This window comes from Eptesicus fuscus, chromosome 10, assembly GCF_027574615.1.
Source record: "Eptesicus fuscus isolate TK198812 chromosome 10, DD_ASM_mEF_20220401, whole genome shotgun sequence".
In the NCBI taxonomy this organism is placed as follows: domain Eukaryota; kingdom Metazoa; phylum Chordata; class Mammalia; order Chiroptera; family Vespertilionidae; genus Eptesicus; species Eptesicus fuscus.
The window spans coordinates 76,561,820-76,686,353 of NC_072482.1; the positions used below are offsets into that span (position 1 = coordinate 76,561,820).

General features: G+C 40.7%; 5 protein-coding genes, 3 non-coding genes and 2 pseudogenes across 14 annotated transcripts; 4 read left to right on the forward strand and 6 right to left on the reverse strand.

The window, feature by feature from the left end:
- Nucleotides 1–15,525: 15,525 nt before the first annotated feature.
- RPS12 (ribosomal protein S12) lies at nt 15,526–18,740 on the reverse strand. The gene is made up of 6 exons (XM_008162356.3): nt 18,641–18,740; nt 18,435–18,485; nt 18,162–18,278; nt 16,500–16,602; nt 15,962–16,063; nt 15,526–15,617 (listed from the first exon to the last, which is right to left on the reverse strand). The coding sequence occupies exons 2-6, from the start codon at nt 18,446–18,448 to the stop codon at nt 15,555–15,557; spliced, it is 399 nt and encodes a 132-aa protein (XP_008160578.1). The 5' UTR covers nt 18,449–18,485; nt 18,641–18,740; the 3' UTR covers nt 15,526–15,554.
- On the reverse strand, nt 15,740–15,868 carry LOC114231172 (small nucleolar RNA SNORA33). The gene has a single exon (XR_003617148.1). It is a non-coding gene; the product is annotated as a small nucleolar RNA SNORA33 (small nucleolar RNA).
- On the reverse strand, nt 16,144–16,219 carry LOC114231197 (small nucleolar RNA SNORD100). Its single transcript, XR_003617166.1, has one exon. It is a non-coding gene; the product is annotated as a small nucleolar RNA SNORD100 (small nucleolar RNA).
- LOC114231146 (small nucleolar RNA SNORD101) lies at nt 17,867–17,940 on the reverse strand. The gene has a single exon (XR_003617121.1). It is a non-coding gene; the product is annotated as a small nucleolar RNA SNORD101 (small nucleolar RNA).
- Nucleotides 18,741–28,354: 9,614 nt separating the features above from the next.
- Nucleotides 28,355–54,238, forward strand: SLC18B1 (solute carrier family 18 member B1). 7 transcript variants are annotated; one of them, XM_054722087.1, is made up of 14 exons: nt 28,355–28,537; nt 29,691–29,830; nt 34,826–34,925; nt 35,256–35,329; nt 36,890–36,919; nt 40,329–40,485; nt 44,518–44,657; nt 46,579–46,680; nt 48,066–48,157; nt 49,369–49,464; nt 51,244–51,318; nt 52,041–52,134; nt 52,227–52,279; nt 52,920–54,238. In XM_054722087.1, the coding sequence occupies exons 1-14, from the start codon at nt 28,495–28,497 to the stop codon at nt 52,990–52,992; spliced, it is 1,269 nt and encodes a 422-aa protein (XP_054578062.1). In that variant the 5' UTR covers nt 28,355–28,494; the 3' UTR covers nt 52,993–54,238. The 7 variants fall into 7 exon arrangements, with proteins under 7 accessions (XP_054578062.1, XP_008138614.2, XP_054578063.1 ...); XM_008140392.3 differs by having other exon boundaries at nt 28,356–28,537; nt 34,826–34,921; nt 36,772–36,919; XM_054722088.1 differs by lacking the exon at nt 40,329–40,485 and having other exon boundaries at nt 28,356–28,537; nt 36,772–36,919.
- Nucleotides 54,239–58,132: 3,894 nt separating this feature from the next.
- Nucleotides 58,133–59,510, reverse strand: LOC129150644 (splicing regulator RBM11-like; annotated as a pseudogene).
- Nucleotides 59,511–62,812: 3,302 nt separating this feature from the next.
- Nucleotides 62,813–78,164, forward strand: VNN2 (vanin 2). Its single transcript, XM_008162369.3, has 9 exons — nt 62,813–63,033; nt 63,206–63,260; nt 63,548–63,779; nt 63,904–64,034; nt 66,003–66,195; nt 67,810–68,098; nt 69,807–70,180; nt 71,090–71,260; nt 75,622–78,164. Exons 3-9 carry the CDS (start codon nt 63,567–63,569, stop codon nt 75,802–75,804), a joined length of 1,554 nt encoding a protein of 517 aa, XP_008160591.2. The 5' UTR covers nt 62,813–63,033; nt 63,206–63,260; nt 63,548–63,566; the 3' UTR covers nt 75,805–78,164.
- Nucleotides 78,165–84,390: 6,226 nt separating this feature from the next.
- Nucleotides 84,391–94,668, forward strand: LOC103305561 (vascular non-inflammatory molecule 3). Its single transcript, XM_008162381.3, has 7 exons — nt 84,391–84,662; nt 84,774–84,904; nt 88,064–88,256; nt 89,559–89,850; nt 91,875–92,248; nt 92,832–93,005; nt 94,193–94,668. The coding sequence occupies exons 1-7, from the start codon at nt 84,450–84,452 to the stop codon at nt 94,340–94,342; spliced, it is 1,527 nt and encodes a 508-aa protein (XP_008160603.2). The 5' UTR covers nt 84,391–84,449; the 3' UTR covers nt 94,343–94,668.
- LOC114231168 (small nucleolar RNA SNORA38) lies at nt 93,718–93,837 on the reverse strand (annotated as a pseudogene).
- A 6,040-nt stretch (nt 94,669–100,708) lies between the features above and the next one.
- On the forward strand, nt 100,709–118,527 carry LOC103285078 (pantetheinase). The gene is made up of 8 exons (XM_054722531.1): nt 100,709–100,751; nt 102,542–102,769; nt 105,024–105,154; nt 110,326–110,518; nt 111,632–111,923; nt 112,359–112,720; nt 115,847–116,017; nt 118,178–118,527. Exons 2-8 carry the CDS (start codon nt 102,557–102,559, stop codon nt 118,361–118,363), a joined length of 1,548 nt encoding a protein of 515 aa, XP_054578506.1. The 5' UTR covers nt 100,709–100,751; nt 102,542–102,556; the 3' UTR covers nt 118,364–118,527.
- The last annotated feature ends 6,007 nt before the right edge of the window (nt 118,528–124,534 follow it).

Here is a 124,534-nt window from a genome sequence, read left to right on the forward strand (position 1 = left end):
GAACGCAGAATAAGGGACAAAATTTTCTGACCTCATTTCTCAAAGACCTAAATTGTAATTGAAAGAAAACACAAAGGACCCAATATCAAAGAGCTTTCAAGGCAAAAGGCCTAGATTTTGGAAATATTTTGTTTCTTAGGCAACAAAAACTATTCCACAGAAATAAATAGTAAAATGGTGTGTTAAACATCTAGTATGTGAGTAGTAAGCAAAAATGAATGTCCTGTTTGGAAATGTTCAGAGAAACAGCTCTAAATGGCCACAACCAATGCTCATAATAAGCAGCTACCTATGGAGGCACAAAGCCGCAGTTGAGAGCTGAAGCCAAGAGCGGGAGTCTCGACAGACATATACTCTCATCGGGCAGAACAGTTTTCTATAATCTTTCTAAATAATCTTTAGACCAGCTTCTATGAAACTCTTAGGACTGAGACACTAATAAAGTTCATGGCTGTGAAAGCTATTTATAAAACTTTTCTGAAAAGTCTACATAAATATATTGTCTCAAGCACAATGTAACTAAAAGTTATAACCTATTCCTTAGAGGATATCCTAGGTTATTTTATAGATTTTAAAAAACTATCTTTGTGTAGGTTAGGGCCTTGCAAATATGAACATAGATTATATATATACATACATATATATATATATAAATATATAAATATAAAATAAAAGTATAATATGCTAATTAGACCAGACAGCCAAACGACCTTCTGGACGTCCTTCCAGATGACCTTCTGGATGAAGCCGGGGCTGCGAGGACCGAGCCCCTTGCATGAATTTCATGCACCAGGCCTCTAGTATATATATAAAATTCTGTTGTGATCATTTTGCGTTGTCATAATAATAACCACCACCATTTATGTTCTGGACACTGGGCTAAGCACTTTACACATACTGTATCAGTTAATATTCACAAAAAGATGATAAAACAGTATTAATATTCCTATTTTGGAGAAAACGAATTGGGGTTTATAGAAGCTAAATTACTTCTCTAGCATCTCACCATCACTAACTATAACTGGCAAAGCCAGGATTCATGCCCAAGTCCCTCTGACAATAAAGCCTGTGCAGGTTGAACAATCTCTCTCTCTCTCTCTCTCTCTCTCTCTCTCTCTCTCTCTCTCTCTCTCTCTCTCTCTCTCTCTCTCTCTCTCTCTCACACACACACACACACACACACACACACACACATATTTAAGTCATTGCACATACACATATACATACATATTTATTAGTATGAATATTATAACAACCTCTACTAACCAATCTGATACCCAGTGTTTGGTCCTACAAACACACCAAAGATCTCTGTCACATCCCATTACAACATCCTTAGTATGTCAAAAAGGATGAAAATGAGTTCTGGTGTCTGTGTTCACAATTATTTAATGAGGAGACCCAGCATATTAAAAACAAAAGGTGAAATGGTTTTTAAGATCAGATATTCCCTTCCTACTGTTTATGGAGGCCAGGACAAGCCTTTGACTGCATTATGATTATACGACTATGGTTTTCATTGATTTAAACTCACACTCAAGTCATTATTTCTGATATAGTAATCCTGCCAGTGATATAAGCTGCCAACTGGTAGACTAAATTTCAGGTTCACCTTTGGGTGGCTGGTGAACCCTTAAAAGCTATATTTATGTATTTGTTAACCCAGGATTTCAATGAGAAAAAAAAAAGAATAAGTTCTTTACACAAATAACATACATAAATTTATTTGCAGATATATATTTTTAAAGCATTTCAGCAAGATATAGCTAGGTTATGCATTACGGATGGTTGGTATTTTTTGGAAGTGCCTCCTCAAGGAGAGGTGCCAAATTGGAGACTAAAAAGAAGCGGAGTCCTTGAGGCCTTGAGGCCCAGGTGTTTACCAATCTAACCTTTTTTCTTCTGCACTAACCTTACAACAAAACAAACAGTAGTAGTTCAGGTGCATATTATATGTTTTTATATTGACCTGAGATCCAGCTTTCTTATTCATCATTATTAAAATCTGCTTAGAAATTAGAGAAGAGCCCTAGCTGGTTTGGCTCAGTGGATAGAGCTTCAGCCTGCGGACTGAAGGATCCCAGGTTCAATTCCTGTCGAGGGCACATGCCTGGGTTGCAGGCTTGTTCCCCAGTAGGGGGCTTGCAGGAGGCAGCTGATCAATGATTCTCTTCATTAGTGTTTCTATATCTCTCTCCCTCTCCTTTTCTCTCTGAAGTCAATAAAAACATATTTTTAAAAAATAAATTAGAGAAGAAATAAGGAAGATGAGTGCCTAGTGTTCTTAGAAAAGCACTACTCCATCGAGGGGCGGGAGAGAGAGAGAGAGAGAGAGAGAGAGAGAGAGAGAGAGAGAGAGAGAGAGAGATTAAAAATCCTACAGCTGTAGAGTCAAGTTTTTTGTTAGGCATGTACAGCTTTCTAAATCCCATAAAAAATCTCAACATCTGACCCATTTCATTTTTACAAGGGAAGGGGCTATTACACTGGAAAATATGCGTAGAAATCTGCAGCATTCAGAGGCATTAAACAGTTTTATTTCACATTTGTTTCCTATGTATCCTGCTTGATAGACACACACTGTAGCACCTGCTGCTATAACTCTACTCTCCATCAGCTCCCAACCTTCTCTTTTTAGAAGGGATTAGTGGAAGCTTCTTTGGAACAGCTGAAGTAATGCTGCCATCTCCTGCCCACTGCATAGATGGTAATAAAATCACCCTCTGAAGGAATGCAAAGAAGTGGAATTGGATAAAACTACAAACTACTGACTGTTGTCGTTATAAATTGTTTTAGCCAGTAGATTAAAACCAATTTTATCCAAAATGGCAATGCCATAATAATTTTGTTTTAAATTTGAGGTGTTTTAGAAAGCAGTTATTTTAGAGAAGTTTTGGAGTCTTTAACTAAACATTAAATTGATGGTTATGATATTTAGGATGATTGTTTTCATATGACTTAAATTTCAACATCTATTTTGTACAGTGTAAATATAAATAAAATATTTTAAAATATTAAGCATAACAAAAATTTAAAAATTGAATCTTAATATTAGCTAAAGTGTTCTCTGGAAATTGATCTCCCTCCAACAATTCCAATTTAGAAACGCAGAGAAGAGCATACATGAGAAACAAGAGCTAACCAAAAACAGAAATTAGTCTTCCTTTGGAATTTTACCGAAGTACAGATACAAAAAAAATAAAGAAGAAACATTTTTAAAGTATCTTTTTATCTCTAAATTTCAGAATACAAAAACCAGAAAGTTCTGTATCTTCAAAAAATAGCTTTTCCTTTGCTCTTGTTATTGCTATAAATCAATAACACTGGTGTGCTACTGCAATTATCCCCCAGATTTTTGTGGATAGGAATTGCATTCTCATCTAGGATGAGAATCCAAGCCTTATGCTCATTAGCCTTAAAGAGATTTTAGGAGGCAGGCTTTTCTCTGCAAACTTTAGCAACATTCTGTCAACTGTATCCCGGAAGAATGAGTAGCTAATCCAGGATTATTTTTAAGAAGACAAGCCCAATTATCCTACCAATCAATTATAGATGGCAACACTCCTCCCTCAAAGTTATTTATAACTGCTTCTGAAAATTATGACTAATTTATTTACTTTATTTTTTAATTTTTTAAATATATTTTTATTGACACAGACAATAGGTGCTGAAGGCCTGGGGCAGGGGACATGGGAGGGCGGGAAGGGGCCAATGGGGGGAAAAGGGACAATAAAGAATTATATATATATAAAAAGAAAACATGCAGAACTATTGCGCCATTTTTTTTTAAATTGATTTCAGAGAGGAGAGAGAGGGAGAGAGAGAGAGAGAAACATCAATGATGAGAATCATAGATTAGCTACCTCCTGCACACCCCCTACTGGGGATTGAGCCCACAACCCAGGCATGTGCCCTTGACCAGAATCAAACCTGGGACCCTTCAGTCCTCAGGCCAATGCTCTACTGAGCCAAACCAGCTAGGGTTATTTACTTTATTTAATGGCAAGGCAAAGCAGCTAGTTGCAATCTTTAGTAAAATACACCCTCATTATATACTTCAAGACAGGTTTTCTTCAAATTACTCCTTTCTGGACTAGTAGCCCCCTTTGTCTTTCCTTTTCTTTAATGACAGACATCCTTGCACCTGATTTTTCACCTGTGTACAAGGGCCCAACAAGGGTCTCTGTTATAAGTCCCTAGTTCTGAAAACTTCACCACACTGCATCATTGTGGTTGGCCTGGATAATCCTATATAATAAAAGCATAGTATGCTAATTAGACCGGACGACCGTCCCAACAAAACTGGAGCTGCAAAGGAAACCTGGGTCCTGGGTGCCAGAGGGAAGCCGGTGCCAGCAGCCAGGGGAAGGAAGGCCTACTCTTGCACGATTTTTGTGCATCGGGCCTCTAGTATGAAGTAAGTGCAGATCAGGAAAACATTGCACAAACTCAAAGTGCATAGCATTGCAAAGGATGGCCTGTGGAAAATTATGCTCGTACAATTTTAATTTTGTGTAAACATTTTTCCATATCTGTACACGCCTCTTGGGGAAACCAACTAAACTGCCATTGTTAGCTTGTTTTTCAGGCACGAAGAAGTGTTTAGAGATTCATAATATCTATATGGTCCTCATCACTAATAGAGCATCTTCACCAATATGCTTGCATCAATTTATAAAATATACTCCTTCTACATGTGTGAAATACGGAACATTTTAATCTTCATCAAAATCCTATAATCACTCAGTTTACCCACATGTGCAAAGGCTTCTTGGGCATGTCCTGGGATTTGGGGCCGTCTTTTCAGTTGGAAAATGTGGGAATCAAATGAGATAATTCCTCAGATCCTTCCATCTGAAAAATTCAGATTCTAACTGCAAGCAGAGTCTGCAATGGGAAAATCTTAGCATAAACTCCCAGCCAAATTCTTTCTAGACAACAAAAAGAGCATCTTCTCCAGAAATATAAGAAGAGAGCAGGAAGATCACATTTTGGCCAGCCCACATAGTTACTTCTAGAAAATGATACAACCAGTAATGATAATAGAGGTCAGGCACTGAGTCTCTGAAAATAATTTACTACAATTGCCATTAATGATTACTTTGGGTGACAGTATTAAAGAATATACCTGTGTCATTATGTAGAATACTATAATAGTTTTAGTTCCCTAAATTTTGTATCATTTAGCAATAAGCTAATTTTGGGAGTTGCTCATGATAACTATTATAGAAAGACTAGAGGCCCAGTGAACGAAATTCGTGCATGGGTGGGGTCCCTAGGCCTGGCTGGCTATAGAAGCATGAGTGTCTGTCATGGAAGGGGAGGTCCTAGCTGATCTCTGGGCCCTAGGCAACATTTGGGCCCCCGAGGCACCCGTGTGCCCCCTCCCCTTCCGCCTGAGTCATTGGGTCCCGCCCAGCTCCCTCAGCACCGGGAGCCAGGCGGCGGCCCCGCCCCCTGCCACTACCACTGGTCACCATCTGCAAAATGGTAAGCGGGGCGATAGGGCCCCGTTTGCACCTGCCTTGGCCTGGCACCACCCACTCACCAGCTCCACCATCCCTCTGCGGTCCCGCTCTCGTTGGGGCCCATCAGGGCCAGCAGCGCCATGTCACCGTCGCCTGCCGTGATCCGCACCATCCCCTGGTGGTCAGCACACATCATAGCAAGCAGTCAAAATCCCTATCGAACTCCCAGTTGAGGGGACAATTTGCATATTAGGCTTTTATTATATAGGATACTCCTTTTTATACACTAAATAGTCTTTAAAAAAAAAAAAGATTTTTGGAGACAGAAGAAGGGAAAGAGAGAAAAACATCAATCGGCTGCCTCCTGCCCACACCTTAGGCATGTGCCCTAACCGGGAATTGAACTGGCAACCTTTCAGTGCACAGGACAACACCTAACCAACTGAACCACACTGGCGAGGGCAATAGTCACAAATAGAGCCTAGATTTACATGAGAGCCCCTTCTTGGTGGACCTTCTTCAAAGAAAGGACTAAAATCAAACATGAAGTAATATGGAAATTGCTTAAGATGGTAAAATGTTAGGATACAAGAAACATCTATTATTTCTTTGCACAATGGTTTAACTCTCATTATCAAGGTATAGGGCAAAAATCAAGAAGTCATAGAATTGAACAGTGCTAAAAGCAAGATTTCACATGCTCTTCCACTCAACACTACCTGGGGGATTTGTTTTTGTTTATATGTTACTATATTTTGGAGAATTTTTGCTTGGTTGGTTGTTTTCCAATCTAGATAAAGTACTATAAGTGTTATTAAATGTTTTTGTTTTTGTTTTTTCTTAAATAAGAGTTTGCATCTATCATTCAAACTGGCTGTTCATTTCCAAATTTGACTGCCTTACCAGGAAGACACTGTTAAACAGTACAGGTAGACTGAAATTTATCTTGCTGCTGAGAAAATTTTTCATCACATAAGTACAAGTATGGGAACTGGCAATGATTATGAACACTTTCACTTCAATAAATACCATCTCAGTTGAGACTGCTGTCTATGATCACCTGGGAAAACAACTCCTGGAGTTCTATCCAATGCAATAAAAGTAGAACCAGTCAGCCAATATTCAGCTCATTTATACTTTTCAACTAAGGATTTATAATGTTACATGATTGCTGACCTTCCAAAATTAAAGGTGAATGCTGATATTTTCTTTTTGCTTTGACTGAAGAAAATAATATGGAATAAACAAATAAAATATCCTTTATGCTCATTTACAATAACGGGAACACACATTTCTCTCCCTTTCTTCTTCTTTCTCGTTCCCTTTTTCCCCGTTTCTCTCCCTCTCTCTCCCTTTTTCTGTCTCCTTTCCCTCTCTTCTTCTTTCTCCCCTTCTCCCCAGAAATACAGCTTGCTTTTAAAATGTTACCTCCATTTGCCACAAATAACTTACTTTCAAATTGTCATTATGCTAGAGGCACTGGGACCACTGGCCAGGCAGGTTTCTGCTTCATCAAAGGTCCTGTTGTTGGCCACTGCTCTGACTGCAACATGGAAGTTTCTTTGAAGACCAGCTCATTCCCTTTTTTTTATTTTTACTGCCACCCAACAGGATAGTTTCAAAGTGTAACTGAATGTTAGCTAAACTTACATCTGTCCTGCATTCTATTACCTAGCACTCCAGATGGCAGCAATGCAACCTGGAATGCTTTGAATAAGACTCACTTCACGTGACAACACTAGGCAAAAATAAAGGTAATAAGGATTATGCTTTTCATGCCTTGATCACAGTTAGTTAAAAATCTACGATTTAATATCATTTTCTTTCCACATAGGGCTCTGAATTCCACTTCTGCACTTTAGCATCGTTATCATTCTCATGTTTATTTTAGAATAAAATTTCTAAACTTTTTATGTGACTGAAATTTGGAACATAAATTTCTGAACTGGATCATTTTATTTCGAAATGCAGGTTATGGGTGTGGATAGAAAAGGGTTTAATTTCTTCCTTAAAGTTATACATCGACTCCGTTCTGAAATAATGGCATAACTGAATCACTTTATGATCCATATGTGGGTAAATATCTCCCAGTAAGACACAACATGCATCCATTTAGCAAAACATCTGCTGACCCCTGAAAGCCAACAAGTATATCCAGCATCAAATCTAAAAGACAGGGTTTTAAATTTGTAGCATTTTTATGTTAATATTTTATTTTCCCCTGATGGATCTCGTATTTATTTTTTTATGTGCATTTTGCTCCTTTTAACCTGGTGGCAGCACTGTGAAATATCACAGGCCTTTTACTCAGTATTTTTCTCTAACAAGCCAACCAGGTACAAACAGGATTTTTATATTCGTTTGTAAATTTTTGTTGAGGGCAGTTGAAAGAAGGAAAAATAAAAAGACAAAAACTACATTTGTGTAAGCTTTAATTCACATCACTCGTACAATGCTGTGCTGTTGGCATGTGTCTCGATAAATAGGCTTCAAAAAGAAATTATTGCAGTGTAAAAATAGTTTCCCTGAACTCACGTGCTTTTTACTATTCCCAGGTCTCAAAGTGGCTTTTAACGTTATTTTTTCAGACTCTTAGAGCTATGTACCCCATATTGTGATAGGATATGTTTCTCTGCCCTGCTCCCCAGAGTGGTGATGGAGTGCAGGGAAGTTAAGACAGCTTGGCACCATTCTAGTCTGAAAGAGGCCCAATTTGAGAAGTTCACTTTTGTTGCCAGAAAAAAGGAATATGAGAAATTAAAGTGTCAAAAGAGACTGGGGAGTTTATGCCAGAGAAGAAAGCCTGCAAATTAAGCAGATAGAGATAGAGATAGAGATAGAGAGATAGAGAGATAGAGAGATAGATAGATAGATAGATAGATAGATAGATAGATAGATAGATAGATATAGATGGATGATAGATTAGATAGGTAGACAGATAGATGATAGATAGATGGTAGATAGATAGATGATAGATAGGAAGGTCAAATTTATTCATCCAACCAAATATTCGAGTGCCTGCCACACCAAGCTAGGCACCAGAGATACATCATGGAGCTACCCCATGGACATGATAATCTCCAAAGCACATCTGTTGCCCTGATATTCTCCCAATTATGCCCCTTTTCTAGAATAGGCCTGCTCTGACATCTTTTGGTCTTCAGGTAGCTCCAGACAAATTTTCAACACAGTGGAAGAGAAAGAGGCCCAACAAAAACATACAATTCACTGTTACATATCAAAACCTTATCTTCTAGGAATATGTCAGTTTCCGTTTCCTAGTTGTATATACAGTAACTGCATTACCTCAGCTGACAACCTCCCAAAGCACAAGATACAAGGACCTCACCAGTGAGGGATGGTGGATTCTGCAGTATCAAGGCATAAAGCAAACGCAACCTGAAATAGTAAACTAAAGCCCAACTATCTTTAAAGAGTGGGAGGAGAATCTTCTCCTAAGGGCAGCCTGCTGTAGCCTCTTCCTCTTCCCTTTTCAACCCTTTTTAATGACAGGCTGACTCTATCTTGCTTTTTTATGAGAAACAGTCACAATCAAGGACAGTGACCTTAGGACATCTCAATAAGGGAGTTTTTTTTATTTTTTTATGATTATTGATATGGTCAGATTTATTTTATTTTTTGTTGTTAACCCTCACCCGAGGATATTTTTTCATTGATTTTTAGGGAGAGTGGAAGAGAGAGGAAAAGACAGAGAGAAACATTGATGTGAGAGAAATACATCAATTGGTTGCCTCCTGCATGAACCTGACCAGGGCCGGGGCTGGGGAGGAGCCTGCAATCAAGGTACCTGCCCTTGACTAGAATCGAACCCAGAACCCTTTGGTCCTCAGGCCGACGTTCTATCCACTGAGCCAATCCAGCTAGGGCAATAAGGGAGCTTTTAAACTGGGGATAGTTTGAAGGGAAAACAATGTTCTAAAAATAGATCCATAGACACAGAAGCATTGAACATGGGGCGTGAGTGCATGTGCTGGAGGGTGAGGGGGGGGGGGAGAGGAGTGGCTGGGGAGAGGTCAATGAGGAATAAAGGAGACATGCGTAATATTTTAAACGATAAATAATTTAAATTAAAAATAAATAAATAAAAAAGAAAAACAATGTTCTGCTTGGAAGACATGCTAGAGAATTAGAATGGGTTTTCTCCTTTTATCCATTAAGAGTAGAAGCGCAGTGTTCTGAATTATTTTTCAGGAAGAGAAAATGTAAGACTGTGAGACAGAGAGAGAAGCAGAATTCAGAATATTGTGTTTCATTATTAAAAGCAATACATGCATAACATAGAAAATTAGAAAATACTGATAATCAAAGAAAAAATTAAAATATGTAACTGTCACTGAGTAATACATACCATTATTACCTTGGTGTACACCACTCTACACGTGTTCTTTCAAAATCAAATCATATTGTACAATCTGTTTTGTTATCTGATTATATATTTTTTAAAGGTTAAAAGCATTTATTTTTGTTCTTTAGGGCATAAATGGAGCTAAGAAATGTCAGAAAAATCGTGTAGATCTGTGAGACTTTTTTACTACCTCCACTGCTTCTTATCTCAGCTCGTTTTCCACTGATAGGTCCCTCACAGGGACCAGCTTCTTACTGCCCTCTGCTGGTTAGGTCTGAATTCAGCTGTTTTTTGCAATTTAATTTTACTAGACAAGTAAATTCACTTGTTCACACAACATAAAATTTAAAAAAACTTTTACATTAATGGTACTAAAAAATTAACTTCAATGATATCCTGTAGCATAATTTCATTTCTTTAATTTAAAATGTTTTCTTATGACAAAAGCAATACATGTTGATTAAAGGAGAAAAACAAGAAAAAGGTAAACCAAAATACCCACCTTTCCAGAAACAACCTTAAAACCTGATGTGGCCCTGGCCAGTGTGGCTCAATTAGTTGGGTATTTTCCTGTGCACCAAAAGGTTACTGGTTTGATTCCTAGTCAGGGCACATGCCCAGATTGCGGCTTGATCTCTGGTAGGAGGCAGGCAGGAGGCAGCGATTGATGTAAGCTCTCACATCCATGTTTCTCTCCCTCTCCCTTCCTCTAAAAACCAATAAAAGTATTAAAAAAAACAAAAACAAAACCCGATGCATATCCTTCCAACTATGCTCTTCTCTGACAGCATGCATCTTTATTCCTTTATTTTTTAAATAAAATATGGTCTTATTGTACATGTTAAGAATATTGCTTTAAAAAGATTTATATTAACAAATGTCCTTGTACACTGTCCATTTTTATGGTGCCATAATATTCCATTATGTACCTGCACCACATTTTACATATTATCCTTTAACCAACAAAAGTTTAACTAACAGCTCTGTGATAATACACTTACAGCTATAAACAGTCTTTCACCTGTAATTAGTAATAAATGTGTTCTCTTAAGTAAAGGCATTCTGAATCGAAGCTTTACAATTTTCCTCTCCTTTTACCAAAAAATGCAAGCTAACAGAACCTCTTGGGTTGGCAGGACAGAATGGTCACCAGGGCCTCCATCTTTATGTTTCACAACTCAGTTTAGTCCATACAGAAAGATGAAACTTGAAAGAGACTGAGTTTCTACCCATAAAAGCACTTCTCTGGCACATTCTCTTCCCAAAGCCAATTTGCTGCAGAAACCAAAATAGAAGTGCAAATGGGGTGATGAAGATGGTCAGCAAATGTGGAGCAAAGGAAAAAGGTAGAGGAATACTCTTAAGGATGCTTCAGGCTAACTAGGTCAGGCTAACTAATTTGGAAAATTGCCCCTTTAGCGTAGGTAAAGAATCCTTAGGGCCACTCTCCTCCCTGGTTTCCAAGCCTTACAAAACAAAAGCCAAATTGTAATGCAATTTGAACCAGTCAGATTGTGATTAGGCTCTAAGGTTTTAGATAAAAAGCTGATCAAAACATCTGGCTTGTGCACAGCTGGTGTGACTGAGTGTTGGCCCATGCACCAAGTCAGGGCACATGCCTGCGTTGCCAGCTCAATCCCCAGTAGATGCGTGCAGGAGGCAACTGACCAATGTTTCTCTGTCATCGATGTTTCTCTTTCCCTTCTTCCTCTCTCTCTAAAAATCAATAAAAACATTTTTTAAAAAACTATCTAGCTCGCAATAAAGAAGTTTCATTTTAGGTGTGCTTATGCTATTTGAAGTGTAACCCATTTTTTTATTAAGTATTAATGATTAATTTTGCCTGCAGAGCTCAGGTTCTGGTCCTTCTGATGTGTCAATACAGGCAAGTCTAAAGGAGCCATTTTTGCAACAGGCTCAGATGACATTTTTTAGCAGTATTTTTTTCAATTAGTTTACATTCAATATTATTTTGTATTACTTTCAGGTTTACAAAGTGGTACCCTGATATTTCAAGTACTCACCTGGTACCATAGTTACTACAGTATTATTGACTATGTTCCCTATGCTCTACTTTACTTCTCCATGACTATTTTGTGACTATCAATTTGTACTTAATCCCTCATCTTTCTCACCCAGCCCCCCAAAGCTATAAATTATTTTTAATTAAGGTATGTATAATGGCTTTTTTTAAAAAGACAATGGTACTTACTGCACACTTAATAGACTATAGTATTGTGTAAACATAACTACTGCACTAGGAAACCAAATATTCATGTGATTTACTTTTCTGCGGTGGTCTTGAACCAAACTGCTGTATGTCTGAGATACAACTGTATTTATGTGGTGCAAGTCCTATATAGCGATCACCCTCTGTAAGATTAATCTTCAACTTTGACTTCAATGACTCTTCTGCCCCAGCACTTGGCCACCAAGTCAGACTTCACCCAACAGGTTCTCCATGGAAGAACGGGAAAGCCTAGCAGCCTTTCTCTTGGGTACCTCCTTAAGACCAGCCATGATGTCTCCATTGTTCTTGCAGGAAGTTATTACTGCAAAGTTCTGGTCTTCTGGCTTGTGATTGAGCAGAGGATCCTGGCTGGGAAGACAATGCCTACCCCTCTCAGCCATCAATCAGCCTGCCCCATCCTCAGCCCAGAAGCAGTGAAAGTTGTGATCTTATTTCTCCTCTTCGGCTCAATATCCTTCCCTCCTGAGGATCAAGAGGCATTACAAGCTTGCTAGTGCTCAACATATTCCTTGAGCCCAACTCTATGTATTCATCCAAAAGGGAGTAAGGGGAGAAATCAAGCTCCATTTTAAAGGTTAGTCAGACTAATACATATTTCTACACTCTTCTCGATTATAACCTCTTAATGGTTCAGCTGCCTCAACAATCTAGTTGAAGACGGACAACTCGTCTTAAGACACCACTATTAATAGCCATTTTGTAATTTTTCTATGGGTGCCCTCGCTCGTTTTAAAGCATTAAAGTGGTTTACCAAGATTACATATAATAGAAATCTCAAGACAAGGCAAAAAAAAAAAAAATAAGTTAACCAATAGAAAATGGAGTATTTGGCTTGGAGCACAAGTCTCATTATCCATGGGAGTAAGAAAAGCATTATCAAGTTTTTGGCTGTTTTATCTAATTTGGGGCACATGGGGATGCCCTCAACAAGATTCTAAGTGCACACAGCAACTGGTTTCATAAAATTATTTTCCCCAATAAAAAATGAAAACATTTGCTTCTGCCCTGGCGCTTCAGCTTGTATGGACTTCCTTGTGAATCCTACCTAAACGATAGAAATCCTGACTATATATTTTAGCTGGACTTTGAAGGACAGGAACTGCCAGATAAAGAAAAAGGTACTTTAAGGGGAAGCAGGAGCTAACAGGTTAAGTCAGACAGGTGTGACTTGACTACAATGGAACAGTGTGGATGAATGGAGTAGCAGCTTAGCATGAAAATCACTTGGGAAGCTGTTGCGCAGTTATCTGGATTACACGTCAGCTAAGATTAAGGAAGAGTTGAGGGTGGCCAAGGCCTCTGGGCTTGGGAAGTTAGAAGTAACACATATTGGATGTAAGGTACTTGGTGCAACGACTATGTATACACTATGTTCAACAGCTTTCCTCGAACTAAAAAAAACGTTTTTAAGAGGAAGATAATCTCCCCTTTAAGACATACAAAATTTGAGGTGCAAGTGGATGTTTACAGAGCTGTCTAGTGCACACCATTAGTGCTGATCAAAGCCAAAACAAAGGACCACAGATGTGGACATCACAGCAATCTAGAGTGGAAGCTACAGGACAATGTCCCAGGAAGGCTGTAGATAAACAGAACAGCCTGAACTCTTAACTATTACAATGGAAAAGGACAGGGGAATGAAGATGAACTTAGCAGAGACCAGTGTGAAGAAAAAAAATTTAAATGCTGACAAAGAGATCAAAAGGAAAAGGCTGTTTACTATCTATTGCATTTGACCAGTAAGATCTTGGTGACCATATTTTGGCAGAGGATAAAAGCCAAATTAAAGTGAGAGGAAGACTATATGGCAGACTGATTTTTAAATATATTTTACTGACTTCAGATAGAGGAATAGAAACATCCAAGATGAAAATCATTGATTGGCTGCCTCCTGCACGTCCCACTGGTAATTGAGCCCCAAATCGGGGCATGTGCCCTGACCAGAAACACAACCCTGACCTCCTGGTTCCTAGGTAGACGCTCCATCACTGAGCAAAGCTAACTGGGCTCATGCAGACTAATTGAGGCTGAACATAGCAAGTAGCCCTTAGGGCAGGGGTCCTCAAACTTTTTAAACAGGGGGCCAGTTCACTGTCCCTCAGACCATTGGAGGGCCGGACTATAGTTTAAAAAAAAACTATTAACGAATTCCTATGCACACTGCACATATCTTATTTTGAAGTAAAAAAAAAAAACGGCAAAAACACCCGCATGCGGCCCGCGGTTTGAGGACACCTGCCTTAGGGAGTCAAAGGTGGAAAATTCCTTTGACATACCAAAAATGTGTAACTGGAAATCATTTGAAAGATTACTGCTCAGCCTCTCGTCCCAATCTCAAAAAGGACCCAGTAAGTGAAAAAAAAAAAAGGAAATAAAAAGAGCTTTTTCCCTACCCAGCCTAAATTATGTCCTATAAAAGATGAACTGTTTTACAACATATATGGTTCTTTTGCTATTAAATGAACAACTCAATCCCAGATAGACTCAATGTTTGAACAGGTGATAAACTAGAATTTATCCTTTTCTTCAGACATTTAATGGTGGCACCTAAACCCAAACTATGCCATCTAAAGGACCTATCCATGTTTTATAAACATTAGCTCTAGAGCTTACATCTGAGGCCTCTCCACCAGTGGTATCAAGCCAGGACAACCAGCCATTAGTGATATTACAGGTCACTATGTATTTAAAAGGCAGATTTTGGGTAAAGGTTAAACCTGCAAATTCCCAAGATGCACGTTCAAAACCAAGGCCTAGCTCAAGTTCAGCTTCACAATGTGCAGTTCAGCAAGATTAGCCAAACCAGGGGAAATTCCAAATACTAGTGCCTTACCAGAAAGTCCAATTAACTCTGTCCACTAGTCTTACTTGGTTCAACAGTTTACACTCATATCAACCCACCCAACTTGATTTTGAAATATACAGACCACTTATACCATTCTTAGGGACTGGAGTCCATTGAAGCATTATCATTTAATGAGAACAATGGACAACCTGACCTTTCCTAATGGGAATGTCCATAAGCACCTCCGGACATGATAGACTTTCTGGTGTCTCCTGGCCTAAATACAACCCTGCCCACCTCTAGTTTTAATACACTCACTGTCCAGCTGCAAGATTCTAATTTATTAACAATCACATTTGACTGGCTGTTCAACTCAGTCATAATAAATGACCCTCCCCTGCACCCCCCCCCCCAAAAAGTACCCTGGTGATAACCAATACACCAGTACAACCGTCTTTGCTTAGACTGTTCCCCTTCAACTGCCAACCTTGAAGTTACTTACTTAGGAAAGTAGGCTTTCATTTAGAAACCAGAGGAAACAAATAGTAAGCTTCCAGTTATTTTGCAACTATTACCTTTATCTTTTGTCCTTCACTAAGAGGGACCTTATTTTATTGCCTCCCCCCGCTCCACACACACACACACAAAAACCAGACATGATAAACAAAAGCCAAGTTTATTTGTTCATTTCTTGCATTTGAAGTACTCCTCGATGACATCCTTTGCCTGAGACTCTTTGCCATAGTCCTAAAAAAGTCATATGGGATTTTCATTTTAATAACACTTAGAAATTCCAGCAAGCCATCAATACTAGTTATAGTAAAGCTTTAAAATTAGCTTGTGTCTTATGAAAATTGTTTATTAAAACTTCTTATAGCCATTTTCAGGGACCTTAATGACTTCAATGTCTTTAAGGCTCGTAACATGGCTTTACTATTGCCAGCTTTCTCTAAATTTCTGCAGAACACATTCAGGTAAGCAGACTTATTGGCTGGCTTGCATTATGGTTTATTTTCATTTTTATTTTTTGTAAAAGGCAGAAAACATACTATTAACCCAACACAACCTTCATCCCACAGATACTGACTTACCTTAACCACCACGCAACTGCAGCCAACCACTTTACGGGGTTTTCCCTCTCTGTCGATTTTACAGAGGCCTACCCATTCCCCTAGTTTCTTGTTGTCGTCAACCTATTTGGGGGAATTTTAAATATCACCATATTAGTAGGCATTAATGCTGCTGTACTGACAATAAATCTAACCCAAAAGGTACTGTAGTCAGATAGGGTGACAGGCAGTTTCCTCACACCAGTTCAGTAGAGGGAGCCAGTTGTCATCATGTACAGCACCAAGATCACCTACAGGCATTGGTTTGTTCCATACCAACATCAAAATTAGCATTTAGTACTGCAGGAATAATAGTTTTATAACCACCTTTGACATAGCCAACATCAAGTATGTATTGATTTTCATACCTGCAGGAAGCATTAAGCTGGACACCACAAAATTTGCTGTGGTATGACAAAAACCACTACAGATAGATTATTCCTAACATGTTGGTCCAATTTTCTTTGAGCAAAAGTATCTCTGAACAGTTGAGATAAATCAAATTAGATAGGCAACGTACCTTAATTAGGTTGATTTGGTGTTCAGCACAAAGAGCCTCCACCAACTTGACGTACATAGGCTCATCACAGTTGGATGCAAGTACACAAAGGTGGGCTTGGCGCCTGAAATGCAAAATCCAACAATTAAAGCTAAAATTCAGATCTACATCCACTACAATTGCACTTTACAAGGGAGTTGTCTTTGCACTGACTACAATGGCAAAACAAAAGCAGCACATGCATTGGTGTAACTGCTTTAATTTGATGAGTCTGTTATAGGTTACACATATTCATCTACAGAAAACTAAAGTGTTCAGTAACTCCGAGGAACTGTTTACTAATCTGTGGTGAAAACAGAAACATACAGATGGCCAATAAACATGAAAAGGTGCTCAAAGTCAGTAATCATCAGAGATGAAAATTAAAACCACAATGAGGTTATCACCTTACACCTGTCAGAACGGCTATCAGCAATAAATCAACAAGGAAGTGCTGGCAAGGATGTGGAGAAATGGGAATTCTTCTGCATTTAAAAAGGGAAATCTTACCCATCATGACTGCATAAGCCAGTCAAAGACATACCATACACATGTGACATCTAATGAATGAAATAAAGAAGAAACCAGCATGGATACATGGAACAGACTGACAACTGTCAGGAGAGAGGGGGCTGGGGGAGCAAGGATGAAGGAATTAAGCAAAGACAAACAAAGTAACACAAAAAATCCAGAAAACAGTATGGTGATTACCAGAGGGAAGGAGGGAGGTAGAAAAGGGTAAAGGGGGGATAAATGGCGATGGAAGGAGACTTGGGGGGGGGAGTAACAACGGGACACAAGACAGTACATACAATATACAGATACTGTATAGAATTGTACACCTGAAATTTATAATTTTATTAACCAATGTCATCCCAATAAATTCAATAAAATTAAAACAAAAAACAAATACACAAAGACTGTTACACATAACAAACTACTAGATCAGAGTTGTGGCCTGTTGTTACTGGCCCAGACATTGATATCCTGCAGCACCGCCAAGATACAAACAGTGCAGGGGATTCACACCAAGACCAGAGAAGTACTTCCAACAAGTGTTTCCACTTGTTATTTGACGGATTTAAATATCCCTGTCTTAGAGACCCTAATATTCCCCAATAGTTAACACGTACAGTTTTGCCAGTGTAACCATCCCTGAAACTAAACTGAATATATGTACAATTCTATATTCACGTTTCTGAAACAGCTACTTCATTTACTACTTTCATGTACAAGTCCAGATGCTTCTGCAACAAATCCGCAATCTCATTAAGGTGGGTCAACTTTGCAAGCCACCAAGTGCAAGTTTCTATCTGCCCTATAACGTGAAATGAGCCCCACAACTACAGATTTGTCAGACTGTTACGTTTCACTCATAAAAGGAGTGAAGGGGTATCCGACAATTTAAAGTCATCATTCAAAACTGTAGTTTTCCTTTACGAACCACGTGCTCATCCCCATTCCAAACAGAAACCCACCAACTAAGTGGGCCATGTAAATCTGAGCTGATACCTTTTCCTAGGTTTCCTGTAGAACGGATGCCATTCAGAACTTTTGTGCTAACACCGTGAACTCCACGCTTTCTTCCCTCGGCTGCAGTTTTGCTCCAGTTCCAACCCACAGTATTGAGACTGACACACGTACTTGTCTAAGGCTTTGGCAGCTTCGCGAATTCCGCGCGCGAGGCCGTCGTGGATGAGGGCGGTCTTCAGCACCTCTTGCAAAGCAGTATTAACGTCCATTACACCTCCAGCAGCAATGCTGAAAGGCAACAAATCAAAGCGACTAGTAAATCCCCCGCACACCGCCTCACGCCTTGGACTCAGCAGGCATCGGCCAGGCACGCTTAAGGCGCCAGGACGGACCCAGAGCCCGCGCCCTGCGCCTGCCCGCACCACGTTCCCGGCCCGGGCTCACCCTTCCTCGGCCATGGCGGTGGGTTATGGGTAGAGCCGAATCTTGAACGCACTGTAACACAAGATAGAAAAAGAAAAGGGGGGGGCAGGGATTAACTAAAAGGATTAAGTTTGGGGCCCTGGTACTTCTCGCCAAACCCAGAAAAAAAAAAAAAAAAGATGCCTAATTGTGCACCACAATCACCACCCTCGCCTCGCTCAACTCACCCCAAGCCTCCGCCTCCGCGCAACTCCGCGGCGGCAGGGAAAGAGACTGGACGCGCCCGCCTGACGGTATTTAAGGGCTGCCCAGGACCCCTGTGCGCATGCGCAATGCCTTCCTTGGAAGAGGTGTCTCTGGTGGTGCCGGGCCTCGAGAAAGGATGCTGCTACTCTGCCCATCACTGGGACGGGAGACAGGCAGCAACGCGGGCAGCCTCACATCGATCTTCCCCCGCCGGGGCGTGGCCTGCGGAGGCCCAGAGAGCACATTCTACGGAGCGCGAGGAGGGCCAAGCGTGCACGTGGGCTCGGCCTTGTGAGACCAAGACCCCTGGTTCCCTGGCTCGCTCGGAACACCAGTTTTAACCCTTACCACGTCATATTGCAACTCCTGCCCGCCCGCGTGGCTGTGCCTTCCTTAGTGGGAACACTCCCTGTTCGCCTCGGAGTCGCTCTGAACGTCCGTGAATGTGTCGTTCTGTGAGTGATCGTCATCCGTGTGTGTGCGTGTTCCTGGCACGAGCCAACACGCTTTCGCGACTTGTAAGCACATTGCAAACCCCACGGTCCCCGCGATCGTTAGTCAAGTGGAAGCAACCTCCTGGCTGAAGGTTACTCGGGAGGATGAGAGAAAAGGGAAGGTTTCTCAGTGTAGTTGTCCTACATGAATTTCTCTTTCTCTCTCCCTCCCTCCCTCCCTCCCTCCCTCCTTTCCTTTTCTTTCCGCTAAACGGACCTGCGCGGCTAGGAGTGGAGTCCGAGATCCCTAAACTCTGCCTTTCCCCGGGAGCAACAGTTGGAGTTTTGCAGAGACATAAAATATAGGCTAATATAATCAGTACAGTCTTTTTTATTTTTATTGTTTTTTAATATATTTTATTGATTTTTTTTACAGAGAGGAAGGGAGAGGGAAAGAGAGTCAGAAACATCGATCAGCTGCCTCCTGCACACCTCCTACCGGGGATGTGCCCGCAACCAAGGCACCTGCCCTTGACGGGAATGGAACCTGGGACCCTTCAGTCCGCAGGCCAACGCTCTATCCACTGAGCCCAACCGGTTTCGGCAGTCTCTTTTATTTTTATTTATTTTATTTTCCTTTTGTTTTAACTTCCTCTCCTGACACGTCGCCAAGCAAGTCAGCAATTGTTGGGCGTCTGATAGGTGCCAGCACCGCTTCCAGGGAACAGCGGACAGTTCCTGGCAGACTGAGTGCCCTGCGGGAAAAATGGGGAACAGGCTAAGAGTGCCAGGTCGAGTTCACCAGAATAGAGAGATGCTGGAATTTTAATAAGCTGTTATAACTCATTTTTAGCTTTTTAAAAGCTTTCAAATGTTCATTTCGAAAAGTGTTGCCCAGCCGGCGTGGCCTGGGTGGTGGGCTCGATCCCCAGTAGGGGGCGTGCTGGAGGCAGCCGATAGATCGATGGTTCTCATATCTCCCTGTTTTAAGTGTTGAATCTGCTCTAGCCAGTTGGCTCCGTGGTCAGAGCCTCTGCCTGCGGGCTGAAGGGTGGCGGTTTGATTCCAGCCAAGGGCACTGACCTTGGTTTCAGGCTCAGCCTTGGTCCTGCCGGGTCCAGGGCGCATGCTGGAGGCAACCAGTCCCTGTGTCTCTTTCCCATCCGTGTTGCTCTCTCTTTCTCTCTCTGACACTCCCCCTCCCTTCCATTCTCTCTAAAAAAAATCAATGGAAAAAATATCCTCGGGTGAGGATTAACCACAACAAAAAAAGTATTGACTCTGCTTCCCATTCATAACTCATCCCAAAAAGGTGTCCGCTTAATTAGTTGTTCAATTGTTTATTTGTTTTAAAGCTGCAGAGTTTATAAAAATGATAAGATTTATTTCTGCCACTGTCATGCTTGTGGTAGGATTAAGATTTGAGCCAAATATTAGTATATCGAAAGGCCACAGGAGAGGCACAAAGTAGCATGGGGGTTGGGGAGCGGGGATGATGTGGAAAGGTAAGAGAAAGGAAGACTTTTGACTTGTGGCAACATTTGAAATAGGCTCAAAAAACAGAAACCTGAAAGGATTCTGATGGGAGGATGAGAGAAAAGGACAGGGTATTCCAAGTGGAGGAAAGATGGCAAAAGCACCGATGCCTCCTTGGTTCTTTGTACGTTATCCTAACACATTTGTGTTTTTGAAAGGGAATGTGGTAAATAGCATGTCAACAAGTTTTCCATTATCTAAAGTTCATGCAAGTTAATATGCTACACATATTAGTAGACTTCTCCCCCGCACCACCACCCTGCCCCTAAAAAGTATTATGGAGGAGGAAGGGAATTTGGTAAAGACTCGGGAAACATAAATGAGGAAAGCAATCATTGCCAAAGAACATAATTTATATAGGGGGGAAATGAATAAGTACCTTTCAGCTTATTCTGTGGTCGGTTTCTATCTTCTGGCAGCTCGTAATCTATTGAGACTCAAGTATCATAGGCCTATGCCTTGACATTTCACCTTATAAATATCTTTTCTATCAGTTGAAAACTCCCTTCTTAGAACTGGAGCTACACTTTCTCTCTCTCTCTCTCTCTCTCTCTTTCTTTTTTTTAAATCCTAGTTATGAATGGGTTCTATTCCCAGAAATGAAGTTAAAGGGCACTCTGGTGGTTTAAGGCATCTTCAATATAGATTCTCCTAGTTCATTTTTAAGGTTACCTCTTCTCAATTTTAGATATATTCAAAGGTGGAACACTACTAAATAGAAGCTAATTGCTAGAGTCAGTCTTATACCAGCAGATTATAATACTTACATAATGTGCACAAATGTGCATCTGAAATACATATGAAAAATAAATTCCAAAGTTTGTTTTAGAAAGAATAAATCATAGTAAATAATTTTGTTTAGCACTTTCTATGCACCAGTTAATGTGCTAAATTATTGTCATAGCTTTTCTTCCTTGATCATCTTTGAAACCTTATGTGGTAGTGTTGGTATTAGTCCCCTTTAACAAGTAAAGAAACCAAGGCCTAGAGAATTGCCCAAAGTCTCATAGCCAGTAAATGTGAAAGCTGGTATTTGAGCCCAATGGCCATCAAAGATCATGCTTCTAACCCTTCATATATTTGGACTAGAGGCCTGCTGCAAGAAATTCGTGCACAGGTAGGGTCCCTAGGCCTGGCCAGCGATCAGGGCTGATCGGGGCCTTCCAGCTGCCGGCTGGGGCCTTCCTTCCCCAGCTGCCAGCTGCCGGCTGCCGGCTGCCAGCTGCCGGCTGCCGGCTGCCAGCTGCCGGTCGGGGCTTTCCTTCATTCCACACCACCTCCTGGTGGTCAGCACACATCATAGTGAGTGATTGAACTCCCGGTCGAACTCCCGAGGGAACACTTTGCATATTAGCCTTTTGTATATAGAGATGATTACCCAAATGTTGAAAAGAGAGCACTGAGAATTCAAGGAAAACTCAACATCTCATGCTGGTCAATACATCTGGTTCTACCTTATTGCGCTACAAAAAAAAAAGTTGCATAGGTGGAGAAAGGGAATATTGCAGTGTTAAGCAGAAAAAGAGGGAACAGTTGAAATTTGGGTTTCTCATCTAAGTATACCTTGTATTAGTTTGCTGGGCTTGCCATAAGGATCAAAAATTGGGTGGATTAAACAATAGAGATGTATTGTCTCTCGATTCTGAAGGCAAGAAACCTATCATTAAGGTGTCAGCAGGATTACTCAAGAATATTTTTTAAAATTCTCAGTGAATGAGTAGGAAAAATAGAAACTATAAAAGAGGAAGAAATAGAAATTTGAGAAATAAAATGTAAAATATGAGAATTAAAAGTGCACTGAAAGGGCTAGCAGCAGATTGGAGATAACAAAAGAAAGAGTTACTTTAAGCTAGATAAATCTGAAATTATCCAACTTAAAGCAGAAAAAAACAACAACAATTGAAAATAATGAATAGAGCTTCAATGATCTGTGGGACAAAATTAAAAGGTCTAACATATATGTAATTAAATATATAGTTATAACATAATTTCAATTGGAATGCCAGAAAAAGACAGAAAATCATATAGAAAAAATATTTGAAGAAATAATATCCAAAAGCTTACAAAATTTAAGGATATAATAAACAAAACCCCAAATCATTGTTGAATATTTGAACATCCTTCTCTCAGAAATTAACAGAACAGTGAGACAAAATAAGGTAGGTCACATAAGATAAAAACAAAACTGTCACTTTGACCTAATTGATTTTTAGAGAATATTACTTCAAACAACTATAGAATATTATTATTTTCAAGTGCACATAGTACTGTTCACAAAGATGTATACTGGACAATAAAACAAATTTCAATAAATCTTAAAAGATTGAAATCTTTCAGAATAGAAATCTTCCACAATAGAAATAAATTAGAAATCAGTAATATAAATACATCTGGAGAATCTCCAGATAATTGGAAATTAGAAATGCTTCTTATAGGTAAAAGAATTTAAAAAGGGGAGGGGGACTAGTTAGAAAGTATTTCAAACTGAATGATAATTTATGGGATATAGTGAGAACAGTGTTTACAGGGAAATTTAAAGCCTTAAATGCTAACATTAGAAAAGAGGAAAGGGCTAAAATCAATTATATTAGCTTCCAAAGCATGAAAACTAAGAGCAAAGTAAATGAAAAGAAAGTGGAAGGAATATAGTTTTACTGGTGAATTCTCCCAGACATTTAAGGGAAAAAATAATACTAAATTTATGTAAACTATCCCAGAAAATACAAGAAGAGGGAAAACTTCTGACTTATTTTGTGAGTCCAAGATTTATCCTGCACCAAAAACCTGACAAAAGAAAAGAGAAGTACAGTTCAACATTACTCAGAATCATAGAAAAACCCTTAACAAAATATTAGCAAATTGAATTCATATTATATAAAAAAGATAATATGTCCTGACCAAGTTGGGTTTATCCCAAGAATGCAAGGTTGTGTTAACATTAGAGAATTGATCAGTATAATCCATCATATTAACAGAACAAAGAAGAAAACCCATTTCCAATAAATACAGAAGAAATATTTGATAAAATTCATTATTAAATTGTATTACAATCTCTCAACACATTAGGAATAGAAGGGAACCTAGTGAATTTGATTAAAATGCACATATGAAAAACCTGTAGCTAACCTCATACATAATGGTGGAGGACCAAATGTTTTCTCCCTAAAACTGAGGACAAAGTAGGGATCTCTATTTTCATCAATTCTATTCAATATTTTATTGCTCATCCTAGTCAGTACCACAAAGTGAAAGAAATGAAAGCATATACTGCAGAAAGGAAGAAGTAAAATTCATAGATGGCATGATTGTTCATGTAGAAAATATAAAAGGATCTATAAAACAAATATAACTAATGGGGGAATTTAAATGTTTTCAGGATACAAGATAAATATAAAATTAGTTTACTTTTATATACAACTAGAGTCCCAGTGCACGAAATCCGTGCACTTGCAGGGGGGGCCCTCAGGCCACCCTTTCACACTCTGGGGGCCCTCGGGGGAAATTGGACATCCTTAGCGCTGCTGCAGAGACAGGAGAAGCTCCTGCCACCGCTGCTGCGCTCACCAGCCGTGAGCCTGGCTCAGGACTTCTGGCTGAGCGGCGCTCCCGCTGTGGGAGCACACTGACCACCAGGGGGCAGCTCCCACGTTGAGCATCTGGCCCCCGGTGGTCAGTGCGCATCATAGTGACCTGTCCTTCTGCCGTTCAGTCGATTTGCATATTAGCCTTTTATTACATAGAATCAGCAAGTGATTTAAAATTTTAAATGTCAAAATTCCATTTTAATGGATTCTAAAACAAAGATATTTAGGAATAAATTTGACATGAAGCATACCTCTACAACGAAAACTGTAAAACATTTCTGAAAGAAATTAAAGAATATCTACATAAATGGAGAGATAGTTCATGTTCATTGATTTAAAAACTCAATATTGACTGGATGTCAGTTCTCCCTCAATTCATTTACAGAGTCAACAAAATCGCAAAAAGAATCCCTCCAGGTATCTTGGAGAAATTGAGAGATGATTCCAGCATTCCTACAGAAATTCAAAGGGCCCAGAATATTCAGACTGCTTTTGAAAAAAATAACAAAGTTGAAGAATGTTCGCTACCTGGCTTATGTGATGAGTGCAAGTGAATGGAAGAAGCTGGTACTAACTAAAACCCCTCTGGTGAGGGGGGCAGCATTCCAGTGAAGAGGGGACAAGGTTCTAACTACAGTGTCCTGTGCTCAACTCCACTGGCCTCTCAGGCTGCGGATGGGTGTCCAGTGGTGGGCCCTCGGTATGTGCCCTGGACCACCTCTGTGGTGGGATTTTAGGCATGTAGCCTCTTCGTGGCGTGTATAGTCCTCCTGATGATTCTATGTGCTACCTGATAATCTAGGATAAATTTATTTTCTGCTGAAATTGGCAAAAGTTGTTTCTTTTATTAGCAACAGGAATTTTATTAGCAACAGGCTGATACAAATACTAGGAAGAAAAAGAAGGATGAAGGGACAAAGGGTGATTGAGGCTATATTTTGGATAAAGGGAAAAGAATGAACTTCTCTGAGGAAGTGGCATTTAAACAGAGACCATATTATTCCATTTTAGTTTGGGGGAAAAAACTGTTCCATATGTATATATAGGTCTAGATCAGGCGTCCTCAAACTACGGCCCGCGGGCCACGTGCGGGTGTTTTTGCCATTTTGGTTTTTTACTTCAAAATAAGATATGTGCAGTGTGCATAGGAATTTGTTCATGGTTTTTTTTTTAAACTATAGTCCAGCCCTCCAATGGTCTGAGGGACAGTGAACTGGCCCCCTGTTTAAAAAGTTTGAGGACCCCTGGTCTAGATGATCATAGAACAGTGGTCGGCATACTGCGGCTCTGTTGACTAATGAGTTTTCGGACCACTGGGATAGGGGCTTAATCACAAGGAACAACAACAGCCTGTAATTATTGGAATTGAGAGTCTAGGTCAGTGGTCGGCAAACTCATTAGTCAACAGAGCAGCAAATTGCGGCTCGCAAGCCGCATGTGGCTTGCGAGCCGCAGTTTGCAGACCACTGTCATAGAACAATGTGAATAGATCATCATGGCAGGATGATCATAGCTCCCTAAGATACCTCCACATCCCAATCTCTGGAACATGCAAATGTTAGCTTTTTTAGAAAAAGGATCCATGCAAATGTGATTGAGTTAGAGACATTGAGATGAGAACTTCATTTTGGATTTTGGCTCAGTGAAATTAATATTGAACTTCTAGTCTTCAGTTCTGTATTGTTTTAATCTACCAAGTTTGTGGTAAATTATTATAGCAGCCACAGAAAACGAATGCAATAATATATTCAACTATAACCCTCATCATCTGGAGGGAGGGGCAGAAGTAGAGATTAGAAATGGGGAGAAAGATAAGGATATGAATATGTCAATATCCTTTATGTAAATTAAAAATAAATGGACACAAAACAAGAATGTAAATTTTATGAAAATATATACAAACAAAAAGATTTGTATTAAACATGCAAGAATGATTGCTGATGGGAATGGAGATAGAGGGGAAGAGATGACAACAGAAATTAAAAATTCAGTTGAAAATTTGGACGATAAAGTTGGGGAAACTTCCTATAAGATAGAACTAAATGAGAAAGAGATGAAAAGTAGACTAGAAAAAGAGTAATAAATTAGAGGGCCAGTCTAGGTGACCCAACATCTGCATATAAAACTGTCCAGAACAAGAGAACAAAAAAGGGAATCTAAACATCAAAGAAATTATTCACGGAAATTCTCCTGTACAGTTTGATGTTACATTGGAGAGAGAAGGTAGAGTAAAATGAAAGTGGAGAACTTTACAGGGTTAGGTCATAAAGATTCTGGAAGGTCATATTTGCTAGAGCTAACCCTTCTGTTTAGAATGGCTGTAAAGGCTCTTTTGACCTGCCCAGGAATTCCTATATAATAAAAGCCTAATATGCTAAGTGTCCAGTCATCCCGTCATCCATTCAACCAATCAAAGTGTAATATGCTAATGATATGCTAAGGCTGCTCAACCACCTACTATGACATGCACTGACCACCAGAGGGCAGATACTATGACTGGTAGGTTAGCTTGCTGCTGGGGTCTGGCCAATTGGGACAGAGCAAGACGGGCCGGACACGCTCTGGAGCCCTCCTATGGTCCCTCCCCGGCTGGCCAACATCCTGCATCCCTCCCCGGCCCCGATTGTGCACTGATGGGGTCCCTTGACCTGGCCTATACCCTCTCACAATCTAGGCTGAGTGACCTCACCCCCCCCCCCAAATACATGAATTTTGTGTACCGGGCCTCTAGTTTTTACATAATCTTCAAGACCCAAGGTATCATCACAGCCTCAGAGAGCCATCCTGGACTCATTTAGCCAAAGTAAACAGTTCTTACAATATACATCATAGAACTCATTGCATTACAATAAGTTATTAATCAGTGTCTGTTTTATCTCCTAGAAGGAGATATGCTATTTGAGGGCAGAAGCCAGTTGGGGCTCATTCATCTTTAAAGTCACAATGGTGGTGATGCCCTGACCGGTTTGGCTCAGTGGATAGAAGGGTCCCGGGTTCGATTCCAGTCAAGGGCATGTACCTTGGTTGCGGTACATCCCCAGTAGGAGGCAGCTGATCAATGTTTCTCTCTCATCGATGTTTCTAACTCTCCCTCTCCCTTCCTCTCTGTAAAAAATCAATAATGTCACAATGGTGGTAACTCAATAGTCTTTTGTTTTATCTTGGAACAGTGGGTAAGGTGAAAATATTTGACACCTCTATTTTTGTGCCAGAAAGTTGAAGGTGAGCATAAGGTAACAACCATCACATCCATGCAGCAAACACTCCACACCTTATCACCAGTGCTCACAGCCGCCCTACAAGATAAGCATTGTAATCCCTACTGTACAGGTGGAGAAACTGACCTTGCCACCCAAAGTCACAAACAGCTAGTAAGTGCCCTGGATTGAAACGGCATTTGGCTCCAAGTTCTTATTCCCAGCCCCTCCACCCTGATTCCTCAACATTCATTATAGCTTTTGCAAACATTTTTTCCACTCCTTGTACTTCACATCAGTTCATTCATATCCAGTTTACTAATCTCTGGCTTCCATGATTATATCACTACATCATTTACCTATTGTGAAAAATAACCCACTTTTAATAAAAAAGAGTCTGGCATGGCCGGCATGGCTCAGTGGTTGAGCGTGTACCTATGAACCAGGAGGTCACGGTTGGATTCCTGGTCAGGGCACATGCCTGGGTTGCGGGCTCTGATCCCCAGTAGGGGGACTGCAGGAGGCAGCCAGCCCATCAATGATTCTCTCTCATCATTGATGCTTCTCTCTCTCTCTCTCCATTCCTCTCTGAAATCAGTACAAATATATTTTTTTAAAGTGATAAATAAATAAAAGGAGTCCGCATGAGCCCAATTTTCTAATTCACGTTTGTGTCTTTCAGTTGAGGTACTATATCTCTTTGTCCACACAAGCGTCCTTGCTTACTTTTAGTAGGAATACATTTTACCGATTGTAAAGTAGGGGGTTCAACTATATGGACTATAGACTCGTCCTTCTTGTCTTATTTTTATTTGTATTTTTTCTTACACAGAACGAAAGAGTGCAGCCAGATGGTGGAGTATGATAATAGCCTGTGTCTTTAAATAAAAAGAAAGGCCCTGCCCCGCCTCCAGGAGAGGCTGCTAGGAGCTGCGGACGGGCCAGGCTGCCAGCGGGCGATTGGGATACCGGGCACCGGGCACCGCTGAGCAGTCGCCGCCCGCCTCGGCCTACTCCTCTCCCGGGAGTAGGAGTCGCAGCGCTCGGACCCGGGAGCGGCGGCGCCGGAGTCCGCGCACCGGGCATGGACGCGCCGGGGGACCCGGAGGGCGCACCACCCCCAGGAGGTGACGGGGAGCTGCGCGACGGGGACGCGCCTCGGAGGCTCGGGTCTTGTCTCTTTCACTTGAAGTAGCTTGGTTTGTTGCTGAGACAACGGGAAAAGCTGGGACCTGGCTGTAGGGTTCGGACAGCGAACTTGAACCCTCTTGGAAGGGGTTCAGGTTCGGGGACTGGAGTTGGTGTGGTCTCTACTGTCTTCTCTCCGGCTCTGCTTTCACCGGCCGTGTTTACGAATGCATTCTGCTAAGAAAGCATTACAAGTGGAGGCCCCACTGTTGTTCCCAACTTTTTAAACTTCCTCTCAGTTCCCTTTCTCATCCACTGCAAACATTTTACAAAAATTCTTAAGACTTCCTCATGTGGCACAGATTCTTTCCACCTGCACCGCAAAGACAAACTGAAAAACTGAGCAAACCAAACATGTTTTCCTTACTTAAACTTCTTTTTCCTTTTTTCCTCCAAACCATTTAATTTAAAAAAATGCCTGATAGACTGGCTGGGTGGGTGTTTGAAACTGAGTTATAGACCAGGTGTCTTTAAGTTAAATGAAAATTTAGTCCTTGGAGTAAGTATTGAATTAATCACGGTGAAAGGTCAGTAATTGGTGTGAAAAACCAGTAGTGATTTACAGATCTGTGGGATTGGCCTTCCTGGAGTGTCCCATTGTAATTTGCCATTTGAATTTTTTAGTTTCCCCTTATTCTTCACTTAACGTCAGTACTGCCCTACAGTGCTTAGTAAACAGCTAACCTGACAGGCCTGAAACATGAAGTTCATGTAACAAGTGAAGCGAGGAGCTGGAGAAATCACATTCTACTTGAGAGCAGTACCCTTTGGAGGGTACCTTGTTCCCTGATCCTTCTTGAATGTATTTGAGGTGAAAGAAATAGGCCTTACGGTGAAGGCAAAACAGCAGATGGTTTGATAAGTTCTGTACTGAAATTCTAACAGGGAACACTGTGTCAATGAAAGTGATATGTTTTCACAATGGCAGTAATGTACAAGGATTGTGTTGCATGTGGTCACATGTGCTATATTGAAAATAGCCCTTAGTTCAGTAAATGTTATCTTCAGAGTACATAGTCTGTGCACGGAAGTGACATTTGTGTACTCTAATCAGTAGTACATGCCTGTAATTGCAGTGTGTTTGCATTGAAGGTGATGACCCTGCACCAAGTGCAAGAGGGACACCCAGCCGTCTTTCGAGAGAACAGCTTTTTATCCTGATATCGGCAGCTTCCATGAACTTGGGCTGTATGATGTCCTATTCCATCCTTGGACCCTTTTTCCCCAAGGAGGTGAGACATTTTCATATCCTTATGAATTCTTCATTTTAAAACGCCTTTTGAATTATTTAATTTTACAATATGTAAAATGTAAAGATTTGCATATAGCAAAGATGATGTAGAGAACTTTAGCCAACAGAAGACTTTTTATAGAATATTTGATGCCAGAAAAAAGAAGATCCAGTCAAAAAGAACATCATTTTGGGAGGTAACTCATCTAAATATAATTGACCTTCTTTGCTTACTATGTAGTTTGATTAACCTTTATTTGGTTTCTGCAGTTGAAAAAAAAAAGGGCTGTGCTGTATAACTGAGAATTTAATGTTACTGCAAAAGGTCCTGGTTAAGACAGTAAAGGAAATCGTGGTTCACTTAAATTCTCTTTTCTGACTTGAATTTCTTGTGAAATCTAGAGGCAGTGTTTGTGCCATGGAAAAGTTCTGATTAATCTTGACTAGGTCCTTCTAATCATAGCCTTTTACATGGTGTTACAGTCAATAGAGCAGTGGTCGCCAACCTTTCGGACCTCACAGACCACCGGTTGGTTACTGCTGCATAGATAATGGCACAGACTCAAAGGTCCTAGAGCCGTGGTCGGCAAACTGCGGCTCGTGAGCCACATGTGGCTCTTTGGCCCCTTGAGTGTGGCTCTTCCACAAAATACCACGGCCTGGGCGAGTCTATTTTGAAGAAGTGGCGTTAGAAGAAGTTTAAGTTTAAAAAATGTGGCTCTCAAAAGAAATTTCAGTCGTTGTACTGTTTATATTTGGCTCTGTTGACTAATGAGTTTGCCGACCACTGTCCTAGAGGATCCACCAGGAATCCGGAGGCTGATTGGACAGAGTGTGAAAGGCGTGGTCCTGGCTTGGCGGAGGGGAGGTAACATGCCCACGTGTTTTATTTGGTGTTCTTTGCCCAAGCCTCAGTGCACTGGCCTCTCTCAGCCCTCCAACTGCCTTGATAACATGTAGAATGATAACTTCCTTCTGTGTACCACAAGAGAGGATAAAGATAGCTTCTCTGCTAAAGAACAATAACACTTTGTACCCAGCCAGTGCTGTTTCATTTCCTGCGTTCTTTCCCACACATTTAGCCCAGCAGCTCTCCACAGTTACTCCGTACAGAAGATAGGCAGAGGAGTGAGACTCTCATCATGTTGTAAATGAAGAAACAGACTCAGAAGTTCAGTGTCTGACCCAGTCTGGTTCTGTTCACTGAATGGGAGTGGACGGCTTCACGACTTCCCATTCTCGAGTGTGCGAGGCTTTCGATGCGAGGGCAGGAAAAAGATCAGGAAAAGGTCTCTCTCTTGTCTGTCCATTGGGAGTGAAAACATGTTTGTTTGTTTTTGTTTGTTTTTTTTAAATTGCAGGGTATTTGGACATCCTTTAAGAAAAGGGTGTACAAAATGTTACGAGACTTTAGAGCAGCGGTCATGACCCACAGGTTGAGAACCGCTAGCAGGGTCGCCTAAGACCATCGAAAACACAGATATTTACATTACGATTCATAACAGTAGCAAAATTACAGTTATGAAGTAGCAACAACAATAATTTTATGGTTGGGGGTCACCACAACATGAGGAACTGTATTAAAGGGTCGCGGCATTAGAAAGGTTGAGAACCACTGCTTTAGAGGAAGAGTTGGTTCATTTTACCATGGGTGAGGGTGGGGGCTGGAGAGGGAAGGGCAAGAAGGGTGGTACTGGAAGTGACTTCACAGGATAAATCTAAGGCGGGTCTTGAGAAATGTTAGTTCCCCAGAAGAAAAACAGGCGTGGTGTCCTAGGAAGCAGCTGAGAGAGTCACAGGATTCTCAAAGTAAATCCCATGTTCTTGGGGAACAGCAGACAACCTGGTGTAGCTGGGGCCCGGAGCAGAGCGAGGTCTGATTGGAGGCAGAGGACCTGAGGAGGCAGGTTGGAAGTAGAATACAAGGGCCCTCACATGCATGCCAAAGATTTAGTCAGTGAGATGTTATCAGAGGTGTCTGAGCAACACAGAGTGGCCTGGCCAAACTTGGGTTTTGGGAAAAAATAATGATGACTGGAGCCTGTGGAATTAAGATGCAGAAGAACTGGAATAAGCGGACCAACAAGTTAAAAGGCCATTTCCTGAATCAGGTGGAACTCAGTGAAATTAATGTTAATATTTTCTTAATGGAACACAGACAAAGGAAAACCAGGAACTAACTCTTTCTCTCTCTCTCTCTCTCTCTCTCTCTCTCTCTCTCTCTCTCTCTGGGTTACTTTTAAAAATATATATATTTTATTGATTTTTTTTTTTTACAGAGAGGAAGGGAGAGGGATAGAGAGTTAGAAACATTGATCAGCTGCCTCCTGCACACCCCCTACTGGGGATGTGCCCACAACCAAGGTATGTGCCCTTGACGGGGATCAAACCTGGGACCCTTCAGTCCACAGGCTGACGCTCTATCCACTGAGCCAAAACCGGTTAGGGCGTGTGTTATGTTTTTTATTTAGTTTCTTGCTTGCAGAAGGGAAGGCTGAAGAAAAGACAGAGGTAGGAGAGAGAGCATTATAACTTAAAAAGGCGTAGATATGAAGAGTGAGCTCTTCCTTTTCATTTCATATTGAAGCCTTATGCCCTGCCCAAACTTACCCTTCCTCCTGTAGGGTTTGTCATCTTTCCTATTAGCCAGAGTTGATTAGGCAAAGGGAAGACAGGGACCCTCTTAAATTCTGGGACAGGATTCCTGTTTCTACTCCTTCTTCTGGCACCCTCCTCCTTTGTCTGAGGATTACATGTAAACCAAAAATTGCTTTGCATAGCTGTTCTCGCTTTGCTAATGTGAAGCAGGATCCATGCTCTAAAAGTACTCAGCTGCTGCTGTGGTGGTTCTAGGACATCCTGTCACCACCATCCTGTTTCCACAGAGAATGTGGGAACATGCACACAGTGGAAACTGTCATGGCTACAGTGACCAGAAACTTTGAAAGTCTGTGTCCTCATCTAGTAAATGGGACTAAAAATCCATCCCTTATTTAATTGTTCTTAGATACCATGTAAAACAGCCCTAATAGGATTCTGGCTCATAGTAAGGGTCCAATAAATTTTAGTTGTTATAACCATTACATATTTTCTTCCAGACTCCAGAACTAAATACTTAGAACTTTAAGCAAAAAACATGATAATGTCACTTGGCCCATGAATGTTCTTTCTACATCTTCATTGACCCCTTTGGTGATACCTTCTTTTTGAGATACCTGTTTTAGTTCGCTAGGGTTGTCATAATAAAGTATCACAAAGTGGGTGACTTAAACATCAGACATTTATTGTCTCACAGTTCTAGAGACTAGGAGTCCAGGATCAAGGGGTTGGCAGGGTTGGTTCCTTCTGATGGCTGAGAGGGAAGGGCCTATTCCAGGTCTGTCTCCTTGGCTGTGTCTCTTCACATGGTCTTCCCTCTATGGCTATTTCTGTGCCCAAATGTCCCCTTTTTATAAGGATGCAAGTTATTTTGTATTAGAGCCAACCCACTGACCTAGTTTTAACTTGATTACCTCTGTAAAGGCTCTATCTCCAAATAAGGTCATATTCTGAGATACTGGGAATTCGGACTTCAAAGTACATGAAGTTTGAGGAACACAATTCAACTCATATACTACCTGACCTTTGTGTAATAGACATGTCGACTTCATGTTCCAGTCTACGTAGAGCACAACCTTTGCTAGGATGTCATCAATGGTGTCTTTTACAATGATATCTCGCTTGTCTCCACACCATTATCTCATGTGGTTATTAGTAATGGCAGAGGAATGGCTGATTCTGAGTGCTTTAGATCCAACCTCTCCACTCTCTCCTGCCACCAGGTACTAGGGACCAGGGTGAAAAAAACAAATATTAGAACAGAAGATACTTCTAGTGCTTTTATCACTTAGAAAATTACAAGGGTTTTAGAAGTTCTGTACCAGGAACAGGGGCAAAGGCCAATATACATATTTTCACAGATATCATAAAGGAAGTATGTCAAGATTAGCTGTTCACTCAGTTCATGGATGAAGTAGAGCCCACATTTCTTCAGCTACAATGTTTTGCTTTTGTTTATACTTTTTTATACTTTCTAATTCTTTTTTTTTTTTTGTCAGCTAAAGCAAACAAACTTTTTTTAAGGGGGGAAGAGGCTTTATTGAGTTATAATCAATATACAAAAAAATTGCACACATTTAATATATCTATCTTGATGAGTTTGGACATATGCATATATCTGTGATATCATCACCACGATCAAGATACTAAATATATTTATCACCTACAAATATTCCCTCGTGTTCTTTTGTGAGTTTTTTAATGTTTATTTTCCCTTCTTGTTTTTTTTTTTTTTTTATGTGATAACAACATAACATGAGCTTATCTTGGTTAACAGAAACTTTATACCCAATGAATAATAATTTCTCACTTCCCCCTTCCTGAAGCCCCTGACAACCATTTTATTTCTGCTTCTGACTATTTTAGATTCCTCAGATAAGTGGAATCATGCAGTATTTGTTCTCCTGTTTCTGGCTTTTTTCACTTAGCGTAATTTCCTCAGCGTTTATCCATGTTGTTGCAAATGCCAGGATTTGCTTATTTTTTAAGGCTGAATAATATTCCACTGAATGTATATACTACATTTGTTTTATCCATTCATTTGTTGATAGACTTTTGGATTGTTTCTATATCTTAGCTATTGTGAAAAATGCTGTAAATATCTCTTTCAGACACCACTTTCAATTCTTTTGCTATATACTCAGAAGACAGATTGCTGAATTATATGATAGTTCTTTTTTTAATGTTTGAGCATGATGAGTGAATTATTTTCATGTCAGACTAGGTTTTAGTATAGTTTTCCTTACTTCTCCATCCTATTTATTTTATAATAATAATTTTTTAAATTGCTGCACAGATAAAGGTTACAAGATGATGCTTATATCTAATAGCTCCATTTTTTTACACTGATGCAAATTTATCTTTCAAACTCGATTCCTTTTCAATTTTTTTTTTTAAGGCTGAAAAGAAAGGAGCCAGCAATACAGTTATCGGGATGATCTTTGGATGCTATGCTTTGTTTGAACTGCTGGCCTCTTTGTTCTTTGGAAAATATGCAAGTATTAAAGTTCATATGAACATTTCAATTTTAAAAATTATACTATGAGTTATTCTAATTTATCTGTCTAGAATTTCCATTGTTGCAGAAATAACCACCATTATACTTTATGAATTGTGCCACTGTTGACAGTTGCATTCTTAGAGTTGACTGATTTTTAACTTCTTTCATGGTTTAAGAAATTTATGTTTTTATTCTATTAAAGAATTACTATAGTAACTGCTTATATCTTTCCCAAATTGTATATTTCCTGATAAAGCATATTTGTTTATGTCAATATATAGACTTGTAATAGTCATCAATTTACCACTTTCTTTGACATTTATTGTAGCTTGTACAGATTGGAGCAAAATTTATGTTTGTATCAGGAATGTTTGTCTCAGGAGGGGTCACAATTCTCTTTGGGTAAGTCATGTTTTGATATGTTTGGGAGCTTCAACATGTGGCATAATCTATCTTCAGTTTAAAATGTTAATGGATCCTTTACATCAGTCAGTACCACAGGTTGTTGAGTGCCCTGCATGTGACTAATGATGAAGGGAGTTGGGTGATGTAGAAAACAGCATGAGTGACATTGGTTTTAAGAAAAGAATCCTCTAGGGGATGGATCACCCATAAAATGACTATGTTCAGAAGTGAGACACAGAAATTTTTTGGCTCCAGCAAGAGAATAAGTTTCTTACCTAGAAAATCAGCTAAAGAAAATCAGAATACATATACTAAAATAATTTTATCAAGCATCTTTCTTAAATTCCTGGTTTTGCTTTCCTCTTCTTGTGCTTTGTTCTTGGATAGAGTCTACCCTTGTGATGGCAAAATGGCGCCCAGCAGCCACTTTCCTAATAGCTTCTAGCAGAGTTACAGAATGGAGTTCCACTGGCCAGATCTTTGTTGATGACCCATCACTGCATCGAGGTCACTGTAGCCAGGGAAGAGAATGCACTGATTAGCCAGGCCTAGTCCTGTGCTCACTTCTGAACATGGGAGCAGAATGGTTTCCCCTATTGCTATTTGGAGAAAAGGGAAAATAAATCCAGAGGCAAGACTTTGAAAGTTCTTAAGCTTATACAACCATAGTGGCAAATCATATGGAGAAGTTTAAACAAGTTCTTGGGGAACATAGATGAGTGATAAGAGTTTGGTGAGATTGTGATGAAATAGCTAAGGAAAACCATATTAAATTAAGTGTTTTTTAAATTGTTCTTTTTGTGTGGGGTGTCTTCTATTTTCTGTATTCACTATATTTGAAGGTTTGAGCCCCACTATGGCTCACACCTGAAACTAAGAATCTTCTATATTGGTTCTTGTCAGAGTGATGCTTTATTTTTCAAAAGGCCTACCGTATTTAGTATTATTTAGGGTGCCAGTTATGTCAGCAGAAAAAGGCAATTAAATTCTGATTATGCTTCATATTGGTACCCCCCCCCCAAAGAAGGTAATTCTTCTACTCAAAGTATAACATAGCAACTTTAAAAAAATTTACATTCTAAAGAGAATATTATTTATATTCTAATAACTCTAGGTGAGATACTGCTCTTTTCAGTGAGTACAGTTAAGAAGGAAACAAATAGAAACTAACTTGGCCCTAGCTGGTTTGGCTCATTAGATAGAGCATCAGTCTGCAGACTGAAGGGTCCCAGGTTCTATTCCGGTCAAGGACACATTCCCGGGTTGCAGGCTTGACCCCCATTAGGGAGTGTGCAGGAGGCAGCTGATCAATGATTCTTTCACATCATTGATGTTTCTATGTCTTTCCCCTCTCCCTTCCTCTCTGAAATCAATAAAAATATATATATTTTTAAAAAGAAACCAGCTTGGCATTTGAGACTTGTTTTATTCTCTTTTAGTTTATTGGACCAAGTTCCAGACGGACCGATATTTATTGCTATGTGTTTTCTAGTGAGAATAACAGATGCAATAAGCTTTTCTGCAGCAATAACTGCATCTTTTTCTATCCTCGCAAAGGCTTTCCCAAATCATGTGGCTACAGTACTGGTACGTATTTTATATATTTTTTCCTGTTTTACCTTTAGTGTAGGCTAAAATGTTTGTTTCACCTTCCAACTTAAAGCTGGGGTCCATTCTACTAGACATGCTTTTTTTTTTTTTTTTTACGAACTGTGTTTGTTACCTTTTACCTTAGTTTGTACTTCCAGGAGCAGTCTGTCAATAAATGTATCAGTCTTACTTAGGTCTCTTCCTGGGCTTAGAATCCTCTGAATGGGCAGTTTGACAGGTAAATGTGGTCCAAGCCAAATATTCTTTTTGCCACTTTTATTTTTAAATACCTTCCTAGTAGTATTTTGCTCTCTCTCCGTAGCTGAGATTGGGGCTCAGCTGCCTGAAGCGTTCCTCTGGGTTAGAGAAGACTCAATTTGTAGAGTCCTTTCTCCACTTTTCCAAGATTCATGGGAGAGATGTTAGCAATTATCTTGAAGTTTGTAAATGCTTCTGTGCTGTCTGTGGAGTACCCTCCTATTTTGCTGTAAAAACCCAGACCCTGGTCGCATCGTGTTGATGTATGTCTCATACACTACCTAGGTACCTAGACATCTGGTATTAGTGACACGCCAGATTCCTGTCCCAGCTCTTGGCGGCTGCCTGCCTGACCCCAGGCAGGCTTTCCCATAGCTCTCTCCTTGGACCCATGCATCTCTGAAGACCTGGTGTGTACAGAGACCAAATGTCACCACAGAGCCTATAATTGTCCTCTAGAGCGCGGGTCTGATCAGTTTAGTACCAAGGACTCCTTCATTTACCCATATAAAATAATATATCTGGATAGGCTTATTTTAGGATAGGCTCATTCTATAGTCATTGCCACACAGTGCTGGCCATTGTGGCAGGTATACTGTTTACATTTCCCAGGAATATATTTCTCAAAAAGGATTCAGAAGACTAGTCTGTTGACATGCTCTGCAAAACAGGATTTTGTGGCTAAACATGTTTAGAGTGTGCATATGCTGTCCATTTCACATCAGTGTGTTAAGACTGAGAAATTCTATAGTAGAGATAGTTTATTTAATGTTCCACAACTCGATTTGACTATGGAACCACTTTTGACTCTTAAAGAACTGGTGCTTTATGGAACACTCTGGAAAGTGTTGCCCAAGAAATTCCTATGATGCAACAGTCCTTTGGATTTTTTGATCAGCAGGGCAGGCCAAGTTTCTATGTAAAACTGCAGCCAAAAGGTAACGGCCTAACATGGTAGTTGACCTGGATAACATTATTGCGAGAAAATGTAGGATTTCTGTATTCGTTATGAAATGTTGAAAGTTATTAGTGGACTACTTTTGTTTCTTCTCTGAGGTCTGAGAATTTTAGGTTGCAAGCCATGGGTCTCTGTATAAAACCCCTAAACTAGATTGATTTTAAATGGTGCAATTTCTGTAAGAGTTCTGCAATAGCAAACTATTTTTCCCATTGCACTGTTTTGTTTAACAAAACATTTTTACATGGTACAAAATTCACAAGTTACAAAGGGAAATATAGGATACTAGAGGCCCGGTGCACGAGATTCGTGCACTCGGGGGGTTCCTTAGCCTGGCCTGCACCCTCTCATAGTCCAGGAGCCCTCAGGGGATGCACATCCTTAGTGCTGCTGCAGAGGCGGGAGAGGCTCCTGCCACCACTGCTGCGCTCGCCAGCCATGAACCCGGCTTCTGGCTGAGCGGCACTCCCCCTGTGGGAGCACACTGACACCTAGGGGCAGCTCCTGCATTGACCATCTGGCCCCTGGTGGTCAGTGTGCATCATAGCAACTGGTCATTCCGTCGTTCGGTCAATTTGCATATTAGCCTTTTATTATATAGGATAGTAAATATATTCTATATATTACTATTCCTCAGTCCCCATAGACACTCCTGTTGTCCAGGCACCCAGACCAACATCGTTCCCCCAGAAGGCAACAGATATTACAGATTTCTTCCCAAGCAATTCCATGTATTCATGTACACACACACACACACACACACACACTGAGAGAGCATGTTTTCCTCCATTTTCTTTACACTATGGTACCATACTCTGTCTTACTTATTACATGAACATTGAAATTAGCTTGGAGCCTGGCTGGCATGGCTCAGTGATTGAGCGTCCACCTAGGCCAGTGGTTGGCAAACTCATTAGTCAACAGAGCCAAATATCAACAGTACAATGATTGAAATTTCTTTTGAGAGCCAAATTTTTTCAACTTAAACTATATAGGTAGGTACATTGTTATTAACTTAATTAGGGTACTCCTAAGCTGGCCATTGCTAAAAACTCAAGGGGCCAAAGAGCCGCATGTGGCTCGTGAGCTGCAGTTTGCTGACCATGGACCTAGGAGGTCACAGGTTCGATTCCCGGTCTGGGCACAAGTCCAGGTTGCGGGCTTGATCCCCAGTGTGGGGGTATGCAGGAGGCAGCCGATCAATGATTCTCTCTCATCATTGATGTTTCTGTCTCTTCCTCTCCGTTCCTCTCTGAAATCAATAAATTAAAAAAAATAGAAATTAGCTTGGAGATCTTTCTATATCTATATATGAAAAGTTCCTCATTCTTTGCTTCTCTTTAATGACTGTGTAGTACTTCCCTGTATGTATAACCTAGTTTATTTAAATTGATGAATATTTACATTGTTTACATCTTTTGCTGTTGCAAACAGTGCTACAAATATAAGCTTGTACATATGCCATATCACATCTTTATGGCTATATCTGTAAGTTTGATTCCCAGAAGTGGCATTCTTGCTCAGAGAATGTGTGTATTTGTAATGGTTGATTTGCCAAGTTGCCCCTGTGGTGTACACTCACCAGCAATGTCCAAAGGTGCTCTTTCCTCAAATTCTTGGAAGTGTGGAGAGCTAGACAGGCGATAGGGAAACATTGGTATCTTTAAATGTTCAAATCTTTGAAAAGCGAAGGTGAGCTTCTTTTTACATGCCTAAGAGCTTTGCATATCATTTATGTGTCAACAGTCTCTTTATAGCCTTTTCCCATTTTCCTATTAGGTTTTTTTCTTTCTTTTCCCTCTTTGAATTGAAGTAACTCTCTTGATATATTTGGGAAATTAGTCCTTTGTCAGTATTTTTTCTCTATTCTTTGTCTTTTGTTGTGTTTTTCCTGTTTTCATATAATCAGATTTATCAATCTTTTCTTTTGCGTTTTCTGAGTTTTTGTGCCCTAATTAGAAAACCTTCCTTACCATAAGGACTAAAGAACAAAAAACTCCCATATTTTATTTTTTAGTGCTTTTATGATTTCAAAATATATGTTTAAATTTGGGGTCCATCTTGAGTTTGTGTGTATGTGTGTGTAAATTGTGAAGTGGATAGAATTTTTTCAGATAGTTCCCACTAAACCTTTATTTGTTACATTTTCAATCAAAATATATTAACTCATTTTTTTTTCCTCAATTTTAGGGAAGTCTTGAGATTTTTTCTGGACTGGGACTAGTGCTAGGGCCTCCTTTAGGTGGCTTCTTGTATCAATCCTTTGGCTATGAGGTGCCTTTTATTTTGCTTGGATGCATAATTTTGCTGATGGTACCATTCACCATGTACATTTTACCTAGTTATGGTAAGACTATATTTGTTACTCACTTTAAGAATCTTTTGGTATTTGCATGCCTTTGTAGATCAATTTAATGTATACTCACTTTTATTTTATATAATCAATGGTAGATTTTTAGAGCACCCTGAAATAACTGATTCTGTTTTTCAGAAAAATCCTATAGGCAATCAGTTGATATAAATGTCTATACATCAGAAATTTTTCTGACCTTTAGAACTAGCAAATATTTAATTTCTGATCATAAAACATAGCCATATGCAGTGCCAACCAAAGGTCATCTTGGACTTAATTAAAGATTCAGAATGACAAGTTACATGTACCACACATGGCACTATCTTCTTAGAAGGCCACATAAGATAGGAGGGCAAGGTCACACCTTCCTTCCCAGTGGTCCTTGCAGCTACCTGTGCAACACAGCCAGGTGCAAGGACACCAGGCCACAGCAGGCAGTGATGGGAGTCATCCTGGCTTCAGAGCTTCATGCCCAAAGGAGTTAGCATATCCTGTAACAACTCCATGGCACCACTTCCAGGGCCTCCACAATCACACTCAGGGAGGCACAAATACCTCACCAGGTACTTACAGTTTGTTTATAGTTCCTTCAGTTCAAATGAAATTCGCCAGGCCAGGGTACTTTGTATTGTGAGCAAGATTGCCTCGTAACACAGTTGGCCTTTTATCCTTGTCAGCTTACTAGGGGAACAGAGCAAGAGTTCACATGGGAGCTGGAGAGACAGAGCGAGAGAGGCACCATCATTCACCCTGAAACATACGGCGGGGCCTGTCCTCTTCCTAAGACCAGTAACACGGCAGCCAGGGTGGTTTCTATAGACCAGCGCCTAGGCCGTGCTCCCACTCGGGTGTCAGATGAACACTCAACTGATAACTAAGCAACTGACACCACGTCAGATTCTCATGCAGCAGGGAAAGAGTTTTATTGACCCTTTATCGCACTGTATAAAGAAAAAAGACCTTGCTTATAGTTAAAGGTAGGACATGGCATTGAGAACTTCTGTGATTGGGTGCTGGACTGGCCCCAACATCTGTTACTCCGTGAGTCCCAGCCTGCTCTCCTCCTTTCCTCCCCTCATGCCCGATCTTGGTATCCTTTGCAGCCCCCTCTAACCGCCACCAGCCTAGTTGCGTGGTACTTGTTTCTCTCATATTTGTCATTCCTCAATTAAAATTTCCCTGCATCTTCATTGAACTTAAGAAAGCCCAGCTAGCTGTATTTTTATGAACAAAATTGGTTTGACAAACTTACTCTTCATCTACAGAAGGACCTTTTAGTTAGATTGAGTGGGAGAAAATGGTATAAAAATTTCTAAGACTGATAGTGTTAAGGCTGTAAGTATGGCCATTGAGTGATTTTTAAAATTATTGCTTTAGGAGAGCTTAAAGATAGAAGCTAGAAAATTAACTCTTTTTTTTTTTATTTTGTTGACATTAGCAGACTTTTGTGTTCTACTCCACTCATTTATCTCCTACTAGACGCCCAGACAATGTGACTTTAGCTTTGGGTGGCTAAGAGTCAGCTATGATCCCAACCTCTCCCTCATCCTTTATATCTGTTCATCAAGTCCTCTCTTCTGTACTGCTCTAAAGAAATATTTCTGACACAGTCATGGACATGTCAATCTTCCTATTAAAAATTCATAAATCTATAACATGTGAGCTTTATCCTGAAAGCCATTAAAAGCTGTTGTTAGATTTCAGCAGGGGAGTCACGTGCGCTGGAGTATGTCTCCCTGCCATGCTGACTGCCCTTATTTATCCTTCAAAACCCAATTTGTTACCTCTTTCGGCAAGTTTTTCTGAACCTTCTCAATTATTAGATCAAATGCCGAGTAAGTACTGCCACAGTGCTCAGTATTTTTTCTGCTCCCTCACACCTGAGGGTTACCCCACTTCCCCATCTCTACAGGGAGCTTGCTGTGGCAGGTGTTGCCAAGCAGGGAATCGCACCCCTCTAAGAAGAATATATCAGAATTGGGGAGAGCAGAGAGAGTACCCGAGCAGCTTGACAGAGCGCCCCAGGTAATTCTGCTGTGTGCCTCTTGAAGCAATTATCACTCTAAGTTTTCATTATTTGAGCTTCTTCAACAGCTTCATTAAATTCATTATATGTTTGTTTTCACAGACATTCTTAGTATTTTGGTAACCCCGTTTCACACTTTGGATTTAGAGAAGGGACCATTTATGCCACAACAGTTTGTCTTATACCATAACTTCATAATACCTTTTATATGCACCATAAATTTAACTGATTTAAGTCGGTATTTTATCATTTATATCTTAAAGGTGACTAGTAAATACCTTTAATATATAATTCAAAGTTCACACCAAGTAGTCTGCCTGCCGGCACTACCGCACGGAGCCACATGGTGGTGCTCGACCTCTTTCTAGTCTGACTGCAGGCTCCCTTAGTTGAGTGGCCTGGGCTGTACTCAGGTTTATGGTGAATATTTGGCTAATAATTAAGATACTAACACCACGGTTTAACTTTATCTCTCATATTTTGACAAAGTCTAAATGTAGCACTTATAAAAAAGCTGAACCACTCTCTGCTTTTTTCGTACTTTGCTCCATACTGGATCATTATTCAACAAGAATGTATTGAGTAATGAACCATGGTGGGTGCTATTGGAGAAATGAGGATATACAAGTGCTGATCCTGGCTCTCAAAGACCATGCTCATCCAAACTCGGCCAGGGTCACCTGTGGCCCGGATCACTGCAAAAGGCTCTAACTGGTGCCCCTGTCTTCCTTCTCCACGAGGCCATAGAGAGGCCTCTTTCAACCACAGATCTGAGTCTCGTCCTTGTTTGAAATCCATAGAGATTTCTTAGGTTTCTTAGCATATTTTACAAAGTTCTGCATAATCTTATCTCCACATTCTTCTGCAGTATGATCTCTCCCCATTGCATAGGTATCCCTGACTCCAGTATGCCCGGATTAGTCTTTGGTCCTCTTTGCTTGCTCATATCAAACTTATCCTTTAGGCACCAACTTAGATATTACTTTTGGAAATCCTTTTCTATATATTGTTTCCTGGTGCTGTGTGTGTGTGTGTGTGTGTGTGTGTGTGTGTGTGTTTTAAGGAAATGCTCGCATGTGTGCCAATAGATACCCTCTTAACTCCATCCTACCTTTCTTCACTTTTCTCTCAGGATAGAGTTTGTCCTCTTTGCCTTTGCCAAGCATTTTGCATGGAACCTGGCTCAGCAAAGATTTTCTTTAGTAAATTAATTAGAAGATAGGAAAGCCATCACACAATACCAAACAATGATGAAAATGAATTATAGCTTAAGTGTTAAAAGATATGGCATAGGCTTGAAGTGCAGCAGGAAACTAGAGAAAGGTAAAATTTGTGGAATAATCAGGGCCATAACCAGACCTTACAAAGTGAATAGATTTGAAAAATTATTAGGGGAAAAAGAAAGGAGTCATAGAATATGAATGGAGGCTTGGAAACAACCGTGCCTGGTACTGGGAACCGGGAAGTAGTGTAGGGAATGGTGGGAAAAGGAAGGTTGGCAGCCAACTGACCTTGAAAGTCAAATGTACTTTACACATGATTCAGTAGCACTGCATTCAATCCAGGGTTTTCTTTGCCAGCAGAAAATAAATTGTTGCGTTCTTTGATGAACTCCAATTCCTCCTCAGCACACACACATTGTTCCTTGATGAAGGATCTGCATTTCCCCATGCACAAAGTTAAACCTTACAGATTCTTTATTCCATCTGGGAAAGGACACGCTTGCCTCTAGGTAATAACCTATAACCTATGACCCCTTCTTCTCCTCACACTCTGATTCCTTTTGAACCTGAGACATTATTTTTTAGGAAAACTGAATGTGGCCTCTAGGTTTGAATAACTTCTGCAAACATAGGTAATAAGCAACTTTAGGCAAACTCAGAGGTGCAGTTATTTTGATGACCAGATGATGATGGCCTTACCAATGTTAGTTTTCATAAGAGGTTAAATGATAGTTAAGTAATTTTAATTACTCCAATTTCTGTTTTCATTTTACTCAGAGGAGTCTAATCCAGGTCAACACTCATTCTGGAAACTCATCAGTTTACCCAAGGTCGCGCTCATAACCTTCATCATCACCTCGCTCAGCGCCTGCTTTGGCTTCCTTGACCCTATTCTGTCTCTCTTTGTTCTGAAGAAGGTAAGCAGCCTGATTGCTGAAGAGCTCCACGTTGTAGGAAGTAGACATAATTGCTTGCCTTGGGGCCCTGCTGGGTGAGAAGTTCTCTGAGTGGCTGCAATAAATAGGCAGAATAAGAACTGCACAGTGAGGTAGCCTGTACCTTTGTTTGATGTCCCTGTAACTAGGGGTCTGATTCTGTGTAAATGAAGGAAGCCTTTCACTAAGTGGCTCAAACATTTTTCTCGTTCTTTCCAAGGCCAAGCTCGAGTCATCAAAGGTCTGGCTTGTGTATCATCCTGGCTGCTTAATAAGGACACCTTTTCTCTGCCTGTTTGAATTTCAGTGGGGAGCTTGGGGTACCCATTGGCTCATTTAATGTGAGGTGTCCTCCCTGAATCCACTGACTTTTTAGGCTATCGCATAGAATTGAATGTCTAGAGGCTATATTATATGTAGGATTGGAGGGAGGACCCCAGAGCCTCTCCATCTTTTTAGTGCTGAGAAATAAATACTGAATTCTAAAAGTTTCTTACCATAGAAATTTGTTTTTTAGATATTTTTGAAAAAGATTATTAATAATGCAATAAAGTATATTACCAAGCCTGGTAGTTAATGATACTAGAGAATTAATGTGTCAACAATGACTTTATGTGAAGCCCTAGAATTAAAAAAGCACAGTTATCAGAAATACCACCCCGTGAAGTCACTAAAGCCAGTTTTGGGTGTGTAAACTACCCCAAAAGATAAACTTGGGGCTGTAATTGTAATGCATGGCCCAAGGTTTAGAGAATAGAATACCACACTTAAGCAGTGAGCATCCAGGAGTAACACATAAGAAAACTGTTCTATGTTTGTGATGACACATCCCATTCACATCAATAATGTGTTCTTTAAGAGTCCTTTTCCTGCCCCAGGACGTTGTGTCTAAAAGTTGGTAACCATTTTTTGGTAAACCTAAGTCACTATTGTCTATCTTATAAGAAATCTTTAGAAATGTATTTTCCTATGATTTTTTTTTACCTTTCTTCTGACTTCTTATCAGTTGTTTGAACTGGTGGTTTGCTGCCAGTCCTGGTTTCCCAGCCTTTAGGGGAGGAGGGCTCCACCTTGTCCCCTCCCAGTTGTAATATCAGAAGAGGGCATATCTGGCTTTTGTATCTTGCTTTTATCTTTAAAACACTAATTTTTAGCATGAGTTAATATTTGTCATAAACATTGTTAAAATGTAGCCTGGCTCGTAATTAAATCTCCTGGGCTTAATTTAGAAAATTAGTTAAAGATATTGAGGAGAATTGCGGGGGGGGGGGGGGAGGGAGAAAGGCATTTGTATCATATTGGTAATAGTAACAGTATCAGAGTTATGTGGTAGCTTACTGTTTCAAAGCCTTTTAAAATGTGTCATACCATTGAAGTATTTATTTAAATATTGCTATCCCTTTGAGATGGGTAGAATAGATAATATCATCAATGATTTTTATATCTGTGCACTCAGTCTGTGGACAGTCAGCATCACCTGATTGCTTGTTAGAAATGCAAATTCCTAGACTTTTTGAATAAAACATTCTAGGCTTAGGGCCCAAGAACCTCTCTTAATAAATTCTCCAGGTAAATTTTATGCACTTAAAGTTTGCAAAATATTCATTTACATGTAAAAACCTATGATTCATAGAAACAAAATTATATGTTTATTGTCAAGTGTTACAAAGCAAAAATCTAGGACATCTGACCTCTGGTTAGGTGTTTGTTTTTTTCCCCTCATGAAGAAAAAGTAATCCATTGACCAATTGACAAAGTGAAGACAAAAATTAGGAAGGATACTGAGTGTTATTAATAGACTGATGGTAGATAACAAGAGCTGAAGAAATGGTAAACAGAAAAATAAATGTTTATTTTAAAAATGACTTAATCATGTACTTTTAATACAAGATTTCTTTTACAGTTTAACCTACCAGCTGGACACGTAGGACTGGTATTCCTGGGTTTGGCACTATCCTACACCATTTCTTCACCACTCTGTGGTCTACTAAGTGATAAAATGCCAGTATGTACACTTAATTTATGTTTAAGAATTGCTTTTGTATGTTTAGACCAGTAGTTTTCCAACTGTACCTCTAGAGCTCTAGAGGTCCATTGATTAGAATTGATATATTCTTTTATTTTTAAACTAGAGGCCCTGTGTACAGGAGAGCCTTTTGCCATCACCACTGCCCTGCAAGCCGTGAGCCTGGTTTCTGGCTGAGCGGCGCCCCCGCTGTGGGAGCACACTGACCACCAGGGGGCAGCTCCTGCATTGAGCGTCTACCTCCTGGTGGTCAGTACACATCATAGCAACCAGTCGTTCTACTGTTCAGTCAATTTGCATATTAGCCTTTTATTACATAGGATTTCCACTTCATTAAGGTGTAATTGACAAAATGATAGGATATTTAAAGTGTAAATCATGGTGAATTGTTATATGTATATTGTGAAAGGAGTTTCTCCATCTAATTAATTAGCACATCCATCACCTCACCTATTTATCTTTTTGGGGGAGGTGAGAACATTTAAATTCTAATATATTCAATTTTTCGAACTGATGGAGAGGTTCCAGTGTGAGGTTCCACTGACTTACAACCTGAGCAGGTTCACTTTGCGTTAGACTTTCTAAAGATAAAAAGCTACTTTAATACAAAAAAAAATGGATTGACTTTAATAATTAGGTCAGAATTCCAGAGGTTTTGGGTCTTGATCCAACAGAAAGGAGATAATTTAGTTTTCCTGTGGGAGTGAAGACCTTGGCCACATCAGTATGCATTGGTTATCCCCCTGACGGAAAGTCCCTTCTATTCTCCTTTAACTAGGTCTAAACCATTCATTCCAGATAACTAATTTACCAAACTAGTGCTGTTAGCCAACTTTTAAGCTTCTATGGCATTAGTGCTTATTTGTCAAGATCTAAAATACATGGAGATTACTAAGAAAAGCAAGTGTCTTAAACAGTGTTTTAAGCTTGGTTTTAAGACATAGTCTTACATATAACTGAGCAGCTATTATATCCCTATAATTTTTAGCCTGCATTCAAGTAGTGTATAAGGAATAATTTTAGTGGGTACTTTTTTAATAATGTAAAATTTCCAGATGTTTTACCTGCTTGTTCCTTGTAGTGACGCTTTTTAAATTGTTAGATTTGAACTATTTCATCATGTACAAATCTTCCATCCATTCCCTTTGCCAGGAATCCTTGTTTTTGCATACTCGCTGTGTTTGGGTCTATTGTCCTTGCTTTTGTATTTACTGCCTACCTATTTTCTCTTAAATGTAGAATTTTATTTTCTTCAATATATTTGGATTTTTTAATATCATGACTTACGCTCATCAGTGATTTTTAAAAAATATTCCTTGATCATGGAGGGTTTTAAGAGTTTCTTTGGTCCCTTTCTTTATCAGCATCTAAGGAAATGGTTTCTGGTTTTTGGAAACATAATCACAGCAGGATGCTACATGCTGTTAGGACCAGTCCCAGTCTTGCACATTCAAAGGTAATCTTTTCTTCTCTGTAATTTTGGTCAAATAGCATTAAGATTTTTTTTTTAATTTGGTGTGATATTGGTATCTCTTAGTATTTCAAACCTTATTATCAAAATAATTACCTTGGTTTATGATAGTATTGAATTACTCGTTAGACTGACAGTATTTATCTTACTAGAAGCTAGCAGTGGTACAAGCAAACAGGAATGCATAAGATCTGTATCAAATGAGAAATATGCTTATTCTTCCTTTGTGTTTCAACATCACACTTTTTTGTTAACACTTGTCTTTAGTTGATACTTAAAATGTTTTTTTGTTTTAAGGAAGGGAGGGACCAAATGTGGTTGTTTTTTTTTTTTGTTTGTTTGTATCATCCTTAGTATGTAGTAGCTGCTCAGTAAAGCTTGTTTTTTGTTGTTTTTTAATATTCTTATTGATTTTAGAGAAGAAGAGGGAGGGGGAGATTTCAGAGAGAGATTGAAACATCAATGATGAGAGAGAATCTTTGATTGGCTGCCTCCTGCATGCCCCCTACTGGGGACCGAGCCAGAAATACAGGCTAGCCAGTGAGCCAATCCCCAAACACCAGATAAGGTTGACTATGCAGCCCCAGCCAATCAGATATTTTTTAGTTTTCTCTTCCCTTTTCTTTATTCTTTATGCTATCAAAGCTTCCTGCCTTCTGTCCCCTTTTGCAGTCCTCAGAAAGGAGACTGTTTTTATCACCTAAATTGTCTTCATTTGGAAACAGTACTGATATCACAGGGATGCTGCAGTGTTCAGTGAGGTAATGGGTGCTAAGTAACTGGCATAGTGCTCCGCGTGGTACAAATACTAGTTTCCTGTCACTTGACCACCTCCTTCTCTGACATTTTTTAGTCAAATGAATTTCAAAGCCAAGCAATTGAAGGAAAAGCATTAGCATTGGTGTTTTCACCAGTTTTGAAAGGATTTTGCAGGTGATATAAGGCAAGTTGACTCCAGACATGTGATATATGTGACAAAAGACATTGAGATAGCAGAATGAATTGACCCCCACCCCCAAGTATAAGGAGCTAAAGGATGCGGTCACTGAATGAAATGTGACCAGATGGGAATGAGGACAGACCAGGCCTGGAATCTGTGAAAGGAACTTCTCGGGGATCCCGCCTGCCCTCCTTATCATGAAGCTTTGTGTCTCTTCAAAGGCTAATTTTTGTTTTTCTCCCAAACTCTTTTGCAGTCAACTGTGGCTGCTGGTGCTGATGTTAGTCGTCATTGGCATTTCCTCTGGAATGAGTATAATCCCAACTTTCCCGGAGATTATCAGTTGCGCCCAGTAAGTTACTTTCATTCTGTGAAGAGCTGTATTTTTAAAAAATATATTTTTATTGATTTCTGGGAGGAAGGGAGAGGGAGAGAGAGATAGAAACATCAATGATGAGAGAGAGAGTCATTGATCGGCTGCCTCCTGCACACCCCACACCGGGGATCAAGCCCACGAACCATGACCTCCTGGTTCACGCTGGCCAGGCAAGAGCTGTATTTTAAACAGGCTTTCGTGAATTTCTCAATTTTGTGAGATTTTGGACGTGTGTGTGTTTTTTTTTTTCACAATATTATATCTTTATGATATCATGTCACACACTATAGTGATATAAATAGTATGTGCAATAATGCAATAGTATAAATGATAATGTATATAGTAATAGCTAAACTGGGTTGTGGATAGAGGCTTAGCTTGGTTTATGTACAGATACACATTTAAACAACCAAAGCAAAATACAAAAGCCTTGGTATTATTCCTCTCTCGTGGAGGAGGTCCATCCAAGAGCATAGAGTGACCAGGTAAAAGGATTCTAGTACCAAATCCAATGCCTGAGGGGTTTTCCAAGCCATTCTCTCATACCAGCTGGGTGGCCTACAATTCAACTCAGTTCTGACACTGACCACCCAGAGACAGCATCAGATTGCACAGGGTTAGGGCTCAGTCCCTCAAGACTGTCCCCACTTCAGATGCCAGTCTTGACTGCCTGGCTGTCAATCACATGTTCCCATGATCCCCTCCTTGGATTTGATTCATTTACTAGAGCAGCTCACTGAACTCCAGAAACCAATTTACTTCCTAGATTATGTTTATTAACAAAGGATAATAAAGAGTAGGAATTAACAGCCAGATGAAGAGATACACATGGCGGGCTCCTAAACAAAGGAGTTCCTGTGCTCATGGGGCCTGGGCCCTGCAGGTTGGCAGGTGTAAGCGTTCCGGTTCACCAACCAGGAAGTTCTCTGAACCCTATCCTTTTGGGTTTTTATGGAAGTTTTACTGCTCCGGCATGGTTGATTAAATCGTCGACCACTGGCAATTGATTCAACCTCCAGCCCAGAGGTGAATGGTATGGAGGGGTGAGGGTAGGGGAATTGCAAGTTTCAATCCTCTAATCACAGGAACAGCTCTCCTGGCAACCGGCCACCATCCTTAAGTGTTTTCCAAAAGTCACCTCATTAAAATAACAAAGACTTCTATTGCTTTCAATCAGTTAGGACATTTCAAGGATTTTAGGAGCTGTGTGTGCCAGAAATGAACTAAGACCAAACATGTATTTCTTATAATAAATCCCAATACCACACCAGGCATTTGTCACTTGGCCAGCAGTCTCCCATTTAGCAGGCTTGATGATGTGGAACACAGCGTGAACTTGAGGGAGTTTATCCCTTCAGGGAGAACATTGGCCTGCAGGCTGTGTCAGTCAACATCTGCCCCAGGAAGAAGGAGCTGCCCCTGCATTTTCTAAAAGTCGCCCATTGTTCCCTTTAAATGCTCATCTCATTTTAAGAATTTCTTCATTACATGTTTTTCTGAGCATTTAGTGCAAACGGGTTGTGATTCTTAATGTTGTATCTTATGTATGCAACAAAATTATTTTTTAGAAAACCAGGAAGTAGACATTAGTATGAAAATTCCTTCAACTTAGATTAGCTTTTTATCTTAGAAATGGAGTCATCTTGCTGTTGGTTTTGTTCAGATTACTCCTGGTTTACCTACCTATCATACAGGTTCTTTTCTATCACACAGCTTCCCTTGCAATCACTGATACACTCGTGTCTCTCTTTGCAGTGAAAATGGATTTGAAGAAGGATTAAGTACACTGGCACTCGTGTCAGGTCTCTTCAGTGCAATGTGGTCCGTTGGGTGAGTAGCCATTGAATTCCATTCACACTGGCAAGATGGAAAATAGTGTCCCTCAGTTACAGATGAAGAAATGGAGATACCAGATGAGTTGGCCAACGGCACACAATCTATTTAGGGCAGAACCAGAGTTTTCCCTGTGCCCTCTGACTCTAAGATCATTGGTTATGCCAGCAGTTTTATATACCTAATCAAAATGGTCCCATGCATGTTGTCTTATAAAAATGATATTTTTAAAGTTCACTTATCAGAACCATATCTCCATTTTTAAAATTTATTTACTTATTTATTTTTTACTCATGTGAGAGGGATAACTGTATGCTGGCAATGTAGATATCATCCATAAATGTTTACTGAATTAAATTATCTTTATTACAAACACTGAGAAGTGTAGAGAGAATAATATAAAAATTATTTTGAATGCCTGTCTTTATTTTATTTTCGTGTAAGGCATTAACTTTTCAGAAGCAGTTATAATTGTATAATTATTTAAAAGATTTAAGCATCATCATTTTTCAGGTAGAATTATTTTCTTATACCCAATGCTATGTCCAGGAATCACCTTTTTTCTTTAGTACTTATAGTTCCAATTTAATGAAAACCTATAACTAAAGGATCATGCAACCTTTAAGAAGGATCTTACTCCCCCCCCCCCCCCACCCCCTCTCTCTCTCTCTCTCTCTCTCTCTCTCTTACTTAATACCCTTTCTTCTTTTCATTGTTAGTGCTTTTATGGGACCAACACTGGGTGGATTTCTGTATGAGAGAATTGGTTTTGAATGGGCAGCAGCTGTACAAGGTCTGTGGGCTCTGACAAGTGTGAGTAATCAATCTTTTATTTTCATTTTCTTTGTGTGGAGAAGCGTGACTTGGAGAATTGACATTAACTAGTAACTTCGATTGTTTTAAAGGGACTATGGATGGGCTTGTTTTATCTGTGGGAGTACTCAAGGAGAAGAAGAAGGTATGGTCAACTCTTGAACTTCTTTCTCCCTTTAAAGTTGGCTTGTGGCCCAACCTCATTTTGCTCAGTGGTTAGAGCATTGGCCTGCAGACTGAAGCATTCTGGGTTCAATTCATCAAGAGCACATGCCCGGGTTGCGGGCTTGATCCCCAGTATAGGGCATGCAGGAGGCAGCCGATCAATGATTTTCTCTCCTCATTGATGTTTCTACCTCTCTCTCCCTCTCCCTTCCTTTCTGAAATCAATCATAATAATAATAATAATAATAATAATAAGTTGGCTTGTGGAGAACGTGTATGCATATATGCATAACCCGTGGACACAGACAATAGGGTGGTGAAGGCCTGGGGTGGGGAGTGGGGACAGGTTGGAGGGGGTCAATGGGGGAAAAAAAGGACATATGTAATGCTTTCAACAATAAAAGATTATTAAGGGGAAAAAATAAAAAGTAAAAGTTGGCTTGTGGAAATGAAAAAGAAATCCAATTTTTCCTCCATTCCGACAGTCAGCAGATTGCTGGGTACTCTAAGCCTCAGGACTTGGTAGATACCTTTGAAGAGGTAGTTGGGCAGAGACATAGGTACTGAGTTTTTTTAGGATAAGAAATATTACTATTCTTCTTTTCTTTCCTTCAATGTAGATCAAAACTTCAAAATATCCCTGGTACAGAGGAGGAACAAAGTGCTCTCTTGCCTGATGAAAACCAGCCTTGAGAACCTTGGGAGACACAGGGTTGGGAGATGGATGTTCCTGGCCTTGAACATTAAAGTTGGAAGTTTGAAAAGTGTTCTTAATTTTACACACAGAACTCCATGAACCCACACCAGCATGCTGGAAGTGTCCATATATTTTTGGATGATCCATGATGGGCTGCACATACTGTTGTCCTGCAAAGCTGGCCTGCTGAGCCCTGGCCGGTTTGGCTCAGTGGATGGAGTGTTGGCCTGTGGACTGAGGGGTCCCGGGTTCGAGTCTGGTCAAGGGCACATGCCTGGGTTGCGGGCTCGATCCCCAGTGGGGGGGGGGGGTGTGGGAGACAGCTGATGGATGATTCTCTCTCATCATTGATGTTTCTGTTTCTCTCTCCCTCTCCCTTCCTCTCTGGAATCAATAAAGATATATTAAAAAAAAAAAAAAAAAAAAGCTGGCCTGCTGAGCCAGCCATATTTAAAGTATTACATCTGAGAAGAGTAGTTGAAAATCAACAAAACTTTGTGTTTCTAAATGATCAAACTTGGGCTTGAAGATGTTATTGACTCTAGGTCTCCTGTCTCTGTTTACTTTTTATTCAAAATGCACTGATTCTGTGAATATACCTTTGTATATTAACAAGGAAAGAAAGTATGTGAATTGACATTAACTAGTAACTTTGATTGTGTTAAAGGGATTATCGATGGGTTTAAGGGAAAGAATTGATATGCTTAAAGTTAATATAAATGACTCAATACTATGAAATCAGTTTTAAAAAGATATGCTTGATCTTTGTCCTGAGATTTCTGTTTTTGTTCAAAGGCAAATTTCCTGCCTATTATGCAAAAACTGTAACATTTCCTGGCCCTCAGTTCTTTTAAAAAATATGTATGGAAGGTAGAAGAATAGCATTACTTAAGCTTTCCATTTGTGCAACATATTTTTAATTATTATCTAGATTTATAAGTAATGCTTGATATAAAATTCATTTCCCATAATCTCTGTTTCAATTCTGCCATGTTTTAAACACACACACACACACACACACATATTTCTAGTCGATACATCCATTCCTAGAGCAGGTGATTCCACAGGAATGCTTGTATGTTAGTGAAGGGATTCCTCCGACTTCATATAAAATCCATGCTGTTGTTTGAAAAGAGAGAGAGTCTCTATTGTGCAACTCTCACACGTCCTGATCCATCTTCACGGTGTAACAGCCACATTTACCTTTTTTAAATAGAATAAATGGCTTTCTGTGCAAACATATTTACTGAATGCCTTTTCTGAACTGATCCTGTGATAATGTGCTAGAGATTTCACTGTGATCAAGATAAACACAGTCTCTGCTTTTATCTAACATATTTCAGAGGAAGATAATAGAAAAATACCAGAATCTCTATTTTAGAGAGAGGCTAGGAGGGAAAACAACGTGGTGATGTGAGAGAGGAACTGATGGGTTGATTGGGTGGGGGTCCTAATTTACTAGTAGACAAGGCTTCTCTGTCTTGTCTGGAGGTGGGGCTTTTGAACTGAGATCTGAAGTGTGAGAATGAGAGGAGAGCAGAGCACAGCATGTGCAAAGGGGCTGGAGGCGCTCAGAGATGAGACTGTGGCCTGCGCACGTGAAGTCTAGTAAGGAGAGAAGGCTGGAGAAGTGTGGAGGGGCCAGCTTTTAGGAGGCGATGCTAGATTTGATTCATGTTTCAGGAAGGTTATTGTCCGGGCATGTGGATGTGAGTGGGATGTGATTTAGCAGAGTTGGAGGGAGATCTTTGGAAGCTTTGAGAGAAACTTTAATGGTTTGGGTCAGGGATGTGGTGGTGGAAAAGGAGAGGAAAGGATGTGTTTGGAAGTGGAACCAACAAGACCTGATTTGGAGGGAAAGGGAAGAGGAATTTAGGATGATCCCCAGGTTTTGGCAGGAGGGTGAGGGTGGACGGTGGTACATCTTAGTGAGGTGGGGAAGAATAGTAGCAAAACAGATCCTGAAGGGTCAAATTAAACCATAATGTGATGCCCTTCCACACCACCAAAACGAAAAGAAAAGAAAAAAAAGTAAAGGATGACAAAACCAAGATTGAGGATGATGGAGAGCGACTTGAAGTACGACAGTTTGGGAATACTTTTTGACACTAATTGCCAAAATCAAATATCCACAAATTCCATGAACTCTTTTTTCTCCCTCTCCCCCAAATTCCCTTCAACATGAGACCCCAGAGGGTGGTCCAGTGCTCAGAGTGCATGGAGGGGGCGGGGGGGGTGCTGTCACAGATCCCCCGTTTCCCAGAACGACACCAGGAAGGAGTTTGACCCCGGCCCGCTGCATTTGTATGGGGTGCAGAACAGGTCCAGGCCTCGGTCACCCTAGCCCAGCTTCAATGCTTAAATCGCCCTGGTCCCACTTCAATGCTTTTCTTGGCAGAGCACAGGCTCTGGCAAGGTCGCCCCTCCTCCTCCCAGGGGCCTAGAATATGCGCAGCGCCTGCAGTTTCCGACGCTGCCGCGCGAGGCCGCTATTGCACCCGGCGATCTGCCGGCAGCTTCCTGCGGGGCGGCGGCTGGGCTCCCACCCCCACCACTCGGGGGGCGTCTGGATGCCCCTCAGGACCCAGGACCGACCGTCTATTACCGTTACCAGCGCTATTGACTGTTGAGAGTTCAAAGTCAACACAAAGATTCCAAGCTTTCTGGTGAGAGAACTTTTTGTTTCCATTCCCAACAGGTTGTTTGTCAATACATGCCGCCGCGGATACCAGTGTATTTAAAGACACTTTGTATGAAACTAACCTTGTCCCTTCCTCATTTTATGATCTTGCAAGTCATATTGAAATAAGTGGCCAAAAAAACGCTAAAAAATAGAGGAACTTTGAACAATGAAACCAAAAGACAGGGTAGAACTATCAAAGGAAATCGTTGTGTACATTTATATTTGTATATGTTTATATTCCTCTAAATGTAACAAAGGTGCCCAGCTTAAAAGAATCCTTTAACAAAAGGAGGCTATTTTATGTGGGTGAATGTAGCATGTAATAATAATAAAGAAAATGCATCTTTTATGTTAAGACCACGTTGCAACCTATGCATATGTGATATACAAATTAATCAAAGGAAAAATAAAAAGGACAAATAAATCACAAATTTATTTTTTAATTAAACTTTATAAGTTTGGGGATCATTTTTTATTCACATGCAGTTGTAAGAATTAACACAAAGCCCTGGCCAGTGTGGCTTAATTAGTTGAGCAGCTGGTTGAGTGTTGTCTTATGCACCAAAAAGTGGCAGGTTGGATCCCCGGTTGGGGCATACGCAAGTACATGCCAGGAGGGGGCATGCGATGGATGTTTCTCTTTCTCCCTCTTCCTCTCCCTCTTCAAAAATCAATCAAAGCATTTTTATTTTAAAAAGGAATTAATATACAGAGGTCATGTATACTCTTTACCCAGTTTTCCTCAATGGAAACATCTTGCAACACTATAGTACAAAATCATAGCCAGCATATATTGATGGAATCGGCGTGGCTCAGTGGTAGAACCTCAACCTTTGAACTAGGAGGTCTCTGTTCAACTACTGGTAGGGACGAGCAGGAGGCAGCTGATAGATGATTCTCTCTCATCACTGATTTTTTCTCTCCCCTCTCACACTCACACCTTCCTTAACCTCTGGCAACCACTAATCTGTTCTCTATTTCTATAGTTCTGTCATTTCAAGGATGTTGGAATCACATAGGATGTTGTTAACTTTGGGGATTGGCCTTTTTTCATTCAGCACAGTGCTCTTAAGATTCACTTGCATTGTTGCATGTATCTATCGTTCATTTCTTTATATTGCTGAGGAATATTCCATGGTACTGGTCTACAGCTTGCTTTTTCATTCTTTGAAGGACACCTGGGTTATTTCCAGTTTATGTTTAGTACAAATAAAGCTACTATGAACATTAATGTTCAGATTTTTGTGTGAACATGTCTTCATAATTTGGGATAACTGCCTGGGAATGATGCAACTGTTGGATAGTATGGTAGTTGCATGCTTAGTTTTCCCCTCAAATAACCCATTATTTTACATAGGATATTAAATATCATACATTAATGAAATATTCTATTTACTTATTTATTAAGTTGTGAGGATTTAAATACGTTAAATATACCTTCTCAAATCTAGCTGGTAAAAGAGGTGGATAATAAATACTGACATAATTTTCAAACTAATTTTCACTAAGTACAATTACTAGTAAGTGAAAGTAAAGAAACACATGTCTCTGTTTATATACAATCTTATAAAAAAAGGAATGATCTAAAGATTAGTCCTATGATAGTTATCTTTCCTTTGGTATCAATATCATATGTCTTCTATTTATGAAAAATTCACAGGAGTGTAAGACTCAGATATAGCATATTCAGACAGAAAGAAAAACACATCTAAAGTATTAACAAAGGGAACTAAATAAAGCCTGCTTATTCAGCCTTTATTAAGAACAACTTGCAAATCTTAAATATTTGCACTAGTTTTCTCAGAAAATCCACAGTCTATTCTATTTTCAGCCTGTTTGTAGTTGAGAGTTATAGGTGACAATCTAGGAAGGCTTGGGGTTCAGCACAACTTCTGAGTTTAGTGCAATTTTGTCATCAGTACTAAAACAAATAATTCAAAGTCTGTTTCTTGTTGACAAAAAACATGACAAATACAAAAAGTAGTACATTATTATTTCATTTTTAAGTTTTTGTCATTCAAGACAAATTTGAATACCAAATCAGTTGTCACATTATTATATACTAGAGGCCCAGTGCAGAAATTCATGCACAGGTAGGGTCTCTAGGCCTGGCCAGTGATCAGGGCCTATCAGGATCTCTGCCTCCCACCTCCCCACCTCCCCACTTCCTCCTTTGCTCACTCCCTCGGTGCTGCTGCTGCCACCAACCATGTTCCGTGCCGCCCCCTGGTGGTCAGTGCACATCATAGTGAGCGATCCAACTCCTGGTCTCCCGGTCAAACTCCCGAGGGGACACTTTGCATATTAGCCTTTTATATATATAGATTTTGAAAATGTCCACCATGAAATCAATTGTTGTATGAATTCTTATAGAGCTGTTTTCCTTTAAAAAAATTAAAACCAGTGTACATAAATATTTGAACATAATATTAATATCTTTTCTTCATATACTTTCAGCACTTTGGGCTGTATTCATTTCCTGTATTGTTTTCTGTTTTATCACTATTACTGGGTCCTTTTACCTCTTATTTACTCAGCTGATGAAGATCAGTCACTCGGTTGTTGGTGAGTCCATTCCCAAGAGCCAGGTCCTGTCTCTAGATGTGGAACACGAATAGTGGGAGGACAGGGCTATGCATTAGGAAGTGGCACTATCATCTCATAGTAACAAAGCAGCAGCATTGGACTATATACATGCCCTTGCATCTTCTGAAAGAAAAAAATATATATCTTAAGGAAAAGCAGCAATATTGGGGGGGAAATGCATAGGAAAGGGAGACCTGCCCACGACGTCTTCATTTTTGTTGCTGGGGGATTTGTCCTAACACAGCTCTCAGGACCTTGGTGGGTTAATTTAGAAGAGTGAGCACTCCCACATATATACTGTGCATTATATACTGTGCATATATACTGTGCATTAACTGATCATTGATCTTCCATAGAAACCAATTCCATTTAGCAGCACTATGGCCTGTGACTCTGATTCTGGGTGTTCAAAGCAGACAAATGCAAGATGTCGGCTTTTCTCCTCTGTCTTTGCATGTGGTCACTTTGGTTAATGGCTCAGCCTATCAGAAGTAACAGCTCATAAAGAAATTCTTCCTGCACTGGGGCCTCTCACCTCTCCACCAGCACTGCCCTGTCCTCTTCAAGAACAGGGAACAAGATGTAGGAGGCACTGGGATTCTGCCCTACCTCCCTGTTTACTGTTCCACCCAGGACGGGGAGGGGCCATGAGTAGCTTTTTCAGAAACTGCCACGCTTATTTTCCAGGGTGGCTGGCTGTGCCACTCCACATTCCCGACGGTAATGAATGAGTAATAGAGTTTCTCGGTAAGTTGTGTGCACGTGTGTGTTGTGTGTGTATCTCTTTAAGAAATCGTGTGATGAATGAATTAAGAAGTTAGAATTATTGATCAGAGAGAAAATTAGCTGGTAGAAATGGACTTTCTTTTAATAATTTCAGGATAAACCATTCAGGGCAGATTGACACAGAAGGCTTTGTAGAAAGAGAGAGAACAATCAGAAAACAGAGACAATGGACTGTTTGAAGTTCTTTTAACAAACTAGTAGCCAAGAACAGGTGGGCACAGGAGCAGAGAGAATTAAAGCCCTGGGTCAAAGCTGCCCTGGGCATTGCCCTCCAATAGAACCACCATCTTCTGGGCATGAGGCAGTAATAACAGCAAAAATTATTCAGCACGTACTACCACCTTTGGCAGATGAGGGAAACTGTGGCACTGAGAGGTCACATTTCTTACTCATAGTCAGCCAGCTGGGAAGTGATTCAAACCTAGGCATTCTGTCTTTGGGGTCCATGCCATTAACCATCACTCGATACCATCCTGACTCTTCTTTTTTTTTTTTTTAATGTATTTTTTTGTATTAATTTCAGAGAGGAAGGGATAGAGAGAGGAGAAAAATTCCTGCCATGTGAGTTATCAGTAATTAGATGCAGGACCATACAGGAATTTAGTTATGTCCACATGGAGGAAAGTTCTAGAGTGGATTTTCATTACAATAAAAGAATAATGGGCCCTAACCGGTTTGGCTCAGTGGATAGAGCATCAGCCTGCGGACTCAAGAGTCCCAGGTTCAATTCCAGTGAAGGGCATGTGCCTTGGTTGTGGGCACATCCCCAGTGGGGGGTGTGCAGGAGGCAACTGATTGATGTTTCTCTCTCATCGATGTTTCTCTCTCATCGATGTTTCTGACTCTCCCTCTCCCTCTCTGTGAAAAATCAATAAAATATATTAAAAAAAAGAATAATGGGCTAAAGAGGAAGAATATAATGTGAATGTAAGAGTCAACTTAGGTCTTAGGGCTAGAAAATGTCTAGCTTCTTTGGCTCTGTTACTTCCCCTGGCCATTTGGACATTGCTCAGTAGCAATCATGTAATTCCACCTGGCCTGGGTTACCCAGCCTCTACCACTGCTTGAAAGAAAAGCCCAGCAATCAGAGTTGCCAGGCTAGGATAAAACAAATGCTCCCTCTCCTGGTGCCTAAGGGAGCAGAACCCTCTGGCCAGCTGCTGCCGACCCAGAAAGTAAACCAAAACAGGAAGTCAGGGGTGATTGGAGGAGCCACAGGCCTTGGAAAGAAGACAGCAGGTAGGATCCAGGGATGTCAGGCCTCACCTAGACAGACCTGTACGTAGTTACCTACCTTAGGCATTAAGCATGCTTTTTTACATCCTTGCCCATTGAAAATGAACAAGGTGAACAATTGGTGAATTACTGTGATGCTCTGATGAATGAAAACAGGGCTACCCGGCACACCTAACACACTCAACGTAACCACACATGATACTCTGTTCATAAACATTCCTAACTGCATAGGTTATAATGGGAAGTCATGCCCTAAGGCCTATGTGATAGATTAATCTTTACATTGAACAAGCCCTTTCCATTGTTTCTGTGGTTCTAGGAAAATAAGCTTAGAATGCCAGAATAATTCTTCTCTAGACCTCCAGAGATAACACCTGGTCCTGGGGCCAGACCACCCCATGCCTTTTTGTTATCATTGACCTGCATACCTCTATACAGTTACATGTATGTTAAGTGTTAACTACCCAGCACCCACCGATGTAAAAGAAGTATGCATCTCTCCATTTTTATTTTTCATTCAATCCTGGAGATTTCCCTGCTTTGCGGTCTCCCACCTCCTTATCTACCACCAATGGATTTCATAACCTTCCTTCCATATAGCCTTTTGATTTTAATATATAAACTAAACCACAAAACTGTTACTCCTTGGAGCATTTTCTCAATCCTTGGAGATTTTTGATTGCAGGTCTGGCCCTCAGTTTTGACTCAAACTCTTTGAACTTATCTTTACGTTTGCACATCCTCATATTGTTTGATAAAACAATAAATGTCCCACAGCTTGACACTTTCCTACTTTCAAACTATCTTTTCATTTTTCTCCTTCTGTAGTACTTGCGATTCCAGCTTCCTTGTTTTATCCTTTCAGATGCTTGTTTCTATAACTGCCAACACAAATGAACAAGGGGCTTTGATCCGCTCCTTTGGATTTATTCCTGTTGTCCTGAATATAAGGCAGTCATCCTTATTTTGCCAACATCTTTGAATCCAGCTGTCTTAATCCATGTGGGCTGCTATAAAGGAATACTAAAAAGTGGGCATCTTATAAACAATGGACATTTGTTTCTCACAGTTCTGGAGACTGGGAATTCCAAGATCAAGGTTCAGATTCAGTATCTGTTGAGGACCCGATTCCTAGTTCACATTGTGTTCTCACACAGAAGAAGGGGCAAAGGAGTTCCACACAGACTCTTTTATAAGGGCAGGAATCCCATTATTTTCTTTTTTCATTTTAAATATATTTTTGTATTGATTTCAGAGAGGAAGGGTGACGGGGAGAGAAATAGAAATATCAATGATGAGAGAAAATCATTGGTTAGCTGTCTCCTGCATGCCCCCTACTGGGGATCAAGCCTGCAACCCAGGCATGTGCCCTGCCTGACCAGGAATTGAACCGTGACCTCCTGGTTCATTGGTTAATAATGCTCAACCACTGAGCCGCCCCTGCCGGAAGGAGTCCCATTCTTGAGGGCTCCTCCCTCATGACATAAACATTTTGCCAAGGCCCCACTTCCTGATACAATCACACTAAGAATTGGGTTTGGACATATGAGTTTGGGGGATGGAGGGGCACACAAACATTCAGTCTGTAGCACCGACCAAAACAATTTTTAGAAGTTCCTTTCGGTGAATGCAGTGAACTTTGGGCAAAGTTGGATGGGAACTAAAGTTAATGATTTGCAAGCAAAGTCATCAAGAGAGTTGGTTACTGTTTTCCTTTTGAAGAACCGGGAGCATGCTGCCAGTTCAAAGGGACTTTTGCAGCTCCTCAACTTCTGAGAGCTGAAAGCAGAGGGTAGTTTGAACCACGTGAAATTACAGAGGCCATAGGTCAAAAACAGTTGGCTACTGGCAACTTCCTATGTCACAACCCTTTCCATTCAGTAGGGCATGACATTTCATAACTCTCAGATTTCCTCTTGGTTTTAGTTGCATTAGCTGTCCGAGCAGTTGAACGCCCATCCAAGTCTCACTTGCATGAGACCTGACACCAAAAGATAAAGTTCAGGCTGGTTCTGCCCAAGCAGATAGTTCCTTCCAAAAAGGCAGATTCAAACAATCTTTTGAAGACATATATGAAAGCCTCCACAGGGGACAGGGACAAAAACATTGTTTCTTACCACTATGCCCTTTTTGGAGATATAGTATCATCCTCTTCCTTCCTTCCTTCCTTCCTTTCCTTTTCTTCCTTCCTTCCTTCCCTCCTTCCTCCCTCCCTCCGTCCCTCCCTCCCTCTCTCTCTCCCTCCCTCTCTCTCTCTCTCTTCCTTTCTTTCTTTCTTTCTTTCTTTCTTTCTTTCTTTCTTTCTTTCTTTCTTTCTTTCTTTCTTTCTTTCTTTCTTTCTTTCTTTCTTTCTTTCTTTCTTTCTTTCTTTCTTTCTTTCTTTCTTTCTTTCTTTTCTTTTCTTTCCTTTTCTTTCTTCCTTTTTTAAAAAATACAACTATCAAGAGAGTAGTTTGAAAAGAGGAACCTGTTTTTCTTGCTTCTTATTCTGATGTGTCATCCTTGCTGCCACGAGGAAATGCTACTAGTGATTGTACATGCTATTTCCAACTCTTTACTTCTCAGCTCACTTAATGTCATTTCATTCCTGGGAGAGAGGCCAGACGAGGACGTCCTTCAGGCTGAGGCAGGGCTCGAAGCGGCTCCTCACTATCCTGAGTTCCTTGGTGTTTTTGTTGTATCTCCACCTCGTGGTTGATGGGCACCTGCCATGTCCTGCTTGGCAAGATCCAGGAGCTGATCTCAGGTACTCTGCCCCCATTTCATCCCCAGGACCCCAATTAGACTGGATTTGTTTACTCGAATAAGAGTTGTTCTGTGGGCCTAACAACTAAAGCACACGAAACAGTCGGGATCATTACATGACTAAATTGTCACCTGTTTGAGTTAATAATTGTCATCCCATCCTAATCTTACAGAGAACCTTCATGTATCTTTGACTCTCAGACTAACCTTGCGAAAGAGATAGAGCAGGTATGTTGTATTATTATTTTTCACATCAGAGTTACTTTAGTTACTGTTTTCTCTCTATTAAAGGGTGCAATTGTACTACATTTGAATTTTGTTTTTTATTGAAATTTGATATCAAATTTTATCAATAGTAGATGTTGGACAATCTTTGTAATGCTTTTTTATTGTATTCATTTAATGGCAATATTTTCCCCTCAAAAGAGGTTGCGTATAATATTCATAAGATTATAAAATAAGAACTCATGCACCACCCTTTATAAATGCTACATGAATATTACTTGTACTTTCAGAAATCTCTAGATCTTGGCCATGATCACTTCCTCCTTTCAAGCCTCTGTGGCAGTTTTTGCCCTGGTGATCCTGCATGTCAGTGCCCTGGATACATTTATAGCTGCTGTATATGAACATGCTGTCCTGCGGCCAAAGGCCACAGAAACACCTGTTTCTCAGGACGATGCCTTGCTCCTTATGAACAAGAACATAGATATTCTGGAGAAAGCGATAAAGCGGGCAGCTGAGCAGGTATTCTTTTCTTTCTACTAATCTTAATTCATGGTAGGGACATGAAATCTGGTGGAAGGTTGCAGTGTTGCATTGTCTGTGTTACACATGGAGAAAAAATTTTGATTGGACTTGTTTTGAATAGGGTGCTCAAATTATCGTGACTCCAGAAGATGCACTTTATGGATGGAAATTTACCAGGGAAACCATTTTCCCTTATCTGGAGGATATCCCAGACCCTCAGGTGGACTGGATTCCATGTCAAGACCCCCACAGGTATTGTCTCTATCCTAGTTGTTTGTGCAAAAGTACGGCAATTCTCTAAAATGTGCTTGTTCGCCCCAGCAAAATGATAAATCCTGAATTATCATGTACCTGGTGGCAGGTTATTGTTATATTTATCTTGGCATTTGTTAGATTTTAAAAAAATTGCACTTAGATACCATTGAACAATCACTTATGGTTTAATATCTTCATTCAATTTAGAGAAAATATGTAAACAGGACATTCCTAAGTAGGACTAGTGATGAAGGGGAGGAGGACCTCATGGATACAAGTAGTAAATTAATTTCTGAAGTGGACAGTGGGTTGTGTTTGGAAAATATTTCCACGTCCCTATTTAAAGGTACCATGTTGCAATTTTATTGGAATCTGCTTCTCAGGCAGAAAGACCTCACTGTGTGCTCTCTAGTGAATCGTAAGACTTATGCTATGAAACTTTGCATGTTCCTAGGCTCATAAAGGCAATTTTCCCGAGGAAAAAGTAATCTAGGAATGTTCTAATGCAACATATTTAATAGCCATGGATGTATATTTAATATATGAATCCTACTTCCTAATAGGACTTGGAGGTTATTGAGGTACAGAAATGTACACTTCAAACCTTTCAGTGAAAGGTCTCTCACTCTGTCACACTTATTCTTACCGTTCAGACCCTCTCACTTTGTTACCCTCTCATACTCTCTCATTCTTTTACCTCAAATGAAGTTTATTTAATATTCCTCTGCCATATTTTTGCTGGAGGATTATAGCTACCACATTTCTTTAGGCACTCCTGCTTATTCTGACATTTATATAAGGGCTATCAGGAAAGGACTCTAGAGCAGTGGTTGGCAAACTCATTAGTCAACAGAGCCGAATATCAACAGTACAACAATTGAAATTTCTTTTGAGAGCCAAATTTTTTAAACTTCTTCTAATGCCACTTTTTCAAATTAGACTCTCCCAGGCTGTGGTATTTTGTGGAAGAGCCACACTCAAGGGGCCAAAGAGCCGCATGTGGCTCGCGAGCCACGGTTTGCCGACCACTGCTCTAGAGAGATTAACAGCACAGAAAAAGAGAATATTGGGTTACATGACCTTGGACAATTCCCTCTTCCCATCCTTCCTGTCCTGAGCTGATTTCTCTATGGTGTTTGTAAGAAATTTTATTTCGTGTAAAAAAAGAGGCCAATAGCTGGACAGTCTTTCTGCATAGAAGTTTTGGGAATTGGGATGGCCCATTTGTTTTTAATCTCACAGTAGGATTGAGTTCTGGATTTCCTGTTAAAAACAACCTGTGATGCAAATGTATGGATGAGTCAAAGGTCACAGTAACTATGGGAACTAGTAAAGGTTGGGGGACAGGTTCTTCCATATGGTTAGTAAGTGCCTCTTTCATAGCCCTACAGTAGAAGAAAAACATTTTGACAGAAAATATAGTCAAATTTAAATAATTCATCTTTTCATTCATTCAACCATTGTTTAAAAATAGTTTTTATTGATTTCAGAGAGGAAGGGAGAGGGAGAGAGAGATGGAAACATCAATGATGCTTTTATTATTATAGATAATTGGCAAATTTAAGGTGTATAATGTGTTAAATTGATACATTTATATATTGCAGTATGATTACCACCATAGCTCCAGTTAATCCCTCTGTCATGCCATATAACTATCATTTCTTGTTGTGGTGAGGACAATTAAAATCTAGTCTCTAAGTAACTTTGAAGTCTACGATACAGTATTGTTTACTATAATATTTATGCTGTACATTAGACCTTCAAGACTTATTTACCTACTAGTTGAAAGTGTGTACCCTTAAACCATGTATTCTCAATTCCCCTACCTTCTGGCCCCTGGTAACCACTATTCTACTCTGTTTCTGTGAGTTCAGTCTTTTTAGCTTCCACAAATAAGTGATGTCATACAGTATTTGTCTTTCTCTGTCTGACTTATTGAAATGTCTTCATTAAAATTTGGTTTAGATTTGGTCACACACCAGTACAAGCAAGACTCAGCTGCCTGGCCAAGAACAACTCTATCTATGTTTTGGCAAATATTGGGGACAAAAAGCCATGTAATTCTCATGACTCCACATGTCCTCCTAATGGCTATTATCAATACAATACCAATGTGGTATATGATGCAAAGGGACAGTTGGTGGCACGTTACCACAAGGTAAGAGAGGGTGGGTATGTGAAATGATGGCTGTTATGAGTGATGAATGCTGTGTTGAGCATTTTGAGCTTTATTCCCTATACATGATGTTATTAGAGATTTGTTGTTAAGGCGAACACTAAAGAAAATCACATTTTAGAAAAAACTAATCTGGGAAAAAAATGTAGGTAAAGAGCTATTAGAAAGATGTTGCAATAGTCCATGATTGAGATAAATCATTCCATATATAAAAACATAATTTTAATATTAATTCAAAGGATACCAAGGTGACTTAGTCTGGATACCATTTAATACTGAAATGATATAAAGATGTTTCCAAATTGTATGGATGAGTTTTACAGAAGTTAATTGCCCTGTTTTCTATCAAATCACAATCTTTCCCTTTATTTTTCATACCAGTTAATTGAACTACCCTCTTATGAATTTAAGGTTAGATCAGAAAATTTTTACTTTAAACTCTGAATTAAAAGAGCAAGATAACCGTTAGCCATAATTTTATACCAAATGGGGCAGGGAGATAGCCAGCCTTTTAAGTGGATATGTGATATGCATGTCAGTGTGTATGTCCTCTTCCACACCTACCCATACTTTCTAAGCATCTTAAATTGTATCTTTTAACAATTTCTCCACTCAGAATCTTTTGAGTAGAGAAATAATCCGCTGGAAGTCCCAGTTGAAATGTAAATATTAGTTAAGAGGAGTGATATTAACCCAATTGTTTTTCAATGCATTTGATCACATAATGCTACAGAAAAAAATTTGTATATTTATTTTTGTATTTCTAAATAAAACACAGTCCTACTGGTTTGGCTCAGTGGATAGAGCATTGGCCCGCAGACCAAAGGGTCCCAGGTTCGATTCTGGTCAAGGGCATGTACCTCGATTGCAGGCTCCTCCCTGGCCCAGGCCCTGGTGGGGGCTCCTCCAGGAGGCAACCAATTGATGTGTTTCTCTCACATCGATATTTCACTCTGTCTTTCCCACTCTCTTCCATAATCCCTAAAAATCAACGGAAAAATGTCCTTGGGTGAGGATTAAAAAACAAACAAACAAACAAATAAATAAAACAATCACATAACTTTCAAACAGCTTCCTTACAGTTTCCTTCATGATTTTGTAGGTTTTGACAACTTCTTTTCATTTATAATTTCAGCAATTTTAAAAACTGTGAAATTATTTTGGATGGGACACTGTAAAGAGGGAGGTAGCATTCCTCATCCACTTAACATGTTTATTGTGCATCTATTGTGTTTCTAGGGGTCAGGGATTTGATAACAGCATTCTTATTTGAATCCCTGACACCTAGAAACATTACAAAAGCTTCTTCAGCTTTTAAGAAAGTCCTAACCTAGAATTTATGGGAAGTTATTTGTCTTCTAATTTGGGCAGTCTGGGTGGGGGAGCAGGGGAAGAGAGATATTGTATTCCTTTTCCTTGGACTTTTACTTCCAATAACCAGTCTCATTCACTGCCTGTAGACTCTCTGTTGTTGACCATAACCAAATCTACTAGCAGTACTAACTTTGGAGGTGTTTTTTTTATTTTTTATTTTTTTATAAGTCATCTCTTCGGTAAAGAAGCTTTTCCTGGTTTTGTCTTATGCATTTGTTACAGTACCACCTCTACTCTGAGCCTCAGTTTGATGTCCCTGAAAAGCCGGAGCTGGTGACTTTCGACACCGCCTTTGGAAGGTTTGGCATGTTCACGTGCTTCGATATACTCTTCCACGATCCCGCTGTGACCCTGGTGAAAGACTTCCATGTGGACACCATTCTGTTTCCCACAGCGTGGATGAATGTTTTGCCCCTACTGACAGCTATTGAATTCCACTCAGCTTGGGCTATGGGCATGAGAGTTAATCTTCTTGCGGCAAATATACACCATGTGCAACAAAACATGACAGGTAATTTATGACCAGATGAGGTTTGCAGATAGTACTTCTAAATGCAGAGAGGCTAATGCCTTAGATGTGAGCTGTCATAACTTTTTGCTTCTTTATCAGGACTAACCACTATATTTTTCAACTATTCCCACACACACTCAAAGCCTAGTAACTGATTTTTTAAAAATATATTTTTGGGAGAGATCATCCAAAGGACTTGTATGCATGCATATAATCCTAACCAATGGACACAGACACCAGGGGTGTGAGGGCATAAGTAGAGGGGGGGGGGTAATGGGGGGATAAGGACACATATGTAATACCTTAATCAATAAAGAAAAAATATTTTTTTTAAATTTATTTCAGAGAGGAAGGGAGAGAGAGATATAGAAACATCAATGATGAGAGAGAATCACTGATTGGCTGCCTCCTGAATACCCCCACACCCCCAACTGGGAATCAAGCCTACAACCCAGGCATGTGCCCTTGACTAGAATCGAACACGGGACCCTTCAGTCCACAGGCTGATGCTCTATCCACTAAGCCAAACAGGCTAGGGCCCTAGTGACTGATTTGAGCAGCTATGGTTGCATTAAGACCTTTCTGTGCATTATTTCATTTATCCTCACAACAACTCTGAGAGATGAGTACTACCATCCATTTTTACAGATTGGAAACCTGAGGCACAGAGCATGCGAGTAACTTGCCAAAGGCTACCAGCTAGTAAGTGGCATAGCACGGACATAAACATGCTTTGCTCAAACATTGGCAAAGAACAGAAGGAATGTATTAATTGATATGTTGTTTGGAACAATTTACCTTCAAAGTAAAAAGTAGCTTAAAACAACAAACATTTATTATCTCACTTTTTCCATCTGTCACTACTTGGGACTAGCTTGGCGGGTGATCCTGGCTCAGACTGTCTCCTCGGGTTCCGTCAAGCCCTTAGCTGGGCGAGTTGTCCTCTGAAGCCTTGACTGGGGCTGGCAGGCCTGTTTCCCGGAGGGCTGCCTCACATGGCTGTACAGGCAGGACCCCTTAGCTCCTCAGGGGCTATGGGCAGGAGACCTTCATTTCTTGCCACTTGGGCCTCTCCATAGGCTGTGTGATGTATCCTTATGACATGGCAGCTGACTTTCTTTAGATAGATGATAGATAGATAGATAGATAGATAGATAGATAGATAGATAGATGATAGAGAGACAGATAGAGAGAGAGATAGAGCGAGAGAGAGCGAGAGAGAGCGAGAGCGAGAGCTGCACTGCTTTTTTTAATTAATCACACACCATCACTTCTACTGTGTTCCATTCATTAGAAGTGAGTTGCAAAGTCCAGCCTGCACTCAAAGGGAAAGGAATTAGACCTACCCATTGGAGAGAAGAGTGTTGAAAAACTTGGGAGCGATAGTGGAGAACAGGAGAGAATTTTATATTACTGCTCCCTGCCTTTCATGTACTCCCCAATACAAAGATTTTTTTATATTTGTTTCAATTTTCCATAATGCTCATAAACATTCCTGTTATAGTCAAAGTTTATTTGACACCAGCCATCGAACGTCTATGATGCTCCTTCAAGAGAGAGCAGGAGAAGCGCTTGGGTGTTCCCTGTAACTAGAAGCCTGTGTGCTGTCTCGTTGGGACCAACGTGGTGACGTGACCAGGTGCTCAGTTCTGATGGGGAAGCTGGCAGTGTGGGTTTTGTGTTAAGAAGACTCCTTTTCCATTCGCAGGCAGTGGTATTTATGCACCGGATTCGCCCAGAGTATACCATTATGATATGGAAACAGACTTGGGAAAGCTCCTTCTTTCAGAAGTGGATTCGCATCCTCGAACCTCTCCTGCCTACCCCACAGCCGTGGACTGGAGTGCCTATGCCACAACCATCAAACCATTCCCAGTCCAGAAAAATACTTTCAGTGGGTTTATTTCCCGAGATGCCTTCAACTTCACAGAACTTTTTGAAAATGCAGGCAGTCTTACAGTCTGTCACAAAGATCTCTGCTGTCATTTAAGCTACAGAATGTTAAGAAAAGAAGAGAATGAAGTGTATGTTCTAGGGGCTTTCACAGGACTTCACGGCCGAAGGAGAAGAGAGTACTGGCAGGTAATCTCAGCTCAGGGGAAAGGGAGTGCTTAGGTATCAGTAAGTTATAGGGTTAACTTTCCATGTTTGCCCCAGGGAGCCAAGTGCTTTTTCTCTGCATGACTCCACGCATTGCCAATACAATATCACACACACACACACACACACACACACACACACACACACACACGGAGTAATAATGATATTTGCAATAGGAGGTAACTATAATCGGATTGCTTGCTTTGAGCACGTTTAAGAGAATATTTATTAACCTGACCATGATGATTTTCTATTTAACTAATGAACTAGTTTACATATTATAGTGAACCCCAATAAGGCTTTCTTACGTAGCTTTGCCAATGTATCTGAATATAAAGTTTTGTTTTAACTTTTAAAGTCAACACTGAGTAGGGATACCACTTTGATCTTAGTCTCTCTTGTCGTCAGGTATTTTGTTCATTTTATTTCCTTCCAATGACAAATATTTAAAATTCAAACTTTCGTATAGTGTTGCCTATGCATTTATATCTTCTTCTTATACTCTGTGTCCCACTGCCCTCTCTTATACAAAGGATATGGGAGAAAAGGGATGGTCAAAATTTTAATCATAATATTAGCTTCAGTACTACTGTTGCAGAGAGACCTCTACTCTCTTGGGCCAACTAATAACCTGATGCGCCAAACTAATGGTTTAGGTCTAATTCTAAGCTGACTTCTTTCTTTCAACCCATTTGTTACCCTGGAGGTGGGCTTGGTTCTCAAATCATTGACCATTTCCAACAAAGCTGTTAATGATAAGGGACATGATCCAAATCCCTTTATCAAATGAGGAAATAGTTACTTTGCTATAGTTATAAACTGAGTCAACCATTCTAGTACAAGTAACTTAGATATAAGGCATTGCATTTTATCTACATCTGTTCTTCATAGGTATGCACCATGCTGAAATGCAAAACGACTAATTTGACAACTTGTGGACAACCGGTAGAAACAGCTTTGACAAGATTTGACATATTCTCCCTAAGTGGTACATTCGGAACAGAGTATGTTTTTCCTGAAGTGCTACTTACTAAAGTTCACCTGTCACCTGGAAAATTTGAGGTAGGAGGACTTTAAGAGTATTTTTATTTTATCTGTTCTCTGAAGCCAAGCAAAACAGGTTATGGCAACTGTATCACTTAAATTGTACTGTGCAGCCAACTTCCCCATACCTTTAGACAATAACTATTTTTTAGCTGGTACTTTGTGGTTGACACTGTGAACTGAGTGTAGCTAGGCTGTTCTGGTTTGGAACAGCCTTAGCTGATCTTGGCTGGGCTCATTCATGCATCTGTCGCGAGCTGGTGATTGGGCTGGTTTGTGATGGCCTTGTCTTAGACAGCTGGAATGATTGGGGCCACTCTCTCCCTGTGTTCTCTCCTCTTCCAGCAAGCTTGGACTTGAAGGAGTCCAAGAGCATCAAGAGGGAAAGCCACATGGGCAAGTTTTTCTCAAGTCTCTGCTTATACCATGTTTGTGAATGTCTCATTAACCAAAGCAAGTCACATGCCCAAAGTAGTTTCAAAGGTTACAGAAATAAATGATACAGATCGGTCAATGGATAGAGCTGTCAAATCACATTGCAAAAGGGCATGAATAAAGGAGGAGGAAATATTTGGGCCATTTTTACATTTACAGCAAGTAATTCTAAAGTGATGACACTTTGTTGGAATAACATGATAAGATACCTAGAACCTGTGTGCTCAAGGCCCCATTCATTGAAAAATATTTGTTTACAGATTCTCAGTATTCTTTAGTAGCATGTGGAAACAGATGGAAAATCAGATATTTATTTTACAAATTATAGTGGCTATAACCAAATTAATTTATAAATTAAGCTGGTCTCAAATTAGAATTAAGACTGCAGGTTTTTATCTGCTAGTCCACACACACTCAATCAGTTTGAACCTTAATGTCTTTTCTGAATTGTGGCAAACAGAGGCAGGATTGCAGTAAGTAGGGTGCATTTTTATAAGAAAAATAGGATCGACATTAATTCGCCAAAGGCATTAAGCAAGAAAGTCTTTAAAATTGCAGATTGCTGATGGTCATGCCCGCCTGTATTTTCAGATTGGAATATGTCATATTTATAAAAATATTTAATTCTGCCCTAGCTGGTTTGGCTCAGTGGATAGAGTGTCGGCCTGCAGACTGAAGGGTCCCGGGTTCGATTCCAGTCAAGGACACATGCCCAGGTTGCGGGCTCGATCCCCAGTGGGGGACGTTCAAGAGGCAGCCAATCAATGATTCCCTGTCATCACTGATGTTTCTGTCTCTCTCTCTCCCTCTCCCTTCCTCTCTGAAATCAATCAAAATGTATTAAAAAATTAAAAAATATATTTAATTCTGTGAAACCAACTGTTTAACATGTAGTACAGCCTTAAAGCTGAGAAACCCAGAGGATGGGAATCCTTGGCTGCCATACCTAACCTGGTTAGGTAGAATTTCATGAGCAAATTGAAGCTGGAATCAAAGCTTAAATGCCAAGTACAGAAAATCATAATCAGATATGAAGTGAGGGCTCTGGAACAATAATCTAGTAGTTCAAAGGTGGCCAGGCTGGCACAAATAAGTATAGATGAATTGAAAATATGTGAGGCCACTTCAAGTAAGTGAGAGAAAGGACAGCAGGGTTCATACAGATCAAAGGTCAGGTAGTATTGGTGCCCTGTATTCTCATAATCCCTGCCATGTAAACTGAACATGGGTAGTACTTTGATATTATTTCCCTCCCCCCCTTGTCATGTACTCATAGAAATGTATCTGTCTCATTGAGAAATTATCCTAGAGTGAGACTGAGCACTTATGTCACAAAAGCTTCTCATTTATGGAGAAAGACAAAAAACTTATAGAGTTTTCCAGACCAGATGAAAAGTCCAGAGCGAGAGCCCTGGCCAGTGGTCCAATTGGTTGGAGCATCTGGATTTGATACCCAGGTTGTGAGTTTGATCCCAGCCAGAGCATGTGTGGGAGGCAAACAATCGATGTTTCTCTCTCACAACCCCTCCCTCCCTCCCTCTCCCTTCCTATCTCTAAAAATCATTTTTAAAAGAAATCCTGAGCCAGAACTGCCATTTTACTCTCACTCTGAACCACATTGGTCTTTGAAGAAGTTGGATGGTGGTAGTTGATGAGGAGTTGGAGAGCATGAAGAAACTAGGACATAGTTATTTCCTTTGTTTGTTTTACCTTTTTTTAAAAAAAATCCCGAATTGTTTTAGGTAGCTGGGAACAACAATTAGAGAATGATACAAAAGAGCAAATAGTTAAATGCTTAACAGTATAGTATTTGTAGGTCTCAACTCAACAATTTTCTTAGAACTTGTCATGCTGTCTCCCATGCCTGGGCACTGGCCGGAAGGAAGGAAGGAAGGAAGGAAGGAAGGAAGGAAGGAAGGAAGGAAAGAAGGAAGGAAGGAAGGAAGGAAGGAAGGAAGGAAGGAAGGAAGGAAGGAAGAGAGGGAAGGAGGGAGGGAAGGAGGTAGGAGGGAGGGAGGGAGGAAGGAAGGGAGGAAGGAAGGAAGGAAGGAAGGAAGGAAGGAAGGAAGGAAGGAAGGAAGGAAGGAAGGAAGGAAGGAAGGAGTTGCACCTATCCTTTAAGTTGGGTACTTTATGGTACATTAATCATTTGGATCATGTCTCATCTTCTCCAGCTTATTTGTTGAAAGAAGAAATAATATATAGTTTACATAAAAAAGATATAAAAGATGCACTTGCCAGCTGGTAGGCAGGGTTTTGGTGTAACAATGCTTGGAGGAAGCTCCATAGCCAGAGTATTGGACTTCATTTCTCAAGTATAGATTCCCTGTGACATTACTTTCCCTGAAGTTCATCATATTCTAATGAGCAGACACTAACCAAACTCACAAGATGACAACAGAGAGGACCCATTTATTACTTTTAAAAATAGATTCACTTACCTGGAGAAAAATAACTTTTGCCTCAAGAAGGCTATCCGTTGGCAAGCCCTCTCAAACACTGAAGCTATGGATCAGAAGTTTTTTGTGTGTGGTGTTTTTGTTTGTTTGCTTGTTTGTTTTGTTTTGTTTTGTGAGCACAGGATTAAAACAAAAGGGATTGGGTACTCATGAAACAGATTATCATAAAGCTATGAAAGCCTAAGATAATGTGCTTCTCCTCTCTAAGGCTGGTTATCTAAGACCACATTGAATCTGGGTGCTTACTTTCTTCAAAAAGAGCCAAATAAACCAAAACCAAATCTTGATTTTTTTTAAAAAATTATTTTCCTAGAGACCTTTCAAGTCATGGCCTTTCTGTTAACATTGTTTTTACAGTGATAAGAAGATAGGTTTTATACACACACACACACACACACACACACACACACACACACATGGATTTCAGAGAGTAAGAGAGAGGGAGAGAGAGAGAGAAGCATCAATGATGAGAGAGAATTGTTGATCAGCTTCCTCCTGCACACCCCACACTGGGGATTGATCCCACAACCCAGACATATGCCCTGACTGGGAATCAAACTGTGACCTTCTGGTTCATAAGTTGACGCTCAACCACTGAGCCATGCTGGCCAGGCAGAAGACACGTTTTTTTTATATGAGTCACGCCAGCCATGTCTGCTGGAGTATTACCGTTTCCTGATGAACTCTCCTCAGAAAATATTTACACATTATCTTACAGGATCACTTCTGCAGGGATTTCAACACATTTGCTGTGTGTCTTTCCCCACCCCTAGTTTTATGCTAAAAACATGAAGTGTCATTGACATAACCACAAATGTGGGAAATATCTTGCTGTAATGTTTTAGGCAACTTTGGTATATTATCAGAAATTTGATCTCTGCAACTGACTAGTTACTAGTATATAACCTTATGCAAGTCAGTTAAATTTAACCTCTGAATTTCCTATCCATTAAAGGCATAGAATATCTTTCTCACTGATTTGGTGAAGTTCAAATGTGATAATTCATGTGAAATCATTTAGTGAACAGTGAAGCATTATACAAATATTAGGATGTATTTTTAAGTCCTTAGTACTAAAGGTTTATCTGGTTAACCAAGTTCATTAACCACTCGGAGGAAAAGCTTGCCAGAAATAGGCCACAGGATTGGAAGAGTAGATCAATGTGCCAATGGGCTGGAGGCCAGGACCCTTTTCAGATGCAGTAAATCAGAATCTCGTGAAGGTGGGACCTGTACTTTTTCAGGTTCCCACAGGTGATTTTGATGGGTAAGAACTACCATTTTAAGGGACTAATCAAATATATTTAGTATACAGTGCCTAAGTGGCTAGTGAATTGTGTAGCATATTTTAGGAAAAATGTCTAATAAGAAACCAGTAGAAAAGCTAGAACTACTTAATCAAAATAGGACTATTTAAAAAATATCATTCTGCTTGTAATGCATATTTTAATGAAGCTGACTATCCTTTTCCCACTGTTTCTTTAGGTACTAAAAGACGGGCGTTTGGTAAACAAGAATGGATCATCTGAACCTATTCTAACAGTGTCACTCTTTGGGAGATGGTACACTAAGGACTCACCTTCCATCTCCGGAGGGATCAGCAATTTAGAAACAACTAACCTGCTAATAGCCACTTTTTTAATGATCATAGTTTTGCAAATATTATGATGGTATAGGACATCACTTTATCACATTTATTTTTGCAGCATATATTTTGCTAAATATGTTTATCAGCTTTCCAAGTTTACTAAGAAAACTCATTAGTCAACAGAGCCAAATATCAACAGTATAATGATTGAAATTTCTTTTGAGAGCCAAATTTTTTAAACTTAAACTTCTTCTAATGCCACTTCTTCAAAATAGACTCGCCCAGGCCATGGTATTTTGTGGAAGAGCCACACTCAAGGGGCCAAAGAGCCTCATGTGGCTCGTGAGTCGCAGTTTGCCGACCACGGGTATAGATAAATAATTTCCAAATATGTATACTTCTCATCTTGAATTATTTTTAAGTATTATGGTAATTTTGCCCCCTGGTACTTAGGTCAGATAAATGAGGATCAGATCATAGCTCTAACCTTATTTGCTGTGACCTTGTGTGTGCTAGTGTGCATGAGGGGCAGAGTGAGAGCTTCAGGGTCATTGTAAGCATAGTTGTGGCCTTTGAAGACTGAGTCTTGTGACTGAATTCCATTTAGCATTAAAGACAATTTAAATTCACCTACTTTTCTGTGCTAATGATTAGGGGGAAATTTGCTTCCCAATCAGATGGTAATGTTGAAGTTTATCTTCACAATGAAAGTTGTTTTGAGATATCCTAGAAGCAATGACAGCAAGTCCAGGTTCATATCAAAGGAGACCTGACTCAGGGCATTCATAGCCTTGAACTATCTCACCTGAAGGTTGTGGTATAATTTAACAGGCCCCAAATCCCATAAGACAAAGGTCATGACTGTGAATAGTAACACTGTTTTCAACATCAGTTAGTCTGCTTAAAAAAATTATATATATTCCAAATACAGTGTATTTGTTATGGATCATTTAATACAAGTATTCTTAAAATTAAGGAAATAAATTTTCAGGATTTTTAAGATTTCATATCTCCAAAATTATTTTAAGTCTAATACTTTCACATTAAAATATCACAATTGAGGCTTTATGTTTTGTTTTTATATGTTGTATACTATATACTCTTTATAGGTTAAACTTGAATCTTCTATTAAAATGCAGTAGGCAATGAACCTATAAAACAGTGGGTGGCAGTTGCCCCATAGAAGACAATGTCAAGTGGAAGAAAAAGAGAGGAGGCAAGCCACGCTGGGCTCAAAGAGAGAGCCTGCCTGGGGCTTAGAAATTGCAAAGCCCTATGGAGTTTCCTTATGAAACAGCACTTATTAAAAAACAAATGCATATTCAAAAGCATTATTTAAATTATTATGACAATGTTTCCCATACACAGATATGTCTAAAGGATTGCCTATCAGTCACCTATATACCCACTGCTCAGTTATGCAATAACAGGTCATGAATAGAGTGGCATCTTTTGTATCGTCCACTGATCACATTCTCCTCCTTTCCCTGTTTTCTTCCACCAGAGGAAATCAACATCCTAATAATTTTCTAGATCATTCCCAGGACGTCTTGGTAGTTTATTACATATGTACATAGCCCTACTTATTACTGTTTTGCTTTTTTTGTGTGTATATATGGTATCAAATTGTACATAACATTCTGCATAGTTCTTATTTTTATATTCGACATTGCAAGCTTAATCCATGTAAAGAAGCATTGCTCTATTTCATGCATTTTCACTGCTATATGATATACAATTATATGAATGTATCAGTTATTAAGCTATTAAGAAGCCAACCCACCCTTCTATATTCTTTGTGATTCTGGGGCTGGATCTAGGCAAACATACTTCTCCTTTCCCAGATGACTCCCTGTTAGGTTCTCCAATAGAGGAATATGTAAGGTTGGAAGAAGAGAGAAGAGGCTTACTCCTTTCTGTCTGCTCACCTATCAGTGTTGTCTCCTCAACTGTTATTGTACCTGATAGCACTAGTTTGTTCCAGTAGCACTTGGTTCTAGTTTTCTGTTTTTCCCATACTCTCAGGCCCAAAGTCATTGCCCTCCTTCAAACATACCAGCACCAGCAAGCGCCTCCTCGAGAGATTTGAGTCCCAGCTACATGGGGCCCCTTCTGAGGACGTGGTTCATCAGCACCAGCTGGAGAGGGCCCTCTCCTCAGGGTGCTGAGCCTTAGCTCCCCAGGGTCCTCTGGAAAGCTAGCTCCTAACACCCTCCTCTTCCTTTTGTTTACAAATAACAGAAATGGTAGCTGCTTTCTGGTGTTGCTGTGTTATCCCAGTGTTCCCAGCGTTCCTTTTTTTGTGTGTGTGTCCGTAATTCATCAAATACCTGTGTAACCAAAACCCAATATTAAATTCTCTTAAAATAACCAGTGTGGATTCTATTTTTCTGGTTGCACATTGCCTGATACAATGGATAAAACAATATTTATCTGTCCTTTTATTGATGAATATGGTGAATATGGCCCAGCCTGTTGCACTGAAATCATCTTGAGTGAACCTGATGATGTCATTAATAAACAAAAGGTGGAAGCGTTGTTGAATAGTGACGGTCCCGGTCCCAGACACGTTGTCATGACCTCTCAGCCAGTCATCAGTAAAAAAGCAGCAGTCCCATTGTCTGGCTTTCTCTGACCTGCCACGTTCTTCACTCCCTGAGGGCAGCTGAAATCATCATCTTTGGATGCACCTCTGTGAGAACATAGGCTTTGTGGCCACTTATATCCTCGATCTCAAGGGTTCATGTTAGAAGTAACAGGGGCTGGATCATAGTGAGTCTTATAGGCATTGCAAGAACTTGGCTTTTTATTCTCAGTGAAGTAGGATGCCATTGGAAAGTTTTGAGCAGTGACACAATTAATTTTACATTTTAATAGGATCACTCTGACTGCTGTTGAGCAAAAGTAGAAGTAGTGATTCAAAAACCAAGCAAGAAGGTGTTGAAATAATCCAGGCCACAAAGAGTTGCAGGCAAAAGATCACCTGACTTAACTGTATATAGAGTGAAAGGCAAAGATATAAGTAAGGATACTACCAAGGGCTTTCACATAAAAAGCTGGAAGAGTAAATAAGTCATTAACTTAGATCTGAAAGACTGCAGGAGTGTTGGGAGGAGAAGGTCAAAAGTTCAGTTTTGTTTATATTGATTTGATCTGCCTTTATATATCCAAGTGGGGATTTTGAACAGACTATTGTTGGAAATAGTCTGAAGTTCAGGAGGAGAGTCTGATCTAGAGGTACAAATCTGTGAGTCATTAATATGTAGGTGGTATTTAAAGCCATGAAATGGATGAAATCACCTAGGGAGTGAAGTAGATAGGAAAGTATTTCAAAGAATCGGGCTCCAGGATATACCAATATTAAGAGGTTAGGGGTGATAAGAAGGAACCAGGGGATAAAAGCCCCCCCCCAAAAAACAAAACAAAAAACAAAACAAAACAAAAACAACAAACAAACAAAAAACCTACTAAAACCAAGCAGGAAAGATGAACACTAAGAGACTGTGAAGGAGGAAAGCACTCCAAGAATGAGATAGCAGTGGCTATGTCAAATGCTGTCAACATGTCAAGTAAGATGAGACTGAAAATTGAACAATGGATATAGTAATATGGAAATCACTGATGACCGTTACAGGGTGGTGAAATCATGGTGTCAAAATCCTGGGAGGAAAGGAATCAAAACAGAGAGTATACACAATCCTGTAATGGAGTTTTGGTATAAAATGGAGCAGAGGAATCGTACAGGGAATGGAAGGGGATGCCAGATCAAGAGAGTTGTTTCTTTTTTAAGGTAGAAGATAGAACAAGATATTTGTATGCTAATGATAATAACCTAATAGACAAAAATAAATTGCTGGTAAAGATTAGGAGAGAAGAATTGCTGGAATAATGTCTTTGGGAATACATTGTATAAGGACAGATGATGAACTTAGAGGGTCATGTGCAGTCATTATAATGAGAGGAGGGAAGGCAGAGTTGATAGGTACAGATGCTAGCAGGTAGGCTGATGCTTGGTGGGAGCCATCTGGTTGGATAAACAGGCTTGGATTTCAAGAAAGAAATTTGAGCTAAAGATAGAGACACAGTAGTTTTTAGTTCATAGAAGATAGATGAAGGTATGAAGTAGAAAAGGATCCATTATGTAGGAGAGACAGTAGAAAAAGGAACAAAAACCAATGAACAACAATGTGGCTACTGACCACAAGTGCTTAAAGAGTTCAGAGAAGAGAGCAGCAAAAAGGATTGAAGAGGTGGGGGATTTGAGTTGGAGGGGCAGGAGTTATTGAGGAATCATTCCAGGATCAGAGTAGTATTAAGCATATCCTATATAATAAAAGGCTAATATGCAAATAGACCGAATGACAGAACAACTGAACAACCAGTCGCTATAACGTGTGCTGACCACCAGGGGGCACGTGTGGAACATGGCGGGCGTCAGCAGTAGGCAGCAGAGCGCAGAACATGGCAGGCGTCAGCCATGGTGGGATGGTGGAGCAGGTGAGCGGGGGCATCAGACCAAGGCGGGGTGATGGTCACTGTCATCGGGGCAAGCCTCTGGTGGTTAATGAAAATTCTTTGCTCCTGTGCACTGTGGTCACACTCAGCAATCGCACCTGCTGCCGGCACCGGCCCCACTCACACCCACTGCCTGTGCCTGGCGTAGGTCCCAATTGCTTGGCACTGTCAGTGGGTGCAAGTGGTGGCTGCCAGCCCCGATTGCCCCTGAGGGCTTCTCCACCTCTCCCTGCTCCTGAAGGGCACTGGGGCAGCAGCCGCTGCTCACACCTGCTGCTGGCACTGGCCCCAATTGCTCTGCACTGTCAGCACATGGGAACAGTGGTGGCGGGAGCAGGGCTGCGGGCAGACAGGGGACCGGGAGCCGTGGAGGGAGGGGCTGGGTGGGGGCAGGGAGAATGGGCTGAGACCTGCCCCTGTGCTCACCACAGCCTCATGGCCCACAGTTCCTTTTAAGGTGCACGGATCCGTGCACTGGGCCCCTAATTTATATATATAAAAGCCTAAGCAACCATCTGACCATTCGACCATTTGTCCGGTAGCTATGATGCGCAATGATCCCCAGTGGAGGTGTGCAGGAGGCAGCCAATCAATGATTCCTATCATTGATGTTTCAATTTCTCTCTCCATCTCCCTTCTTCTTTCTGAAATCAATAACAATATATTTTAAAAAATAATAAAATTTGAAAGAAAAAATAAAGGTTTCTTTTCTGATTCCTCTGAGTGCTCGACTGTTCGTTCTCCAGTGCCATCTGAATATTGCTGCTATAACACTTCCTTTGAAAATGTGTGCCTTACACATTTTAAAGTAGAATTGTATTTAATTTAATATAAAACTTTAGATTCTGAACTTCTTAATCCCACAATAATTTCAAACTGTCATTTAAGTTATGTACAAATACCTATTTTACATAACATGTACAATCTCTATTCCTGATACACATATGAAGCAAAGGCATTAGTAACCACACTGGTAATAAAATAGTTAATCCAAGTTTTTATTGATTTCAAAATAATAAGAAGTTGCTACATTTCCTGGAATTGGGGACTGGGAGGATAAGGGAAATTCCCATATGTTTCCCTTTGATTCTATTCAGAAAGGCAGGTGATTAGGACAAGAGTGAGAATTTCAACCTGAAATATTAAAAGCAATCCATCTGTTTTACACAGTTTCCATCTTGTTCTTAGATATTTTCTCTAAAATGAATTTGCCTCTGAAGGGTATCATTGCAGGATATAAGGACACATGGAAACTCACCGGCAGGCCTGGGAGAAGGAAGCAACATTTAGTTAGTGGGGAAAGATGATTGGAATCTAAGGGTTTTCAATTATTGAACCAAACCAGACAAACAAACAAAGACATAAATCTCCAAAACTTAACAGTTTCCCTACATCGGAAGAGGATTAGAAAGGAGAGAGAATGAAAGACAGAGACAGTGAGAGAGAGACAGAGAGAGAGAGAGAGAGAGAGAGAGAGAGAGAGAGAGAGTAATAATGACTCTAGGCTAGAATCAGGGTTTTAAATCTTGAAAGAAACGCTTTACATTTTAAATGAACTCACATTCAAACAAAGGGATTCATTCCAAAACTAGGCAAAAAATTGAGTTTAACATCATCAGATCTTAGCATGGTACAAAATTCCACAAGAGCAACAGAGAATCATAATGTGGCCTTTACACTTAAGGAATTAGTAAGGATGAAATTTCTAAGAATTAAGAGAGAATTTAGAACTCTCTGTGAATTATCTAACAGAAGCAGAAAGCAGGGTTGGAGCTATCGGTTTCTCACTGTGGAAGATACACAAAATAAACTGCGTCTCAGTGCAAGAGAAAAAGTTCTAAAAATTGGCAACATTCAAACATGGAATAGATGGGACTTTCAGGTAGCTAGATCCTTCATTCAACATTTATTCACGTATTGGGCTCACAACCTGTCACACCTGTGCTGGGGTGATGAGGTTTAGAAATAAGTAAGACACTTCCTTGTCCTCCAGGGGTCACACCCTGGGATGTGTCATTCCTCAAAGATTATTTTACATGGATGTTCCGGAATGATACATCAAGATTTCTTTTAATCTCTTTAAGAAGACAAAGCATACATCTGCAAAACTAAATATGAGTATAAGATTTAAATTAAGGGTCAAGATAACAGCAAGCAGTGAGAGACATTCACCAGGACAAGAAAAAAGTGCTAAGAGCGTTCAGAAATCTCACTTAGGATTGGAATAGATTTGAGAAAGCTCTACAAGGAACTGGAATTTAGGCAGATGGAGAAAAGGACATTGCAGGGGAAAATGAGCATATAATCATCTAGGTAGAGCAGTTACATGAAATGTTCAGAGGTCAGGGAATAATTCAACATCACTGAATAAAGATGTCCAATAGGCAAGTTGTGGAAATAAATCAAGAATGATTTGGATTTGATGAGTTATACATTTTCTAGTAAACATGAGTGTTAATCTGTAACTGTTAAAATAACAAGTATTGCCCTGGCTGGTGTTGCTCAGTGGATAGAGCGTCAGCCTGCAGACTGAAGGGTCCCGGGTTCGATTCCTTGTCAGGGCACGTGCCTGGGTTTCAGGCTTGATCTCCAGTAGGGGGTGTGCAGGAGGCAGCTAATCCATGATTCTCATCAGGGATGTTTCTTTCTCTCTCCCTCTCCTTTCCTCTCTGAAATCAATAAAAATATTTTTAAAAAACACAAGTATTTATCTGTATATTGCAAAGTCAACTTGCTTACCCCTCATGGAGCAGGGACCACATCTCAGAATTAGCATTTTGAATACAGTTGTTCCCCCTTACCCACAGTTTTGTTTTCTGGGGTTTCAGTTGCACACAATTAACTGCAATCCAAAAAGATTAAATGAAAAACTCCCAAAATAAACAATTCACAAGTTCAAAAACATATTTTTTTTCCTTTTTAGAGAAAGAGGAAGGGAGAAGGAGACAGAAACATCGATGTGAGAAACATTGATCAGTTGCCTCCTTCACAAGCCCTGACCAGGGATCAAATCCACAACCTGGGTATGTGCCCTGACCAAGAATGGAACCTGTGAGCCTTTGGTGCACAGGACGATACTCCAAACAACTGAACCACATAAGCCAGGGCAGCAATTCATAAGTTTTAAATTATGTGCCGTTCTGACTAACATGAGGAAATGTCATGCTGTGTCCCCCTGGAGACATTAATCTTCCCTTTAACCAGCGTATCCATGCTGTATACACTCCCCACACACCAGTCACTTAAAAGCCATCTAAGTATCAGATCAACCCAGGGATCAATCACCACCATTGACCATGTGATAATCTATCTATATTTTACACTGTCCAGATAAAATTCCAGTATTCTAGACTATTAGGCAGTCTTTTCAAGAGAAACTGGCAACTGTGGTTTCTGTTGATATCCTCTTATGATGCAAAAACTCAGGACCATTGGTCAAGAACAAGTGAGCCCAGCCCAGCCGGTGTGGCTCAGTGGTTGAGCATCCACCTATGATCCAGGAGGTCACAGTTCAATTCCCAGTCAGGGCATATGCCTGGGTTGCAGCTCAATCCCCATTGTGGGGCTTGCAGGAAGCAGCCGATCAATGATTCTCTCTCATCATTGATGTTTTTTCTCTCTCTCTCTCCCTCTCCCTTCCTCTCTAAACTCAGTAAAAGTATATTTTACAAAAAGAACAAGTGAGCCCAGACATTAGCATGTATAAAACTCGTCCTCCTTTTGCCATTTTGTGGGCTCTGTTAAAACTGGGACTTGCTTTGTACTCTGTTCAGTGTCTGTCACAGTTATGAACATAAGTTTTCAACATATTGTTATTATGATGCTTGCCTACTACAATGGTCCTAATATTAGCCCTATTACTGAAAACACTGAACTACCAGGAAACTATATTTTACTAAAAGAAAAGAGTTTTAGACTAAGGTGGACTCATCTGATTGGCTCCTTAATTCTTCCTTTAGCGTTGGATCGCCCTCTGAACATTGTCAACAACAGCGCGGCACTGTTGAGTCAATCCAGTTGCGTAATCCTGGCGGTCAGTTTTCTTGCGCAACATCCTTTCTCAAGGCTGTGCAATGTATTCTGTGCAATTGTGTAATGCATTCATGAGAAATATAAATAGCTGGTAGCAGGCAGGGCTTTAACATAAAATTTTTTCCAGTGGTACACAATATAAGAATCTGAGTTTATCAAAGAGCACTAAATTGTAGCTATGATTACATCATATTTTCCAAAATATGTGGCAGTTTTTGCCCTCTTTGTCCTGAGTGTTGGGGCGCTGGACACGTTTATTGCTGCAGTGTATGAGCATGCGGTTATATTACCAAACAGAACAGAAACACCTGCTTCAAAAGAAGAAGCTTTGCTCCTGATGAACAAGAATATAGATGTTTTGGAGAAAGCAGTTAAACTGGCAGCCACGCAGGTATTGCCCTTTGTGTACTGCCTGGGATATTACAAAGGAAATTTGAAACTTGAAGAAGTGTGAGTGTTCAGAATTGATGAGAAAGTTCTTTGTTCCCTCTGGTTTGGGTAGGGTGCTCATATCATTGTGACCCCAGAAGATGGAATTTATGGCTGGGTCTTCACAAGGGAGACCATTTATCCCTATCTGGAGGATATCCCACACCCAGAAGTAAACTGGATTCCATGTACAGACCCTCAGAGGTAATGTCATCACTCTTTGATTTTTGAACAAAACATTGTGATATTGTAAAATACCAATAGCAAATTCAGTAAGCTTGCCTAGTGTTCTTGCTGACAGATAATCAATCTATGACATTGGACTTAGATGCCTCTAATGCTTCATAAGGTGTACCTTTTGGCACATGCCTCCTGTTTGGTAAATGACTTGAGATGATGATGATTGGTTATTTATTGCAGTTTTCTTTGATGAGTAGTATAGTATGCATATGCATGGTTTTATAACAGATGAGCTTAACTGGGTTTCAACAAAGTGGAAAAATTGTGACATGTAGGATTTATGTTCCAAATTTAAGTAAATAGGTTCACCCATGAACACATGCCTCCTTTGTAAGAGTGGTATAAAAGATGAATGGGCTATGTTTTCAAAGAACTTTTTAAAATATATATTTTTATTGATTTCAGAGAGGGAGAGAGAGGGAAAGAGAGGGAGAGAGAGATGAAACATCAATGATGAGAGAGAGTCATTGATCAGCTGCCTCCTGCACACCCCACACTGGGGATTGAGCCCGCAACTCGGGCATGTGCCCTGACCAGGAATCGAACCATGACCTCCTGGTTCATACTAGTAGGTTGCCACTCAGCCACTGAGCCACGCTGGCCGGGCTCAAAGAGCTTTGGTATTGTTATCATTTGAGATGTAATCAGTATGGTGAGTGGAAACTGCAGTCTCGAAAAAGGAAGTGCTTTTTCTGAGACCACATTCTATCACCTTCTAGCTGAGTGATGTGGGGCGAATTACCTAAGTTTAGACATCTCTGTTTCTTTATCTGTAAAACAGGGATAATAACATTTCTTCTCCTACTTCCCTTACAGAGTAGACAAGAGTGTCAAGTGAAGAAATATACATGGAACCTGTACACTCTCATGCCCAATCCACTTAGCTATCACTATTACTCTTGCCAACAGAAGGAACAGAATATAAACGTCTTTGTTTTCTTGTCCTTTGAGAAATTCTAGTAATTATTTATAGTGGTAGTTTAGACTTAACTATCTTTTAAAAAACTGTATAAAGAATAAGACGTATGAAATAGATCATGCTAGGTGTATTTATTTTTTAAAATAGTTCATATATAATTCCTTTAAATGGCAAAACCAATGCATTAAAATGTTATTTAACTTGCTAATTTTAAATATACATGCATCTGTTCAGAACTATATCTATTGCACAAAAAGAGGAACTTAAATAATTTTGACTATTGGAACTTGATTAGAATGCTCCAATGCTGCAACGTGGGAGCTCTACTATGTGAGCCAAATCTCACCCTGGGATTTCTACCTTTGGCTAAATATTCTCTGAATGTCACAGTCTGTGTTTACAGGAACCAGTAACCATGACTCAATGTTTACTTGATTTTGGGGCTTTTCCCAGAGCAGGAAGGACTCATAATTTGCAGTCATTCAAGAGGCTTATACTAAAATACACCCTATTTGCCGGAACTGATTAAATGAACTTTCCCAGGGGAAAGATGTCTGGAAGCCTAATTAATATCTAACAAATTTTTTTTTTTTCAGTTGAGAAGGTAAGTGAGTGATGAGGCTTTAACATTATTGAGTCTTGCAGACACTTATTCATATGACAAGTTTGCAGCTCTGAGTTGTAAAAAGGAAAAATCTAGTACTTAATATAATGTAATGTTGGTAAAAAACAAAACAAAACAAAACAAAAACAAAAAAACTATTGTTTCTTCCCTAGTAATATTTATCCTTAAAAGAGATAATAGAGGGACCATGTGGTCGTTTTTTCCATGTTGAAATACTATCAATTAGAATACTGACATGCTTCCTTGGGCTTTTCTCATGAGGAGCTAATAGGAAATATTAAAGTACTGTAATTATTTAGCCAAGAAAATAAAAATTAAACAAGTTATATAATAATTTTATTAAAGGCCTTAATGAATATGAATGTTGACAATATGCCCTATTTTTTTGAAAATAAAATAAATGGTCTAAAACAATAGCCATAAAGCTGTTCTTTCCATTAAAAGATTAGCTTAACATTAATTGCAGAAGGGCTGAGAGATCATGGAGAAAGCCTGAATGGCCTCTAAAGGAATCAGGTCTGTTTCCTGGGCTGTCTTCTTGTAGTTACAAAATCTGTAATGGCCATTACTCACTTATTGAGCACCTACTTGGTCCCAGGAACTGTACCTGATACACTAGGCACATTATTTCATTCAATTTGTGTAGCAGGAATAACTATTCCCATTTAAAATATGAGGATAAAAGGGGGCTTACAATCTCACAACTGGTAATTAGCATGGCTGGAACTCTGCGCAGCCACTTCCATTGTCCATGCTAACTGAATGTCCTCTGAGGGCCTGAATGCACCTCTTTGACAGCGTGTTCTGGTTGCTAAATATTTTGTATTTTATTTTCTGCTGAAATCTCTCTACCACTTTTTTTGGTCTTTGTATTGCCTCTATAGTATGTTAATGTCTATGACTCATCTCCAAATTAGAGCCTTCCAAGAACATGAGGCCAGCTGTCACCCACCTATTTCACCATCTCAATTCCTTCTCATTTCTAGGATTAATATCCTAGATAGTTAATGCCGATGTGAATGGCTTTGACATTACTTTGAAAAGCAATTTTACAGCCTGTATTTATCTTAGGGTTTGTGTTGCATTGATAGGTTGAAGAAACTGAGTCGGAATAGTGAAGTGCTTTTTTCCTGGTCCTTTCTTTTCTTTCCTCTTAAATATATATATGCTGCATTTGTTCTCTGCAGAAGATGATTTATATAGGGCCAGCTATTTACCGCCTCCTAGTAAGACTATGGCTTAGATGATAGAAAAAGTCCTCCCCATTAGAAGAGTCTGTTAAATTTCAAGCCCTTCGTTTGCCTTCCTGGGAGGACGTATAAGAGAAAGTGTGCTTCTCTTTTTCCTCCACCATCTTTTCTGTGCTTCCCTCTCTCACTGCAATCTTGAGTGTGGCACAATAAAATTGGTTAGCTTTGATAAAGATGAAATATATATTGCATGTGAGTTTCTTAATCTTTCCTGTTGATTCTAAACCTAGAGCTCTTGTGTTATATGTAACAGGCAAATAAAGTATCACTTTGAAAGTTCAGAAATGGCTAAAATAATAGAAAGTTTAAAGCGATATCTATTGAATTAGGTTTGGCTATGCCCCAGTGCAAGAAAGGCTCAGCTGCCTGGCCAAGGACAACTCTATCTACGTCGTGGCAAATATTGGGGACAAGAAGCCATGCAATGCCAGTGACCCTAAGTGTCCCCCTGATGGGCGATACCAATACAACACTGATGTGGTGTTTGACTCGCAAGGAAAGCTGGTGGCACGCTACCATAAGGTGAGAATTATTTGTGTCTTGGCGAAACTTGACTCACTTGTTCTATTTGTTTGTGGCATGCATGTATACTTGTCTTTTGAATGTAGGTGAGAGAACTGCTATGAATACATTTCTTAATTATTACATTTTAGTTGAAAATATTTAATTTACTTTGGTTTTATATATGGGTTCAGAGTTTAAATTAGCTTCACAAAGTTTTTAATATTCTGTGAGAAAGAAGGAGATATGCTCTGTTTTATCCATGATTTAATACTAGAGTTAGCTTTTTGGCCCAATTTGTTAACATTGAGTACTAAGCCATTCATTCCATTATAACTTTTTTTATTGTAACACTAGAAAATCCCAACTAAAATTGGCTTAATTCCTTCTTAAACAAACAAAACAGAATTTCCTTGCTATGTACCTGACAAAACAGAAATCATAGAAAGGGTAGATCTAGTTTCAGATGTAGACTGTCTGCAAAGGCACCAAAGATGTCATCCATCTCTCCAGCACTCTTAGTCCTTTGCTACAGTTTTACTTTTTTCAGTCTTTTAGAAGCTTCGTAGCTACTCAACGCCAGGCTCACATCCTTATAGTAACAACATCCAGAGGAGAATGTATTTCTCTCACTAAGAAACCCTGCAAAAACCCCATCATGCCTTGGCTCCAATAGGCCACATGCCTTCCTGCTAGACAGAGGGCGGGCTGCCACAGCAGGGAGGGAGGCGGAGCACAGGATCCTCGAGAGAGCACACATGTGCACAATCAGGCCACATCGAAACCTGAGCAAAACATGTGCTGCACTCTTGAGCCCAGGCGAGGTGGAGTTTTGGAGCAATAATCAGGCTGAAAAAAATTATGAATGGCTTACTAACTAAGGAAGGTTAGATATTACATTGTCTAAATTAATTTTAAACCTACTCACTCACATAAACCTAGCAGTATCACAGGGAGGCATGTGTCAGACTTTGCATGGGCAGTGCTGTTGGTATTTAAGGAGTACAGTGGAAAACAACAGTCTGGAATTTGTCAGATTTTAAAATCCAGCCTATGATTTTAAGACAGAAATATTCACCTTCTAAATACCATTGTTATACTTTCATTGGTTGATTTGTTGGTTGTAGGAAAATGGGCTTTTTATTAATGTCACAGTGAGAAAACTCATAGACATGGTATACTTGTTATGATTTACACATACTTATGTGTAATAGTTTTAAATATGTACATCAGCATACACGGGAGAAAGATTTTATGAATATTGATCACCTCTATTTGGCAGTTTTCTGACTAATTTTCTCCTTGTTTGTTTATTGATAATAGTACAACCTTTTTGCACCTGAAATTCAATTTGATTTTCCGAAGGACTCCGAATTTGTGACCTTTGACACTCCTTTTGGGAAGTTTGGCATTTTCACTTGCTTTGACATTTTTTCCCATGACCCAGCGGTGGTGGTGGTAAATGAGTTTCAAGTTGACAGTGTTCTCTACCCCACGGCGTGGTACAACACGCTGCCCCTCCTCTCGGCTGTTCCCTTCCATTCGGCCTGGGCCAGAGCCATGGGAGTCAACCTGCTCGCAGCAAACACCCACAACACCAGCATGCACATGACAGGTAACCCACACCTGTCCTGCACCAAGTGGCAGTGACAGTCTTAGGAGGTCACTTTTCTTTAATGATTGTTTTATTAACTCTAATGTCATAAAATTAATAATTGCACAGGTTTCCTATACCAACATTCCTTAAATGGAACATTATCTCTGTGAGTAAAGAAGGATGCAAACATTATTATCTCAATTTCCCATGAGGGGAAATTGGAATTACAGAGAAGTCAAGCCACATAAAAAAACCAAAGCCAGATCTAAAGGACTTTGCAGCCAGGGTCCATTAGTGATACTGAAATAAATCTTGTTCAGGTGAAAAAATTCACTGAGGACTTGATCAGGCTTTTAGAGTTTATCCTTTACACAGGGCAGGGCAAAAATAGGTTTATAGATGTTCCCATGGAAAATAATACAATCCTATATAATAAAGGCTAATATGCAAATAGACTGAACAGTGGAACAACCGAACAACCGGTCACTATGAAGTGCACTGACCATCAGGGGACGCACGGGGTACATGGCAGGCGTGGGCAGCAGGCGGCAGAGTGCGGAACATGGCAAGCATCAGCCATGGTGGGATGGTGGAGGAGGTGAGCGGGGGTGCCAGACCAAGGCGGGGTGCCAGTCGCTGTCATCGGGGCGAGCCTCTGGTGGATACTAAAAATTCTTTGTTCCCGCACACTGCAGTCCCAGCTGGTGCTTGTGCCCGCTGCCGGCGCCAGAGCCGCCGCTCGCACCCACTGCCAGCGCCCAGCGCTGGCCCTAATCTCTCAGAGCTGTCAGCAGGTATGAGTGGCAGCTGCTGGCTCCAATCACCCCTCAGGGCTTCTCCACCTCTTCCTGCTCCTGAGGGGCGATCAGGCTGGCAGCCACCACTTGCACCCGCTGCTAGCGCCAGGCCCGCTCGCACCTGCTGCCAGTGCCAGAGCTGCTGCTTGCACCTGCTGTCAGTGCTGGCCCCACTCGCGCCCGCTGTCAGCACCGGAGCCGCTCGCACCCACTACTGGCGGCCGGTGCTGGTCCTGATCACTTGGCGCCATCAGTGGGTGTGAGCAGCGGCTGCCGACCCTGATTGCCCCTGAGGGCTTCTCCACCTCCCCCTGCTCCTGAGGGGGTGATTGGGGCAGCAGCCCCCACTCACACCCACACCCGCTGGTGGGGCTGCACCTGCTGCTGGCACTGGCCCCAATTGCTCCTCGCTGTCATCGGGTGTGAGCGGGGCTGGCGCCATCAGCGTGTGGGAGCAGCAGCGGCAGGAGCGGGGCTGCTGGCAGACAGGGGACCCAGGACTGCGGTGGGAGGGGCTGGGGGGGGCGAGGAGGATGGGCTGAGACCCGCCCCTGTGCCCACTGCTGCCTCACGGCCCACAGTTCCTTTCAAGGTGCACAAATGCATGCACTGGGCCCCTAGTAATTAATAAATAGTAATCTATAATAATAAAAGCATAATATGCTAATTAGACCAGATGTCCTTCCGGACAAAGCCGGGACTGTGAGGGAAGCCTGGTTCCAGGTGCCAGAGGGAAGCCGGTGCCGGCAGCTGGGGGAAGGAAGGCCTACTCTTGTACGAATTTCGTGCATCGGGCCTCTAGTACAAGAATAAAATCTTTCACATACTCACATTTGTAAACTTACTTTTGCCCCACCCTGTAGTATCTGTGTTCAAGGTAAGGCAGGTTTGTTACTCATTGATCCAGCTAAAGAATTTCAAACAAATAAATTAGATAGTTCAGTGGAAAGCTGAACTTATTCTTCATGTTTGGAGAACTTTCTAGTTTATTTTTAAATTGGCTAAAAAAAAAAAAAAAGTAGCTTAAGTTAAAAAAAAACACAGAAGCCATCCAAGTCAAATGACAATTTCAGTGTAAACAGTCACAGAGTCAAATTATGCCAATGTAACAGCTATCTCCTTGCCTATCTTGACAATCCTTTGCTTTCATAAGTTTGTATTTAATTTCTTATGGGAATGATTCTATTAGTTTGTCACAATGCAAAATTTGAACACTATATTTGTGTTTCTTTATGTCACCCATAGGGAGTGGAATCTACGCACCGGAAGCAGTCAAGGTGTATCACTATGACATGGAAACAGAGAGTGGCCAGCTGATGCTCTCAGAATTGAAGTCCAGGCCTCGAAGTGAACCCACCTACCCTGCACCTGTTGACTGGAGTGCTTATGCCAAAGGCATCAAGCCATTCTTGTCTGAGCAGTTGGATTTCCCAGGGATGATTTATTTTGATGAGTTCACCTTCACTGAGCTTAAGAGAAATGCAGGAAATTACACAGTGTGCCAGAAAGACCTGTGTTGTCACTTAACTTACAAGATGTCTGAGAAGCGAACAGATGAGGTGTTTGCACTAGGAGCTTTTGATGGACTGCACACAGTAGAAGGCCAATATTACTTACAGGTAGAGATGCTTAAATATGTTAGAATGGCTTCTTCATTCATTTTTCTTCTAGGCCATCATTGCATTCAAGGACAGAAGAATTAGTTCTCAGCAGGCCAGGTTCAAATTTTAAAGGTGCAAATTTCATGCATTCTCTTTTTTTTTGTCAGGTCACTTTAGAGCAGCATTTTTTAAACTGTCTTTAACTAGAGCCCAGAGTAAGAAGTTCATTTCACATCCTGACCCAGTGCAATCAAGATGTGTGACTACATGGAAATTGTTACTAAATATGAAATATTTAATTACAACAAACATTTATGAAATAATTCAAATTAAAAAAGCTATACTTATGTGCAATTTTAAATACTCTGATTTTTAAAATTCTAATCTATTTCATTCAGCTTCGTTGAAAAAAAAAAAAGAGCTAATTCTGACCCACTAAGTTGATTTTAGGATTCACTAATAGATTATGACCTGTAATTTGAAAAATTGCATAAGAGGCAAACAACCTAACATATATTCCCCTGTCCCTTGAAATTGTGCTTTTTTGCTGAGAAAATACTTCCAAGATTTCTAACCACTTCTTTTTTCTTTGCCTACATAGATATGCACATTACAGAAGTGTCAATCCACTGACCTGAGAACTTGCGGGGAGCCCGTGGGGTCAGCTTTTACCAAGTTTGAGGAATTCGCTCTCAGTGGCACATTTGAAACTAGTTATGTTTTCCCACAGCTCATTCTAAGTGGGAGTCAGCTTGCCCCTGAAAGACATTATGAGGTAGGAGGTTTTCAGGATGATAAATTTCTTTGAATAGATGGGGTAGACTGGCATAATGAAAATCTTTAAAATAATGGGTCATTATTGCAATATTGTGGTTCCCATTATACAAGCAACCCTTTAAAAACATGTGGAAGCTATGATATGGAAGACAAGTGTGGTTCTAGATTGTCTGTAGGCTATGATGGAGAATTTGGCGTTCATTGTTCTACATAAATATGATTTTGAGATCCAAGGCAACCATAAGGTTATGGAGAAATAAAAATATTGATTGTGGATGGTGGCTGGCAACTAATGTTCTCCTTATTTGCATGGTGTAGAAAGCCCAAGACAGTGGTTCTCAACCTTTCTAATGCCGTGACCCTTTAATACAGTTCCTCATGTTGTGGTGACCCCCAACCATAAAATTATTTTCATTGCTACTTAGGCTCTACAGCAGTGGTTCTCAACCTGTGGGTCACGACCTACAGGTTGAGAACTGCTAGCAGGGTCGCCTAAGACCATCGGAAAACACAGATATTTACATTACGATTCATAACAGTAGCAAAATTACAGTTATGAAGTAGCAACGAAAATAATTTTATGGTTGGGGGTCACCACAACATGAGGAACTGTATTAAAGGGTCGTGGCATTAGAAAGGTTGAGAACCACTGGTCCAAGATAAATACATTAAATAAGGCGCCCATAACTTCTTTCTTTTTTCTTTATTTCCTATGTGGGATGGTTGATCTTGAGCCTGCAGGGAGGGAGTTAGCTCCAGACTTCTCCAAGTCTACATTTCTTTGCATCCAATTTCACAACTTACTTCACGGGTGTGTTCTTTTGAGAAGCTGTAATAATGATAGTAATAATTAATACCTTCTATAGTGTTTCATGAGTTAAAAGAACTCTTTTATATACATAATTTTATTTAACTCCTGTACAATAGATTTATTTGCTACATTTTCACCCAAGGTTACTTTGCTATTAGATCTCTGGATCTGAAACGTGGGTCTTCTGACACCGAGTCCTGTGTGATTTTGCTATTTTATGCTGCTTTTATTTTTTATTTTTTTTTTATTATTATTTTTTTATTTATTTATTTTTTTTTTATTTTATGCTGCTTTTAGAGTGACATTGTCAGAAAGGCATGTGGGCTGGAAACCAAGCTCTGCCTGGGGATTAATCCTCTGCTTTCTCTGATCAGGTTTCAAGAGATGGACGTCTGCAGAGCAGAAGTGGAGCCCCTTTGCCTATCTTAGTCATGGCCCTGTATGGAAGAGTGTTCGAGAAGGACCCTCCACGCTTAGGGCAGGGGCCAGGAAAATCAAAATTATCGGCTCCCTTTCAGGATTAGCCTGGCAAAGAAAGGGAAAAGAAAAAAAAAAAAGAGGAGAGAGAGACCCCTTAGTGTCTGTTTATAAGAGATGTCATAAATTTGCTGAAACAACAAAGGAACTTTTAAAAAACAATAGATGTGCGAACAAAGATCTTTCTTTGAAAAGTGAAGCCATTCATTTTTATAGCTTCAACTAGTATTTCTGAGGCAATAGAGTATATTTTATTGGTGTGCAAAATAAAGTTTTTTTTTCATGAGCACCAGTTCAGGCTATATCATAATAATTAGAGACTTTCTATTAAAAACCAAAGAGAACAAAATAAAAGTAGTTGTATTGAGTCCCATGCAAACGTATGTATTGTTTATGTTGGGGATGGGGAAACTTTTCTCTTTCTCCCTTAGTTTTTCTGGCTAGTGTTACCAGACCAAAGAAGTCTGTTTGCCTACACGTATCAAAGTCCAATCAAAGAGGAACAGGAGTTTGCAGCCAAGAAAGTAAGGGCTTATTAGTTGAGGAAATGGCACCAAGCCTGGAGTCACAAGTAAAATAGTGCTCAAAAGCCTGGCTTCCCGATGGCTTCCAGGGGATGGGTTATATGGGGGGGGGAATCATTCATCATGGTAGCTAAAGGAGTTGGAGTGTTGTCTCTACTGATTGGTTGGGGCCAGGGTAGGACATAGTTGATGATTGTACATGTCAACCAGGGCATGGTTCTGTCTGGTTTGTGAATACGTGATCAGCAGGGTTGGTTTGCTTTCATAGGCCTGTGGCTGAAACACAATTGAAGTCAAGATGTTATCTTTAGCCCTAACCGGTTTGGCTCAGTGGATAGAGCGTCGGCCTGCGAACTGGAGGGTCCCAGGTTCGATTCCGGCCAAGGGCATGTACCTTGGTTGCGGGCATATCCCCAGTGGGGGGTGTGCAGGAGGCAGCTGATTGATGTTTCTCTCTCATCAATGTTTCTAACTCTCTATCCCTCTCCTTTCCTCTCTGTAAAAAAATCAATAAAATATATATTTTTTAAAAAGATGTTATCTTTAGCTTGACAACACTGTTTCTGTGGTCAACAGACCTACAGATTTGTTCTTAAGATAGTTTGATGCTGACCACAATCTGATGTCCTAAGGGCTTAATGATTAAGGAAAGGAGTGGACGTAGACAGAAAGGAAAAAGGATCATGTTAAAGAAATGAGGTTTCTGAGCCCTCACACTGTTCAAATAATTTAAGACAGACAGTAAATTAATAGGAGAGAATCAAGTGTTTATTTATTTATTTATTTATTTATTTATTTTTATTGACTTTAGAGAGGAAGGGAGAGGGAGAGATAGAAACATCAATGATGAGAGAGATTCATTGATCAGCTGCCTCCTGAACACCCTACACTGGAGATCGAGCCCACAACCCAGGCATTTGCCCTCACTGGGAATCGAACCAGGACCTCCTGGTTCATAGGTTGACACTCAACCACTGAGCCACGCTGGCTGGACAAGAATCAAGTTTTAATAAATACACATAGGAAATTTACATAAGCATGAAAACTCCAAAGACATAAAGCAAAATGAGATATATATGCCACTTAGAGCTAAGGAGGGAGAGGTAAGGCTATTCACGGGGATATGAAAAGAGTTATTGTTTACAATATTAAGCCATCTTGAAACAGTGGGTCACAAAGAGGACGTTGAACAGATGGACTTTGCTAGGTTCCTCCAGTCAATTCTATCTAGTTTATATTAAAACTAGAGGCCTGGTACATGAAATTCACTCAGCCCAGCCTGCATCCTCTAAGTTCCGGGACCCCTCAGGGGATGTCTAACTGCTGGTTTAGGCCCAATCCCAGGGATCGCGCCTAAGCTGGCAGTTGGACATCCCTCTCACAATCCAGGACTGCTGGCTCCTAACTGCTCACCTGCCTGCCTGCCTGCCTGATCACCCCTAACTGTCCCCTCTGCTGGCCTGGTCACCCCCACCGCCCCCGCCCCCGTCGGCTTGATCACCCCCAACTGCCCCCACCTTGTTGGCCTGGTTGTCCCTAACTGCCCGCCCCCCCATCAGCCTGGTCACCCCCAACTGCCCCCCTGCTGGCCTGATAACCCCACGCAGCCTGCTTGTTCAGTCGTTTGGTCATCTCTCACTAACCCCCCTGCCAGCCTGGTTGCCCCATGCAGCCTGCTGTTCAGCCGTTACTGTGACAGTGTCATGGACAATTTGCATATTCTTCTATTATTAGTATAGATATAGTCATCTATGATGATAGCTCCCTTCCTTGTCCTTGGTCTAAATCAGGGGTCCTCAAACTTTTTAAACAGGGGGCCAGTTCACTGTCCCTCAGACCGTTGGGGGGCCAGACTATAGTTTAAAAAAAACTATGAACAAATTCCTATGCACACTGCACATATCTTATTTTGAAGTAAAAAAACAAAATGGCAAAAACACCCGCATGTGGCCCTCGGGCCATAGTTTGAGGACGCCTGGTCTAAATTATTTTAGGAAATAAGGGGGAATGTTGTAAGTGGCAGGAAAGGCACCATGTGTCTGACCAGTGGGGTCAGATCAAACTGGATTCAGAAACCTTAGTACTTGGTCTTGGCTAGGAAGATTTCAAAGTCCAGCCCAAACTGTAAGGTTTTAAGGGTAGAGATTTTAGGGGAGGTCCTAGGGAAAGATCTTAATAGATTATTCAGCAGTTTCCCAGGTGTGTCCTTTCAGGATTGTGGTCTCCAATTGAAAGGCGTTAGCTTGAAACGCAGGCAGATAGGACAGGGGTCCAGTGGAAAACAAAGGCAGGTGGAACATAGGCAGGGACAGACATGGCAGTTTGAGCCAGTCTAACCACAGGAACCAACCGAGCAGAAATAACAAAATGTTCATGGACTCAAAGAGGGAGGCATGGGAAACCAAGGGAGGGCCTGCAGTAAACAAGATGTATGAACGCATAGAAACAGAAAAAGTTCAGCACAGGAACAGAAAAAGTTTAGGTCAATTGCTGGGCAAGAACAATTGAGGGAATCAATCAGGTGACGACACAGGTAGACATAGTGCAGGCTTGTAGCAAATATATACCCCTGGACTACAAGGCTTTAATGGGAAGCCCATTATTGGGTCCCCCTCCCCTTGCGGGAAGTCTGAATCTGCTTCTAATAAATTTCCCTCACTTAAATCTTCTGGGCTGAGTAGGTCATTCTTCAGTGTCTATAGACATGACCCAGGGAAAACACCTTGGCTCACCGTTGTGCTTATCACAATGACTGATTGGCCTGCACCAGGGCAGGGGGTCATTATTCAAAGCAGCTGGTCCGAATGTCAGCCTTGGCTGGTTTTGTTGCTTATCTTGGCCTGGAGTAGAAATACAGAGGCATAGATGCTGTCTCTAGAGAGGAAAGGTCAGGGGGTCCAAACCACTTGACCAGAGATCTGCTAGGGGAGGAAAGGTCACCCTGGGGGCAAGGTCCCACCGTACAATTGATTGTCCGTTGCTAGGCACACGGGGCTTTCCACCCCGTGACCTTCTGTACCTGGCCCAGCGTCCTTGCTCTGCTCCTATCTGTCTAACTGCCTACAGCAGGAAGATCAAAAGTTTTTCCTGAGATGTCTGGGTTTTAATAGTTTTCAGCTTGAAATAATCTGTGTGCCAGAGTGGCACATCTTGGGGTGACTCATTCTGAACCCATTCAGTTATAATGTAAACAGCTCTATCAAGTAGATTAATGTCAATAAAAAATTGACACTGTGCTAGCCATTAAATATTAACATTGTGGACCCAGAGAATTATCATTCGTTTGATGTGAACCCTGGAAAGGAATTTATTTGCTGAGATGGACTTCCCTTGGTCAACTAAGGGTCCCAATTTTTTAAAAAATATGTCTTTATTGATTTTTAGAGAGAGAGGAAGGGAGAGGGACAGAGAGATAGAGACATCAATAATTGATTGGCTGCCTCCTGCATGCCCCCTATTAGGAATTGAGCCAGAAACCCAGGCATGTGCCCTGACAAGGAATCCAACCATGACCTCCTGGTTCCTGGGTTGGAGCTCAATCACTGAGCAACACTGACCAGGCCGAGGGCCCAAATTTTATAAATAATAAGAGCCAGAGGGAAGACGGGGGAGAGTGGGTGGAAAGTGATCAACCAAAGAACTTGTATGCATATATGCATAACCCATGGACACAGACGATAGGGTGGTGAAGACCTGGGGTGGGGGTGGGCACATGGTGGGGGGGCACATAGAAGAGGTCAATGGGGGGGGGAAGGGGGACATATGTAATACTTTCAACAATAAAGATTTAATTTTTTTTTTTTTAAAAAAGAGCCAGTGATTTGTTGACAGGAGCACCTCACATACTCTGTATACCCAGAAGAACCTCAGACTGAACTCTCAGCTTCCCATACTATCCCCACTTGTTTACACTGTCTGAGTCAACCACTGCAGGGAAACCCTGTTTTTTTTTTCAACAGATTGATACCTGCCCTGTCCAATAAAAACTGCACAATTTGAATATCCCATTTACATGAAACAGATGTAATTGCAACATGGGCTGGAATGTGTAAAAAGAGTCCTCCCCTACGTCTTGGGGAATGCAGTTTAGGTTGCTACCTGAGTCTGTGTCTCCCAGGCGGCAGCTGCTTTCGAGATAGGCTAGTAAACCAGGACAAGTGGAATAGGGAAACTGAGACAGTTAAACAGCAGTTTGCAGCCACGTAGAAAATCTAGATGCCAAGCAGTTTGCACCCATCCAGTAAATCCTATCTTCCCTAAACCAAAGACACTTATAAGAGTAAATGGTTTGCACTCCCCCTACTCCCCAACCAGAAGATAAGTAGCTTAGATCACCCTACTCAAGGGAGAGAGCAGAAATCCAGTTAGTGCCTTTTACCAGCCACACCCAAGGACAGATGAAGTTAAGAGAATAAATCTAATTTTGATACATCACCATAAAGCTGATGAATATTCTATTGAGATTCTCTCCTAAACATCCAGCTTTTTTATTATTTTTTTTTAAAATATATTTTTATTGATTCCAGAGAGGAAGGGAGAGGGAGAGGGAGATAGAAACATCAATGATGAGAGAGAATCATTGATCGGCTGCCTCCTGCATACCCCATACTGGGGATTGAGCCTGCAACTGGGGCCTGTGCCCTGATTGGGAATCGAACAGTGACCTGGTTCAATTCATAGGTCAAAGCTCAACCACTGAACCAGGCTGGCTGGGTTAAATGTCCAGCCTTTAAAACTCCCAAAAATGAAGGTCCCAGCATTTGCTATCCCTCCCATGAGTACACTTGCACCTTACCCCTCTCCCTCACCTCCCCCAACAGACATGCATCTCCTAAACTCTAAGGGACCCCACAAGGCTTGCAACCAGGGCAGCAATGGACAGTGGCATTTCATCCCAAGCAAACCCCCTGATTCTGTCCCCAAGGCCCCCCTTTCTCCGACTTAGTGAGCCAAAGCAGCCCAGTTTAGAGCCATTTTCTCACCTAATCCCCCTCCTGATGAGGGGCAGGGGGAGGGGGGACATAGACCAATGATTAAGGCTGTTTTGTAGTGAGCCAGTGCCCCTGGGCCGTGACCTTCACAAGTCCTACACTCCCCTTTGAGACAGGACGGGCAGGAAGTTTCAAACTTTAAGATATTTCTTTTCCCCAGATTAGTTAGGCTCCGGGTAAATAGTTTCCCTTGAGGGCAGGCTTTTGATAAGGAGAACAAAATGCTCAGGGCTTATTTCAAAGTGGGTTTATTTCTCTTCCCTCTTTAGGAAGCATGAGGCCAGAGGTGTTTTGTTTTGTTTTCCTCAATTGTTTGCCCAGAGAATCTGTTGGGGTTCTTGGAGGTAAAACTCACAAAAGTGTGAGCATTTTCCTAACACTAAAGCCCCCTCGTTTTTTTAACTCTGAAGTTTATCCACACTGAGCCTCTAGCAATTCATCAAGGAGAGTTGAAGTGGTCATACCACTGTGGATGTAAAAGGGGTTCTATGGAAAGTAACCTCCCAGGACGATCTTAAATTCCTAATAGGGCAGGTCATGGTGAGTAGTCATGCCCGACCTTAAGCAAGACCTGCCCACTGTTTCTGTGAATCTAGGTTAGCACATCTTTGAAATGCCTCCTTTCAGACTTGGCTAATACATGCCCAGAAGGCCATAAGCAAAACCACCCTCCAGAGAGCACATGATCTTATTAACTATCCTGCAATCCAATCCCTGCCTCGCTTTCTCCAGCCTTCACGTAATCTTCCTTTTAGTCCCTCCTTAATTCCAAATGCATGAAAGGAAAACTACAAAGCTGTCATTCATCCAAGCATTTGAGATCTTGCTTCCTGGCAATTGTCATCAGGTTTGGCTCAAATAAACGCAGAAAAATTCCCTACAGGTTTGGACATTTTTATGTCAACATCAGTGCTGGCTCCAACAGTGGACTTCTGCTCCAGGTAAGCCTCTCTCTCTAATTTTGGGGCAAAGTTTGTCTTGTGACCTCAGTTCTCTGCTGGATCTAAGAAAAATGGTTGATTTTTCAGTTCAGCTTTTTCCTTGTGAAGATGGGAGAGGCAACTTTCAAGCTTTTTATATGTCAGACTGGATACTAATGGGAGCTTCTTACTATAATTTTTAACTTAATAACATCAAACAAGTAAATTTTTAAACCTCTTTATAGCTCATGGCACTTTCAACTTTTATTTCGGAACTTCCTTTTATAAATTGTTATGTACACATTACATCTCACTGTGAAGTATGTGGATCCCCAGCCATCTGGGAATGGACAACCAAAAGGAGGTCAGCAAGTAGAGGGAGCTAGGGTTTGCCATAGACTGAGGAGGGCGGAGCAGTCACAGCCTCTTGGTTACCTTGGTAGCCACAGAATAAATTTATTACAGTACTGAAGCAAAAAACTCAGACATATCCATCTACAAACTGAACTTTAATAACACCATCCAAAATAAAATGGATAAGCATAAATAGTTCTGTAAATATAAAAATATTATACTTAATTTGCAACTGAAACAAAATTTGCCTATTCTATATCAAAATCTTTAAGCCCCCCCCCCCCATTTTCTATTATGTTCTCTTCCAACTACTTCTATTTCTCTCTTTAGTCCTTACTCTTATTCTCCTTGTCATTGTTTCTCCTTCCCTAGTAACCCTATGGTCAGCAGCCTCTAAGATGGTCCCCAATGATCTCTGCCTCATTCATGCATGACCTTGTGTCAAGTGTGGACTGGACCTACTGACTTGCTTTTAATGAATAGAATACAACTGAAGTGATGAGGTGACACCCCACGTTAGATTAACTAAGAGACTGCAGCTTCTATCCTGGGAGGATTCTCTTGCTCTCTGGCTCTTAGGGCAGCCGGAAACAATAGTGTGAGCAAGACCTGAAGCAAGGAACTCACATCTCGGGGCAACAGTCAATGGGGACCTGAGGCTTGCCACCAGCCATGTATATGAGCCTGGAGCTTGGAAGTGAATCCTTCCCAGCCAAGCTTTGAGATAACTGCAGCCCAGCCTGATTGCAGTCTTGTGAAAGAGGCACCCAGCTACCCCGGCCCAGATTCTGGACCCACAGGAAACAGGAGATCACACATGTTTGCTGCCCAAAGCCACTAAATCTTAAGGCAATTTTTATATAGCAATGACCCTTTTGTATTCCTCTTTGTCCTGGCTTCCCCATTTTGAGGAAACTAAGGTGAATAAAGTGTAGCATTTAGATATTCATATTCTGATAGTGATACTGCTATCAAAATTGCAAAGCTATTTAGTCTTCAAATTATTTACACCTATAAAGTTCTAAAACATGAATTCTAAGACTTCCTATGTGGCAGTCCTTAACCACCTGTACTTTAGAATGTGACCTTATTTGGAAATAGGATAGTTCTAGATGAAATTAGTTAAGATGAAGTCATTCTGTAGTAGGCTGGGCACTAAATCTGATGACCGGAGTTTCTACAAACCGAAAATTTGGACTCCAGTGTGCACACACACACGTGGAGAAGAGAGCTGTCTACACAGCGAGAAGCCTGAGCAATCCTGTCCTCGCAGCCCTCAGAAGTGCAGTAAGGAGTGTTATATAGAGTGTGTTTACATTATGGCTATGATGTGAAGCCATCATGTTTCCTTAATGCTAGATGTTGTGATTTGTCTTTAAAGCACTAAGTTCTGAGAACCACGTGCTTCATTGTAATTTCTCTCTATAAACACTAGGGCTTGCTGTGTTTTTCAACAGTCCTTGGACTTCAGCATGATTACTTCTCAGCTGCTGGCTTGTGTGGCAATTTCAGTTTCCTGTGTCTTAAAAGCCAGCTCCCTGGACAGCTTTGTTGCAGCTGTTTATGAGCATGCAGTGATTTTGCCGAATGCCACCCTCACACCAGTGCCCCGTGAATTGGCATTGGGGTTAATGAGCAGAAATCTGGACCTTTTGGAGGGAGCAATCACATCAGCAGCAAAACAGGTACCTCCTCTTGAGTATGCTGGCTTTTATGTGGAGAGAGAGTGGGGTCCCAAGAGACAGAGTCAATTACCAGGGTCAATTAAATATGTGTCCGAGTATGTATTTGCATATGTGTTAATGAAACCGGACAACTAATGGGTCCGGGCTGCCTGTCACTACTTGAGCCAATTAAGCAGACACAGGGTTTGTTATGGCAGAAATCAGGTGGGCGGGAAGCGACAAACCATACGCACTCGGAGGTCAGAAAAGGACTGTTTATTCCAATACAGCTGGCAGTAAGGGAGAGCAGCAGGCCATCCACAAAAATCTGCTTTGCACCCTTCCATAAACCAGCGGCTGATGGGGTAGAAGGACAAAGATTACATGGGGAAGTGGGCAAAAGGAATAAGAATGGGTATGCAAAAGGAATAAAATTGGGTATTACAGGCGTCGGGGAGTAGGCAAATGGAATAAAAATGGGTAAAATGGTTACAGATTACTGGCAATGTGGACTAGGGGTGGGGTGCCTCCGGGATTCCATTGTTTCAACAACAAGGTTGTTAATCTTCCCGTGATGATAGGTAGTTCTCAGTGAAAGGAGAATGGGCTGCATTCCTAAATTAACTCCCACGTCCCGGGGTTTACTACTCTCGGCCTGGTTAGAATGTGCTTTCTCTAATGCGAACAGAACAATCACAGATAACAGAGCATGATTAATATTTCTGCCCCTAACATTAAGGTAGGTGAAGACATATATGTCAGGGTAGCCAAGAACTTTTGTTTTCCCCAAATTATTAGAAAAAGGTCATTGTTACTTCCCTAATAGTGAGACAAACTTAAGAACGGCTTGGTTATCATTCAGGGGCAGCACTCCTTTGAGAAACTTGCTGTAAGTTCAACGACTTTGTTGCTCTTTTCTGCTACAGATGGAGGGTGGAGGGTAAATGGGTCAAGGGCCACGTGCTATTTTTAGAGTATTAGTGGCCTCGGTGCACTTTGTTCTCTTAAGCGTGTGCAGAGTTTTAGGTTAGTTTATAACACCAAAACAAGCTTAAGTTGCAAACTTCTTAACCGTATGTATTATATACTTCAAACTTCATTCTAATTACAAGATACTTCATAATATTAATACATGCCAATGTATGTTTTATATATGTATACAATTTATATAAATCTATTATATACTTCATACTTCATTTTAATTAGAAGTATATGTGTTTTTTTATTATTTTATTTTTTATTCTGTATTAGTTTCAGGTGTACAGCATAGTTGTTAGGAAATCATGTACTTTACAGAGTGGTCCCCCCAATATTTCAAGTTTCCATACATAGTGATTATGATATCATTGACTATATTCTCTATGCTATAATTTACATCTTTGAGACTATTCTGTAACTACCAATTTGTAAAAAGTATATATGCTAATGCATAGTAAGTCCTTGAGTTAAATGAAAGGTTTAAGGTTAAGTATGTGGTTTAAATAAGATATTCATAACTCAGGTATAGACAGATATGTGAAATGTCATGAAAGTCAAGGGTAATACATATAACATATCTATCAATACACATTCTTATACATCCAAAAATCAGCTTCCAGGGTGACTCTCCCACCCGAAGGTGCCCAGGTTGTACCTCTAGGCCCCCTCCTGAGAAGCAGGAATCATGTGTGCAGGGTACACATCAGGGAAGGCTGGAGCAGAGGAAAAGTGAAACAGAATTTGAGTTACAAATCAATTCCACACACTCAGGTACAGGAGTTGGTCTAAGTTCAGGAAGGGGGTGATTTGGGGAAGAGCTAGGTTATAGTTAACAACTGCAATGGGTGTCAACTTTTGTGAGTAGCCTGAAAAGCTATTCCTGCTTAGAAAAAAAAAAAAAAGAAAGAAAACATCCATAATGATAAAACTGTAATATGCTAATTAGACCGATGTCCTTCTGGAAGAAGCCAGGGCTGCGAGGGAGGCTGGGTCCTGGGTGCCAGAGGGAAGCCGGTGCCGGCAGCTGGGGGAAGGAAGGCCTACTCTTGCACAAATTTTGTTCATTGGGCCTCTAGTTATAAATAAAGGATGATGTCAGGATTGGAAAATGCAAATGGTTGGGCAAAGAAAATAAATTTTAAGAGTATAGAAAACAAAGGAATAAGATTGAAAGGGAAAAAATACACCTGAAGGTTGTTCGTCAGCCACTCAGTTCCTCAGGTCCTCTTGCAGGCAGGCCCCTCTTCGGTTGTTTGCTTATTTGAGAAAAATTTTAATTAAGCTACATGTTTAACAGGGTGCACATATTATTGTGACTCCAGAAGATGGTCTTTATGGCTGGAACTTCAATAGGGAATCTATCTACCCATACCTGGAAGATATCCCAGACCCTCAAGTGAACTGGATCCCTTGTAATCATCCCAACAGGTAAACAGACAGACTTAACAAATTCAATCATGAACATGAGCTTACTTCACTTGGGAAAATTTTGCAGAAGATCATTGCATGAGATCCACTATCAACTCTAAGTTTCAAGACGGCTTTATTATTTTTCATCTCATTTGGAAATATTTAATAGAAAAGTAAATATGTATTATAAAATCACAGAAATCAGTGCTGGAAGGTAACATAGAAACCATCCAATCCACTGAGGGGCTGAATCTGGTCATGGGGTAGCTGGTTAGTGGGAGAACCAGATCCAAACTCTAGTCTTCTGACTTCTTACTAGCAAACAGAAAAATTTTTTTCCCTATTGTGTCTATAATTCGAAAAGTGTCTGAGTAAATAGCAAAATAGTCATGTGTCAGTTTAGAATTTCAAATTTTTCTTTCTCATCCATAAGATAGTTAGTTGATGAGGTTAATGTATACAGAATCCTTAAAGCCTAAGCTAATTGTCAATCTAGGAGGTGATATAGCAGAACTATGTAAGTGGTTTAAATCAAGTCTAGTCCAAAGAAATATGAAGTGTGATGAAAGTAGCACTGTTACTTTTAATATAAGCAAAACAATATCTGATGCACCTAAGACATTCATGTCAGTTAACTCACTTATTTCCAAATGTTAAAATTCTAGAAATTTCTCTTTTGGAATTGCTCTCAAAACTACACAAACTACTGTAACTGCTTATAGAGTCACCTTGATTTTGATAAAGTTTAGTATTATTTATAGTAATTATCTACTCATATTTCATTGTATCATAACTATTTCTTATTTTTCCATTTCTCATGCTAGAAATTCAGTTTCTAAAAGCCCCTCTGTTATCACTTCCATTATAAAGTGACTTTATTTGGTTCTTTTTAAAAATTCTCACTTTTAGAGAGTGGAAGAGAGAGGGAAAGACAGAAACATCGATGTGAGAGAAACACATTGATTGGTTGCCTTTTGCATGAGCCCTGACCAGGGCCCAGGCCAGGGAGGAGCCTGCAACTGAGTTACGTGCCCTTGACCAGAATTGAACCTGGGACCCTCCGGTCCTCAGTCAGATGCTTCATCCACTGAGCCAAACAGTGAGGGCTTCATTTGGTTTTTAATGGCTCTTCCCTAGAACCAAATTTCCAAGAGCCTCCAGAAAATCCCCATTTCAAAGAGCCTTGTTTTCTATTTATATTTTTCATCAATTACATCTCCATTCCTTGCCTTCATTCAGTTATTGAGCAAATTTTTTGAGAACCTATTATTTACAGCAAGCATGTCAAACTCGCGGCCCATGGGCCACATGCAGCCCACAACGAATGTTCTTGTGGCCCAGCCAATATAACGGTATGTAAGAAACGTTTTAATAAAAATTTCGTAACTTAACTTTTACAATATCCTGTTATACATCATTTTTAATAACGAACTACAACGTTCACTAATGATTGATTATTATAATCGTGTTGCATGCATTTCCCTTACGCACCTTACGCTCAGGTACACCATTCCTCTCCACTAATACTAGCAGTGAATATTTCAGCAGCCAATTGCCACATCATCAGTCTTGTACTGACTTGTTTGGTGCGTGCAACAGGAAATATTTCACTTTTGAAGAACAAGAAAAATAGATTTATTTGCATTATGCTTATTAATTTGTGCAGTTATTCAGTGTCTGGTAAGTTAATGTTCAAGAAAAAATATTAATTTTTATTAAAATGTTCTACTATTTTATGTTAACGATTACTCATTTATTTCAGCCCTTTGTTTTCAGCATGTCTCTATTGAAATAAAGCTACGTTTCTATGAAAATTGAAGCTTTTGTTTTTTGCGGCCCACATACACTTAAACCTTGTTTATTTGGCCCGTGTTAGCCTTTGAGTTTGACATGCTTGATGTACAGGTACTATTCTGGAAAATGGGGTGACCAAAACAGATTAAAAATATTGACCTGGAAAGACTTGATAAATGTTTTTCAAGTGGCTCAATGTGTTATATTTATTTCTGTGCATTTCCTATAGAATTGAAGCAAATGATGGAAAAAACTATCAAAAGGTCACTTAAGTAAATGCATTAAAATAAATTTTTAAATGTGTTCTACCTGTGGTCTTTTACAAGGATATATTTTTAGGTGATTGGTATGGTTTTTACCAATTTATAGAATTAATGGTCTAGATTTAATACTCAGCGAAAGCTTTCATTACTATTGCCAGCAGATGGCACCACATTTTCATTCATTCAACAGCTCTCCTAGTCTTAGCTATTATTCAATAACCTAGTAGTAACCATTTTTTAAATTATTTTTGTGTGGTGCCAATACAAAATAAAATATGGATAGATATTACATATTCTGAGATCTCACTTTTCAAAATTGCATTTTCATTCCTTTTCTGGGACAACTGGTAATATGATAAAAGTAAAGAAATTAAGCATTAACAAATGTTCTTGTATTCCCGTCTTTCCATACTGGCTGGCACCATTCTAGCCCAACTCGTGTTGTCTCTAATCTCAACTATTGAAATGACTTCATAATGGTTTCCCTACACGTAGTCTCTAACCATTCTAGTACATTTTATACTGTGATGTCCTATTAAAGAAAATTCAGATCCTGTTACCTCTGTCCTCAAAGCATTTAATGGTACCTCCTTGTCTATTAAATTTGGAACAAGTTTCTTAGCCTCTAGTGCGAGTTCTAGCCTTTATGACTCCAAATAGGCAAAGGGTCTAAACAGTTTTGAAAAAAGAAATTATCTTTATTGCTGAAAGTTATACAGATATACCCTTTTTGCCCCCATTCATCACTTCTAACTCACTCCTTCCCCCAATGCCAGGCCTTTACCAGACTATTGTCTGTGTCAATGGGTTATGCATATATGCATATAAGTTCTTTGGTTTATCTCTTCCATCCACCCACCCTGACTTCCCTCTGAGGTTCATCAGTCTGCTGAACAGACACTTTCCCAAAGAAAACATACAAATGGCCACTTTTCCAAAGAAAACATACAAATGTGAAAAGATGCTCAACATCACTGATCATTAGGGAAATGTAAATCAATACCACACTGAGATATCACTTCACATCTAGTAAAATGGCTATTATAAAAAAGACGAGATAACCAATGCTGGAGAAAACATGGGGGTGGGGAAAACCCTCGTGAAAATCTAAATTGGTGCAGCCACTATGGAAAGCAGCATGATAGTTCCTCAAATAATTAAAAAATAGGACTACCATGTGATCCAGCAATATCACTTCTGGGTGTTTCCAAAGGAAGTTTCCAAGATATCTTGAAAAGATATCTGCACTCCCATGTTCATTGCAGCATTATTTACAACAGCTAAGACATGGAAGCAATTTAAGTGTCTATCAACACATAAATGGACTAAGAAAATGTGGTAGACAGATAATGCCTTATCTGTGATTTCGATTTCCTGGTTTCAGTTACCTACCTGTGGTCAACTGTGGCCCAAAAATATTAAGTGGAAAATCGCAGAAATAAACAATTCATAAGCTTTAAATTGTGCGCCATTCTGAGTAATGGGATAAACTCTATCACTGTCCCACTCTCCCATCCGGGACGTGATTCATCCCTGAGTCCAGTGTATCCACACTGTACAGGACACCCACCCATTAGTCATTTAGTAGCCATCTGTTATCGGATCAACTGATGCGGTATCACAGTGCTTGTGTGCTGGTAACCCTTATTTTACTTAATAATGGCCCCAAAGCACAAGAGTAGTGATGCTGGCCATTTGGACATGATAAAAAGAAGCTATGAAGTACATCCTTTAAGTTGAAAAGTGAAAGGTCTCATCTTAATAAGGAAAGAAAAATCATATGATAAGGTTGCTGAGATCTACGGCAAAACCAACCTTCTAGCCCTGAAATTGTGAACAGGGAAAAAGAAATATGTGCTAGTGTTGTTGCTACACCTCAAACTGAAGAATTTATGTCCAGTAAGTATGGCATTTGGTCTTTCTTCAGGATGGTACCTGGTGGTTTATTTTTTCCTGGTTATTTGTATGCCTTATGATTTTTTTTTTTGATAAATGGACATTTGAATCTTACAATGTGATAACTGGAAATCAAAAACTTCTCCCTTCTGCAGGGTTTTGTATCTCTTGTTTGTTTGTTTGTTTGTTTGTTTTGATTGTTACAGGCTGTTTCTGTGCTGGGCATAAGCTTGAGGCGTACCTTAAGGTCTTCTGAGGTCTTTTGTTAGCCTGTGCCTTTCCCTGGGCATGTGCGGTGACTTTCTAAATTCTTCTATACATGCGATTGCTTTGTTATGTCCTAGTCCTTAAATGTCTGGCACCCAAAAGGGGACAAAAAATAAAGACCTTACAAATCCCCTAGAAGTCACTTGCAACAATTCATGAGGGGTGCCACAAAGGCTGCCTGCCCCTGAGTCTGCATCTCCGAGATCAGAAGCAGTTATCAATGCTCAGCACACAGATTCCCAATATTTGGAGGAAAGGGGCCTTATTGCTCACCCTGCTCCCACAAGCTGCCCGCAAGGTGCTCTGGGAACACCTGCGTGGCTGCCTGCCCTGAGGGCTGGGGTAAAGATGGGTCATGGGTAGTCACTGCTGAACTAAGTGTTAAAATAGACTGGAATTAACTCAATTTACCCTCCAAATCCTCCCCTGGAAGTTTCAAGCCTTCAAATAAACTGCAGAGTTTCGAAGTATTATATCAGACCGATTCTGCAAGTGCAATTGTTATCTAAGGGGAGGAATAGATTCCTGGTGCTTCCAACTTTGCCATCTTCTTAGAATCCTCGTTCTAAGTTGACCTTCTTTCATTCAAAATATTTTTTTAATGCCTGTTTTCTGTCAGGCATGGGTTCAGTGAACAGGAGATGTGTGTGTATTTGGCCCATAATATCTATAAGATGTACTATACAATATATGAGTAACACATAAATGATTATGGATGGTGATAAATGCTATGAAGAAAAAAATACATGGCCTGGAGTGTTACTCTAGAACAATTTCCTACAAATGAATTCCCACAAGCATGTACTTCCTCTGAAGTCTCTTTTTGTTTTAATCTTTCCCTTCTACTATGTTATTTAGAATTTATTTTTTAATGTGCATATTGCATGGTAGGTTCAAGCTGCTATCATCCTGAATTTTATTAAAAGCTAAGCTTGATTTTTGTTTTCCTCTTCCAATAACACATACCAGATTTGGCCACACCCCAGTGCAAGAAAGACTCAGCTGCCTGGCCAAGGAAAACTCTATCTACGTTGTGGCAAATATTGGGGACAAGAAGCCATGCAATGCCAGTGACCCCCAGTGTCCTTCTGATGGCCGTTACCAATACAACACTGATGTGGTGTTTGACTCTCAAGGAAAACTGGTGGCACGCTACCATAAGGTAGAATTAAATGCAAATCTTTAGTAATGCATAACAAAATGAAGTGGACAAGAGGGGGAAATCCTTATTATTGATAACTAGAGGCCTGGTGCATGAAAATTCATGCACTGGAGTGGGGGGTCCCTCAGCCCGGCCTGCCCCCTCTCACAGTCCGGGAACCTGCAGGGGTGGGAGGTGACCTGGTGATCAGGGGAAGGTGATACCCCATCACACCTCCGCTGCTGCCACTACCGGCAGCGCAAGACTCAGCTGGCCCTGGTTACCTGAGCCTTGGGCCAGCCCTGAGCAGCTGAGGGGCTGAGGGGACTGGGGGACTCCAGAAACAGGCGTGCAGAGTGGGCCCGGCCTTGCCTAGCGCCTGCCACTTTGGCAGGGCTGAGGGGACTGGGCACTGCTATCTTGTGGCTGTGGGTGCCACCATCTTTGAGGGTATGGCAGTCAATTAGCATATTCCCTCCTTATTGGCTGTGGGTGCCACCATCTTTGCAATGGCATGAGGGTCAATTAGCATATTCCCTCTTTATTAGATAGGATTATTAGATAGGAAATGCATACTTTAGAAGCTGAGTAGAGACAAAGCAGAGAAAGTGATGATTAGGTGTGGGAAGCTCCTATAAAGAGGCTCAAAAGGTTTCCTGTGCATTTAGGAACACAGGAGTATGTTGTTGGGAGTGCATGAGAATCAGTAGGACCTACCTGTGTTAAACTATATGTCACCTTTTGGACTTTCTGCAATGGTTCAAGGCTAGAATGAAAAAGCACTTACCAGATAGACTTGGTTTTAATGAGAAAGAAGCAAAGGAAGTCCTTTATCCTGAGAAAATAGATGTGTTCTTGGCAAATATGCATTATCTATTTCACTCCTACCTCTTGTAAGATGCAAGGTCTTAAGAGAGAAGGATTCCCTTGTACATATCTAAAAATGTGGAGATTGAACCAAAGGCTCCTATTAGCCATAGTAATCTCAAGTTCCGCACTCTTTCCCTATGAAGCCGATGGTCGTAGATGAAATTAGCACAAATCAATGTGCACTTGTACTTTTTCAGACACAGTGACATCCAGGCCAGCTTCTAAAAAGAGATTTCTCCCGCCTTCATCTTCTGTTCACTGCAGCAAAACCTTTTCTTGGGTGAAGATCAATTCAATGTACCCAAGGAGCCTGAGGTTGTGACTTTCGACACCGCCTTTGGAAGGTTTGGCATGTTCACGTGCTTCGATATACTCTTCCACGACCCTGCTGTGACCCTGGTGAAAGACTTCCATGTGGACACCATTCTGTTTCCCACAGCGTGGATGAATGTTTTGCCACATTTGTCAGCTATTGAATTCCACTCAGCTTGGGCTATGGGCATGAAGGTCAATTTCCTTGCATCAAATATACATCACCCCTCAAAGAAAATGACAGGTAATGTATAATTGTTAAGATTTACAAGCTTGATGGAGTCCAAAAAGAAAAAAAAATTCTTTTCTAACTAATATGTACTCCTTAACACAATGTTTTTCAATGCTTAATTTTTGTGTATCTAGCTGGTGACAGGCTGTAGAATTAATCTTTATATAAATTGTTTCCAGATTTATTTAGATTTATTCAAGTTGAATAACATCCTTTTTCTTTTTTCCCCCCAAATTTGCCACTTCTTATGTGACAACTCTTCTTGGCTTCTTGGGGTCAGACTCTATTGGAATTTTATCATCTGTTGTCCTTAGCATATTTCACTGAAGTTAATAAAATATATACCTGAGAGGAAGTAAAATGTTAATATGAGTTTAAAATAGTAACAACTATGTTATTATTTTCACTTTTCTGTTTCAAATGTCATTTCCAACTTATCGCTTCCAGGAAGTGGCATCTATGCACCTGATTCTCCAAGAGCATTTCATTATGATATGAAGACAGAGAAGGGAAAACTCCTTCTCTCACAACTGGATTCCCACCCAAAGCACCCAGTCGTGGTGAATTGGACTTCTTATGCTAGTGGAATAGAAGCTTTCTCAACAAGCAACAAGGAGTTTAAGGGCACTGTCTTTTTTGATGAATACACCTTCTTGGAGCTCAGAGGAGTCACAGGAAATTATACAGTTTGTCAGAAAGACCTCTGTTGCCATCTAAGCTACAAGATGTCTGAGAAGAGAGCAGATGAAGTGTATGCCCTAGGGGCATTTGATGGACTACATACTGTTGAAGGGAGCTATCATTTACAGGTAATGATTATTTGGGTGGCAGTGGAGTTACCAGATAAAATATAAGATAGCCAGTTCAATTTAAATTTCAGGTAAACAATGAATTGTTTTTGGTATAAGTATGTCTAACTTTGGGGGATATGTATGTATACTAAAAATTTTGTTGTTTGTCTGAAATTCAAATTTAGTTAGGCATTGCTAACTTGCAATCATCAATGTCAGTCTAATATTAAACTGGTTGGAAAAAGGCCAAGACATTTATTTTGCAGTACCAATGTTTGAAATGATATAATAATCACATTAGAGACTATTTTAATGGGTAATTAATGTCTGATATTTCCTACCTGAACAAAGTTAGCCATTTTCCCAATATGTTCACTAATGCCTATTTTGTTGTATACAGCTTAACAGTAAGTATGTCCTCGACACATATGGAGTTGATCTCTGAGATGTACAGTAAAATAGTTTATTGCTGAAAAGATTCAGCTATAAAGCAGGAACTGTAATAGTCTTATGTGATGGGACTCTAAAAAAATCAGAGTTCTTATTCTTCCCATTCTGGTCTTATCTTTCATGATCTGGTCTCCAATCCTTTTTCACCCAGATTATTGCAATTTCCTGAGACTGAAAGCTTTTTGAGTGATGGAACTGCCTCCAAGGTGTAACATTTTGTATGCTGTGTGATAGGAACTCTACCAATGTTTGTTCATTTTAACAAACAACTATCAAGTACCTATTACATACCAGGTATATATTCTGTGTTTATTATATGAAAACTAGAGGCCCGGTGCATGAAATTTGTGCATGGGTAGGGTCCCTAGGTGTGGCCGGCGATCAGAGCCCATTGGGACCTTCCTTCCCCCAGCTTCTGGCCTAGGCCTTTCTTCGTTCCGTGCTGCACCCTGATGGTTAGCACACATCATCGCGCTGCAATATGTTTAACATTACTGGCATGAATAAGTACAATTTTGGTAGAATTTCCTGGGCTTATAATGACACAATGAAAGACAGATTACAGTAGGTTGAAAAGTTGAAGGGAAGTAAAAATTTTGCAAGAATGAGTGACTGTTTCCTTTTCAAAACTCTTTTTAAAAGTATATGCTAGTATATTTTTCTTGATTTCAGAGAGGAAGGGAGAGAGAGAGAGAGAGAGAGAGAGAGAGAGAGAGAAAAACATTGATTGGCTGCCTCCTACATGCCCCCTACTGGGGATCAAGCCTGCAACCTAGGCATGTGCCATGACTTTCTGGTTCATAAGTCGATGCTCAACCACTGAGCCATGCTTGCGGGGCCCTTTTCAAAACTCCTGTCTGAGACAGGAGGAAGAGAAATGAGACAAGAACTAGATAGACACTCTGGCCACAAATGCTTTTTTTGGTTTTTGTTTCTCCAAAAGATGAGAGAACCTTAATTATTGTTAGGCCTAAGGGAAAGAGCAACAAAAAAGGTTGAAAATGTAGGACATCAGTGTTCCAAGGTGCTGGAGAAAGGAGGGAAAATGGTATGGAGAAAATGCCCATCAATTGAAAATTAAACAAGTTATTTTGTAGAAAAACTTATTGCCATAGAGATATTACCATATAGTCTGTGACATTTTGACATTAATTGTACTATGTATATGGGACATATATGATATTACATTGCCATATTTTTAAAATTCAAAACTTATGAGATATAATTTTTCTTTTTTGTGATAGGATTTTAAGTTGGTTATAAAACAATATGGCCATCTATTGGCTTTTCCTCTCTCTCTCTTTTTTCCTTTCCCCCCACTCAATCTTGTCCTGCCTTTCTGCCTCCACCAGAGTCTTGGCTCTACTGGAGAGAGCAGTGGTAAGTCCCTTCTCGGTGTGAGGACTGTCAAGTAAAAAAGCCCTCTGTTATTTTTCTGGGCAGTGTACCCTTGACAAAACCACTGGTGCCAGACAGGTTTTGGAACTTAAAATTCTCAATTTAGTAGTTTTTTCAGATATAGAGTGACACGTTAGGATTACCAAAAACTGACTGAAAGTTCTGAGCATGTGGGTTATCCTTGCCTTTCCAAGCTGCACAGTAGGGTGATTTAACTCGGCCTTTGGTTAGGTGAGCATTTTCAGAGACTTCCTCTCGGGTTGGTCAGGTTTTTCAAGCTTCAAAATCCTTCTAATGCAGGATGACCAAGTAAATGTAAAGTTCAGGTAAGCAAGGATCTGTTTTTTAAAATATAAGTATGTCCCTTGTGATATTTTTGGACATTCTCATATTAAAAGCTATTTTTACTATTTTTAACTTATCTGAACTTAATTTAACTGGCACTCCTGTCTAGCGTCTCTATTCCTGAAGGGCAAATGCTTTGCTGGCAGCACGTAGAGAGTCAAGTGGGAGAAATGACCTCACAGGGTGGGGTTGTGGTAAAGTCAGATGATCCCAACATTTCACATGATTAATTCATGCAATCCCCTTCAACCACATCATTTAAAACCTCCATCTAAACGTCATCTGCTTTACCCTCTCTGGAAATAAATGCCCGTCTTTTACTGGAATAGGGGAGGGGCAGTTGCCCATCCATGGTGGGGACTCAGTATCTGAGGCATCTTTAACAACTTCCCACCAATTTTCCTTACTTCAGCCACCACATCCTTAACAGCTCCTGCGGTACCGAGGCAGCAGGAGTGGAATCTCTGGAGTATTCTGCAGTGTAGTTAGGGTTGATTCTTGGCTTTCCTCACTACCAATTTAGGACTTGGCTTTCTTAGATCAGCTAACACAGTTACGACTTTTGCATTAACATCCCTGCTTCTAAAATTGTTCCATGGTCTACCCTCCTGGACCCCTATCCTTCTAGACTTATATCTTAAAAACATTAATGTTAGTTTTAATAGGATTTCAAGGGAACAAAAAGAAGCATGTATTCTACCTTTATCTGAAAGTTATTTGTATCCCATCTTAACACACTTGTCCTAAATGCTTTCCGTTTAACTTCAAAAGAATACATCCTTTTTTTTTTTTATTGCTAGTTGCATTAGCTATTCAGCAATGAACTGAATTAATCAACTGAGGAAATAATATTATTTTTCCAAACAAAGGAACCTGGGCATTTTTTTTCAGGGTCAGGAGAGTGTTTCAATTGGCTTGCCTAGGAATTAATGGTTTGCCTTTACTTTCTAGATTTGCACTCTGTTGAAGTGTAAAACAACGAGCTTACACACTTGTGGTCACTCAGTTGAAACTGCTTCCACCAGGTTTGAAATGTTTTCCCTCAGTGGCACGTTCGGAACCCAGTATGTCTTTCCTGAGGTGCTGCTGAGTGAAATTCAGCTTGCACCTGGAGAATTTCAGGTAAGAATCTTTGCTTAATATTGCCAACTCATTTCATGTGAGAGGAAGCTCTGTTTGAGTACAAAACCTACCCAAGTGCTTACAATCATAAAAATCTCTATTTGAAAAGGGCTAAGGAAAGACACTGAGCAGACTGTATTTTTAAAAATATATTTTTTTATTGATTTCAGAGAGGAAGGAAGAGGGAGAGAGAGATAGAAACATCAAAGATGAGAGAGATTCATTGATTGGTTGCCCCCTGCATGCCTCACACTGGGGATGGAGCCTGCAACCCGGGCATGTGCCCTGACTGGGAATTGAACTGTGACCTCCTGGTTCAAAGGTCGATGCTCAACCACTGAGCCACAGTGGCCAGGCTGCTTTTTTTTTTTTTTTAAACCTGGAAAGCCTTAATATAATAATTAGTGTGTTCCTAAGAATAAAGAAAAATACTGTTGTGGGAACTGTAGGGACAAGGCTTGAAAAGAAGATTTGAAAAGTTTCAGGACTAGTCCCACCAGAAAAAGCCCCTTGGCATCACTGAGCAGCGATGGTCTAGGGCCATGGTCGGCAAACTGCGGCTCGTGAGCTACATGCGGCTCTTTGGCCCCTTGAGTGTGACTCTTCCACAAAATACCACGGCCTGGGCGAGTCTATTTTAAAGAAGTGGAGAAGTTTAAGTTTAAAAAATTCGGCTCTCAAAAGAAATTTCAGTCGTTGTACTGTTGATATTTGGCTCTGTTGACTAATGAGTTTGCCGACCACTGGTCTAGGGTAGTTAAAAGGAATCCCTCTCATGATGTGGGTGAAGGTTCCATGTGGCCACAGGAGAAAAGAAAGAATGAAAAGCCAAGGAGAGAGAATTTCAGTGGCTGATGTTGGTAAGAAAGCAAAGAGTTGTTGTTTTCTAAGTGTGTTTTTAGAGGCTAGAAATAATCCATATTGCCCAAGCACTGCCCAGCCCATTGTTCTATTGGCTTTTCTTGCAAGTTCTGCTCTCACTCCTTTCTCCTGGTAGAAACAGCTACCATGAGGAGTTGGGGAAAACGGGCAGGTTAGGGAGCTGTGGTGAGTGATTGACAGGCTTGATAGAGATTCAGCTGAAATCCCTTAGTCAGTCAATCCCTTCTAATCCTTCAAGGAGTCTTTATCTTGTCTGAGAGGACTAGATTTCTCTTATATACTCCCAAATCCACTGTTTTATGTCTATTAACTTATGGGATGCTTCCTCAGGTAAGTAAATGATAAGCTATTGATTACAGGCATCCATACTAATAAAAGGGTAATATGCTAATTAGAGTGGTTGTCTTCCAGACATCTTTCCAGACAAAGCCGCAGTGGCTACAAAGGCCAAGGCTCAGGCAGCCATAACCAGCTGCAGTGGCAGCAGCATTGGGGTTATGGGGGTGGTGCCTCCAGAGGGAGGCCAGACTGGGGGCCAAGGCACAGGCAGTTTGGGGTGATCAGGCTGATAGGGGAGGGCAAGGTAGGGGCAATCAGGCTGGCAGGAGATCAAGGTAGGGGCGAGCAGGCAGGCAGGCAGTGGGGTTAGGGACAATCAGGCAGGCAGGCAGGTGAGTGGTTAGGAGCCAGCGGTTCCGGATTGTGAGAGGGATGTCCGACTGCTGGAAGTTGGACATCCCCTGAGGGGTCCCAGATTGAAGAGGGTGCAGATTGGGCTGAGGGGCACACACTCCCCCACCTCCCTCCCCCCAGTGCACGAATTTCGTGCACCGGGCCTCTAGTCTATCTATATAATAGAGGAATATGCAAATTAGCTTGGACACTGTAATGTCACGACTGAACATCAGGGACCTTGAGGCTGCATGGCACTTGGCTGAGGTGAGGGACCTCAGGCCGCACCCCTCTGCCCTGTGGGGCTTGACAGGGGTCCTCAGGCTACACCCACTGCCCCGGCACCAGGCCAGGAGACCTCAGGCTGTGCCCCCCACCTGGCAGGACTTGATGGGGGACCTCAGGCCTGAGTTTCAATAATAAATGAATCAGTGCCAGTTCCATGGCTCCAATTTTCCTTCTGTATCATTTCAAATATTTCTGATAGAACAGAATCTGGCCATTATATTTATTGTTTCCTTGTCCAGTTGTACTGAATTTTAAAAGTGTGTTGTGGGTTGTATAACTTAAAGTTAGACCCAGTCAACTTCTTTGTGTTTTAATTAGGTGTTGAGTGATGGACGCTTGCTGAGCCTGAAGCCACCATCTGGACCTGTCTTGACAGTAACTCTGTTTGGGAGGGTGTATGAGAAGGACCATACATCCAATGCTTCATCAGAATTCATGGCATACACACTAACAGTAATGCTCATAGTTATAACACCTATACTATACTCATTAAGTTTTCAGTGATTTTGTTTGCTCTGTTATCCTACATAATAAAAGGCTAATATGCAAATTGTCCCCTGTACAGGGAGTTCAATGGGGAGTTTGGCCAGGGGGCTGGGCTGGCTGGCCAACTGCCCACAGCCCCTACCCCCTGTCGGCCTGATTGGCCCCAATCAGGCTGGGCTGGCCAGACCCCACCTGTGAACAAATTCATGCACCGGGCCTCTAGTAAGACAATAAATCACTTGGCTCTTTTTTTTTTCTTTATGTAAAGAGTTTATTTATTCTAAACAGCAACATAGACAAAATGCTATATAAACACAAAGGAAACAAGAGGCTGGCTGACTTTGGATCTGAGGATCACAGCAGCACAACCCGGGTTCTGCGGAGAGAAGGACAGAGGCACGAGGAAAGAGTATAGGCTGGTTTCTTTTTCAGACAGCCAGCTGCAGGGTACATGTAGCTCTGCCAGTGGGAAGCCTGCACCTGTGAGCAAAGGGAACTAGCTCCTCAGGGACTGATAGAAGTATAAAAGTTTATAATTTTACAGCAGTTAAAATCCTGACCTCAATCTATATATATAAAAGCCTAAGCGACCATCGCAACCGAATGGAAGACCAAACAGGCTGCATGGGACGACCAGGCCAGCAGGGGGGTTTGTGAGGGGCAACCAAATGACCAAGCAGCAGGCTGTGTGGGGCAACCTGGCCAGCAGGAGGATAGTGAGGGGTGACCAAACAACCGAGCAGCAGGCTGCATGGGCAACCAGGCTCACAGAAGGGTTAGTGAGGGGCAACCAAATGACCAAACAGCAGGCTCTTTGGGGTGACCAGGCCCAAAGGGGAGGCAGTTGGGGGCAACTAGGCCAGCACGGGGGGGCAGCTAGGGGTGACCAGACCAGCAGGGGGGGCAGTTGGGAGCGATCAGGCAGGCAGGCAGGTGAGCAGTTAGGAGCCAGTGGTCCCAGAATGTGAGAGGGATGTCCGACTGCCAGTGGATCGGGCCTAAACCGGCTGTTGGACAGCCCCCGAGGGGTCCCAGATTGAAGAGGGTGCAGGCTGGGCTGAGGGGAACCCCGTCCCCCCCCCCCCCGTGCATGAATTTCATGCACTGGGCCCCTAGTATTAAAATAAAAGGAAGTTTTACATAACAATCAAAATACAAAAGACTGAAAGAAGAGACCCTGTATGAAAACTGGGCATTCAGCAAGTGAAGAACTGTGTATAGTGGTGGAAATGGAAAATGGCGCCTGCCCACCTTCCCTAGGTGATTAGTAATTGTATAGAGCAACCTAGATCTGCAAATCACATGGCTCTTTACCTAATATTGTAATTTTAGGTGTGTGTGTTTTTTTTCCTTCTTTCAAGATTTTATTTTTAAATTTGTCTAATTTTATTTAGGTTGATTAATTTACATAAAATAGTTTGCCTATAATTCCTGGGTTTTGCTGAATAAAATAAATGCATCACTTTATTAAAAAAGATTCTCTCTTTGTCTTTAATCTTTTGCATTTTAATCATGATTTGTCTTGTTTGGGACTCTGCACTTCCTGGGCTTGTATATCTATTTCCTTCACCAGTTTAGGGAAGTTTTCTGTCATTATTTTTTCAAATAGGTTTTTAATTTCTTGCTCTGTTCTTTCATTTGGGACAGGTTTCTCTTTCTCCTCATTTTGGCAGCCTCCCTGTGTGTGTTTTTATGTATTATGTAGGCCTGCTGCCCCTCCCAAGCTTGGTAAAGTGGCCGAATGTAGTAGATGTCAGAGTCCAAGACATCTATTCACCTGAGCTGGGCCCTCCAGGTGCCCCCTCCCTGCATGGGCTGTGTATACTCTTCTATGGTGGTTGAGACTTTATTACTGTTGGCATGTTAATGGGAGGGATTTATCCCCAGGCCACTCAGCTGCAAAGACTGGCTGCGACCACCATGGAGGATCAGCTGTGCAGGGATCAACCACAAGGAGCAGGACTTACTTCATTGGGGCTCTGGTGTCTGCTGAGTTTGCCTTTTGAGTGTGTCACTTGTGGAGGTGTTTGGGGTGGTGCTTCGACATGGTCTGAAATGTGGTCCACTTGGTGAGCTGGTCTGGAGCTTCCTAGTAGGTGCAGACCAAGGTCAGCATCTGTGCCTTGCCTCAGGCTACCCAGCATGAGCTACAAAGTGATCTGCAGATGGCTGCTACTTGTGCTGGGCTTACAGGTGCCCAGCAGAGGCCAAGCTGCAAAGAAATGCCAGCTAGTGCTTGGTCACTTAGTGAGAGGTACGGGCTCACTGAGGCCTGATGCTGCTTGAAAGATTCTAGTAAAGTCTGAAGCATGAGCCAAGACAGGCCACTCATATAGAAAAGCCACTGGAAGCATCTTGGGTGGGCCTGCAAGTTGGGAGAGGCAGGGTCTCAGGGAATCACCAGGGCAGGGCAAACAGTGATAGCCAGGTGGATGGAGATGACTCAGCTATGTCACCCACCTGCCTGCTCTGTGGGGAAAGGGCTCAGAAAAGGAACAATAGCCTCTGGTAGCACTTCTGTGTGGGTGAATGCTGCATCTCCAGCTCTCGGCCTGGTATCAGACAGTTCGGTTCTTCCCTGTATGAGCCTTTCAAGCTGCTGACCCAGTGCTGGAGCTCAGAGCAATTGAGTCCCTCAATGATAATTAAAGCCAGATTTTAATTGCATCCTTGACTTTGTAAGAGCAATATGCCACATTCCTTATAGTCAATATTGTACCTTTAATAGTCACAGTCTTTGATAGAATGCAGGGTGAGGGCTAAGGTGAAAGTAAATGATCAATATTAAAATACTAGAGGCCGGATGCATGAAATTCATGCATGGGGGTATTTGTACCTCAGCCCAGCCTGCACCCTCTCCAATCTGGGACCCCTCAAGAGATGTCCGACTGCCTGTTTAAACGGGCAGTCGGACATCCCTCTCACAATCCAGGACTGCTGACTCCTAACTGCTCGCCTGCCTGCCTTCCTGATTGCCCCTAACCGCTTCTGATTGCCAGCCTGATCACCCCCTAACCACTCCCCTGACAGCCTGATTGATGCCTAACTGCTCCCTTGCAAGCCTGTTTGCCCCTAACTGCCCTCCCCTGCAGGCCTGAGTCCCCCAAACTGCCCTTCCCTGCAGGCCTGGTGGCCCCCAACTTCCCTCCTCTGCCAGCCTGGTCACCCCTAACTTCCCTCCCCTGCAGGCTTGATCACCCCCAACTGCCCTCCCTTGCAGGCCTGGTCCCTCTCAACTGCCCTCCCCTGCTGGCCATCTTGTGGTGGCCATCTTGTGTCCACATGGGGGCAGGCATCTTTGACCACATGGGGGCGTCCATCTTGTGTGTTGGAGTGATGGTCAATTTGCATATTACTCTTTTATTAGATAGGAGGATATATCAGTCTGGAACAAAGATTGAAGTTAGTTGGTCATATCTGTTGATGTGGCATAGAGAATAAAAGTTTCCTTTGAGACGTTGGGAGGAGACTGTCACCATAAAAAGTAGGAAAATTTCAGACTTAGGAGGTAAATTTAGAAGGATCAATGAAAATGTGTCAACAGAAGAGTAAGCTTTTTTAATCTTTCTATTTTGAAATCAGTTCCATATGGTGGTCCAGCCACTGAGATATAGCAAGAGCTCTTATCAGGGTAAATAGCTATTTCGCCACCAAACCTAGAAACTTTGAACTCCTGCCAAAGCACGTAAGGCCCACCTGTCAGTATGGTGGTAGATTATCTGATAAATAGTTAATGTTTGGGTAATGTGCTTTGTAGACATGTTGAATGGATAAACTTTGAATTGAGTTATGAAAATATGAGTATCACAGAATACTGTTTTTACAGATTACAATGTTTATTTTACTGAAATTGATTGTGAACCAGCTCATTTTTTTTCTTTCTTTTTATGATAAAATTTCATCTTGCTCCATCAAAGACAATTAACTGAGGGTTTATTTGCTATCACAATATAAGTGAAAATTAATTGAAAAGCCTGTCATTGTGTGTATTCAGTTTTAGCTGTAGGGATGGATTATAAAAGCATTGTAGCAAGAAAATAAAACCTGATAGCCTGAAATTTTCCCTAAGTACATATATAATTTAATTTTAACTGAATGTAAAAGTTACCTTCAGCCCAGCCATCATGGCTCAATGTTTGAGCATTGACCTATGAGCCAGGAAGTCATGGTTTGATTCCCAGCCAGGGCACATACTCAGGTTGCAGGCTCAATTCCCAGTGTGGGGTGTGCAGGAAGCAGCCTACCAATGGTTCTCTCTAATCATTGATGTTTCTATCTCTCTCTCCCTTCCTCTCTGAAATCAATAAAAATATATTTTAAAAATAAATAAATAAAAGTTATCTTCAGAGGTTGTTGATAAAAATATACTATAACTAGAAGCCCGTTGCACGAAGTTTTGTGCAAAAGACCTTCCTTCACCTGGCTGCCAGCACCAGTTTTCCGCCAGCACCAGTTTTCCTCTGGCCACCTGCCGATCGGAGCGCCTCCCGCCAGTGCGATCGGCCACCCCTGCAGCGCTGGCCGTTGGGGCCGGCAGGAGTCCCCACCCTCCGCCAGCCCAATCGGCCACCCCAAGTCCCGCCCCCAGCCTCCCAATGGCCCAATCATGGGGGTAGCAGAGTGATGGTAATTTGCATATTACCATTTTATTAGGTAGGATACTTTTAGTGATTAAAATAATTACAAATACTAATTTTTAAATGTTTTTAAATTACAGTTAATATGTATCTCATTTGCTTAGCTTGCAATTAATAATGTTCCCTTGGTCAACTATGCATAGATTGATGTCAAGTTTTCAATAATGTAGTTACCTCATTTTTCCTACCCAGCTGTTTGGAGGGTCTGTGGCAGAAGTAAGCTATGAAGACGGAACACACTTCATTTTAACTTTTTTCACCAAAATTATTTTTAGTCATTAGAAGCTTGGAACTCTAGGGTCAGACAAATCTAGAATCAAATTCTACTGCTGGCCCTCAGTAGTAACTTAACACCTAATTCTCAGTTTTTCTTTGTAAAGCAATGATGAAAATAGCATCTGTTACTTAGAGTCCTTGTGTGAATAAACGAGAGATTTTATTTATTGCCTTCAGCCCAGTGACTGGCTACAGATTTATTAAAAGTTGTTTCTCTTCCCTGTTCTTTCTTATCTTCCTCGTTCTCCTCTTCCTCCTCTTCCTTCCATGTTTGACCCTCTTCCTTCTTTTCCTCCTTCATCTTTCCTCTTTCACCTCCTTTTCTTCCTTATTATTCCCCTTTATTATTATTGACAGTAACCTGGCTTACTTGAGCAGTAAATTCAGGTCCTGTCTTCAAGAGTTCCTAAGATGCAAGACAAGCTCTGAGCAGCACACTGTGGAAGATCCCCACTGTTACAAATCCCCGCTACTCCCTCCCATGGTGGGGAATGGTGAGAGGGAAGTTACTTCTTACTGGGTCTTTCCATTCTAGGGCACTTGGGAGAAGAAAGAGGGAATCCAGAAAGAAACTTACATCCTACAAAAGTTAGCAGAATGCTGCCCTCTCTATGTCCATGTAAATATGGTACCTGGATCAGAGATTCAAGCTCAATAAGAAATAAATATTCCAGGCCCATGGACAGCTTCTTGTCTTTTGCAAAGCTGATAATAAAAGGCATCATTGTCGTGTCCTGTACTAGTATACTCTGCTAATCATAATAGTTCTTTGTGATGAACTGTATTGTAGATTAAGCTTTTAAGGAAAATATTATTCACTACTCTTTCTAGTCAAGAAATAGATAATTATATAAAGCTGACCTTTATTGAAGGAATCTAATCTCTGCATGTTTCTCCATATCACAAATTCAGAAACTCAATTGTCTCAATTCCCCCAGAAGTCACCAGGCTCTGGGAAATTCAGCCACTTTAACTAAACTCGCCGGAGACAGTTTATAGACCAGAGTGAGTCTAGTTGTTTATACAACAGGAGAAATAAAATGACAGAACAGAGAGATGGAACTTCGGTGTTAGGCCTGACTTTGATTCCTGGCTTTGCTACTTGCCTTGAGCATCAATCTATGTTTCCACAGTCTCCGGGTTGGCATGAAGATTAAATGTGACAGCACAGTGTAGGGTCTGGGATACTGGAGGTGCTCTATAACTGATTGATTGCTTATTACTCAGCTAGTTGGATATTCATTTCAGAACAGCTGTAGCTTCATGATATAAGCTT

What these genes read in the sequence shown, in the direction of transcription:
- RPS12 (XM_008162356.3), bottom strand. An exon ending in ACCAAATCAACCTAATTAAG is followed by an intron (nt 16,064 to 16,499) that starts GTACGTTGCCTA and finishes TCCCCCAAATAG; the next exon opens with GTTGACGACAACAAGAAACT. An exon ending in GCAGTTGCGTGGTGGTTAAG is followed by an intron (nt 15,618 to 15,961) that starts GTAAGTCAGTAT and finishes TGACTTTTTTAG; the next exon opens with GACTATGGCAAAGAGTCTCA.
- SLC18B1 (XM_008140392.3), top strand. Translation starts at nt 28,495, where the DNA reads ATGGACGCGCCGGGGGACCCGGAGGGCGCACCACCCCCAGGAG. An exon ending in GTACATTTTACCTAGTTATG is followed by an intron (nt 40,486 to 44,517) that starts GTAAGACTATAT and finishes CATTTTACTCAG; the next exon opens with AGGAGTCTAATCCAGGTCAA. An exon ending in TACTCAAGGAGAAGAAGAAG is followed by an intron (nt 52,280 to 52,919) that starts GTATGGTCAACT and finishes CCTTCAATGTAG; the next exon opens with ATCAAAACTTCAAAATATCC.
- VNN2 (XM_008162369.3), top strand. Translation starts at nt 63,567, where the DNA reads ATGATCACTTCCTCCTTTCAAGCCTCTGTGGCAGTTTTTGCCCTGGTG. An exon ending in GGAGAAGAGAGTACTGGCAG is followed by an intron (nt 70,181 to 71,089) that starts GTAATCTCAGCT and finishes TGTTCTTCATAG; the next exon opens with GTATGCACCATGCTGAAATG. An exon ending in TGTCACCTGGAAAATTTGAG is followed by an intron (nt 71,261 to 75,621) that starts GTAGGAGGACTT and finishes CTGTTTCTTTAG; the next exon opens with GTACTAAAAGACGGGCGTTT.
- LOC103305561 (XM_008162381.3), top strand. Translation starts at nt 84,450, where the DNA reads ATGATTACATCATATTTTCCAAAATATGTGGCAGTTTTTGCCCTCTTT. An exon ending in TTAAACTGGCAGCCACGCAG is followed by an intron (nt 84,663 to 84,773) that starts GTATTGCCCTTT and finishes TGGTTTGGGTAG; the next exon opens with GGTGCTCATATCATTGTGAC. An exon ending in AAGGCCAATATTACTTACAG is followed by an intron (nt 92,249 to 92,831) that starts GTAGAGATGCTT and finishes TTGCCTACATAG; the next exon opens with ATATGCACATTACAGAAGTG.
- LOC103285078 (XM_054722531.1), top strand. Translation starts at nt 102,557, where the DNA reads ATGATTACTTCTCAGCTGCTGGCTTGTGTGGCAATTTCAGTTTCCTGT. An exon ending in TCACATCAGCAGCAAAACAG is followed by an intron (nt 102,770 to 105,023) that starts GTACCTCCTCTT and finishes CATGTTTAACAG; the next exon opens with GGTGCACATATTATTGTGAC. An exon ending in TGGTGGCACGCTACCATAAG is followed by an intron (nt 110,519 to 111,631) that starts GTAGAATTAAAT and finishes TGTTCACTGCAG; the next exon opens with CAAAACCTTTTCTTGGGTGA.